The 144,179-nt window shown below is 41.7% G+C and overlaps 1 protein-coding gene across 12 annotated transcripts; it reads right to left on the bottom strand.

Moving 5' to 3' along the window:
- Positions 1-34,892: 34,892 nt before the first annotated feature.
- On the bottom strand, positions 34,893-139,366 carry ZNF462 (zinc finger protein 462). Of its 12 annotated transcripts, XM_073345997.1 has the most exons (14): positions 137,647-138,442; positions 137,237-137,476; positions 92,369-92,620; positions 86,057-91,533; positions 84,846-85,010; positions 82,931-83,202; positions 79,792-79,910; positions 75,474-75,665; positions 54,907-55,174; positions 53,060-53,196; positions 47,745-47,968; positions 45,330-45,462; positions 39,433-39,547; positions 34,893-37,142 (listed from the first exon to the last, which is right to left on the bottom strand). In XM_073345997.1, exons 3-14 carry the CDS (start codon positions 92,586-92,588, stop codon positions 36,941-36,943), a joined length of 7,524 nt encoding a protein of 2,507 aa, XP_073202098.1. In that variant the 5' UTR covers positions 92,589-92,620; positions 137,237-137,476; positions 137,647-138,442; the 3' UTR covers positions 34,893-36,940. The 12 variants fall into 12 exon arrangements, with proteins under 12 accessions (XP_073202098.1, XP_073202095.1, XP_073202097.1 ...); XM_073345994.2 differs by lacking the exons at positions 137,237-137,476; positions 137,647-138,442 and adding an exon at positions 138,930-139,366; XM_073345996.1 differs by lacking the exon at positions 137,237-137,476.
- Between the last annotated feature and the right edge of the window lie 4,813 nt (positions 139,367-144,179).

Here is a 144,179-nt window from a genome sequence, read left to right as displayed (position 1 = left end):
CTCACACCAGTTGGCTGTGGTAGCCAAGGGGCCTTATGACATTTGAGTACCAGCAGAGGGAGGGGCAGAGTGCATCTGTGCGTCTCCTACATAGCGGGTACGTAGGGTGGGAGAGAATTGGTGTAGAAGCTGACTATGCTGCTTTATGCCAGCTGAGAGTGCCCCTATACCAGGGCAATTCTCTGCTGGTCACCTAGGCCCAGATACTGCCACTTTGATCTGCCTGAGAGGCCCAAAGTGGACACAAGAAGGGGAAAAAAACCGAGCCCTTGATCCTGCTGTGCCTTAGTCCCCCAGCTGTAAATTGGGGAAGATAATAATCAGCTCACCACGCATTCCGTGACGGCAGAATTCACCCCTCGACAACTACTTGTGCTCTAAGCACTCAGCTATCATTTGCAAACATAGATTTCTGACCTTACAGCAGCCAGGCAACCACAAACCTGTGAACTGAATACAAGCTGACTAAGTGTTGCTTCCTGAATGCACAGAAAGCCCAAAAGAATTGCTCTGAGCTTTGTGACCTGCCTGCTTCATTTCAGTCAAGGCACTGTGGAATTTGCCATTTTGTTGCAACCTGACATTTTGTTTTCTATCTCCCTGCCCTGCTGGGACTTTTCTGCAGCTGACTCTTGCTCAACTGCCTTTGGAAGGGGACTTCACTGGGTTATATTGCATGGTTCCCTGGCCTGTTCTAGAGCCAGGCAGCAGGGTGGCTGTGAGTTGTGGCTGGAGTCTAGTTTATAGCCAGTGAATGTAGGGAAGCAGAAGTGCAGGCTGGTGAACTGGGCTGCCCAGAGTGTTCATAGCCACTGAGAGTTGGGGAGCTAGGGAGAGGCCAGGCTGAAGCTGCCTAAAAGCTCCCCCATGGCAGGGAAAGATGTTCCAGGCCAGGCACCACTTCTACATTGGGAGAGCTGAGACCTGGGAAATGAGTGTCTCTCTAGAATGCATGGAGAGCATAAGAGGGAAAAAACTCATCCTCAGAAATCATAGAATCTTAGAACCATAGAATCATAGGGTTGGAAGGGACCTCAGGAGGGCATCTAGTCCCACCCCCTGCTCAAAGCAGGACTGACCCCAACTAAATCATCCCAGCCAAGGCTTTGTCAACCCTGACCTTAAAAGCCTCTAGGGATGGAGATTCCACCACCTCCCTAGGTAACGCATTCCAGTGCTTCACCACCCTCCTAGTGAAATAGTGTTTCCTAATATCCAACCTACACCTCCCTCACTGCAACTTGAGACCATTACTCCTTGTTCTGTCATCTGCCACCACTGGGAACAGCCGAGCTCCATCCTCTTTGGAACCCCCCTTCAGGTAGGTGAAGGCTACTATCAAATCCCCCCTCATTCTTCTCTTCTGCAGACTAAATAACCCCAGTTCCCTCAGCCTCTCCTCTTAAGTCATGTGCCCCAGCCCCCTAATCATTTTCATTGCCCTCCGCTGGACTCTCTCCATCAATGGATCTCTCTCCTCAGTGGATTTCCCCTCACTGAATATAGTTTGAGTCATAGCTGAGTTTGCATGGGGGTGGGGTGGATGGGGAAGAAGGGCATTTCACAGTGACAGAATAAATTAATGTTGCCATGGAATGTAGAGTTTTTGCCACAGAATTCCGCCAAGGAGGACGCAGGACCCTGATAGTGATAATACTTCTCTCTTGGCCTTTGTCTGTCCTGTTTACTTATGCTCCAAGCTCTTTAGATCAGGGACTGCCTGTCACTATGTGTTTGTACAGGGCCTAGCACGCTGTGGCCCTGATCTCAGCTAGGGCTTCAAGCACTACTGTAACATAAATTAGAATAACAGTAACAAATCCAGTTCCCTCTCTGAAAAGTGATTTGCAGCACAACACAAGCAATTCAGTGAACTTAGCTGCCATGCTTTTCTTATGGATCCAGCCTGCATTTTTGTGTTTGCAATTGCTGAAACCGCATGTGCAATGAGTATTTGTATGCATAACCAGGTACGCTAAGCCAAGTAAACATACAACTGCCTGATTTAAAACAGTCAGCTGTGATTAATGCACATGCAAAGTAGGATACAGCTAGACACAGATGTTGATTTTTAAACTCATGAAAATCATACTTGAATATTTTTTCAATCTTGTTGCTTATCAATGTTCTTGTAAAAGATCAGTCATTTCCTAAAGCCTCCATAGTTCCTTTTCCCATTCTCAGTGAACTCTCTCAGCAAAAATTTTTCCTGCCGTTTACTACTTCCTTCCAAGTTCTGAGATACAATTTTCCAACCCTGGTACTTTCATAACTTCCCATAGTTTTTGCATTGCCTTAGCTGCTCAGATGCAACAATAAATCCTTTCAAAATTTTGCTCCCCCCACCCGCAGGAAAATGCAGCTTACTCTCTAGGATGCTCCAATCAGCTTCTTTCATGACCACTGTGGCAAAGATATAATTTAAATTTTGGCAAATAGCAACCTCATCTGCAGCCAGCTTTCCACTCTTGTCCTTCACAAGTGGAATCAGAAGGTTTATTCGATTATCAAAACAGAGCCCTGACCAATGGCAAACAGGCTGTCAGGTGATTTGCTATCCCTGACGTCATCTAAACAGGGAATGATTTCAACAGGTGGCAGATACTTCCTTCTTCTGCTTTTTTAAGTATGTGTTCTCAGCATAGTTGTTGACGAATGTCAAAGCTTTTAACGCCTTGTCACCTGGATCTGGGTTACTCCCCAGATATTCATCATTCACCTGAAGCACCTGGCACAGAAAATTATGTGCGGGTTTGAAGATCAGCATCTGAATTTATGACTATCCTTTTCTGGGGTGCAATCCAGACCAGTGAGGGGGGTTATCTCACCACCTGCCCTGTAACCCGGAGCGCCTTAAATGCTCTTCTCCATTTTCTCTGCCTGATGACCACACTGATCAGACAAGCAAATACACAGAAACCTGAAGAAAAGCTCTGTGTAAGCTCGAAAGCTTGTCTTTCTCACCAGTTAAAGATATTACCTCACCAGTTTTGTCTCTCTAATATCCAGGGACCAGCATGGCTATATCAACACTGCATAAAGCAAATGCACAGTCTACTGTGATCTAGACATGCTGACTCCCAAACTAGTCTGTGAGCTTTGATGGTTTTGTTTACTGCATGTGTAAATTGCAATCCCACTTGTCACTCGTCAACCCTACTTCAGGTGTGTTCAAGACCTGGGCAGACCTGTTTTCTACTTGGTTCAAATACAGATTTTGAAACATAATATCAGAGAACATCCTTACCTCCGCATACTGTGTGAATACATACATTTTCCATTGATATTAATCTACAGTGTCATTAGTTTTTCAATGACATATTACATGAGGCCTTTTAGATACCGATCATGACACCAATGAGTCGGGGTACATTGGTTAAGCCAGCTGAAACCCACTGCTAGATACCAAGGAGCTCCCTGCTCTTGGGATGCTGTTAGGGTCCCAAATTACCAACCCATAATTCCAGAGCATTGTGTCAAGGTGAGATAAAAGGAGAGATAAATAGCTTTGCTTTCAGGTCAGAGCAATAAAAACTGTGCAAAATGATGTTCTAGGTCTTTAGCTCTAAACACATTATTATATGAAATATCTATTAGGCTAGGGTCTGAGCTGGTGTGAACTGGTATAGCACCATAGAGGTTAACAGAGCTGCATTGATTAATATCAGCAGAGGATATGGCCCATTCTCTTAGTTAACTGAGAGCCTGATTCTGTTCTCCCCCCCTCTTGATCTGCCACCTCACCGATTGTTAAGTAGCCCCTCATTCTATAAGCAGCCTTAGTTAGGGTACATGTGGATTTGGTTTGTTCTTGTGGATCACCATCAGAATTGTTCACTGAGCTCCCATCGCCAACACTTGTGCAAAGCCCCTGAAGGTTGATGGGATTGTACAGGTGATGGGGAGGGCATCATCTCAAGACATGGTGGTGCACAGGTGTAACTGAGAATCAGATTTGGCCTTTATTTCTGCTGCTAATGAATGAGAAGGAATGGACCAGCTTGGTCTCAGATCTGGGATCGAGTTCCTGGGGCTGACAGATGGGGGGAAAAAAGCTTCGTACTTGTAAACTGGGCAAAATTGATCAGACACTAGTTGAGAAACTATGAATATGCAGCTTCATGATGCCCTTTCTCAGTCACTCCTCAGAGCCATACTTTAAAGGACAAGACCATGCATCAGTCGGACACATTATTGGGTCCAGGGTATTATTGTAGTGCATGTTTCTTGCTGGAATACTATCCAGGGTCCAGAACACAAAGTGAGTGCCGCCTTCGTCCTACAGCATGTTGGATACCTTTGTGTAAAGTATTACTCAACCTCAAAAGGCAACACTCATACACAGTCTGGATTTGTGGCCTACCGTACGACAGTCCTACTTCCCCCGGAAGCACTCAGCACTACTACACAAGTGTCAGCTAAGCAGAATGTTATGCAATTTTGCTTGTGCCACTGTGTATGAGATTGGATCCTAAGACAACTCCTGTCTTACATTTTCAAATACTTGGAACCATGGCTTACATAACATTTCAAATTTATGTGATACTTACAGAATTTACTTCTCCACAATGACTTTAGAGACACTCAGAGCTAGATCCAACTAGCTATTTACATCATGTTCTGAACACCTTACAAGACACTGAAAAGATTGGAAGGATGAGTCGTTTTGCCACTGGAACCAATTATTGGAATTTCTAAGTGTTTAACAGGCAGAACGTCAGGGTTGAAAATCTGCCCATCTGGCCATGCAGATCTGCATGGCAGTTTATTCTACAAAGCAATGAAGGGTATCTGGAGTCTTTGGGCCAGATCTTCAGTTGGTGTAAATTGATGTAGATCCATCAAAGCCAATGATGCTATACTGATTTATGCCAGCTAAGGATTTGGCCCTTAGTTTCCTGGGGAAGTTCCAAGGGCTTGAAAACACTTTGGACGCTCATTCCAAGCCATCATGAGGGTTATCCTCTATTCGTGGAAGATACTGGGAAGTGACAGGGACCTTCACCCACAATCAATCCTCTAAACAAGTCAGTAGGATCCCTTCATGCAAACCCAGACCCCAGGATTCCAAAACAATAGAATGGTTTTTTCCTTTGAAAAACTTTTTCCTATTCCAATGTTGTTTTTTTCCAGCATTAAAAATTTGAATATATTTACTGTCTTATTTTAGAGATGAGACCTCTTGATGCCTCAGACGAGACCATCTCTCTGACAAACTGAAACGCTAGCAGAAGCAGGAAGTTGCAGCCAGGAGTAAGTGCAGGGCAGGAAGTGGTTTCTGACAAAGGGCATCTGATCTCAACAAAGCTCTCACGCAGCAAAGCACGGAACACACCCCAGCACCCCCAGGTGTCACCGGTCTGTTGGATGAACTCAGTGCCTCTAACTGTGGCTCATCGCTCCAAGAGAGACAGACGGACGAGCTGGTGCACACTATGGGCAATGATGCACTCTCAGATTTGCTCAGACTCTTGAGATGCCCAAGATGAATGCCAGGAAGCTGAAGTGCCTGAATATTTGAGCCGCCTGTGCTCCAAGGTATCAGTGTAACCTCTGGGTGTCCTCCTCAGAACTTGGTAGGTAAGAAATTGAGCTGAGCAAGGTCTTGCCACAGTACTGACGTGATCTCTGCCTTTGCTTTTTCTGCAATCCTTAGAGCACCCCTTTCAACGGCCTTTTACAGTGGTAACAGGATCTTGTCAACTGGCTGCCTGCCACATTTCCAAGAGCTGGAGAAAGCTGTCAAAAAGTGGTTGTCTCCCACCCCTTCCAGCTTAATTCTCCTGATCTCACTGGAGATGGAATTCAACCCCCAAACTCCCTTCATCTGATATTCCACAGAGGTGAGAGAGTATCACTTCAATCCAGCCTTTTACATTTGCCTTTATTAGCATGCGGGGTGGTTTTTTTTTTTTTCATTAGCTTTAATAGTAATTTGAGAATGTGGATTCCTACCTCCAGGTGTCAATTTCGCTTTAATTAAATCTCCAGGTCTGCGAGGGTGCCAGATGTCCTGTTCAGAGAGAAAAGGGGATTTGCAGTGAAAATGTGCACCACCTGAGAGTTCAAAATAAGAACACAGGTTAGTGCTGTACTTTAATCAAAACTAATTAAACCTTAAAGAGCTCCCTAATTTGAAGGGAATTTTATTTTGTGCAGCAATCTGGGGGTGTCTGAGGTTTAGCGGGAGGTGGGGGGGGTGGGAATAGGATTACATTGTCAGCTTCTCGGGCCAGGGATGGTCTTTTAGTTTGGTTGGCTGCTGGTCCATGACTAGGGCTCCTAGGCACTATAGTAATAAATATAAATAATCAACCGTGCCATGCTGGTACAAATGGCTCCCCTCCTCTCCTCTCGAGCATGGGGACTCGATTGTGACACTCCAGTTCCCAGACTGCTCCTGGGGCCATGCAACGACATGCTGCCCGTGGCTCAGGGTTTGACCCAAAGCCTCAGTTGAGCCCCCAATGGATACACATTAATGTCCTTGAGAAAGAAATACCCACACACAGCCAAAGCCTTACTTGCTCATATCCATGGTACCTTGGGAAACATGAAGGAAAGGAGGTGAGTGCTTTGAGTGGAATGTGGCACAGTTATGCTAAACAGCCTCTACCTGGCACCAACAAGAATATAGACTTATTTATTAGGGCTGTCAAGCAATTAAAAAAATCAATCTTGATTAATTGCACAATTAAAAAAATCACGATTAATTAATAATCGGGCTGTTAAACAATAATACCATTTATTTAAAATTTTTGGATGTTTTCTACATTTTCAAATATATTGATTTCAATTACAACACAGAATACAAAGTGTACAGTGCTCACTTTATATTTATTTTTTATTACAAATATTTGCACTTTAAAAAAACAAAAGAAATCGTATTTTTCAATTCCCCCATTACAAGTACTGTAGTGCAATCTCTATCACGAAAGTTGAACTTGTAAATGTACAATTATGTACAAAAAACCTGCATTCAAAAATAAAACAATGTAAAACTTTAGAGCTTACAAGTCCATTCAGTCCTACTTCTTGTTCAGCCAATTGCTCAGACAAACAAGTTTGTTTACATTTGCAGGAGATAATGCTGCCCGCTTCTTGTTTACAATGTCACCTGAAAGCGAGAACAGGTATTTGCATGGCACTGTTATAGCTGGCCTCACAAGATATTTACATGCCAGATGTGCTAAAGATTCATATGTCTCTTCATGCTTCAACCACTATTCCAGAGGACATACATCCATGCTGCTAATGGGTTCTGCTCAATAATGATTCAAAACAGCACGACCCAATGCATGTTCATTTTCATCATCTGAGTCAGATTCCACCAGCAGAAGATTGATTTTCTTTTTTGGTGGGTCAGGTGCTGTTGTTTCCGCATCAGAGTGTTGGTCTTTTAAGACATCTGAAAGCATGCTCCACATGTCGTCCCTCTCAGATTTTGGACAGCACTTCAGATTCTTAAACCTTGGGTCGAGTGCTGTAGCTATCCTTAGAAATCTCATATTGGTACCTTCTTAGCGTTTTGTCAAACCTGCAGTGAAAGTGTTCTTAAAACAAACAACATGTGTTGGGTCATCATCTGAGACTGCTATAACATGAAATATATGGCAGAATGTAGGTAAAACAGAGCAGGAGACATACAATTCTCCCCCAAGGCGTTCAGTCACAAATTTCATTAATGCATTATTTTTTTAAATGAGCATCATCAGCACGGAAGCATGTCCTCTGGAATGGGGGCCAAAGCATGAAGGGGCATATGAATGTGGGGCATATCTAGCATGTAAATACCTTGCAATGCCAGCTACAAAAGTGCCATACGAATACCCGTTCTCACTTTCAAGTGACCTTGTAAGTAGGAAGCGGGCAGCATTATCACCCGTAAATGTAAACAAATTTGTTTGTCTTAGCAGTTGACTGAACAAGAAGTAGGACTTAGTGGACTTATAGGCTCTAAAGTTTTACTCTGTTTTGTTTTTGAGTTCAGTTATGTAACCAAAAAAAAAGTCTACATTTGTAAGTTGCACTTTTATGATAAAGAGATTACACTACAATACTTGTGTGAGGTGAATTGAAAAATACTATTTCTTTGTTTAGCATTTTTACAGTGCAAATATTTGCAATTACTGTACACTTTGTATTCTGTGTTGTAATTGAAGTCAATATATTTGAAAATGTAGAAAAACATCCAAAAATTTAATAAATTTCAATAGGTATTCTATTGTTCAACAGTGTGATTAAAACTGTGATTAATCACGATTAGTTTTTTTGAGTTAATCGCATGAGTTAACTGCGATTAATCGACAGCCCTACTATTTATTGCTGTGTCTTTCCAAGATAACTTTAGGTTTCGACTAGCAAGAGGTTAGGGGGTTATTACTACAATACGGTGACTATTCCTTTAATAAAAAAGAAGTACTTGTGGCACCTTAGAGTCTAACACATTTATTTGAGAATAAGCTCAAGCATAAGACTAAAAATAAATAAATATAAATAAAAATAAATTTGTTAGTCTCTAAGGTGCCACAAGTCCTCCTTTTCTTTTTGCGAATACAGACTAACATGGCTGCTACTCTGAAACCTATTCCTTTAATGTTTTCTTTTATTCCTTCCTGTCTGTCCACTGTAATATTGGCCCATGTTAAGTTTTGAATCAAGGGCCAGAATAGGCCCTCATTATGTCCACACTTGCCTGTTGACATCGCCGAGGTAGCACAGGCTTAACTGTAGATAGAGTTAGGTATTAAAAGATTCTTTTTAAAACAGAGAAACTGCAAGTGGCTGCTGTATTGATCATTTCCCAGCAAAGTCAATGCCAGACTTGTATTACCCATGTCCTTATTCCTCAATAAAAGGAAAAGGAAAGTATGTGTGACATCCTATTTGCTAAGGAAATACTCTGGGTTCATCTCTGAGGACATACCAGAAAGAATCTGGGGAGATACATTGGTAATATAGACAGCCATAGCAGGCAAAAGGGAAAGGTTTTCACAGCACAGCACATTGTGAGGAACAAGCTTTGAAATGATTTATCTATTTAAAAAGGCACTATGGGGCCAATCTGACTCCCACTGGTTTCAATGTCCAGACACCTAGGATAAGAGTTCCTATATTATTTTGTGATAACACCTTTCCCATTTATTGTAATTGACTTGTTTATCTATGGTACTTGTATCTGAATGTCTCGTAATCTTTAATGTGTATAGGTAGGGAAGTCCTACACTCCCCATTTTATTGATGAGGAACTGAGGCACATAGAAGCTAAGTGAGTTGCCCAAGGTCACATAAGAAGTCCATGACAAAGCAAGGACTTGAACTCAGGTCTTCCAAGTTAGTACCCTAACCTCTGACTCTTCCTTCCTCCCATCTCATAAGCAAACTAGGGAAATGAGGTATAGCTGAAATTACTGGAAGGTGGGTGCAAACTGATTGAAAGCCTATACTCAAAGAGTAGCTATCCATGGTTTGCTGTCAGTCTGGGAGGGCGTATCTAGTGGGGCCTAGAGGGGTCAATCCTGGCTGTGGTTAGAGAGGATCCTGGGAGATTTAGGTTAGATATTAGGACAAACTGTCTAACTAGAAGGGTAGCTAAGCTCTGAAATAGACTTCCAAGGGAGGTTGTGGAATCCCTATCACTGGCGGCTTTTAAGAACAGGTTGAACAAACCCCTGTCAAGGATGGTCTAGGAGTTTACTTAATCCTGCCTCAGTGCAGTGGGCTGACCTACATGATTTCTCGAAGTCACCTCCAGTCCTACATTTCTATTATCTTAAAACCTCACCTCACATCTTAAATCTAGTGCATAAGACACCTTCACTAGCGCTCCATTTACTGTATATGTGTCACCTTCCAAATATCAGCCAGAGCTGAGGAAAAAAATTATTTGCCCAATTTTGCCATGTAATATTAAGAGTTGCAAAAACTTGCAACTTTCTCAAGTGCATTTGCTATTTGAAGTTATTCACCCAATAACTGTAACAAAGAATTCTTCGCCTGTAGCATATTGGTAAAGCAGTTCTTTGCAAGCATTCCATATTTGAAATTCAAAATTTGACACCCCTTAGTAACAGGGTACATTCTGTTCCTTGACTGGAGGGCGGCACTCTTTGAACAGAGTTTTTGATACAAATGCTCACATTTGCAATATTCATAACTTGTTTTCTGTGAATAGCATACAACATTTTCTTAAATTGTATTGTTTTAGCATGCATTCCTAGAGAAAGGAAGTGAACACAGTTGAATTCTATCTTATACTTTTATACTGCAACCCATCACCAGAGTGCAAAATTTCCAGAAAGAGCCCTAGAGAATGTAACTAATGTGCACAACACACATTCTCAGGAATCTGCCAAGGGCAGGCCTTGAGTTAACCATACACACATGATCCTCCGGTTCAATATCCGCACATACTGAGTCACTCAGTTAGTCTGTCAGTAAACCAGAATTCAAACAGATATTTGCAGATTTCCGCCCCCACCATATCCTCAGCTGTAGTGCCAACATTCATGTGAAATATTGTCATTTCGTGTTAATTTTATTGTAGCAGTGACCAGAAATCAAACACCTTATAGGACTTAGCTTTGCAATCTCGTCATAAAAGATCAATGGAAACCTATGTTAAAAAATGTTATGATACTAATACAAAACATAAAGGACCACGTTTTCAGTTGCTTTTGATTGACATAGCTCCATGTAAAAAAAAACAGTGGCCCTATTCCAATTTACATCAGATGGGAATCTGGCCTCAACGTATGGGTCTGATTTTCAGCTCTGTTCCACCAGTATTATGTTGATATAACTCAATTAAATTAATTAAATCAATGTAAAAGTGACGTAACTGAGTTAGACGGTGTGGGTCTATTTTACTGTCAGAATATGGTAAATATAATAAAGCTTTCAAGTTGAGCTGTGAAGAAGCCAACATTTCCATTTCACTGGAAACTCCACAGTTTTGAAATCCACTTTCATTCCGAATCAGAACAAAATGGAGAAATTCTGAATTTTCCACAAAATGAAAAATTCCAAAACAGATTGGTTTGGGTCAATAGAAACATTTTGTTTAGATAAAATCAGAACTTTTGTTTAGCATAAAAGATGAAATCAAAAATAAAATTTGAAACAAAAAAGTTATTTTGAAATGAAAATACTGAAATGATTCATTTTGATTTTACTTAAATTAATCATTTAAATTTTTTTTAGTGAAACTGATGAGCCCCTGCAGAACTTTTCAATTTTGTTGAATCAACATTTTCAAACAGAAAATTGGTCCACTGGAAAATTTTCAACCAGTAAATACAAGCAAGTCTCCCTCAGTGTGATGGGGTGGGACCCATCATGCCAGCGCCTCCTACTGGTCGTCTTGTGGATCAGCTCCACAAGTCGGCACGCTGACTCCTGGTGGTATCTCGCCTGCCGTCACTTCTGTTCCTGGATCCGTGTTTCTCCAAGGACCGCGGTGTCTTCAGGGCTTGCTCCCCGCTTCCAGGGGACAGTATCGCAATCCAACTGTCAAGACATTTCCTCAGTGGCAAGTGGGCGTGAGGGTGGGACCCGGGCCCACCCACTACTCCAGGTCCTGGACCAGGGACCCTGTAGGTGGCAGCCACGTGCTGCTTCCCTCCAACCTCTCAGTCTATTTCACAGGGCCACTTCCCTGCAGCCTCAGTATTTTCTTCTCCCTATCCTCAGGGCCTCAGAGTAACAGCCGTGTTAGTCTGTCTTTGCAAAAAGAAAAGGAGTACTTGTGGCATCTTAGAGACTAACCAATTTATTTGAGCATAAGCTTTCGTGAGCTACAGCTCACTTCATCGGATGCATACTGTGGAAAGTACAGAAGATCCTTTTATACACACAAACCATGAAAAAATGGGTGTTTACCACTACAAAAGGTTTTCTCTCCCCCCACTCCACTCTCCTGCTGGTAATAGCTTATCTAAAGTGATCAATCTCCTTACAATGTGTATGATAATCAAGTTGGGCCATTTCCAGCACAAATCCAGGTTTTCTCTCCTCCCCTTTCCCCCTTTTTTTTCCCACACACACAAACCCACTCTCCTGTTGGTAATAGCTTATCTAAAGTGATCACTGGAAATGGCTCACCTTGATTATCATACACATTGTAAGGAGAGTGATCACTTTAGATAAGCTATTACCAACAGGAGAGTGGGTTTGTGGGTGTGGGAAAAAAAAGGGGGGGGGAAGAAAACCTGGGTTTGTGCTGGAAATGGCCCAACTTGATTATCATACACATTGTAAGGAGAGTGATCACTTTAGATAAGCTATTACCAGCAGGAGAGTGGAGTGGGGGGAGAGAAAACCTTTTGTAGTGGTAAACACCCATTTTTTCATGGTTTGTGTGTATAAAAAGATCTTCTGTACTTTCCACGGTATGCATCCGATGAAGTGAGCTGTAGCTCACGAAAGCTTATGCTCAAATAAATTGGTTAGTCTCTAAGGTGACACAAGTCCTCCTGTTCTTTTTGCGAATACAGACTAACACAGCTGTTACTCTGAAAAGGGAAAACATACCCTGAAGATAAATAGCCCACAATGCTTGAGCTGCCCTGGTGGCATCTGCTATCAGAGACATTAGTCTTTTAGGAAAATCTAGACAGTTTGATGTTGTGCGACACACCCATTAAAATTATATTTTTTACCTGAGTTCTTAGGGGCGTGACCCAGATTTATGGGATTTTGTTTTTTAATAAAATGAAGCTATTCATGGTTTGGTGTGATAGGCTCTGCTATGAATCACAGATGCCTGTTCAACAGTGGAATGAAACTGGCAGAATCCCACCTGCCCCATCTGAAGTGGATTATGTAAAACCCCGGTCATTGTTCTGTCAAAAATAACAAATCTATCCTGATAACACAGAGAACAAGCTAATCCATTAACCGGCTCTAACCTCTTTAAAATTAGCTCCAGAAAAGTGTCTGTTGGCAAGTTATGTGCCTGGATTATCCATCCTGCACCATAAAAGGGAGACACAGTGCAGGGAGCATGGGCTTTCTTTTCACTTCTGCAAGATGAGGGTGCCTATTGCTTGTTCGTAATGGCTTGTTGATCCCCTCGGAGCCTGTGCGGGTAGCATGGCTAGACATGACGGCGCAGCAGCAATTTTAGAGGGTTCGATGGAAAAACATTCTTGCCCCCCGCACAACCCACCTTTGCACTGCAACCCGGGAGCAGTGAACCAGTTGGTAAGAACTTCTCGCCCCAGCCCCAGGCCAAAGCCCACTAAAGTAAATAGGAATCTTTCCCTGGACTTCAGTGGGCTTTGGATCAACCCCCAAACTCTGGGGACCAGATTCCTAGCAGGTGTTATTCAGCTCCACTGACTTTTGAGAATCTGGCCCTGTAAGTAGAATCCACGTTCTGTAGTACTTCAGTTGTTCCAGGTGGCTTCCGAAGTGCAAACTGGATCGGCCCAAGATCTTCTGCTGAAATTTTCAAAGCTGCCTAAACGATTTAGATGCCCAAATCCCATTCAACTTAATGTGTCCATATCTCCTAGGCAGCTCTGAAAATGAAACGGTTACTGACTGTAACCATGGTTCCTCGAGATGTAAGGTAGACGTGTATTCCATGTAGGTGTGTGTATGCCCAGTGCCCCAGAGGTGGAGACTTTTGCCTAGCAGTACACAGAGGGGCCGTGCATGTGCCTTGTGACTGCGGCATCTCCCCCGGCTCTATGAGGCAGCACCGCCCCATCCTTGAGGATTTCAGCTATACTGTGTCTGTTTGATAGGATGAAATATACCAGCTTGTAATATGACTATTAATTTAAATAGTTACTGTTTCTAAAGTGTTTTGAACATGAAAAGCATGTGTTAGTGGATCTCTGGGTATTCCTATCTATGCTAAGAGATTTCTAGCTCCCTTGTCTCCCACGTCCCCCACCGAGCCAGGGTTTTGTATAAACCTGAAGTGTAAATGCTACACTGACATCTGTAAGACAATGTGCCAAATGCATATCATTTAAATATTTATTTCATGTGAAGTTAGAACATTTTGCACTTTCCTCCACAACTCTTTCAAAAGCAGCTCCTTCTCGTCTCTGGAAGAGTGCCCATTGTTCATTTGATGCTAAAGATAGGTCTTCCCTGTTTTCTTTTAAGGCAGCAATTGGGAGGGAAGAAAAGTTAAGCTTTATTATGCTGCCTTGTCACCAGGATACAAAAGGAACGATGTGAAACAAAAATTGCTTTCTCTTCAATGTGCTCTACCTCTCCAGCATACAGATTTCAAGCCATATTCTTCCTTCACTTACGCCTTGTGTACTGGATTTCAGATACTGGTGTCGCTTAAATGGCAGACATTATGCATCCTGCAGTCTCAGTTACTTAAGAAGCAGTAATCTGTTTTCTGTTGCCCCCCAAATTCTCTAGATTTCTCAATAGATGGGGATGAGGGTGCTTTATAGCATATGCCTGTTTATCTATCGTACCTACCTAGCTGGCCCCTATTCCCATATTATCTGAGGACCTCACAGTCTTTAATGTATTTATCCTCACAACACCCGGTGAGGCAGAGCCATGCTATTATCTCCATTTTACAGATGGGGAACTGAGGTACAGAGAGATGAGGAGAGGTCCACAGTGCTATTGGAGCTGCGATTGCATCTTACATAGACATACCTGCCTAGCTTTACTCTAACTTGCCTGGCTAAAAGGAGCAGTGAAGACAAGGCAGAGCAGACCATGGCATGGATTGAGAGCACTAGTACACATGTCCCGTTGCATCTTCACTGCTATTTTTTTAGCTGTGCTAGCTAAATTCAAGCTAACATGGGTTTAACCTACCTGAGCTTCAATCACAACACTGATTGCAATGCAGATGTCTAAGAGACTTACCCCAAATCACACAGGAAGTCTGTGACAGAGCAAGGACTTGAATTCAGGTCTCCCAAGTACTTGATTAATGCCCTTAGCCACGAGACCATCCTCCAGGGAGACCCAGCATATGAGAGTGTGTGTGCCCTGAGAAGGCGAATACAGGGATAGACGCTAACCAAATGCCTTTTCTGTGTGAGGACACAAAATAAACCTGAAGATCCATAGACATCTGTGGCCAACAGAAACCCTAGAAATCAATTTAGACACTCACCCTGCATTGATATTTGGTAAATTGGAATCCCAGCAAAGAACATGGCCTCTTCCACCAAGCTAGAGTCAGAGTGAGCTAAGATGTCCAATATGGCAACAAGTCTCAGCAACCTGATGACAAGTTAGGGATGAAAGGCCAGATCCAAAGTCCTTTGAAGTCAGTGGAAAGACTCCTGTTCACTTCAATGGGCATTGCATCAGACAGTCCATCCCTACTCAGCAAAGCACTTAAATATGTGCATAACAGGAAGCACAAGATCTGAGTGGTTCCACCGACAGTCATGTACTGCATGTTTAAAGTTATGCACGTACTTAACTGGGCTGAGGCCGAAAACGATGGGTTTTTGTTTTAAATGGGAAATGTGTCAAAGATAAAGCATTTTTAATACATGATCTGATGCAGTTCCTTTTAGGTCACTAGATGGAATGAGTCTGAATTGTGGAGTAATTATAAGAAGAAATTTTTAGTTAGAAGGAGGGCAAAAATAAGGCTCGGACCTTGCAAAAAACTTAACCACATGCTTAATTTTATGCAGATGAGTCAAGTTAAGAACATACATAAGTGTTTGGAGGATCAAGGCCTACGTCCATATTAAACACATTTCAGTAAACACTTAGAATTGAACCCCCCACCCCATTTTCTATTACAGCAAATCAGACTCCACAGCAAATATAACTATATTCTACACCTAAGCATTTCAGTTGGTCAGGGAAAGGAAATAGGTAACAAATAGACTCAGCTTTTCATTGCTGTAGGAGTCCTGCAATTTGAGCATCCAAAGACTGAAAACTCATATCTATTCCCCCATTTCCTGAAGTGAAATGTTCTAGGCTTTCTCCATCTTCCTTCTTCTCAACTGCTTCTGTCTTAGTGCAAGGCCCCAGTCTTGCAAACACACTTGTGCATGCAACTAGTCCCACTGCAGGATTGCTTAAGCCTTTAACCTCGCGCCCCACATCAGATTCCCATTTCTCCCCAGTGCAAATTAGTCTTGTGCCCACAGCTCAGAAGCATTGGCAGCAACACCTTGGTGTCCTCTAGATTAACAAGGCAGAGCTCTCCCACAGCTGGTTAGGTGGGAAAGGAAAGCCCACACACTTTTGCTATTGTTATCCTTATCACTCAGAACTTTTCCCAGAGATTGTGGTTGAGTCTGAATACTGGAAGAGGAATGGATAGAGAGGAGAGGGTTTACGTTGCCTCAGCTGTTTTCTGAAGCTATCATTTACCTTACAGTGGGGCCTAAAAGTGCAGTCAAGACTGGAACCCCATCGTGCTAGGTGCTGCAGGTCAGCCACAGAACCCAGGTCTCCTGACGCCCAGCCCAGTGCTCTATCCGCTAGGTCCCAGGGCCTCTTCCTTAGTCCCTTCTGGTTTGTTTTCTAGTGACACACCCCAATATCCTCTTTGCTCAACTAGCTACTGCCAGGCATGCTACGTTATCACTCATTGCTAAGAAGAAGAGCCTCCTTACGTGTTTGCCATCATTCAAGGTAGAGTCCCAATGGCACGCCGCTCTGCACACATGCCATACTGCAGGAGAATCCCAGAGCTGAAAACAATTTGCTTTCCTATACCTCTGAGGAATACCACCAGGAAATTGCTAACACTGTAAATTGTTTCAAATATGCACTTACTAAAGCCTTTAAAGAGCAATTACTGTATGTTAAATGAACACCAATCAACTGTAAAAAGAGCAGTTACGCGGGTTTAATAGGTATATAAAGGAGAAAATCTCACCACCCTGCAATTAATTCTAAATCACATAAAAAGTGTAACTTTTACACTTATTGCTTATTAATCCATAAAAGCATGTCTGACACCTTAAAACATTTCATTAGCATTTCAATAGCAGGCGGAAAGTTAAACATCAAATTATTGCCAAAATACTTGTTGATCTCTTTAATCAGCATCTTAACAGACCTGTAGCTTGAGGTGCAAAGGTCCTCACAGCAAACAGGTGCTCTGTATTACCGTTTAATGTGCGTCATGTCCCCGACACTCTCTGTCAGAGGTGACAATAATATAGTGTTCAGTGTAACTATCTATCAAGAAGCACTGCAGTCACAACCATGGAAATGCTCCAGCCAGGCATCGGAGGCGGCAGGCAGGGCTTAATATGGGCCAGAAGGGACAAAACCACACATGGGCTAGATCCTCACCCGATGCAAACTGATGTAGCTCCCTTAAAGTCAGTGCTGGCTTGCACCAGCTGAGGATCTGGACCATGAAGATTTGGCAATGGGAAGTGCCAATGTGGAGAAGTTAGTCAACTTCCCAGAGGCCAGGACTGGCCAAGAGGGGATGGAGTACTCGGAATTGCCCTGTTCAGATCATTCCCTCTGAAGCATCTGGCACTGGCCACCGTTGGAAGACAGGATACTGAGCTAGCTAGATTGATCTGACCTAGTATGGCTGTTCTTATGTTCTTAATATGTTATTACCAGACTGGATAGAAAATGCACCCAGATACAGGACAGGGCTTGGGATAGCTTCAATTCATGGCAAGCTGACCAGTGAAGACAGTGTAGAAAGAAAAGTCTTGGCAACATTGAACCTATAAAGCAAATATTTTGTTTCCTTACCAAAAGTTTAGAGAGAAATAAGACACAAGACTTTAAAAAAAAAATTCAGATCAGAGAAGTAATGTTTTTAGCCCCAAGCCTGCACAGATTTTGCAACTATCCGGGACAATATGGATATTTTTGTTCCGATAAAGAGAGGAAGGCTGGTCTAGTGGTTAAGGCACTCAGCTGGGAGTCGGGGTATCTAGGTTTATTTCCCTGCCCTGCCACTGACTTCTTATAGGACCGTGGGTGAGTCACTAAATCACCCCTTTTCCTCAATTCCCCACCTATGCAATGGGGATAAGAAACCTTCCTCTCTTCTACACTTGGGTTTGTCTATTTACAGTCTGTGCAGCCTTTAGACTGCAAGCTCTTTGGGATGGGGTTTTCTATTACTATGTGTATGTACAGAACCTACCGCAATGAGGACCCAATCTCAAGGTGCAACTGTAATACAAATAAAATATTAACCATTTCCTCATTCTTGGACCTGATTTATAAGCTTTTCATGATCAAAATGTGATGAAGAGGATAAAACAATCATGTACTTACTAGCTTTTGCTGAAATCATAGCCGAAGAACCTCTGTTATGAGTCCAAAAAGAGGTAGATATTAAAAGCGGAAGATTGAAATCACAAATGGAGTTTCCAAGGTCTTTCGTTTACACTAAGGCCCCTTTACATCACACTGGCAGTTCGAAGAGACCTTGGGGTCGAACTGGGTAATATTTATAACCACTTTGAAGCCCCTTTACACTGCCAGAGTGGTATCAATGGGAATCAAATGCTAAGAATTTTGACTCAGAATTGTGTAAATCTTCCTCTACAAGATCTTTAGGAAAACACAGAACATGAATATTACAGATTTCTAAGGTTTTCTAAGGCTTGTGGGAAGTTAGTCTGGCATAGCTGTTTTCTTTAAAAACCAGAGCCTGTCCTTGGATGAAAACTCTGCTAGCTAAAACTATGCTGGAAAACTGTTACTGAGCATCATTGAAGCAAGCAAGATTCTTCACCATTTGTAGACAGTTAAAGATGTCTGGAAAACTCTAAGGATGGGTTTCAGAGTAGCAGCCGTGTTAGTCTGTATCCGCAAAAAGAACAGGAGGACTTGTGGCACCTTAGAGACTAACAAATTTATTAGAGCATAAGCTTTCACGGGCTACGGCCCACTTCATCGGATGCATAGAATGGAACATATAGTAAGAAGATATAGATATATATATATATACAGAGAAGGTGGAAGTTGCCATACAAACTGTAAGAGGCTAATTAATTAAGATCAGCAGGAGAAAAAAACTTTTGTTGTGATAAGCTTTTGCTCCAATCCCTCAAACAGAGACAAACACCTATAATATCTCTATCAAGCATTCTTAAAACTACAATACCCACCTGCTGAAGTGAAAAAACAGAGCCAGAAGAGTACCTAGAAGTCACCTACTACAGGACAGGCCCAACAAAGAAAATAACAGAACGCCACTAGCCGTCACCTTCAGCCCCCAACTAAAACCTCTCCAGCGCATAATCAAAGATCTACAACCTATCCTGAAAAATGATCCCTCACTCTCACAGACCTTGGGAGACATGCCAGTCCTTGCTTACAGACAGCCTCCCAACCTGAAGCAAATACTCACCAGCAACCACACACCACACAACAGAAACACTAACCCAGGAACCTATCCTTGCCACAAAGCCCATTGCCAACTCTAATAGAACCAAAAAGAACAGGAGGACTTGTGGCACCTTAGAGACTAACCAATTTATTTGAGCATGAGCTTTCGTGAGCTACAGCTCACTTCATCGGATAGAACCTAATCACATCAGCCACACTATCAGAGGCTCATTCACCTCCGCATCTATCAATGTGATATATGCCATCATGTGCCAGCAATGCCCCTCTGCCATGTACATTGGCCAAACCGGACAGTCTCTAAGCAAAAGAATAAAATGGACACAAATCTGACATCAGGAATCATAATGTTCAAAAACCAGTAGGAGAACACTTCAACCTCTCCGGCCACTCAGTAAAAGACTTAAGGGTGGCAATTCTGCAACAGAAAAGCTTCAAAAACAGTCTCCAACGAGAAACTGCTGAGTTTGAATTAATATGCAAACTAGATCCCATTAACTTGGGTTTGAATAGAGACTGGGAGTGGCTGGGTCATTACACATATTGAATCTATTTACCTATGTTAAGTATCCTCACACCTTCTTGTCAACTGTTTAAATAGGCCATCTTGATTATCACTACAAAAGTTTTTTTCTCCTGCTGATAATAGCTCTTCTTAATTAATTAGCCTCTTACAGTTTGTATGGCAACTTCCACCTTCTCTGTATGGGTATATATATATATATATATATATATATATATATATATATATATATATATATATATATATATATTTCTAACTATATGTTCCATTCTATGCATCCAATGAAGGGGTCTGTAGCCCACAAAAGCTTATGCTCTAATAAATTTGTTAGTCTCTAAGGTGCCACAAGTCCTCCTGTTCTTTTTTCTAAGGATGAAAGCAGTTCAACAACGGAACACCTGCATTGAGAGGTCATTCGGGGGCACCATCAATTTAAATGTTCAATATAGAGATGGACTTGAGCCACAAAGTTTTGTTCAAGATTAAAACTTTTCCAAAATTCAGGGATGTTCAGCCCTGAGGTTTTGGTTTAAACTGCAACAGGTCAGCTGGTCCATGTTTAGATCCAGGCTTCTCCAAAATGTTCAGAGTGTATGGATCTGGGCTTTTTGGTTCAGACTGATTTCCATTTCAAAGACATCAGGGTACTCAGACTGGAATACCGCAGGGGATCAGTGACACAAGTTGAAATGGTTTGGATATGATGACTCTTCTGCTGTAACTGCTAGGATTTCCTAGTATTCTGAGCAGGAGACTAGGGATGGAGAACGGATTGTTTTTAAGTTGCCATTGAGGAGACAGTCTGATCTAGTGCAGAAGGCACTGGACTGAACTTGTAATCAAGAGACCTGCATTCTGCCACTGATCCACAGGGCCTCGGGCAACTCAACCACCTCATGCCTTATTTTTCCCATCTGAGAAAGGCAGGCAATAACACTGACCTCGCTTTGTAAAGTGGTTTGAGGTCAGCAGATTAAAAGCATTGTATCAGAGCTAAGAATCACGATTATTTACAGGAAAACAGAGTGACCTACAATGATGTTTAAAAAATGAACAGGGACCATGATCCAGTGTGTTTGGTTATGTCATAAGGCTACCACTAAGAAAAGAAAACACCCACACAAATGCATGTTCAATAGCAATGACCTCAGACCTCTGGAAAAAGTAAACATCCTGCCTGGATTCCAATGCCTTAGTTATCATGCTAACAAGACAAACCACCTGCGTATGCAGAAGACCATACCATGAGATGAATTTCCTAGTTATTTGCAAAGAGCACAGCAAATTCACTCCGGAAGCTCGAGCAAAGTGAGAAATCACCTGGATGCTGACTCACTGGTATGGCATCCCTGCTATTTCACTTTCCATCTTGCTAATGCCCTGATTGGAACTGAACTCTTTAATATTTAATATGATCATTTTAATTGGAGAAACTTTGAGGCTCATGTTGCCTGGCACCCTTTGCATGAGAATCAAAATCACCATCTCTTTTCCAGAACAAATTAACTGGCTGGTCACAGAGTGTTTGCCATTGCTGATTGATGCCAGATACAATCCCGTGTTACTCCTCCAATTCTATGTATGTCATAGCAGTGTTTGCCTCCCAAGAGCCACACTGATGAGTGAGTAATTTTCTTACCCTTAGGGACACATTCAAGCGCCAAGCTGACGTTGCTGGCTGAGCACCAATGATCTCCATGGCAGGAAGCAGCTGGACTCCTGCCCTCCGGGCTGCGAGACAGGGCTGGAGTCACTGTGTGGAATTAGTTTGGCCTGTCTAGGAGCAAGAGGAACGTCTAGAAGATTCTATAGCTCCAGCCAGGCTGCTTAGCACTGACGTAACTCTGTGCCCACAAATAGTCCCACTGATTTCAGCAAATTGGCCTGTGTTTCTTGCACTGCTGCTCTCTTCTATGGGAAGACAGTGGTGATTTTCCAGCCCTTACTATGTATGCCAGCCTGCCCTGGCCTACTTACCCTGGCCCCAGACAACCACAGCTTTGCTGTGAGCATCCATAGTTATTGTGAATTGTAGGAGCACCAACGGACAGAACCTGAGCATGAGCACAGAGTAACAGTCCAAAGCTCCAAGGCAGGCAAAGGGTGGAAGAAGGAAAGTGTTGCCCTTATTTCAGATATGGGGACCTGAGGTACGGAGGCCTAGATCCTCAAAGATATTTCAGCACCTAACCCTCATTAATTTTGATTAAGTGACTAAATACCTTTGAGGTTCTGGGCCACAGAGACTAAGGGCCAGATTTTTAAAGGTAGTTAGCTACCTAAGGATGCAGATAGGCACCTATTAGGTTTATCAAAAGCACCTTGGTGCCTAAATCCCATTGAAATCAGTCAGATGCAGGTGTCCAGGCACTTCGAAAAAATCCTGGTAAGTGCCAATCTGCACCTTTAGGTGCCTAAATCCCCTTGCAAATCCGGCCTTAAGCAACTGTCCAAAGTCACACACAGTGCCTTATAGAGCCAGAATTGAACCCCACTCTCCTGAGTCTCAGGCCAGCGTCTTGACTATGAGCCCATCCTTCCTTTTCAGACAACTGGGCTTTGCAGGTTGTAATCGGTGAGCCCCCTGTGGAAAGTCCTCCCCCCGCACAGAGCCACACCCAGTTGTGAAGCCAGCCCCTTTCCCTCCCCCCACCCCGTGATAGCTGCTGAGTTAGTGGTAGGATTTAACTTCCATCCAGTTGGGGATATGTATCTTTTTTTAAAACGATGAACCTCACACTTTTACCCTCCTGTCAGTGCCATGGATGTGATAGGCTTTTGCAGAATCTGACTTGCAAATGGAAAGGATAATCTCAGAACGATCATCTGCACCTATACATGGGCACACTTCATTTTGCAAATGTGAATTTGTGAAGCATGGTAGTGCAGAGCAGGTATTTCTGAATTTCCCCTTTCCGTGAGCCCTCTAGTGCTTGCTCTCCTGCTGAATCTCTCTATGCACAGCCCAGGGGTGACATCAACTTTGTATAAATTAGGGGGGAGCCCAGTGTTTTCCTGTCAGTTTTCCAGTTCAGTGACACAGAAAAAAATCTGAGTTACAGCACAAATTCCTTCAGAAAGAAGTCCTAGCTGCTAAGTACGTATGTTAAACGGCTTAAGTAATGATGGAAGTGTACTCCATTGATAAGAATGGAATTATACTTTTGTTGCTGATAGCGGCTAAATTAATTGCATAGGATCTGATATGCAGATTTGAGCGTCTCTTTACCTCTGACGTCTGGGTGTAGGAGTAGAGAGCTGGTGATTCATAACTATGGGAGCAGGCCCACAGGAAGACAAAATTTAATCTCATTCACCTGAAATTTTACTTGGCTGTGACTGGGTCAAAGCAGCACAGACCCTGGTTTATCCCGGCTCTCTGAAGCAGAGAGGCAGGACCAGTGACCAATCAGAGTGAAGGCACTTCCAGGGAATCTTTTTCACTTGCCAGGTTGATTTGCTCTGCTCCGTAATAAATCCAATTACTCTATTTTCCTACCTTGGTGGAAAACACACCTCACCCTATCCAGCCAGGAATCAAATTCCTCTTAGGTCGGTGTCTGCACAATCTTGACTCAATCACAGAAAACAAATTTGTAGGTAAATGGGCCTGCAAAACTCCCATTGACTTCAGTGGGCCAGGATTTTATCACAGGCTAACAGCAGTAGGCAAGAAGGCACCTAAGGAGGGACACAAAGATTTGGCCTACTGGAAAGGCCACAGGGTATGGGTGAGATAAACAGGTAAAGGGGGACTTTTCCCTCCAGCTCCTGAGAGAGACTTCCTCACAGAAGGGGTTCCAACAACCGACAGCTGCACATTTAGGCCTACACTTTCCAAAACCACTAGAGGCTGATTTTCCAAGGGCTGGTGCTCGGCTCTTTCTGCTCAAAACTCACCATGGACACGTTAGAAAATGGAGTGCCCAGGGCGCCCGACAATGGCTGCCATCCACGGCTTGGCCAGCCAAGAGATGGCAGTGCTGGGGAGTGCCAGAATCTTTTCCTCTGCAGGGCACATGAGCCTGCCTGTCCGTTCCAGAGCAGTATGGTAGGCCCCTCTCTCACATTCACTTTTGGGGTATTCTCAAAAGGGGGCATCGAGGGATTACATTTCCACTAACTGCTTTTTGTGAGGCAAACATTTCTTTGTGAAAAGATGTGAAGTGCCAGCAGCAGGGAGACACCCCTGTAGTCGTAGCAGGGTGGATCTCCAAAGGGCTCAGAGATAGCCCCTCTTTGCACAGGTGATGGCCTTTCCAGGCTCTCTATATACTACTGCAAAACTGAATCCCTCCTGATTTTGCATGAGACTTAAAAATAACAGGTACCTGTTTTCTAACATCTCATAACTGAGATTCTAGAGAGCGTTAAAGCAGAAGGAAAAACTCTCCCAAAGTATCTTATGGACCTTCTCTTCTAGTGATTTACAGTCCTCAGCTAGAAACAATGAGCCAGCTTGCCAACAGTGGAAGTCTGCAGTGTTATTCAGTGGGTTTGTTCTAGAATGACTCCAGTGTAACTGAGAGCAGACTTAGGCCCAGTAACTCAACGTGGTTTCTTCCAGCTGCAGAAAAAAGTGATAATTTCAATCTACCATTTTCACTCCAGCGACCCTGATTTCTGAGGCATGCCTGGGAAATAAGGTTCTTGGTTAGAGGGCAACAGCTCAGCAGCAGAGACACATTTCGCTCCCATTTGGAAGGCAATCCTCTGGTTGGCTAGGCTAAGCTCAGCTCTTCATTAACAGAAGTGAACACTCAATGGAGAATCTGTGAATCAAGAAGCGGCGTATTGGCTTTTATACCAATTATTCAAAAAGCCAAATAACTGGAGAAGCAGAGGTGATAAAGTGGCTCCCTTCTCATTCCAACAGCTGACTTTATTTTTTCCTGAGCACCCCAACTGAAAAAAAATCGCTCTGAGTTCTCCATGGACTGTTATGTACATGCAGATTACCCCCCAACCTCAATCTATGGACAGTTGTGATGGGGTGTCCACCCCACACAAGGCCTAAATGGGGAAATTAGGCCAATTAACCTTAGACTGCACCAGGAAGGAACCCAGGGAATGCCAGGGCCTAATTGCCGATATGGTCCAGGTGGGGGAGGAACTCGGTGGGATCTATGAAGAAAGGAAGTTGATAGGCTGCACGGAGAAAACCTGCAGTCATACCCCCTGTGACCGGAGTCCCAGGGGAGTCAACTGAAGTCACTCAATTAGGGTGAACTGCAAAGAATGGGGAGGGCAATCCCCAAAGCTGGTGGATATTCCAATACTTAGATTTACCAAGCCAGCACAAAACAGCTTCTATAGTAACCCAGCCTCTGGCGTCCACCCAGACACCCAAGTCAAATAGGATGAGGATTACTGAAAATCTTATTCATCACATAAAAAAGTTCTGCCAATCCCAAAGGATCAGACACATCACCTCCCAGGTTAATGAATTTTTTAGATCTTACCCAAATACATGCTGACAGCAATTCTTATTAATTAAACTAACATTTATTAAAAAAGAAGAGAGAGAGTATTCGTTAAAAGATCAATATACATATAGACAGGAGTACAGTTCTTGAGATTAAATTCATAGTAGAGATGGTGAGTTTTGTAGCTGCAAAGAGTTTTTTTAGAATTGGTTCATAGGCTATAGTCCAATGTTCATATTCAGGGTAATTCCAGATTAGGACTGAAGATCTCAATCTTGGGCTAAAGCTTCCCCTGCATAAAGCATCAAGCAGATCTGAGATAAAAAGGATTGGGACCCATAAAAACATAAGAACGGCCATACTGGGTCAGACCAAAGGTCCATCCAGCTCAGTATCCTGTCTTTCGACAGTGGCCACTGCCAGGTGCCCCAGAGGGAGTGAACCTAATAAGTAATGATCTAGTGATCTCTCTCTCGCCATCCATCTCCACCCTCTGACAAACAGGGGCTAGGGACACCATTCCTTACCCATCCTGGCTAATAGCCATTAATGGACTTAACCTCCATGAATTTATCCAGTTCTCTTTTAAACCCTGTTATAGTCCTAGCCTTCACAACCTCCTCAGGCAAGGCGTTCCACAGGTGGACTGTGCGCTGAGTGAAGAAGAACTTCCTCGTATTTGTTTTAAACCTGCTACCCATTAATTTCATTTGGTAGCCCCTAGTTCTTATATTATGGGAACAAGTAAATAACATTTCCTTATTCACTTTCTCCACACCACTTATGATTTTATAGACCTCTATCATATCCCCCCTTAGTCACCTCTTTTCCACGCTGAAAATTCCTAGCCTCTTTAATCTCTCCTCATATGGGACCTGTTCCAAACCCCTAATCATTTTAGTTGCCCTTTTCTGAACCTTTTCTAATGCCAGTATATCTTTTTTGAGATGAGGGGACCACATCTGTACGCAGTATTCAAGATGTAGGCGTACCATGGATTTATAGAAGGGCAATAAGATATTCTCCGTCTTATTCTCTATCCCTTTTTTAATGATTCCCAACATCCTGTTTGCTTTTTTGACTGCCACTGCATACTGTGTGGACGTCTTCAGAGAACTAGCCATGATGACTCCAAGATCTTTCTCCTGATTAGCTGTAGCTAAATTAGCCCCCATCATATTGTATGTATAGTTGGGGTTATTTTTTCCAGTGTGCATTACTTTACATTTATCCACATTAAATTTCATTTGCCATTTTGTTGCCCAATCACTTAGTTTTGTGAGATCTTTTTGAAGTTCTTCACAGTCTGCTTTGCTCTTAACTATCTTGAGCAGTTTAGTATCATCTACAAACTTTGCCACCTCACTGTTTACCCCTTTCTCCAGATCATTTATGAAGAACTTGAATAGGACTGGTCCTAGGATTGACCCTTGGGGAACACCACTAGTTACCCCTCTCCATTCTGAAAATTTACCATTTATTCCTACCCTTTGTTCCCTGTCTTTTAAACAGTTCTCAGTCCATGAAAGGATCTTCCCTCTTATCCCATGACAACTTAATTTACGTAAGAGCCTTTGGTGAGGGACCTTGTCAAAGGCTTTCTGGAAATCTAAGTACACTATGTCCACTGGATCCCCCTTATCCACATGTTTGTTGACCCCCCTCAAAGAACTTTAATAGATTAGTAAGACACGATCTCGCTTTACAGAAACCATGTTGACTTTTGCACAACAATTTATGTTCTTCAATGTGTCTGACAATTTTATTCTTTACTATTGTTTCAACTAATTTGCCCGGTACTGACATTAGACTTACCGGTCTGTAATTGCCAGGATCACCTCTAGAGCCCTTCTTAAATATTAGCTATCTTCCAGTCACTGGGTACAATAGCTGATTTAAAGGACCGGTTACAAACCATAGTTAAGAGTTCCACAATTTCACATTTGAGTTCTTTCAGAACTCTTGGGTGAATGCCATCTGGTCCCAGTGACATGTTACTGTTAAATTTCTCAATTAATTCCAAAACCTCCTCTAGTGACACTTCAATCTGTGACAATTCCTCAGATTTGTCACCTACAAAAGACGGTTCAGGTTTGGGAATCTCCCTAACATCCTCAGCCTTGAAGACTGAAGCAAAGAATTCATTTAGTTTCTCTGCGATGACTTTATCGTCTTTAAGTGCTCCTTTTGTATCTCGATCATCCAGGGGCCCCACTGGTTGTTTAGCAGGCTTCCTGCTTCTGATGTACTTAAAAAACATTTTATTATTACCTTTTGAGTTTTTGGCTAGCTGTTCTTCAAACTCCTTTTTGGCTTTTCTTATTACATTTTTCCATTTAATTTGGCAGTGTTTATGCTCCTTTCTATTTACCTCACTAGGATTTGACTTCCCCTTTTTAAAAGATGCCTTTTTATCTCTCACTACTTCTTTTACATGGTTGTTAAGCCACGGTGGCTCTTTTTTAGTTCGTTTACTGTGTTTTTTAATTTGGAGTATACAATTAAGTTGGGCCTCTATTATGGTGTCTTTGAAAAGTGTCCATGCAGCTTGCAGGGATTTCACTCTAGTCACTGAACTTTTTAATTTCTGTGTAACTAACCTCCTCATTTTTGCATAGTTCCCCTTTCTGAAATTAAATGCCACCGTGTCGGGCTGTTGAGGTGTTCTGCCCACCACAGGGATGTTAAATGTTACTATATTATGGTCACTATTTCCAAGCAGTCCTGTTATAGTTACCTCTTGGACCAGATCCTACGCTCCACTCAGGACTAGATCGAGAGTTGCCTCTCCCCTTGTGGATTCCTGTACCAGCTGCTCCAAGAAGCAGTCATTTAAAGTATGGAGAAATTTTGTCTCTGCATTTCATCCTGAGGTGACATGTACCCAGTCAATGTGGGGATAATTGAAATCCGCCCCCATTATTGAGTTCTTTATTTCGATAGCCTCTCTAATCTCCCTTAGCATTTCATTGTCACTATCACTGTCCTGGTCAGGTGGTCGATAATAGATCCCTACTGTTATACTCTTATTAGAGCATGGAATTACTATCCATAGAGATTCTATGGAACATGTGGATTGATTTAAGATTTTTATTTCATTTGATTCTACGCTTTCTTTCACATATAGCGCCACTCCCCCCTCCCACCACACACACACACGACCTGTTCTGTCCTTCCGATATATTTTGTACCCCGGAATGATTGTGTCCCATTGATTGTCCTCACTCCACCGGGTTTCTGTGATGCCTATTATATCAATTTATTATATCAATATCTTCCTTTACCACGAGGCACTCTCGTTCACCCATCTTATTATTTAGACTTCTAGCATTTGTGTACAAGCACTTTAAAAACTCGTCACTGCTTATTTGTCTGCCCTTTTCTGATGTGTCAGATTCTTTATGTGAATGTTTCTCGTCTGACCTGGCCCATACTTTATCCTCTTCCATCCCCTCCTCCTGACTAAAACCTAGAGAATCTCTATCACTAGACTCTCCTCTAAGAGAAGTCTCTGTCCGATCCATGTGCGCCTCTGCAGCCATCAGCTCCTCCCCGCCCCGCCCCCATCTCTTAGGTTGCTCTGCGACCTTTGTAATGTGAAGTGCCAGCAGGCTGGATCCACTGTGGTTTAGGTGGAGCCTGTCCTTCCTGTATAGGCTCCCCCCATCCCAAAAGTTTCCCCAGTTCCTAATAAATCTAAACCCCTCCTCTCTACACCATCGTCTCATCCACGCATTGAGACTCTGAAGCTCTGCCTGCCTACCTAGCCCTGCGCGTGGGACTGGAAGCATTTCTGAGAATGCCACCATAGAGGTCCTGGATTTCAGTCTCTTTCCTAGCGACCTAAATTTGACCCCCAGGACGTCTCTCCTACCCTTCTCAACGTCCTTGGTACCTACATGTACCAAGACCACCGGCTCCGCCCCAGCACTACACATAAGTTTATCTAGATGCCTCGAGAGATCCACAACCTTCTCACCAGGCAGGCAAGTCACCATACGGTTCTCCCGGTCATCGCAAACCCAGCTATCTATGTTTCTAATGATCGAATCTCCCATTACTAACACCTGCCTTTTCCTAATGACTGGAGTTCCCTCCCCCGGAGTGCGAGAGGATATCCCAACATCATCTGGAAGGAGGGTCCCAACTATGGGTAGGTTTCCCTCTGTTCCCGTTGACTGCTCTGCTTCTCTGGGCCTTTCATCCTCTTTAACAGCGTAGGGGCTGTCTGACCAGAGGTGGGACAAATCTAGTGTCCCGGAAAGCCTCATCAACATACCTCTCTGCCTCCCTTAGCTCCTCCAGTTCCACCACCCTGGCCTCCCAAGCCCGCACACGGCCTCTGAGGGCCAGGAGCTCCTGGCACCGAATGCACACACACGCCACCCACCCACAAGGCAGAATCATACATGCTACACTGAGCGCAATAAACAGGATAGCCCCCACTCGGCTGCTGGGCTTCTGCCTCCATTTCTTCTACAGCTACCTAGGTTAATGATAGGGTTTTTGTTTAAAATCAAGAAGGTTTGATTATAATTTAGTTTAAAGGTTTCAAAGAATGGCAAGTGTACCTCGCCCCCTTCTGAACTCCCTCTCGAAACTTCCTGTTAGCGGTCCCTGTTCGCTTGCTCACTGTATAAAGTATAAACTGTATAAAGACCCAAGGCATCTTTATACAGTTCAGAGTCCTTAGGCGAACAATAGACAATCACGGATGCTTTGAAGTAGACCTATTTCCTAAGCATCACCGGTAATTTACATAAGGCAATTTATCCATTAAGCAGTTTATCACAAACTTTAAAGAGATATATAGACAATGACATTATTGCACCCAAGATTCATCGAACTGTTAATATTCCCTTTTGATCTCTGAATCAATAGCTATAGTGACAGACAGGAACTGTCTGTTTACATGGCTAAAATTTAACAAGATATAAGTACACACACACAATTAGTATCACCTCTAATTTCTAACAGTATAGGTTTGCTTTTCAAAGTTCTAGCCTATCTACCGTGGAATGGCCCTAATTACCATTCACATACTTTTCTAACATGTCTCTAAAGCTGCTTAACCCTTTCTGGCTATGTGTCATACTTTTGTATAAGATTCATTGCAATTATATAACAGTGGTAGCAACAATGATTTGCATGGTCATACTCTAATCAGATAATGTCACACCCCCTTATACAAGGGGCAAGAGCAGGAAGCTGTAAGGACAGAGTAAGACGCAATCCAGGGAAGGAGCAGTGAGGGCTGGGAGAGTAAAAGTCCAGAGCTGCTGGGTTGAGGGTCCCTGGACTGGAACCCAGTGTAGAGGATGGGTCCAGGTTCCCCTACCAACCACTGCTGGAGTGACACACTGACTAGGGAGAGCCCATTTGGGGATGGCTGGAAGCAGTCTAGAAGCAGACTTCTCCCTTCCGGGGTATCATCGAACTTTAATATGACTTAGCCAGAGGGCTGAGCCATAAAGAGGAAAGTGCTGCAGCTCCAGGCACATGAGAGGCCATGGAGTGAATGAGTGAGTGGAATGACGGACTAAGTAACCACAGGGAGGGGCATCAGAGAACGTGGAAGACATAATTCCCCAGATGGGCCACAGGGCGGCACTGCAGAGCAGTGAGCTGAGCAGATCTCTGTCACAGCACTTATATATATTTTATGAACACTATAGGAAAGACACAATGCAACTAAGTTATAGGAGGATTTTTCCTTTTAGGGGAACAAAATCGCAAAATACTTCTAAAATGCAAAAAAGATGAGTATAATTTTTTTCTGTCGAGTTTCATCATTGAGGCCAAGAGTTTAGGGAGTTTTGAATTGGGGTTGGATAGCAAGAATATTCTGAATAATTAATGTTAAGAAAGAGACGTGTGAATTGGAAGGACTCTGAAACCTCATGCTCCAGGGCTTCAGTCAAACTAACTATTGGGGGAAACGTCTCGCTGTGCGTGAACCCAAAGGCTCTTAAAAGAGCCTTTGTGGACTAGGATGATACTTTCATGGGGGACAGGTTACCCACATGTGCCCACTGCAGGGTTTCTTGCATCTTGCAACGGGTGCTTGGCCCTCTTGGGAGAAAACGAGAGCTGGGCAAGGTGAACTATGAGTCTGATAGAGCCTGGCAACTCCCATGTATTTCAGGAACAAAATAATTCTCACATGAAAAATAAATGTCATAATCAATGACGCTATGAAAAACTCACCTACATCCTGTTTTTTTAATCCAAATTTTCTGTAACTTAGGCCTGAATTCCTCCATCTAGAAAAGGTGTGAACACCAGCTAAGCAAAAACAAAGAACATTGGGAAAACTTTTAATTTCAATTGATTTGAGGCAAGTTGTTGAAACAGATATGGGAGGAGGGAGGGGGAGATTGTGTGGTTCACCACAAAGCTAATCAAGAGGTTTTGTCCAAGATGAAATCAAGTGATTCAGCTCCCAATCCTCTCCTGTACAATCCTGTCACAACAAATCCATTCCCATTGAAGCTAATTTGCAGATTTAAAAATATTCAGCATTACCCATCCACTAATGAAACAAACCTGCAGAGAAAATGTTCACGTTTAAAATTTGTTTAGAGATTATAAGAAGAGAACGCCATCAGGTTTGATGTGCATTGTGTGTTGGTAAGAATACATCTGAATGGAGGCATGCTTCAAAGAAGTCATTGGGCTTAATGCAGGGTAACTGGGTGAAAGTCTGTAATATATTTACACACATAATATACAGGATGTCAGGCTAGATGATCTAATAATCCCTTATCCATCTATGAATTAGCTGGCATGGTCTCACAGTAATTCACACTGCTTGAACTGTTCCAGATTCTGATATTTGTATTTAAGTCTCTTATTTTTAGTTTCCACAAGGAAAGTAACAATCCCATATCTCCGTCTCGGAAGCACAAGAGTGAGATGTGCCCTGAACCACCTAAATCCAAACCCCAGGTTAATTCAAATAAGTGTACTTCCTTCCTTTCCTCCCAGGACAGCTACCTTGGATTATTCTGCTAAATCCACTTCCACTTTTCAGAAGATCCGCCTGCTTGAGTGAGTGTAGTTTGGGAAGACAAAAGTGAAAAGGCATCAAAAGATCAACCTTAGAGCAGGGATACTCAGACCTCTGTGGTTCAGGAGCCAAATTAGCAATCAACATTCCCCAAAGGAGCCACAGGAGCGTGAATTCATTGTTTCATTTACTACAGTACTATATATTCATATTTAAACAGCATGACAGGGAAATAAAATTCTCACAGCAAAATGGCTGACCAAGTATTATTACTTTATTAACTACAATTGGTTAGCAACATAGCAAAAGCATCCTGATTGGTTAATAACTTAGATTGGTTAATAATTAAATCACACAGTGTTTTAATATCATGTGCTGCGAAGAGCCGCAGGAGACACCTTAAAGAGCCATTTGCAGCTCATGAGCCTCAGTCGGAGTATCACAGCCCTGGAACATTGGGGCCTGTTGTCCAGAGCGCCGTGCAAGCTAACAAACACCCAACTTGTAATGGTGCTTGCTACAATGGGCGTGGCCAGTGACAACGTGACACAAAACCAAATGTGTCTGTAGCGAACCCGGATTTTATTAATGCTTTGTCTCTCGTTGGGCCAGGGACATTCCCTTGACACAACAGGCGTCAGCTGAACTCCTGAAGTTAATTATTCTGACTGACTCTCCCTCAGCCACTTTCCGCTAGCCTGATGAACACAACTGGCAGAGAGAATAGCTCCTCCTTTTTCTCACCAGAAAGTGAAAGTGCTATGGCATCAGCCCACAAGTGTTGAGTAAAAGTATTTCTGTGGCTGGGCCAAAAGAGTTCAGTTTGTATTTAAATTTACTCAAATGACCGTGTAGTATTCCTACCGGTTGTGGGATCCAGACGTTCAATTTTCCATGCCCAGGTTGAATGATGCGCACCTGTGGCTCTGGCTTTCCTTAGGTAAAGTTCCATGAAGAATGACAGCGAGTGACGGAGCTTAAATGTATTGGCCCAGATGACCATCTCCCTTCACACTGGTGTACATGTAACTCACGAGGACTTACAATGGTGCAAGACCAGGGAGAGCAGCACACGGAGTTCATGGATTGTAATCGTTAGGACAAAAAGAACCAAATCAAAGCAGTCAACTGGCAGTAAGTTGACATAAAGGCCCAAATGCTTACACAGACCTCCTGAGAAGGCAAAAAGGGAACCAGTCCTCGAGAGCACAGCATGAGTGAACAGAAGACCAGCCCAAAACATGAGAGTTCTCAGAGGACTGACTGCTCTCCAGAAAACCAGTGAATTGCCCCCAAGTTAAGAAAGATGGACCCTGAACATTCTCTCTGTACTTAAGAGTTTCCTAAACTGCGCTTTAATTCAGTGTAGTGAACTTTGAGGCACGCTCTGCTGCCCAGTACAAATACGGAACTCAGAGCAGAAGCTCAAGGGGTCCGATTTTTCTCTCATTTCCAGCAGTATGAAGTCAATGGAGTTACACTATTGTAACGGACCGGGAGCTTTATACCAGTGTAATACAAGACTAGAATTTGTCCCAGTCTCATACTACATTAGCAATGTAACTGCTGTTAGTATTAGACAATTACTTTTACAAATTCAGGTTCACTCTGGGATGGAATAGGTAAAAAGTTTACAGAATGTTGTAAATCAATAAAATATACAAATAAAAAGATGAGAGGTTTCCAAAAAGCATCTAGACAGTGACAGAAACCCTTAAACATATTGTTTTGTTTTCTATAGTTCAAGGGAATATGTATTTCAGCCCCCACATTATTTTGATCTGGGTGGTATAAATGCCTAAAGAGAAGGGTACATATAAGGTGATGTGATTATCAGGGTTTTGGTGCTATTTAGCACCCCAGGCAATCAGCCCAATTCTGCTCCCAGTGAATCAAAGGAACTTCTGGCATTATAGGAGGAGCTGAGACACCGATACCCAAAAAATGAACACTTGCCACAAATCTCCAATGCATTTAAATATCTGTGGTTGCCAAGGACAAGATTCCAGATCAGTCTTCAGTCATGAACTCAAAGTCCTTTCTAGATTCTCAGCAGAAACACAAGAGTAAAAAAGCCAGCCACAGTTTGCTGAAATCATATTTGCTCAAGGCAAAGTGCAAAATCAATTAAGCATCTGAGAGATCCTCAGATGTTGAAAGGGACAAATGCTACAGTAATGTGGGCCATTAAAAGTACTTAAGATAGAACTATATACACACACACTTTTAAAAAGTCTTTATTCATTTTCATTGCCTTAAAAAAAACCAACCAAAAAAACAAAAACAAAAAAACAAACAAAAAACCAAACCCATCAGTGCAACAATTTAGGATCTCCCTCCTCCTCCCCCATCAGTAAGCAGTAATTTAAAATCAGGAAATACTGAGTGCTGGAGGCGATGGGTTAGCATTTTGCTATTTTATTTCCTTCTGTCAAACTCTGAAAAAGTCCTCTGTATAAATTAAACAATGAAAAAAATGTTATTTTCAATTCTATGTCATCATTACAGTTAACAGAATTCATAATAATGCATCTAAAATGTGGTGTCCACAATATATCAGGTATACATTGGAGGGGAGTCGGGGGGGGGGGGGGGGGAAGGGAAAAAAAAGAAATATATGACATTCTAGGCTTGTTAAAAGGATAATGGTCCCATATTTTTATTAACAGGTTAGCAAAACAAAATCCAATGGATTACAATATTTACATGTTATTTGAAAAATAAAGTAGTGATAAAAGCATGTCACAATCATTTATTTCATTTTTTTTTCTTTTTCGTTTTTGGTAACCATTACAAACACCCAATCCAGGTATGGAACTGTTTAAATACATTTGAAATGAGGCCAATTAAAAAAAACAAATACAGACACAAAATGTGTATTTATACTTGTCCCTCTGCTGTGTTTTCCACATGATGCTCCCTCCCACCTCCAAAGAAACCCCTCAGAAGATGAATCCTTAAAAGCAAAAACACCATGCTTTTCAAGTAGCACTTATTCCACAAATGCAACATTTTTGCCATCAATTTTACGTGAAGCTCTGTGGGATGCCGTCTTCTCACTAGCTTCCTGTCTTTTCCCCTCCCTCCCAATACATCCCCCCAAAAACAAAAAAACAAAGAGACACATGCATTTCTAAAACTAGGTTTCAGTCAAGTATTTTCTACTTTTTGGAAAGAAACTCTTTTTTGTTCACGGTCAGAACATACCATGGACCTGGATTCTGCACTCCTTATTCAGGCTAAACTCCCACAGACGTCAGTGGGCATTTCACCAAAGTGGGTGGGGGGAATTAAAGAGTGCAGGATCCTTCCCCGTGGGTGTAGATTCCTATTTATTCTATGCTGCTCCCCTCATGCTAAGGAGGAGGGAAAAATAGCAACTCCTGTCTTGACTCGAGTTAGATTCAAGCTCCATGTAGTATGTAACTATTTCACCTTCCCTTGCAAAAACACGTGTTATCAGAGACCCCCTCCCACCTCCCCACCGCACAAAAACAAAAAGAAAAAACCACACACCACATACAAAAAGGCAGCCAATCTTAACGAAAAGTTACTGGCGTGAGACTGATCAATGTTAATTTGACAAGCAACAGAATGGTTATGAGGACCTAAGTGGCTGGTCCGCAAGCTGCATAGCTGTGCCGTAAGTTTGGTTCTTTAGTTTAAATTTTTAAAAAAAGTTAAACTTCTTTGTTATTTCCATGTTTAAAAAAAAATTTGTTCGCAAGAACAAGTCTCCTTTCCCCCTTCCCCCCCACTGAAAAAGAAATAATTTTACATGAGAAACTTAATTGTGCTGTATTTGTAACACCTCAGGCAGATAGAAAACAAACATGTGGCAAACAAAACCGCACAATCAGTCACATGAATCTATCAAACCCTAAAATTATAGTTGAATACTAACAAACAGCTTACCTGGAATAAAGGATGACAATTCACAAACAGTTATCTAGGAATTAAAGTCTCTCTCTCTTTTTTTTTTGTATTTTTTTTTTACTAAAATAATTAAAAAATCACAGTATTTTAAGAAATAAAACCCACACTGGGATTTTAAGCACAATTTGTTTTCCTTTCTTTAAAACTTCTTTTTTTCTTCCTCCATTCACCATCTCAGCCAGCAGTCTCTACATTTAACCACAACGACAACAGGTAGTACTGACAAATGCAGAGATTTCCCTTGGTTAATTTTGAGGTACTAAGAAACAGGTGACTGTTTTATGCAAAGCAGTTTTTTTTTTTTAATCCTTTCTTTTCTTTTCTAAAGCAGTTGCATTCAGTCTGGAAAAGTGTACTGTATTAAAACTAGAAAAACGCACTGAAATTTGTGCGTCAAAAAGTTGTCCCCCCTTCTTCCATGCTCACGACGCGTCCATTCTCAAACAATCCAAGTCTCCATTGCAAAGCACATTGTGTAATGTAGGAACCCGGGAAGTTGCTTCGTTAGTCCAAGATGAATGTAACTTCCCATTGTCAAAATCCAGAAGAAAAGATGCAGTGATGTAATGGAGCCACTTATTCCATCATTTAAATAACTTTAACATACACACACTCACACGGGTACCAGTGCTTTGAAAATAGATCATTCAGTCCTAAAAGCAGCTTTGTTTCCTCCTTCAGCCCACCCCCCCACCCCTTTCATCACTGTTCAAGTAGGTTAATTAAAATCACACCAAATGCTTATTCGTTTTTGGCCTCTGTGTTCTCTTGGAGAGATTTATCGGCAGCCACACCAAGGACTGCAGTTTCATTCTTGTGGGAAAAGTCCACCATTTCCTCACTGCTTTCCTTTTCTTCTGCTGATGGTACCTTAACACTCTCCTCTGCGTTCTCCTTCAGCTGTTCATCCTCCCTGGTCCCTCGCTTACTTTCATTCAGGGCCCTGAAATTTGAGCAAGAGAAAGTGGAAAACTTTTCGATCAGACCCACAGAAAACAAAGCCCTCCTTTACTTATTGCAGCAGGGAAAAACAGCTCGCTTCTCCTCTAACGACATTCACAGAGAATACAACTGGTCAAACATCCAGCATCTAATATGATACATACGTTTGCAACAGGACAAGTGACACAATGAAACACTAATTTCTGCTCATTCAGAGTTTGATATTTGGTACTTATTCATTATGGGCTGTTGAACATAAGGGGCAGGAATAATCCCAAATTTGATGTTTGACCTTTTCATTAGAGGTCACTGAAAGGTCAACCCCCTTTCCCTTTCCCCTTGTACTCATCATTTGTATTAGAATTGGTCCCAAAGTCTGCTAGCCCTGGCTGGGATGATTTAATTGGGGATTGGTCCTGCTTTTGAGCAGGGGGTTGGACTAGATGACCTCCTGAGGTCCCTTCCAAGCCTGATATTCTATGATTCTATGATAGGTATGTGAGCGTGAAGACAGTCCTTCCCTGAAGAGTGAACAGTCTAAAAAGGCTAATGGCTTTTCAACCACTGAAGTGCCTAATGAGCTGCAGTCTTTAAACTCGGTACACGCGTCATTACAATGATAAAGCCCCACTGCGCGAGGTGCTGTCAAACACAGTGTAAGCACTTTACGGCAGAGACTCTATCTAAATAAACAAGACAAAGGATAAGAACACTGAAGTGTCTGTTATCCCCAAAAGCAGGGTTATCATACGTCTGGGTTTTCCCAGACACTACCTCTTTTTTGATCCTCCGCCTTCTGTCTGGGCAGATTTTTCAAATAACAGGCAATGTCCGGGATTTTTGCAGAGCAGTCATTGCAGCTCAGAAATAGCCCTAATTGGTCCATTTCCCTGCAGCCACAGCTGCTGGATCCCGCCCACCCCAGGCCCCCAGCCCTGGGGTGAGGGGGAGCGGGGGGCCCCACAAGGAGGCGCTGACTGATGGCTGTCGCTGCATCCTGGGCTTGTGCCAGCCACCCTGTCAATATGACAGGGAGCAACACTGTCCCCCGCCTCCAGTGAGTACCCCTGTGGGCACTAGTACACACACTCCAGATACCCCTCGCGGTACACCACACCCTCAGTACCCCCCAAATACCCCCTCCAGCACTCCCAGCTGTCCTCCCCTCTTCAGCTCCCTCCCCCTCCAGCAGTGACCTCTTTTTGGGACCCTGAAATACGGTAACCCTACCCAAAAGGTTGTCAGCCTAGCAATATACAAAAACAACATTAACGTGTCTTCCAAGTGACAGTAATGTTGCAAGAACCCTCCATTTTGGATTGCGTAAGGAGCATTTAAGAGATTTCAGACAAAAATATTCTCAAAGGTAAGTGACTGTACCAAACACCACAGCTGACTGCACCATCCACGTGCAACAGTGTGGACTGCTATTAATGAGTGCACAATATAAAATCATTTGCTATTAACCTCAGAGTAGGACTTTTAGAGAGATGTCCTCTGCCTGAAGATTTCAAAACTTTAGTGCACATAATTTACCATAAGTTTAAGATCAGTGTTCTAAGACAAAGACCAGAAAGGGAAACCAAAAGAGTGGAGCCCATGCGGAAAGTGCACAATGATTTGTAGGCATCTTCAATGCTGGCTTATGAGCTCGAAAATGGCAACAGTAGTCTCCAGCTTCATTAGGTCAATGAAGTGATGTTCGGATCAGGAGGACTTTTAGCACTGGATTCTGAGGTCTGGTTTAAGGCCAACCTGGTCCCATGATTCAAGTTTGGATTAGATAGCACTGTATTCCTGGAGCTGTTCACACAAGATTCTGGACCAAAATGGTGGAAGTTTCTGAAGATGAGCTGTACTTGTAAGACTTCTGCCATCTTGGGCCACATCTCGAAAAGAGGTTCCGTCCAGCCTGGAATCTGATCCAGGCCTGAAGTTGCAAGGGAACACACTAACATCTGGTGTCTGCATCCAGCCCCCCCAATAATGGGGGAATAGAGAGAGTTAGACTGAGGTTTTGGTTCTGATCCATTTTGAGTACCATAGCCACCTTGGAATTCTGGGTTCACTAGATTCATAAATGTTAAGCCCAGAAGGGACCATTATGATTGTCTAGTTTGACCTCCTTTATAACACAGACCAGAGAATTTCACACAATGACTCCTATGGTGACTTCCTCGAATTCTTTGTTCACCTCCCTGTGTTTGCCTTTACTAGGCTTGGGATGGGGAGAAACAAAAATCTACAGTTGCCCTCAGCTGTGATGAAAAGTAGTCTGTAAACAAACTTACATGCCATGTCTCAGTACGTGCCGTTCCCACTCAGAGCCCTCTGTAAATGACCTCCCACAAAACTCACATGGAAAACGCTTCTCAGGAGCGCCACTGTCAGAGAACATCATGGAATCTGAGAAAGAGTAAAAGAAATGTCATTCACAGATTCATCAATGTTATGGCCAGAAGGGGCAATTACGATAAGCTAGTGCGGCCTCCTCTGCTATCCTTCTGAAAGGGTGTATGTGTGGAGAGGAATCCTTTTGAAAAAGATGGCTCAAACTCTCAACACACTTTGCAGTTCAAGATTCCTGCTCCCCATCTTCAAAACGTCTCTGCAAACCAATGTGATGAAGTTTGCCACCCACAGGCACATCCCCTTTCTCCACATTTCAGTGGCTAGAGAACATGCATACCTCCCTCAGAGTTCAAAATCAATTTTATGAGGGAAGCTTAATGTGTAAACAGCTTGTAAGAAAGAAAATAAATACAAGTCTAAATACATTTTTCAGTCACAAAGCTCATTTTGGGCGACGTAGTCTCATTATAGTAGGCATCTGATCCCCAAATATGAGTCCCTCATGCCCATGTCTATAATATCTCATACGTAGAGCAGTACTGATACCATTCTCCAGTGATATTTAACTGGATCGGTGTTTCCTCCCATCCTGATCTTTTACACAAAATGTCACTGCCCTGATCTGCAGAAGTGCCAAGCACCTACAACTTCAACTGAAGTCAGGGGAGGCTGTGGACACTCAGCACGTCTAAAAACCAAGCCCTTCGTGAATGGAGCCAGCTTTAACAAAAGACGAAACCTTCACTCACAAATTAAGAAGATCGCCACACAAGCCATTAAAAATAATTGCATGGACTATCTCAGTTGATTCTTTTCACTGAAAATGAGACAGCACCATCTGTTCAGAGCATTAATTCCTTAGCAGGGATTATCTTGAGCAAGAAATCAACAGAATGCCTTTCTGACTCCTCCCCAACTACATAATGAAAGAAAAGGGATTTTGCTTCTTTCCATTTTGATCTCTGCTTGCCTGGTTTCTTCACTTTCAAATGTAGTCCATTCAAGTTCAAGCTATGACTCAAAATTACCCACACACTCACTCCCACTCTCTGTATGCATGTTTTGTACAGATGTGTGTTGCTACGAGTTTGTAACCTTCATCAGTTGTTTAAATTGTTGGGGGAATGTTCCTTTCCACAGCTTTTATCCTTTCCCCTTGAAGGAGAACTGGCTTCAGATTTCACAGGATGCAGCCCTTCATTATATGGCTAAGATCCACAGGGCCAGATACTCAGCTGATGTGAATCAGCATGGAGTCAATGGCAGCAGGCCAGTTTACACCAGTTGAAGCTCTGGCCCCTAAGCTTAGTCATACACACTTATGTGTGTCGTACAAACTTATAAGCATCACTAGAACACCTTATCTCTGCACCAGGACTAGTCTATCACCTACAGAGAGTAAGAAGTTTTGGGGGGCAAGAGCTGCTCTTATGTTCAAGAATACACCTATAGTACAACAGCCAATGGGAAATTTATTCTGGGTCTGTGCAGAGGAGGTGCAGACAACAGACCCTATTTTGTTCAAATGCATGAGGGGGATTTAGACTTGTAATTTCCATTAACATTAATGAGTGTTAGCCTAGGAACTCCTCCACCCTTTCTGAACAGACCATGTTCTCCTCTCCCACTCCCCATGACTTCCCAGTCAGTTTGGTTTTAAGGTTTGTAAATGTAGATGGCTCCCTGAATTACAAATCAAGCTGAAAGCAGTAAGGTCATCTCAGATCTATCAAGCTGGGTATATGACATGGTTCCAAGGGGAAAAGGATATTTTGTACACGCTCAAGACATCTGACTGCCTTTGACTCTGTGTTATTTTGTGGGCATACATTGCTTGTTTGCTAATGTATGAATCATTTCACAATCTGAGTTCTAAGATCAAAGGATAGAAGTTCACAGGGAGAGACTGTGTGTCTAGAACACTGCTTCTAGCAAGGGGTGGCACGTAGCTGCTCTGTCTCAGAAGCATCCCAGGAAAGGAACATCATCCCTCCCCTCCCTTTTGTTGCTTCCAGGGGTCGTTAATTTTCTGCTGTCCTACACCAAGTTATTCCTTTCCCCCAGCCCCGCACACAACAGCTTATCTGTGCTGACATGTTGTACCCAGGCTCCATCCATTCCCTGCCACCCTTCACCCATCTTCTCCAGGGAGCAATATGTGGTTGCACAGCGTTGCTTACTCCTGCATTCCTGGATTCTGTGGTTCCAGCAGCCCACACAAGGATGTGACAGGGATTCTTACTTCCCTGTGCTGACTTATAGGCCAAGTCACGACCTAGCCCATGGTGAGAAATCCCAACTGTACTGAAGTCATTGACCTGAGTGGGGCTGTGGTGTATTAAAACTGGGTTAAAATTACAGTCACTCAACTTTTAGGGGATTTTCCTGGTCCGGTTTGCAGGATAGGGGGCTTTATAGGGAAGCATGAGATTTGGGCCTAACAGCAGTCAGTCTACAGACAGCCAGGCTACAGTAAGATGGGGAGACTTGTGCCTCTTTGTTTTAGGGAGCAGCCTGCTTTCTCTCTCTCTGTTTTTGGGTTCTTGTGTGTAACTGTTCTTAATTCTAAGAAATAAAAATAGTGTTATACTACAAACTTCCAGCAAGAGCACTTATGTTTTTTTTCTAACTTTTTTCTGTGCGTGTTTTGAACATAACAGGGAGCAGAATTTCATCCATGGTACTTACAGTTGAAAGAGGCCTGTTATGTAAAGTCCAGTCCCTGGCACAAGATGCAGAGTGAAATTTTCATGTCCTAATGACATAGAAGACTAAGTCTCATTGAAAGTCAATGGAACTTGGACTTTTAAAGTGCCTAATGTTATTTTGAAAATGGGACAAAGGCACTTTTGAAAATTTTACCCACAGTGTCTCTAACAGCGGATGTATGTACCATGTCAGATATTACATGGATACTATTGCAGCTGATACTAGCTAAAAGGGAGAGAAGAGAGATCATTTCCTAAAGAGTAATCAGCAGAGAATGGTAGGTAAATAAAATCCTCAAAAAAGTATGATTTTTCGACCCATTGTTTGATCAAACATGGATTATTTTTAACCACTCACAGATGGAGAGACCCAGCTGCAAGTGAAAATATATATACATAAAATGGTGAAATACTCTCCACATTATAACCACTGTCTTTGGGAAATGTAGATATTTCTACTGTCCCTGATTATTAAAACCCCAATCCGGATAGTTCTAATCTTGTATTTGCATAATAAAAAGCATCCAGAGATGTAAGTATCCTGAACACAAGTTAAAATAAAATGTTTACTGTGTTGGTCTACATAAGAAGGTAATAGGTCTGCTGCAGCTGCAAGTCAGGGGATCTGGTCCTCTCGCTAAAGCGGTCAGTACAGGCTGATGCTTTCAGCACTGCAGCTCCTAGGCTCGAAACCCACTGTTGATCTGACAGGACTAATTACATTGACACTAACTTACACTTTTACCTGGGATGCTGCACCTTTACAGATGCCATATTTTTGAGTATTTGTGAAAAAGACATCCCTTCTGCTGATCTTTTAATTTCTCTTGTGCCACCATCAAAGATCTCATGGAAAAAAGATTCGATAAGAGCTATGTAGTTTCTTAACCAACTCTCCTCCCGCTCATTCAGGACCATCCCTAGGAGAGTGCGGGGTCCAGGCCTGAAGTGACATCACTTCTGGGACCGACCGCACCGGGGGCAGGTAGGGGAGGCTGGGGAGGCGGTGCCTCCCCAAACAGCCAGCCTGGCCCTGCTCACACTCCGCCCCCCGAGGGCCTCGCTTCAATATCGCCGCTGGGCTCCAAGGGGCTAGGCTATGCTGCCTGCCTTCCCGGGGCTGGGGAGGCTTCAGTGGTGGCTCTCCCTCCCGGCGCGCTCTCCCTCAGGTGGAAGGGGCAGGGCTGGGGGTAGCCCCCCCCGGCCAGCGGTTCACCCACCGCCCATGCGGGGCCAGCTAATTGCACCAGCCCACGGGGCCCCCCCAAAAGCATGGGGCCCAGAGCGGTCACCCTGATTTGCCGTCCCCTATGGAGGGCTCTGCCCTCATTAAAAAAAAGCTCTGGGTGAGTTATCACTGAGCACAAAAGCTGTTAAAAAGCAATGTCCTAACTATGGACTGTACCATGATACTAAAATAGCTAACATGCTGAGATTTCACTGGAAGGAAAGACATAACCTAAACCCACATTCTGTTCTATACGTTGTCTGTGAGACAACAGCAATAAGTTTAAAAAACTTCAAGGAGATGGGTATTTTCCCTTCTGAAATCGTTTTTGAATGCAATTCTGAATTCTTTTTAAGTTCACAAAAAAAATTTACAGCATTCCTTTAGTTGGATGTAGAGAGAAATTGATAACCTGCCAGTCAGCAGCATGATAGAATGTGGGAACTGGATGGCATAGGGAACTGGTAATGAGATTCATCTTTGAGAGTCACTAGTTCAAAATGAACCCTGGTTAGCGGTGGCTGCCATATTATGTCTGGTTGATAGAAGTATGCAATATAGGGTGGGTTCTGAGACTACACAGAGTACTTCAGTTCTTGGGGCTATTGGTCTAGCAAATTACATAAAAATTACATTGGTCTAGCAAATTACACTAAATCGACTTAGAAATATTAAAGGAAAAAGCCCAGTATTATGAATAGAAGATTTCTCTTTCATATTCCCTCCCAACTAATGTTGGTTAAATTACCAGGATCAGCAGCTGCAGAAAAGAAGAATGCCATTCTCCTTCTGATGAGCGCTTTATGAACAGAGTGTGCTACTGAGTAAAATAGAGTAGGATTGCACAGAAGAGCTGGCCAGAAAATGGAAAATCTCTTTCCAAGAAAAATTTCATATTTTTGAAAAAAATAATTGTCCCGAACCAGGATGAAACATCAAAACAGTGAGAATTTTCAGAGGAAGGGTTGAGAACAATTCCATCTTGGGAGAACTGATATGGAACTTTCTGACTGCCTGCCAAGAAGGCTCTTGCAAATTTTGTTTGTGGAACTGATGAGAGCCGTCTAACTTGCCTGCCTGAGAGGCAGAGAGCCGGGACATTTGACTTCTCCTCCAGCTCTGGGAGCTAGAGCAGCAGAGAGTTGAGGTACTCAGTCACTCCAGCCCAGAGCTGGGGCAGAGAGAGAAGAGGCTGAGGGTGTTCAGCCTTGGCACCTCTTTTGGGAAAGGTTTTGTCAATTTCACTGGAAGAAAATGTGAAAAATGTCAGTTTTAGGTTGCCTAGCTCTTGTAACTTGAAATTGACAGATGATTCAGGCCCTGATTCAGCCACTCACTTCACCAAGTTCTCAGCTTGAAGCAAGTGAATTGTCTGACTGCCAATGGGAGTACTCACATCCGAAAAGTTAGGCGCATCCTTAAGTATGTTGCTGAACTGGGGTCTTAATAGGTAATGTGCTTCCAAGATGGAGCACATTGTTATTCTTGCTTCACAGCTGCCAGCCAGTCTGAACCTAAAAAGGGGAGTCACGCATAGAGGAGGGGGAGGATAAAAAGCTAACGAAGAGCAAGACAAGAGAATGATGATGGTCCAAAAATAAATTTCTCCACTAACTTTGATATCACAAAGCATTAACATGGAACAGGAAGGTTGCATATGGGTTACCGACATTGACCGACATACAAATGGTACAGAACAATTTGCTGACATGTACAAAAGATCTCAGTTGCCTAGATGTGATCTGCTTTTTCTCTATATGCACCTTGTCTATTAGGCCTTTGCTGACATGTGTCTATGGTTCCTGAAAAACCTCTTGTTAAGTCAATGGCTCATCTTGTTCTACGGGGCTTTCAGAGACATTCCTATGCCCAGCCTGGGAGAAAAGGAAGCAATACTGACCTCTCTCTTCAGTCTTGGGGCTCATCTCCTCTTCCTTTTCTTCCTCATCACTGCTGGAGCTCTCGGTTTTCCCTTTCATTTGTTCCAGCTGATCCAAGTTAACCCGTCCAACCAGCTCAAAATTACGACTCACCTTAAAAGAAACAATATAAACATTAATTAATATTCATGTCTGTTTAAAAAAACCCAAACCTCTATTTGCAGAGTAATGGCTGATGAGTAAAATTTGCCAGAGGCCATTTTACCAGCACTCAGTCAAGTTAATACCCATTCCCTTGAAACACAATTAGCCACTCCTCTAATTGTTTTGCTTAAGTTTTTTTATACAGCATTTCTCCATGCTTCACCTTGCAACCATCTTAGCTGAGGGATCTTCCTTGTTTTTCCCTTATGTGCAGGTTTTAAACCTAATAAATAATAATAATAATACAAGCACCACTATTAATCCCCAACCATTCTACAGTCTTCATCATTGCAGGGGATTACTAATCTTACGTGGTATAATATTAATATAGCACCACGCTAATGCAACAGAATCCTTTATGAATGATTCATTCATTCACATGGGAGATGGGTCCTTTAACTATACATGTCTGCTGTCCGAGTGACTCATTAGTAACAGATTAATTTTCATTACAAAGGGTTGCTAAGTGCTTCACAAACTGATTTACAAACTATAAAGGGAACACTTCACCCAGCAGTCAAATTCCGCTAACCCTCAGGTGAAATGCGCCAGCTATTTAACAGCTCACAGGAATAGTACCTAACAGCTTTAGGATGGGAAGTGAAGAACTCGTGTATCCAACTGAAACTGTGGACAAAGATTTACGACAGAGGCGTAGAATACAATTACCCGAGATGAAATGCGACCAGGACACTGGGGTTAATACCTTTTATGTGAACAGCGCCCTGGGATTTTTAATGACCACTAGCGGTCACGACTTTGGATCCAGACTGATCTGAAACGACAGCACCTCCTGTAGCACCAGCATTATGCCAAGGCTCTGATCCAGTACTGACTTAGAGAGTGGGGTGAACCCAGTACAACATTTCCTGCAGCACCTTGGATGAAGTAACAGCTTGGCACGGCTGTTTTCTGGGTGGGGAATTGGAATGAATTTAAAGCGCAAGTCACTTTACATCTGAGAAACTTTTACAAAGTGACGTGTTTTCCCAGAGGGAAATGACAATAGCACCTACACCTAAGGAGCACTGCGAGATGCAAGTACTGCGCACAAAATAGTCTGAAATAACGAGTTTTTAGAGAGTGTGAGACAGCAGGAACAAAGTAACTACTGGGGTTATTTCGGCTACGACTAGAGACAAGGAGAATACACCTCTGGCAAGAGCCAGGACGGGGTAAAATCTTCCCATAATGAAGCACCAAATCAAAGGCCTGGGGCATAGTGAATCCTGGTCCAGCACCCAGGCTATGATCAGTGGGGGAAATGTGAGAGCTAAAAATTGTATATTGTGGAGGAGTAGAAAGATTCTAAAGCTGCAGTAAAGAGAAGGGGACAGAAGCTTGCCAATTATTAACAAGCTGACATAAGGAAAATAAACGCATTGCAGTTCACAGAGCTAGTTTTTAAAATGCAGTGGAATAACTTTTAGGGCAAAACAGATTCTGCTGACACTTTTGGCGCTCATTTTGTCAACAACATTTTTGGTTTGTTTAGCAAAAGTAGTGGGAGTAAATTTCCAGCATGGGGATTTAACTGCTTAGCTCCTGTTAACAAGAGTTAAGTGGTTATTTCCCTACAAAATCTGACAAAAAATATGTATTCCTAAAATTCTGAGCTGAAGCAATGCAAAGCCTCAATCCTGGAGAGGATCATCCCTCACAAGAACATCTTGAGTTAGAATTAAAGGGCCTGATCTGAAGCCAACCAATATTACTGGACATATACTTAATGACTTCAAAGGGTTTGGGTCACACCCATATAAAAATTAATATTGCTAAAGCACCCTTAACTTAGCATGATGTACACGTGATGTATTTTGTATGTATCTTTTCCTCAAGTGTAAACTAAAATGTATCACACGGTTATTAAAATATGCATTGCATGCCATGTTGTTGACGTTATTTATTTCCAGAGCAATCTCAACTTTGAAATCTCCCACCTTTTATGGGACTGGATCACACTGCCTTAATCATTGCTTCATAACTATTAAAATAAGGTACATTCTCTACATAAACATTCAGGTATCTGAATGGCTCAGGAGGGGTACCCAAAATTCAGGAAAAAGCCCTACAAACAAACAAGATTTTGGAAAATAGGAATTTCACAAAAAAATTATTCCATCCTGGGGGTCATTTCCAAATCTTGAATCACTTACCTTTGCTAAAAGTCAAGTCAACTTACCACTTGCAATGTGTACATAGTCCCAGAGAAAATCCTGCTAAGAACTTACTTTATGCTCATCTCGAAGATGAGTGTCCAGCTCCTCCGTGTGTTTGGTCTCATAGTAGCAGAGTTGGCATTTGTAAGGTTTCAGTTCATTGTGCTTCTCTATGTGCTGCTGTAAGCTCTCATCACTGGAGCAGGTGAAGGTACACTTATCACAGCGGAAAACTACTCCCTGCAAGTATTTGGACAGTTTGGATCGGCAGACTTCAATGGGAACAACTCGCTCTTCTGTTGGGATAAATGTGTTGAGAAGAGCATTTTCATTTTAAAAACGTCAGCACTGTATCCACAGCCTTCCCTCTCTTTTCCCCCGAGAAACAAGATTTGCTATGTTTGTATACAATCCATTTACCAGCAAGTAGTTTGCAACGTTTTCTTGAGAGTGGGATAAGATGGGGGAGGGGAGGGGGGCGCTAAACTGGACTGACACAAAGAAATGCAACTACATTCCCTCCACAAAGGTAGGGTCAATTCTCTTCAAGGCAGTGAATACAGAGGTCACCCTGAAAACTATCACTAATTAGGTGGGAGAAAGGGAAGGAAGAGAGGAAAGGGGTGTGGCCAGGAGTCAGGGCTGCAGAGTCTGGGAGTTGGTGGGTAGGACACAGTTGACAGGATGGTGGGTCTTTCTGATGATGGCTGAGCTGAGCATACCAAGGGAAGAGCCTTTAAATATTACTGTGGTACCCTAGTCACAGACCAGGACTCCACTGCACTAGATGTTGTACAGATTAGCTTTTAAATATTGTGACTGTAAGACTAGAGATTAACGTCCATTTCATTTCTCACCCAGGTGCTTAATTCTACCAATTCAGTTTTTCATGCCAACCTGCCCAATGTGTTAATATACATTTCAGGTTTTAGTTTAAATATATAGTGAAAAATTATTCTACTGAATTTTAATATTACTCACACACAGACAGGTGTATATATTGTATATAACACACACACACACACACACACGCACGCACGCACTCATGTAACAATGTAACCGATAAGAAGTTTTCCATGTTTCCACTGAGCTAGAATCCTACAATTTGGTTCCTTCATCCACTATGGGCCACTGAGTATTGTGCACACAAGGGAAATCCCCCATTCAATATAGGGTCACCAAAAGGTCATCATTACTTAACTGCCCTTTTGAACTAGGGCACAGGAATTTAAGACTGTTATTCCTTAAGCACTGCAGGTTAAGAGGCAGTTCAATGTTTGTAACATAGTGAATCACTAACAACTTATTTTAAAGAAGTAGGCCCAATTCTCAGCTAATGTAAACTGGTGTAGCTCCATAAATTTCAACGGAGCTCTGCCACACAAGAGGTGGATCCAGATCAATGTATCAGTTTCTTTGGTAAAGTGGAAACATGGGGTCTCTTGCCTCCCATTTGGAGAAATTAAAGTAATCCTGGTTTCTAGTAATTTATTGTACATGTAGAATTCCTAGACAACCCCCCGCCCCACACACACACATACAGGAGTGATATGCATATAATAAATGCATTTATCATGCCTCTCTGCCCATTAATCTATTTTTCAAATATTTAAATATTCCAACCCCCTCAGCTCCTTCAAGCATCTGTTTATTAAACAAAAACAAAACAAAAAAAAAATCAACTTGATTTTGAAATATTTCCTTCTCCTCAAACCACTCCAAAAAGTGGAATTTCCCCCAAAGCTATTCTTGCCGAAGGCTCAGAACAAGTAAGATTTGCTCCTGCACCAGTGACAGTTGTTCCACCTGTAAAAATGCAAGGCCCTTCAGGGGAAGAAAAAGCCGGTGGTGGTGGGGAGGCTACAAGATAACAGGATTTAAAGTTGTGACCATTTGGGGGCATTGGAAAGCTATTTTCGAAGGCTCCCTCCGAGTTCTGTGCATTTGGACTTGTGGAATCAAGGCACCGGCTTTAAAGCTGCTTTCAGCACTGGAAAACTATCAGAGTCTTTCGTCATATGCTGGATAGGAAAGCCCATCAGAGAATGGCCAGTAAAATGTAACTGCATCGTCCGGGCTAAATTAAAGGCTAATGGCTGAGCTGGGCACAGATCTGGAGTTCTCCGGTTCCAGTTACAGAACTTCCAAGGACTCTCCAAATCGGACTGCCATGAAGCCCAAGAGTGACTCAGAAGTCTCCTCATCACTGTGTGCCTGTAATGCAGGCTCTGGTCCTATAAATTCCTTCCCCCTTCAGACTAGGAAAGGGCACAGAATCACTGCTCCTCTGTGCCTATAAAAAGGGAAGTTAAACCACACTGACGATGTGTAACTGATTGAGCTGAGTAGGTGACACATGGCAGAAGGCTCTCAGGGGCAGACTAACAACATCCTGCGCCCATAACTTTTAATGGGAAACATACTCCTTGCTTAAACTTCTCTAACAAACCATTCGATGCTCTAGCTCATAATGGATTTCACCACAGTTAATGGGTGGTGATAGAAGTTGAGCCATTCACTGGGCTAAAGAGAAGATGACGTGCTGTCAAGTGTCAGCTACATCCTGTGAAATCAGGGACCTTTCATTCCAGTTGGGGCCTCTGGACATCATCTCAACAGAAACAATATTTACAGTGCATTTTCATCCTTCAGTGCCACATGGCAAAGAAACGAACATCACAGTGAGAATTAGCCAGTACAAGGTTGTACACCTGTAACTAGTTATCCACTGGGGAGGGAGAAGGGGCACCAAGCAACATACTGGACCAGATCCTCAGCTGGTGTAAATTAGCATAGTTCCACTGTTTTTATGCACAGCATCTATTACTCACCCTCAACCCCCTGCAAAATTAGTGCTTGGACAGACAGCCTGACACCAAGCCCTCTGTCTGTCTCTGCAATGGCTTCAGAACAGACTGCACCAGGGCAGCTACCCCATGCCGCACTCCTGTCCAGAAAGGCTTAGCTTTCAAGATCCAAAGCTATTTCAGTGCCCTCGCACATTAACCCCTCGACCGCTCTACTGAGGCCGCCATAATTAGTGTCAAACACCATGGTGAGGTTTTTGATTTGTCATATGTTCATCAGGAAGGAGGACTTGGATGGATGATTCAGGCATTGACCTGGCGGTCCTTTAGCATTTGGGAGCTATGTGTATGGAAGAACGGCTCTTCGTAGGCCCTTGAAAGCGGACATCATCTGACTCTTCCCAGGCCCAAGTCTCATTTACACTAAGGCCTCTTTATACTGCCTAAATGGTATAAAAGGGAATTTCTGTAGGATTCACTGCAACAATGTTCACAAAGGCTATTTACAATGAAGCTTTGCCTAAGGATGATGGGGGGCATGGAGAGAGGAAAAGAAGTTGCTTAAGTCTGGATACTTTTTTCCCTTTTTTGGAGGGGTCTTTTAGTAGTGTTGACTATCAAGTTCATTTATTTGGTCTGTGTTTTCAGGTTTTTATTTTGTATGTCTAGAGATCTAAGACAGGAGCACTGGATAAATTGGATAAAATTAAAAGACAAACATACGTCTCTTTTCACAGGGCCAGATTAGAACTGAGATGAAAAATGCTCTCTATCTTATAGAGCTTGTTGGAAAATGGAAACAGAAGCGCAGCTCAGCAAGGAGCGCAAATGTGCAAACGCGCACACACGGTCCCATCTAGCAAACGGTCTGGTCTCTATTATTTACAGACACCAGTAACTCTTAGGGGACTGTTCTGGCAGTTGGGCAGAGAGATGCTTCACAGCTGCCACTTGGGCAGCTCTGCTCTACCTGAAGACTCACCACGACAGGGGTTCAAGGCTGCTCTGCATGGCTGGAGCATTGCAAAGTCGCTGCAGCGGTGCCAAGGAACTGACCCACAGTTTCACAAAAGAGTTATCTGCCTGCTTCCTTGGGATGTTGTGAGGATCTACTCATTAATGTCTCCACAGTGCTTTGAACATGTAAAGTGCTACCAAAGGTTATTGAACATTTGCAGTTTTCCTCAAAAATCTTGCACTAGTGGAAGTTTTCCAACCAGGTCTAGCGCGCTGCAACCCATTGTCTTATCTACATTTGTTTATTCCCACTTTAAAAGTTGTGCCTAATCACACGGTCCAGATACAAACACAGGACAGAGAACATCATCACTAGGGCTCCTATGTGTGGTAACACAAGTAATGATAACAACTCCTCGCACAAACTGTTCCTAGTGAACTCTTCTGACCAATCAGTACCCCAGAAGTGCTGATAAACACATTCCTCAGTGATGCTTCTATTAGCCCAAATACACCCTAACCCACCTTCTTCTCAAAAGCCATTGAAGATGGATCCTGCAGATCAACAGACTTGAGCTGTCTAGTGCTAGAATACCTCTGGAGGATGATCTCAGCACTGAGTTTCATTGCCTGCCAAGCTTTTAAACTCACTGAGCTGGCTCTATGACATGCCTTTTGAGTCCTGGGAAGGTCTGTATGATCTTCCCAGATGCCCCTTCAACACAGTCTTTCCAAAAGCCGGAAGTACCTATCAATGCTATCTACTTCATTGTTTGGAGCCTTTCTAAACCTGAAGCAGCCCAGAATATAGTGAAGTATATTGTGTGACTCCAGGAAAAGATGGCATTTGAAACACACATTTGGTCAGCATCAATATCGTACTGCGAGATTCTGCTTAACCTACAAGTAGGCAGGGTGCCAGCACAACACATGGGTTTGGATTTAGGCAGCCAACAGACCATCTGTAAGCATCAAGTGCGATAACTCTCGGCAGGGATCCCAGCCCAGAGTGTCCAAACAGCTGTCTCTTCTGAACTTTCAAGCCTGTGGTTAATAGAGTAGGATAATCTCTAAGTCAGCTCTTAATTGTTTTAAAAAGTTTTAGCCATTTTTGCTCCTAAGAATAGTTGATGCAGATGTGGTGAAGAAATATATGTTAAGTCCTCATGGGATCCTCTGAGGTGTCCAGGGTAGGGGACGGTGCAGATGGAATAGAGCCATCCTTTAACAATGTATACGGAACAGAGATTATTAGATAATGGGCTCATTAGAAATACATATATATGGTAAACATGTTCCTGAGTCAGAAGGGTGCTATCCTGCCCCACAGAGTGATAGGAGAAGCATAACATGCTCTAAACAGGTGTCAAATGACTGTAAACATTTCTGGCAGAAATTCTAAACAGCAATTTCAAATCTGCCTCTATCCATTTTGGTCTAATTCTTTCTACTTCACAGAAAAGAAACAAAATGCATTACTAAAAATACGTGCAAGGGCTTCCGGGCTACTCAACACTTTAATGCTCACATTCAGATGAAAACTTCATTTCATGGGCCTGAAATAAACAGGCATTGCTCAAGGTTTTCTTTGTCAGACACAAATACCATAAGGGATGTCTTTACCTCTGTGCAGGACTATATGGTCAATCATGTTACGTTTGTATTTGGTGTGGTACAGGCAAAGAGGACAGCGAAGGTCTTTGGGTCCTTCCTCAGGAACTGCTGAATGCCCAGCTTCCACATGCATAGTAAAAGCAGATCTATAAAGTAAGGAGAAGCAGAAGAGATAAAAATCAGTATTTCTTACGTCTACACACTTCAAGTGCCACAGCTCTGTCACTGAAGTGTTATTTAAAGTGCTACAGATGCCACTTACTCCTGTCTGTATAAAGCCACATGATACTTCAGTGGGACTCCTCAGACGAGGAACACACGTGCATATGTATTTGCAGGATTTACTCCTACATAGCCATCATGTACTCTGACAAAATATTCTATTACACTGGTTGCACTGGTCATGCTGCTATAGGTAATGCAGCAAAAGAATTTCCATTCCACAGGCCCAAAAGGTCTTTGGGCTGAAAACTTCCATGCTTGGTCTCTGCCAAAGGCAAACCATGTTTGGAAAGTTTGAGCAAAATTCCTTCAACTGTTCTGGAGTCACATGGCTGAAGATAAATGTCTTTCTGACAGCAGAAACATTCTCGCCACCTTTCTTTTGTGGGCCTAACTCAAAACCAGCTGAAACGCTATGCTCCAGATCTGGTAGATACATAGACTTTCGTTAGCACTAAACGTTTGCAGCAAGGTATACTACTAGCTGCACATGCAGAAGACAGACACACTTGCACACTCAGGCCTAGGAAGTTAACTAGGTACCTATCTGGCTACAAGGCCAGCTGTGGAGGAGGCGTTTGTAAACTTGAGTGGTTCAATAATTTTGGATTAAGGAGTGGTGGAATCTATAAATGCAGCAAGCTGCTTAACTCTTCACTAAGGAATTTACAGTCCCTGTTGGCTTGACAGCAAGGAAATGATAAACTCTGCTGGCTTTGGGCTTGATCCACTGGCCATTGAAGTCAATAGGAGTCTTTTCATTGACTTCAATGGGTGTTCTTCTGTGTTTCACTCTCCATAATGAATAGAGGACAGGACTTTTCTACATTCCTGAGAAGAAAGACCTAATCCCCAAATGCTTGAGAAACACTGCATTAAGGAACGCAAACCTCCATGTCACAAGTTATCAATTATATGTTGATTTAAGAGAGTTTTGTTATGTCCAGTGTTATTGGTTGGAGAAAGGAGTAATAAATAATAAAATAATAATAAGAAGAAGTGATGAAAAACAGTCTAAAACCCTGGAACTGGAAATACATGGAAATAACTGAGTTTTTATTTTCGGGTGTTTAACTGATTTGATGAAATATTCAAATATACTGTCACACACTTTTGGATATGTGTTTCACTTCTGCCATCTGAACTAGATGGAGAAAAAGGGAGGAAATTATAAAGTTACATGGTAAAGATTCCTTTAGACAGGCAGTGTTGGAACTCTGCTACTTCACTAGAACATATGCCTTCCTTTCTTCTCATGCTAGCTTCTAACGCCCTCCAACAACACACACAGGAGTTTTCAGAAGGGATGTAAACCCTCATGCTTCAAGGCATAAACCAACTTCTAACCACAGATGATCAGGAAGAATCATTCTCTGTGGACACACTATTCTGTAACAACCTATTGCAGGGATTTCTTGCACCTTCCCTCTGCAGCAGGTAGTAGTGAATGCTGTCAGACAGGAAACTGGGTTAGATTAATCCTGTCGTGATCTGGAAGGGCAGTTCTGTATTTCTCCCTAATCATCCATTCTTATGTTTCTCTTCAGCTCCGGTCAGCCATCTCAGGAACTAGTGTGCTTGTCTTTTAAAGTGTTAGAAGTGATTTCAGTTTATCTGTTTTGTACAATACGTACTTAAAGCCTGTATAAAAGGAACAATCTTTGCACTTGAAGAGCTTCTTCCCTCCATGTTTGTCACGGTAGTGACGCCGAATGCTCTGAATGTAACCCGAAGAGAATTCACAAAATTCACAGTTTAGGGTGGCTTCAGTTTTCTGTTCAGCTCCTGCAGCCGCCCCAGAGAGTGGGAGGGGGCTAGTGTTGTTGTTGTTCCTGGCCAGAGCTGCTGACTGGTAGTGGTTCAGCTGCTGCTGAACGTCAGGAGGTTCGGAGTATGAAGAATCTGGGGAGAAAGTGAAGGGGAAGTTATAGCAGCTGGTCAGAGAATCTGAGGTTTTAAGGACCTGGTCCAAGTCCCGTTTACTGGGATTGGAGTTGGATCAAGCCCTAAAGCATGGAAATCTCGGACGCTTCTTTCAGAAGCGGTGTGGAGGGAAGAATGGTACTTGTTCATCTCTATAATCTCAACCCTAGTTTATATTTCACAGTTTATGGCTGTTGACTGAAATGATCATTTTTAATCTATCAAGTGAGAGGCTTCAAAAGGGAGCCAGTATAAAAAGGAGCCTAGTTTCAAGACATCTGTAAACTGTGAAATAGAGGCAGGTTAATATACTGTGAGCATTCTTCTATACATGATGCGTAATCCAAAACAGATTTTCAGATGGGGTGAATTGGTGCATTCCCATTGATTTATGCTAATTTACACCAGCTGAGGATCTAGCCCCTGATGTTTACGAGTAACCTTTTTTTTTCTTTTTTTTTAAAAGCATTTACAGTTATTTCCCCTGAAATTCATGGAATTATTGGAGAAACCCCTTAGCAAAGCTAGTTAAAACAAAATGTTCCAGAATGGAGAATTCACTATAATATCTAACTATTCACATCCTAACATTTGAAATGATTTTAATTTTAACATATAAAAATCAGATATATTCTCCTGTGACTGATGTTTAAAAGTGAGACAATATTAAAAAGGGTATTTAATCCTAAATCCCACTAAAAAGAGATTTCCAATCAGGTTTCTTTGAAAGATATTTTTGAAATGCCATTAAAATATCATGACAGAGAAATGCAATTGATTGGGGGAGGAGAGGAAGGAGAAGAGGAGGGAAAAATCTCAGAACACAAACTGAAAACCAGTATTCCTTCCTCCCAACATAAAAAAAGAGGTCTTGAACCTTTCCCAATACACTGTTTTGAATGTGGAGGTTAGGAATTCATCAGCTTTGTCCTATATAACCGACAGCTGCCCATGAATGGCACGAATGAAGGCAGATGAATACAGCACAGATGAATTTCAGTGTAACTTTCCTGAAAAGAAAACAAAGGGCTCTTTTCTTAAGCTTTTCAAAGAAAGAAAGAAAGAAAGAAAGAAAGAAAGAAAGAAAGAAAGAAAGAAAGAAAGAAAGAAAGAAAGAAAGAAAGAAAGAAGAAGAGGGACTACAAACTGTACAAGCCACCTCCTGCTTTGATGGAGACTTAATTTTCCAAAGTATAATTCCCTGAGGCAGGATATGTAGGAATTCTCCAACACCCATACTCGATGGAACTTAATACCATCCATTCTAACCAATTACTAAAGACAAACAAAAGGCAAGCAGCACTACATAGCACTCACTGTGGGGACTTCTCCCCACCTGTCTTCAAAAGAGTACAACGCTTTCTTTCTTTCTCCCTGCCAAAAAGGGGAATATACGTGCTTTAGAAATGATAAACAAAACAAGACAAAAACAAAACAGGGAGAAGAGTTAAATAATGTCTCACGCCTCCCTTGGTTAATCACCAGGTGTAGAGTGAGGACAAAGGAATAGACATAAAGGATCCTGGTAAAATGCATTAAGTTCTCTCCTACATTCTTCTATCCAAATCTCATGAACCCAGACCTGACCAGAATGCAGCATTTAGCAGCTGTGCATTCATTCTTTCTGTAGCAAGTTTGTTTACCATTTCATTAGTGGTTTACAGAGTCCCCCCCGCCTTTAAAATCTCAAGGTTTGTTTTCCTTTTGTTCGAAACAGACCCGTATACCCTCCACATTAGCACAGGTCTAGCAAGCTAAGAGCTGAAGCAGCCTTCTCTAAAAGCCGTTACTTCCTTAGAGAGAGAGGAGGCAAAGTGCTCCTTTGCATTGCTTTTGGTCAATAAGTCATAAGAGTTCATTGTATACTGTCTAACTTTCAAAGAGGGGAAGCAACTAACGTCTGGGTTATGTGACCCAACCGTTCTAACGTCCCAGTTAGACACAGCCTCCCATACAAGGGCCTGGCATCCTAATAATTTTGATGTCACAGCAGGCAGTTGTGTGCGCGCGCCATTCAGGCCTCCTGTAAATCACTGAACAAAACCTTGTTGATCCATTACTTAGCAACAAGGAGACTGACAATTTCCATCACATCTTCAGCATTCTGGGCCAGATCTTAAGCAGAAATAAATGGGTTCCTCTTCATCCACTCCAGTGGAGCTAGGCGTAGTTATAACAGCTGAGAAGCTGGCCCACATTTTCACCCATCAATGTTTTGAATATTAGCCGTTGGTAAAAAGGTGGCTGATCTTTTAACCCGAAGTGGGGTTTTTGGAAGATCCATTATACTTTATTTCACACATTTTCCTTCTCCCTAGAGTCTGCTGCACATTACTCCAGCTGCCTCATTGAAAAAAAAGAAAAAAAAAAAAGAAGAAGCCTTAAACTCTGGTATTTACATATGTATGTGGAAGCTGCCCTGTGAAACCCGCAGAAATAAAGAGGCACTTTTATAAACCCACAGGAGGTAAAAGTTGAAACAAACGTCAACGTTCTTATCATGGGAAATACCCAAAAGGAACATAATGTGCATTTATATTTGAATTTTCTTCATTCACCTGGGATTGGTGTGCATTTGTTTTCTATTTTTGGTTTATAGTCTTTTGATGAAAATATTCTACACTTGATCGGCACTTCAATATTTATAGAAAATAAATTATCCACACACCACTGTAGTTTGTGATTATACGCTCACGTTTAAACAATGTTAACATTTATGCCTACAGCTCTGCATGGATATTTCACCCCTCTTCTTTTGCCAATATGTTTTAATTCTCTCGGATTCCTTGAGCAGTGCAAGATTTAGCGCTTCCTGAAGGAAAACAACTAGGATTAACGTGAGTATACATGGCTTCTGTTGATTTCTGAGAAGCAGTTTGCAAGACTATGTAATATTCTAGATCAAAGGTGGAATGTTTACAGACACGATTCTACCAAGAACACTTAGGGCCCAGTCCAAAAAGCCACTGAATGGAACAGAGTCTTTCCACTGACTTCAATGAGGTCTAGACCAGTGGTTTTCAACCTTTTCATTTGTGGATCCCTAAAAAATTTCAAATGGAGGTGCGGACCCCTTTGGAAATCTTAGACGTAGTCTGGGGTCCATGGACCAAAGGTTGAAACCACTGTTCTATGGTAATGACAAACTTTTGCGGATCCCTTAGACAGTCTGGACATCCCCAGGGGTCCAGGGACCACAGGTTGAAGACCACTGCTCTAGACCAAGCCCTTAGTACTTGATCCAAAGCCCACTGAAGTCAATGGAAAGACTCATAATTGCCTTCAGTGGGCTTTGGATCAAGCCTTTAGTGCATAGGACAGCAAGCACTGTATGTAGGTAAAAGCCATGTTAGGGGTAAAACAAAAGAGCTGGTGTAATACACTAATGACTGGGTAGGTTCTTTATTCTGAGCAAAAGAATGGCAATTCAATACAAAGGAGAAGGGGTGGTATAGCCCCAACTCAGCAAGACAGTTATATGTGTGAGTAATAAATCCCACCCCTGGTCAGCAAAGTATTTAAGCACCCCTGGACAGCAAAGTATTCACGGCCATGAAAAACGCATCACGGACCGTGAAATCTGGACTCCTATACTATACAGATTTCATGGGGGAGACCAGTGTTTCTTAAATTGGGGGTCCTGACCCAAAAGGGAGTTTCGGGGGCAGGGGGGTGTCACAAAGGTATTTTAGGGGGGTGCAGTATTGCCACCCTTACTTCTCTACTACCGTCGCAGCTGGAAAGCGCCAGCTGCTGGCCAGACGCCCAGCTCTGAAGGCAGAGCCCCGCCAGCGGCAGGGCAGAGGGAAGGGTGGCAACACCACACCATGTCACCCTTACTTCTGGGCTGCTGCCTGCAGAGCTGGGCGGCTGGAGAGCGGCGGCTGCTGACTGAGGGCCCAGCTCTGCAGGCAGCAGCGCAGAAGGGTGGCAATACCCTACCAGGCCATCCTGACTTCTGCGCTGCTGCTGATGGCAGTTCTGCCTTCAGAGCTGGGCTCCCGGCCAGCAGCCGCTGCTCTCCAGGTGCCCAGCTCTGAGGCAGCACCGCCAGCAGCTGCGCAGAAGTAAGGGTAACAGTACCGCAACCCCCTCTACAATAACCTTGCGACCCCACCCCTTCCTCACAACTCCTTTTTGGGCCAGGGCCCCGACAATTTCAACACTGTGAAATTTCAGATTTAAATAGCTGAAATCATGAAATTTACTATTTTAAAAATCCCATGACCATGAAATTGACCAAAATGGACAGTGAATTTGGTAGGGCCCTACTAATGATGCAAATTACATGCCAGCCTTTTGCTGTATCCAGAGGAAAAGTTGGGTTGGGCAAACTCCCAAAAGGCATTTGCAATCTCAGCCCAGAGTAGACAGAGGGATCTGCAATCCAGGTTTGAAGAAAGCAAAGAAAAATGGTATCCCAAGTTTGCATCAAAGCCCAGGAAGAAGAAGAAAGACATTCAGCAGACAGGGAGCAGTTAGAAAATTATATTAAATAACGGAATACAGAAAACCAAAAGAGAGGCCCTGAAAGATTCATAACAGGAAAAACAACCATGAATGAGGGCTGAGCATGTGATAAGAAAAACTAGCAAATTTTTAAAAAATAAATTCAAAACAGGAGAATGGCTAACATGACAAAGAAAATATGGGACGTTTCTGTACACAGATATCGGAAACTGCATTGAAATGCGACTGGCAAGCAACAAATCAACCAGGGCGAAATAGTCAAATATTCAAACAAATCCCAAAGAGATTTGCTTTTATTAACAATTTTTACACAAAAGACATACAAGACATACTATGCTACTTCAAAAGTTTATTCAGAGAAAATATAGAATGTTCAGACATAAAAAGAAGAGCAGCAGTAGCCACGCCAATGAAGGAAGAATTGGTAGTAACTGAGACAACAAAACTTGGAAGAACAGTGGTCACGGTAGAAATATTGTGACTTGCAATGTAACCTGTAAGATTTTCCAATAGGCTAACTGCATAGGTGGTGCCATAAGAGTAGCAGATAACTAAGTTCCTGCCTATATTCAGAAGTGCTCACCATTGAGCTAATTCTGTTCTCAATGAAATCAATGGAAGTTTTACTATTGACTTCAAAGGGAGAAGTTTTACTATTGACTTCAAAGGGAGCAGTTTTGGTCACCAAAGATTGCTTCTGAAAATCCCGTCTAGAAATAAACTGTGTGCTCGCAACCACATGGCAAAGTGATCATCTGAACTGGTTATATCCAGTACAAGTTGGAGGGTGGGATGGGGAAGAGTTGCTGTGACTCTTGTGTTAACTATATTTGTGTTAACTATATTTGTGCATCCATGCCTATCACGTTTCTTAACCATTGCATTCTGGGAAACTCTCTTAGTAGTGACTCAGTAACGGGCAAAGGATAAAAATTTCAAAAGCACCTAAGTCACTTTGGAGCTTAAATCTCATAGGCTTTAAGTGAAACTCAGGCACTTTTGAAAATTTGACCCAAAGTGCCTGGAGGATATGCAATCAGATCATTTCAGCAACACTTTGGCCAGTGCATACAGGATGCCCTAATTAAAGAGGCCTACGAAAGGAAGGAGTAAGATTGGCCATCCCAGTTAGGAGATCCTAGCAACACAGAAAAACAACAGTGTTGTGACTGGTTACTGCTTTTTACACTGGAAAAATCAACACATGGTTGGCTGCCATGGTACCATACCTGATGTGTACAGCCATACGCAATGGCATTAACTGTTTACAGAGTTTGTTAAAAATTATGGTATCAGGAGTCTACGGGGAAACACCTGGACTTCCATAACTCAAGAGAATGAGAAAACTCTTCTGTATTAACATATTAACAATAAATATCATATGTAAGGTACAAGAGGATTTCTTTATTCCAAAAGAAATGAAGCATATCTGAAATAAGCAAGTGGAAGAGATGCAATAGAGAAAACAACAGTTTCATACATATACCATGGAATTGTGGAAAAATTAGAGAAATACTAGGAAAAAATATTTAAAAGTGCAGTAAATACTAGATAAGAATGAAAATTCCCAAGTTTCCATAGCCAGTCTTGGGCAAATTAATGTACGTGCGCCAACGTGCATAAAAATTGGTTTTTTTTAATTTAACAAAAGGAAAAATAGAATATTTTTGAGGAAGGAAAAATAAACTTAATTTTTCATCTCAGGATATTATAATGTACTTGAAAATCCAAGAAAATCAAGTTGGAATACCATACAGAAGTCTAACATATAAGATCTGTCTATAGACACAAACACATCAGAGCAAACACCAGTTTAGGCTAAGAGATACAAACGCAAAATGTTTAAACATCAGGCACAGAGAAGCAATAGGAAGATTATACAATTAAACTAAAAATAAAAAAATATACAAATGAGTGCCCCAGTCTTTCAGACACTGAAGTCAATGGGCTACACATGTCTAGCATTAAACATATGCTTCAGTGCTTTTAGCATTAAAGTCAGAGATGGAGAATACAATATTGCATAAGAGATGCAATAGACTGAGTACATGAGGAACAAGAGTACTCTAGCCTCTAAGTGATAGCGAGAGAGAGATCAATGACCAAAGAGAGAGAGATGGATAAAAATAAAGACATTAGTTCCCTGTAAAATTCATACCAGAACAGAAACTACAAAGTCACCGATCATCTTCTTGTGGAGGGTTGAGGGTGAGGAATGAAACAAAATAAGAAATCAGAAGTTGGAGAGGTTTCAGAGTAACAGCCGTGTTAGTCTGTATTCGCAAAAAGAAAAGGAGTACTTGTGGCACCTTAGAGACTAACCAATTTATTTGAGCATGAGCTTTCGTGAGCTACAGCTCACTTCATCGGATGCTCTTGTTGGAGAAGCTCTTATCCAGCTCGAGTTTTGACCAAAGAAAGTGCAAGAGATTGGGACACTTCAACATGTATTTAAAAGCCTCTTTGGGCAAAAATGGGATGATGAACTAAAGCAAGAAGCAAATGGGATACCATGGAAAGATCCAAGGCAATACAGAATAGGAACAGCAACTTCAGCATTGAGGACATATTGGACAGCCTGTAACAGGGAAGCCCCTAGAATGTTATTCACGAAGGGAAGACTGTAATAAGGAAGAGTCAGATTTTTTTTTTTTTTGAGAAAGAAAAAATACAAGCAAATGGTTTCTCCTCTAAGAAAAAAACCAAATCAAGATGCGATACTAGACACTGAGCAAGTAAAAACACATCAGGGTGCGATTTTGAGAAGAGTCTTTGTGATTTCAAAATATGAATCCCACTGAAACTCAACCGGACTCCAAGGACCAGCTTAGGGAGCGGTGAGAGGATATTCTACTCATGTAGCAGCAACAGCATGAGAAGTGGGAAGGTGGGGAAGTGGAGTTCCACAAAGATCACGAAGATGACACACACTTGTTCACTTGACGCCACACATCACTGACCTGAAGCAGGAATACGTGGGAGGGTGAAACACTCTGAAAATGAAACATAGTGGGGGAGGAAAAGGAGGGTGAAAAGACTGAGAAGGATTCAACACAGACTTGAAGCATGGGTGCTTGTGGAAAATACCGAGAGTGCAAGGAAATTTAATATGACCAGATTTTTTTTTTTTTTTTTTTAAATTGAACTCACTGGGCTTAATTCTCATTTACACAGAGGGGCCCCTTTACTCTGTCAGAACAACATTGAAGTGGCCATAGTGTAAATGACAATCAGGCCCTCAACATTTAGGCACTGCCAAGAAATAAGCAGGAGAAAGATCTGAGGGGATGAAAACAAAAACCCGCCACACACTGCTTTATGCAGCAGAGAAAAACAATTGACATTTGAGGATGCATAAAAAAAAGGGGGGGGGGGGGGATATAGACTGGAGGAAGTTATTCCAGCACTGTGTATCAAGACCACATTTGGAATGCTTCGATCAGTTCTGGCCATTTTTTTAACATTAAAAAGGATAGTATAGATGTATAGAAGGTACAGCAGAGGGCAACCAGAAAGATACACAGACTGTAGGATCTTAGTTGATCAAATAAAAAGGTTGGAGAGACTATATCCATGCTCCTTTGTAACTTTTAATCTCCTTTTTTCCTTTGAGTTATAGACACACACTTAATTCTGAACACAACAAAGAGGGGATAGATGTTGCACAACTCCTTGTGCTAGTGTCAAAATCACTTAGAAAGGACATGCACTTAATCTAGAGAAGAAAATAACAAAAGGAATTTAGAAGGTGAAACTCAGAAGGTAAAATTATTTTACACAGCGAGGGACCCATACTGCTTCCCATTGAAGTCTATGGGAGTTCTCCAATTGATTTTTCACTGGGTACAGGATCAGGTATACAGTAGTAATAATACACTATATAATCAATTACAAGGAAAAGCAATGGGAACTATATACATTTCAGAAGAGAGAAAAGTAATTGAGGAAGAAGTTGTACCATATTATTTTTATCTGCAGGGAGGGGACCAACCAAAGAGCTTCCTGTCCCCTCCTATTCCAAAGCTTCCTATATTGCCAGGAATTTCTATTAACATTGGCATTCAAGGCCTCTATTTATCCACAGAGTAGGTACAACGTGGCCAGCAGCACTATCTGCATCCCTACGCTGCTCTACGAAAGTGCTGATTTGGAATGACCAATTCTAGGTGGGAAAGGACACTGCTCTCTGTGTATTTATTCAGTCTTGGGCCATTAATTCTGTTGTTTCTTTATCCCCTCTTTCCCCCAAGCTGCTTTCTTGGTTTTATTTTTAGCTTATTATCCTTTAACTTTACCTCCAAACATTTGTTTATTATTATTTTATGCCAAGCACAATTCCATTCATTAAAAAGCAGGTTATTCCAGACATTTTTCTGCAACAAGCTCCCTGCTTACTATTTTTTCAGGCCAGAGAGGAATTCTAGTGTCGAATGTGTTTTCTTCACTGTGATTTTCCTCATTATATAGGACTGATGCACGCGGAATAACTTTACACATTTGAATGACCTGCTTGAAAGTATGGCATCTATGTTTAGTCAGAGACTGCTGGTTAAAGTCTGAGCACTGCAGTAGGCTAGGAGTATGCTGCCACCTGGATGTACTGGCTTAACAGTTCAATACACAGGTCAGGTTTCAACCATGTATTTATTCAAGTGATAAAAATTCCACAGTCTAAACATGGAATAGGACTTGGAAATAAACAAAACGTATTTGTATTTCAAATGTCAGATCTCAATACACACACTATCGCCAAAGATTTTAAAATAAAAGTTGTCCATTTATTTCTAATCTTTTGAGCCAACTGCATTCATGGTGCAGCTCCAGTGCGACAAATGAAGTTACCCAAGGGATGAAGTGTGCTGCTTAGGACTAGATGGAAAAAGCAAAGCAGAGAGGTTAGACACGAGATTGATCTAGTGAGACAGAGATTTAACCATTCAACAATTGGGCGTGATCAGCAATGGTTAGTTTCTTAATTTATGTAAATTTTCCATCTACCATTTATTCCTCATTCCAAGCATAAAGGGCTGAGCTATGTCTTATGAACTTGTAACCATCTCAGACTTATTTTATTCTGCTCTGTGATTCCCTTCCTGTTTAATAAGCATGATCATCAAACACTAAGTATTTAAATGTTTCTTCATTGTTCTGGGTCTATGTGCATTTGTGTGTGTGTGTATGTACAAACACATATACACAAACTGCAGTCATTGAATTGCATTTCCTACATTTAAGCCATGTGTTTCAAGGTTTAAGACATTGTCTAACTATTGGGTGTTAGAAAGAAACTTCTCCCAAAAGCAGGTCCTTAAGTTCCAGTTACATGGTTTCTTGCACCTTCCTCTCGCACCTTTCTCTGGACTAGATGGACACCCAGTCCGATCCAGTCTGGCAACTCCTGTTACTCTGACTAAACTTGCTCTGGAGAATATCAAGATTAACAGTGAACAGCTGGGCAAGGTGTGAAGGATCACAGGTCTTGAATTTGGGCCCACAGGTTGCCAAGAAGTGTCCAGACCACAACTGTTACCTGACAGTTCTGCCAGTCCCCTCCCATGCTGGTTCTGGAGAACTCTGGCCCACCAGAGACTCTGCCCACAGAGCTTCTGATTGGAGCAGATGTCCAGCTCCACCAATTGGCCGGGTGTCCAGCCCCATTGATTGGCCTGATGTCCAGCCCCTCCGATTGGTCTGGGTGCAATTCTAAAACCAGAAAGAGGAACAGGAAGTTGTCTGAGCAACTGAGTGAACTCCTGACCTGATGCTGTACTGGGCTATGACTCTGGCTTGACCACAGGCACTGTTCCCTGGGTCCGAATTGATCCTTGGCATGGCTGATTCCGACTTAACTTTTGGCATAAATACTGACCCTGATTCCAGTCTCTACCCTTGGTGTGATCCTAATTCCAACTCCAGCTCTGGCTTTGGTTCCTAGTGTCTAACTCTGGCTCTGACCACCAGTTCTGACCATCCACACCTTGATCCCCACACAAGGTTACTGTCAATAGATTGAATATCAGGAGATGCAGATTCTATTCCCGACTTTGCCGTGATTTGTTGTGCAACCTTAGTCAAGCCACTTCGGTCAATATTTTCAAACACAAGTGCCACATTTCAGTGCTAAAATCTCACTGACACTTGAAGAATCAAACTACATATTCAGATGCCTAAATAAGTATGTAGGTGCCAAAACTTTAGGCACCAAGGCACAAAAGTGTTGATATGAACCTCTGTGCACCTATGTCCTCATACATCAAATGGACATAAAGCTGACCATCCTTTACAAAGCTCCGTGAGATCCTTTGATGGAAGGTGCTAGAGCAGTACAAAGGAGCAATAATGAAGGGCCTGAACTAAGGTGGCCAGGTGTCTGGTTTTCGACTGGAAAGTCCAGTCGCAAAGGGGACCTGACAGCATCTGGTCAGATCTACTGACCGAACACCAAAAGGCTGGTTAATGCAGGTGGAGAAGGCGGAGAGGCACCGGGTGATCACCCGCACCAGCCTCTATTCAACCGGGGCCGCCTCCTACCTGCATTGGGCAGCTGCCCCAGCTCCGTACTTGAGTCCCTCCCAACCTGAGCAGAGGGGAAGAAAAAGGGGGGAAAGAGGGGAAAAGCAGCGAGCAACAGGGGGTGGAGAGGGAAGAGGAGCAAATGGGGGGGGGGGGGCCTTGGGAGGGAAAAGGCGGGGCCGGGGAGGTTCTGGTACTCCTGCTGGAGTGTCCGGTTTTTAAATATTACCAAGTTGGCAACCCTAGCCCTAACACAGGGGGCTGACATACTGGAGCCACGCTTTCCCATGCGGCCTGAGTCCAGCAAATAGATACAAAGACTTTGCGCTAATCGGAATTCTAGCACTGGCATCACTTGTACTGGATTTTGGGCCATCATCAAACACAGGCAGCACTGAGAGAGTGTGGCAGCGGCTCAGAGCAAACTCTCATTAACTTCAATGGTAGCAAAGTTAGACCAATGCCGAATGATTTTGAAAACTGCACCTTCGCTATTTTCAGGTTTGTTTGTTTGGTTTTTTAAAGTGATAGTGGAAGTGAAGTGTTTTATTTTTAAACAATCACTGTCATTCTCCATATCTTTTGACTACTTTTCCCCCTTCAGCTTCTCTCTCTCTCTCGCTCTCTGAAAGGTGATTAAGATGTGTCCCTCTTGTGTACTTTACAAAGCTGTATAATACGGTCAAAATGCACTTGCTGGCTTAAAGTGAACCACAGAGCATTAGTTTAAAAATAATTAAAAAAACAAAAAACCCTCAACCAATTTTACTGGAGAAATAGCTTCCTGTGACCACCTCAGGTTTGCATATACAATTTCACATGTCACCACCCTGAAAAATATTAAGTCTCCAGGCTAACTTCCTTTCAGAATCGTCATGCAATACATTAGCCACACAATTTTTCATTCAAATTTTGGGTTGGGTATAAAATATAAAAATGCATAAAGGAGTTTTACACTGCAGCAGTGCCCTTTATCAGAAGGTCTGTAAATCTTAATCAAGCCACTAAACCACTGTTTTCAGTGGTTTCTGACTTGGTAGTCAACATGTGATGTAAGACCAGAGCTTTGCAAGAAACCATTAAGAAAAAAAATATTTTTATATTTCTGTTGAGTTTCAGCCTTCTAAGTTTTTGCTTTGCTCTTTTAAGTCTATCTGGACATCTTTAAGTTGTAATAATGCAAAGACAAAAAGAAAAGAAAAATCATAAGCAAATTCTCCATTTTAGGAGTTTCTCTACTCTAAATAAATGCAAAGCTTTTTGCTTTAAAAAGAATAAATTTTAGGAGAGTATTAATCAAACCAAAGTGGTTTTTTTTGATGAAAAAAAGCCAAACACTAAACCAGCAAAATTAAGGACCTGACCAAAGAATTATGCATATGCTTAACTTCATGTACTGGAATGTCTTTCCTAGAGTTCAATATGCCCACTGTGTGTCTATAAAGTTAAGGACATGCTTAAGTGCTTTCTTGAACTGGGACCTAAGTTAGTAACAACTGACTGTCTTTTACTGTGCCAGGGCAGTAACTGTTTCGACTCACACTTTCACTGAAATCAGCACAAATATACACACAAAAAACCCGTAAGAGTTCAGTATCAAGTGTGCAGATATACCTATCAAATGTGACTGTGGGTGTGCACATGGTGACATCCACTTGTTTTAACGGCATGTTCATCACACCATGTTATCTGATCACCAAAGATATTCTGTGCAGTTGCACATCCAACTCGCCTTGCAATTTAAGCAATTATGCCTTAAGCTTTGTTTGAACTTGCACTTTTGTCCTCGCTGGTTCTGTGCCTTCCCAATCAAACGGAAGCCAAATAAAGGACTGCCAACTTCAAAGGGTTTCTTTCAAAACCTGTGAGGCCCATGCAGTGAAAAGGATACTTCCATGTTCCCACAGCAACAATGTTCCTATGAAATATACTCTGATATTAGTCTGCTGAAACTTAGCAGTGGAACAGACCTACAAGCGTGGATGAAAAAGGCTGTGATGTCCAAAAAGCACTAGCTGCTACGAGCAAAACAAACAAACAAATAAAATTAGAGAAATAACTAAAGTGAAAATTAAAGGACTGGCCTTAGGAGGGATCAATTTAGAGACCTCTGCATAGGAGACTATTAAAACACTTTGAAGGAGGACAACACTGCACCTAAAAGATGAGCTAGAAACTAAGGCCTACGCAAAAAAACAAGGGACAGCTGAAGTCTCTGAGTATGCTGAAAGATCTGCCCGGACAAGTTGTTGTTGTTTTTTGTGGGAAAAGTGGATCACTAGCTTTGTGCAGCTCAATGGATCTGTTCTTGTCTTGCTGGTCTTCTGAGAACCCCTCTCCTTGCCAGGCTTCTTGTGTGGTTCTGGTGCCACGACAACTCACGCTAATAAATATTTGGAAGGCCCTCTGAGCCCACGGGGATTTCAGATGTCAAAGCACATGAGATACGTATTTTTCCTGACTACGCAGCATCACTTCTGAAAAGGGGATGGGAGGGGAAAACAAAAACAAACAAACAAAAAAAACCACAGATTTGCACCTTTCAGGCAACAGCTTAAAAGAAGGGACTCAGCTGAGCAGTTCTATGCCCAGCCAGGCTCCGGTGAATCAAGACAGACATGTCTTTATATTTCAGTCTCCAGATGAGGCTATGGCCTTTATCAAAGGGAAAATAACAAAGTTCAAGAAGAGCTGGAATACATGGGATTGGGTGCTTTGGACAATGATGGAGCTCAGATATTGCTGCTTAGTGGTGAATTTAATTATCATTGCATCTGCCTTTTTTTTTTTTTTTTGGAAACTGGGGTGTTGGGTCTGTTTTGAGTTGCTGCTTTAAAAAAAAGAAAAAAAAAAAAAAAAAAAAAGAAGTGAGCACACTCATGCATACCATAAAGTAAAACTCAAAAAAGCTTCTGTTTTGAACATTACTGACTCTGTATGTATTCTGTAATGTGTGCCTGTATTTATGAGGGGCAAATATTTTTCTTGGCATGCGTGGAGGGAAAGGAATGGCCACTGAGTCGCAGGAGTGTGCGTAAAGTGCATTGTATTGCTTCCAAAGGGTATCTCCAGATTCTGCCATCCGTACTCCTACCTTTCTCTGCAGTCCCACCAAAAACCAATCCGGCTATTCAAAAAAATAAGTATCACTCAAAATGAGCACAGGTGAGCAGCCATGCTGACTTTGCTTTTAAGTACAATGTGCATGAAATAATAATACAAATGCCAACCCATTTATTAAGCTGTTGGGTATTTTTTAATGGGTTTTAAATGTTACAGGACCCACTCATGTACTTCTCTGTCTCTCTTCTTCTTAAAATGAAATAACATTGCCTTCAACTTCTAAATATATTTGTTTAGGACTGGAACTTGCATGGAAGACAGCCCGATTTACAGGTCTCAGAAGCTTCTCTTGGGGAGGATGAAGGCATCGAGGCAGCTCCCAGACTGCTGCACTGGGCAGCACAGTCATGGGGAGGAGACGACCAGCCCTCTGTGGAGAAAGAAGTGGTTCGGGACTATTTAGAAAAGCTGGACGAGCACAAGTCCATGGGGCCAGATGCGTTGCATCTGAGAGTGCTAAAAGAGCTGGCGGATGTGATTGCAGAGCCATTGGCCATTATCTTTGAAAACTCATGGCGATCGGGGGGAAGTCCCGGATGACTGGAAAAAGGCTAATGTAGTGCCCATCTTTAAAAAAGGGAAGAAGGAGGATCCGGGGAACTACAGGCTAGTCAGCCTCACCTCAGTCCCTGGAAAAATCATGGAGCAGGTCCTCAAGGAATCAGTTCTGAAGCACTTAGAGGAGAGGAAAGTGATCAGGAACAGTCAGCATGGATTCACCAAGGCCAAGTCATGCTTGACTAATCTAATTGCCTTCTATGACGAGATAACTGGCTCTGTGGATGAAGGGAAAGCAGTGGACGTGTTGTTCCTTGACTTTAGTAAAGCTTTTGACACCGTCTCCCACAGTATTCTTGCCAGCAACTTAAAGAAGTATGGGCTGGATGAATGGACTATAAGGTGGATAGAAAGCTGGCTAGATTGTCGGGCTCAACGGGTAGTGATCAATGGCTCCATGTCTAGTTGGCAGCTGGTATTAAGTGGAGTGCCCCAAGGGTCGGTCCTTGGGCCAGTTTTGTTCAATATCTTCATAAATGATCTGGAGGATGGTGTGGATTGCACCCTCAGCAAGTTTGCAGATGACACGAAACTGGGAGGAGAGGTAGATACGCTGGAGGGTAGGGATAGGATATAAAGCAACCTAGACAAATTAGAGGATTGGGCCAAAAGCAATCTGATGAGGTTCAACAAGGACAAGTGCAGAGTCCTGCACTTAGGACGGAAGAATCCCATGCACTGCTACAGACTAGGGACCGAATGGCTCGGCAGCAGTTCTGCAGAAAAGGACCTAGGGGTTACAGTGGACGAGAAGCTGGATATGAGTCAACAGTGTGCCATTGTTGCCAAGAAGGCCAATGGCATTTTGGGATGTATAAGTAGGGGCACTGCCAGCGGATCGAGGGACGTGATCGTTCCCCTCTATTCGACACTGGTGAGGCCTCATCTGGAGTACTGTGTCCAGTTTTGGGCCCCACACTACAAGAAGGATGTGGAAAAATTGGAAAGAGTCCAGCGGAGGGCAACAAAAATGATTAGGGGACTGGAACACATGACTTCTGAGGAGAGGCTGAGGGAACTGGGGATGTTTAGCCTGCGGAAGAGAAGAATGAGGGGGGATTTGATAGCTGCTTTCAACTACCTGAAAGGAGGTTCCAAAGAGGATGGATCTAGAGTGTTCTCAGTGGTAGCAGATGACAGATCAAGGAATAATGGTCTCAAGTTGCAGTGGGGGAGGTTTAGGTTGGATATTAGGAAAAACTTTTTCACTAGGAGGGTGGTGAAACACTGGAATGCGTTACCTAGGGAGGTGGTGGAATCTCCTTCCTTAGAAGTTTTTAAGGTCAGGCTTGACAAAGCCCTGGCCGGGATGATTTAATTGGGGATCGGTCCTGCTTTGAGCAGGAGGTTGGACTAGATGATCTCCTGAGGTCCCTTCCAACCCTGATATTCTATGATTCTATGATTTTCGGGCTCAGTCCTGCAAACACTTAAGTCCCGGCCTAGTGTAACTACTTGCAGGCAAACTGAAAGATTTATGCTTATCTTTAAAAGGGATGAAGCAGGGTGTGGTACTGCCTTGGAAAGTCCAATCAGGCTTTCCCTAGTTTTGCTGGAGGATCTCAGAGCATGTGTAGTATGACCTCTCACCCTGAAAGAAGGGGTAATTAATCTATAACTCAGGCCCTGCCTACAGTAAGGAAATTTGCACTGTTATAGATAAACCAGTGTAATTTATTTCTGTGTATTACTGGATTAAGCTGCACAGCTGTAAAGCCCCACTTTGCACCAGAGTGGTGTGTCTACATTACGAGTTTGTGCTGGTGTAACGAACTAGTGTGGATTGCCTTACTAGAGACAGAGCTAAAGACATCCTTTCTCCAACCTGCTCTTTAGACTTGGAAGTGAAACAGGTTTGAAGAAACCCACCAAAAACACAAAAACGGTTTGACAAACACAAAAACAAACTCTCAAATGCTTAGTTTTGAGTCTCCTTATTCTTGTGATATCATCATTTCACAAGCATGCCAGTCACTATCCATTCCACAACGCCAGCCAAGACCTGACTTTCTAATTCATAACAACCAGAAGGAAAGGTGGAAAGCAGCATAGCTCCACTGAAGCTCAGCAGTGTAACAGCTGTGGATTTGGCCCTTTATCTGGATTATTATTGTTTAAAACAGCAACAGACTACAAGGGATCATGCTACACACAAGACTGCACTTTAATGTCCAGTATTTACACAGGCCTTTCATTTTTGTTTTTCAAAAGAATTTGGTGCTTCCCGTCCAATTTTTTATTAACATTAGACAGACATGCCTAGTTTGGTCAATGTGTGTATTCAGAGATGTCACTCAGTTTAATAAAATCACTGATATGTTGGGGGTAGTGTAAAGATGCTCACTAACATGGTAAAACCCTATTAAAGAGAGAGCTCTGATGATCATACTGCTGTATAATGTTTCTCTAAACAAAAGCTCAGTGTTGCAATGATTATTGTTTTGTTTATGATATTTACATGGCAAGCTGTTAAAACTTCCTAATAAATAAATAGTTTGTGCGGGGGAGAGAATTTTGTGCTTACAGAATGTACCGATTCCCATCTAAGGAGCACCTGATACCATGGCGACAGTCACCTTCTACACCAGAAATACTGTGCACATGTAGAAGTCCCCCTTCCACAAACCAGGTATGGTATAAATAGGATCAGCTTCCCATGTTGTCTCACTAATAAGATTCAATATTGACCTGCAGGGCCTACCCCTCTTGGAATTGAGAGGGCAGTTCTGCTTCTATGCCTGTTTAGGCCTTCACCTCACCTCCAACACAGTCCATCAGGTTATTTCACCACAGACCTCCAAACAACTGCTTACTGCTGACCTGGACCAGTTTATATCAGCATTATAGCGTTTCTATGATTCTTCTTTTTACTGACAACACAGCCAACAAGGACCAGACCACCAAAAGTGCCCTCGAAGTCTACTCTCACTCAAACATCTCGGCTCCAGGACATACACTGTAAAGCTGTGCTCATTGCTCCCAATAAAAAGCTAAAATAAATGAGCCATACAGATTTAAATTCCTTCATGCCTTGTAATGCATGGACCAGCCTAAATGTGTTTCTTTGGACCTTTAAAAGTGGTGCCTTGGGAAACAAATTCTGCCTGACCTGGAGGTAAAATTTCTACTGGGCGCTCGCCACAGAACCATTTTATTCCAGCAAGGCTGTGACAAATGTGCATTTCGCCATTTTGGTTGTGCACCTCTCCTGCCCCCCTTCTTTAATGTATTCTTTCAGGCTCCACATTCTCCACTCCCACTCCCACCTCTCTTTCAAGCCATCCTGCTCTAGTTCTGTTCCATTCATTTTAATGCACGTGCATAGTAAATAGGCCTGATTTATAAGCTTTCAACTGTACTTTGTTGCCATATAGCTACTGATTCATGAAACAAGTTCAAATTCATTTGATATAATATCCATGTTTGCCACTTACTCTCACTCTGATCCAATTTTGTGTCATCAGCAAATTAACTAGATTTTAGCCAGCCCAGGGGAAGGTTATTTATATATGTTAGAACAGTGGAGGTCCAACTACTGTGTATTGTGCGAACCCCACTTAATACTTCCCCCAGTGGGGCATAATAGCACCTTTCACATGTACTGCCTCCTTTCCATTATTCTGACCAATTGTTTATCTATTCCACGTATCACCTGCAGCTTACAGGTCTGAGTTACACAGAACTCTATTCAGCCCCTTCTAAAAATCCAAAATGAACCATATCAAAAGCATAGCAATCATCAATTTAGTCTGTAACCAACTCCGCAATGTCACGACAATTACTAAAAGCATGTTATTCCTTTCCCAAGTGATACTGAGAATGTTCATATGATTATTACTTCACCTATGCTCTTCTAATTGGCTGCTGGTGGCTTTTATTATTTTCAAAGTCATTTAACTATTAACCTAGTTTAAAGACGATCAAGCTATTTGGGACAAATTCTGTCTTGGCCTCTGGTCTCAATACAAATCTGGACTGTTTAACAGAGACACCTCTGATAATGGGTGTGTTTCAGTGTACCTAAAACTTTTTAACCAGAACACTTTAACTAATATGTACTCCTCTTTAAAAATAAAAAGGCTACAATACTGAAAACATAACAGGTGACAGAGGATAACTGCCATTCATGCCTTGCTCCTGTAATCAAGACTTGGAGCTCTGAGTGTGAGCAATAGAAAGCAAATGCATCATCCCTCCAAAGCCCATAACATTGACTCTGCTCATCTCTTGATACCTTCATCATTAGTAGAACCTTGCTAATTCACATTAAAGATTGGTAGCTCCATTGATAACGACTGAGTTTTGAAATCTGAAGAGTCACAGAAATATTTTTTTAAAACGCAATAATGCACACCAGATATACTTTACTCATTGGACTAGCTTCGTATTAGCAAAAATGGCATTAGTAGTAGCTCAGTCAGTATTCACTGCCCAGTGCCAGACACCATCCTGTGAAAGGAAGGGATCTGAACAGGGCTGGTCAAAATTGTCTCACTGAAAGGATGTTTTTGAAAAAAGAAAAAAAAAAACAGCCTTTTTGGAACATGTTTGTGCTGTTCACATCTTTACAAGTTTTCTTTGAAAAAAAAAAAACAGTTTCTATTTTAGTCTTTTGGGGTTTCTGCCTTTCTGGGTTTAGTCCTCTTTCATTCTTTCCCATTCCCCCCATTCTTCCAAAAACACTAAGTGATTAGAAATGAAACTTTTTGTTTCAACAACGACAAAACAAAACAAAATTCCAGAACATTCTATGGAATATTTGGAACAATATTACATTTCTTTCGAGCTTTTCCATGGAAAATCTGATCTGAGGAAATCCCAGACAACCTTGGAAGATCTACACAGAACTGGAACTTCTGCCCAGCCCCTTGTGCATCTATTTTCTTTGTCAATATGGCTCACTCAGGAACCATAGTAGTTTCTTGCCTAAGTACCAACTCCCTTGCCGGCCTGGGGGTTCAAGATGTGGAGCTTGACACTGCAGCTGCATTATCTCCCTATAAGCTTGCTAGGGTCTCTGTCATATATAGCATCCATACTCCAGTTCTGCATCTGCTCTATTCAACCACACTGACCAAAATTCCCAGAGCCCCAAGCAGCATGCTTCTCTTACAATGGGCATAAGGGAGGTGGGAAAACAATGCCTCTTTGACTTCACTCACCATCTTTACCCACCATCCTGATACAGCCAATATTTTGGACTTCTTTTATACACACCCTGTCGCTTTTAGGGGGAGATTTTCAGAGGCACAGATAGGGAGTTAGATATCCTGTTCCCACTGATTCTCAGTGGGAGTTAAGAATCTAATTGTGTCTTTAAAAATCTCCCCAATAAACTTTGCTGAGAAATGAAGACACCCTGACATACTCTGAATATCAGTTATGGGCTGGACAAGTTAGAGGAGCATGAATTAGTGAGGTTCTTCCGTAGATCATACACTAAAGCTTCAAACAAATTTATTCTCGTTTTAGAAGGAACTTCAGATTTTCCTTTACAAAGTGACCAAAGAAACTGCCTTTGGGGCAGGCTGTTGCCTTAATATATGTGTGTGGGTGGGTGGGTGTGTAAACAGCACTTTAGACAGTTAGGATCTTGCTCTGAGGCACCTCTTACCATTAGAGTCCTCCACTTCTTCAGCAGGAGTGTGGTTCTTGGAGGCGTGTTGGGCGAGTGAGGCTACAAGGCTGACAATGCGGGGTCTTGGTAGTGTCAGTGCTTTCCCATGCACTTTCAAGGAGTGCTCTTTCAGCTGGCTGATTGTCATGGTGGAAAATGAGCAGGAGGAGCATTTGTAGGCATGTTCACCTGGGTGAGCGAAATACAGGCAAGTCATCAGCTCACAAAAGAAATAATGGGGCCCCATCCTTCTCCTACTGAACTCAATGGCAAAACTCCCATTGACTCCTCTGGTGCAAGACTGGTTCCAAAGAAAACCAGCTATTTAGTTTTCCTGTTGGAACAGTCGGTACTGGAGTCTATGGATAGTGACACCTGCCATATGACAAAGGTATTGCCCTTTTGAAACCCTGGCCCCCTTGTCACATGACTAGAGGCCAGCAAATAAAGACCAGTCTCTCATCAGCACTCCCGTGCATCACAGCTTTGTTGCATGGTGTTGGAAGAAAACAATCTTTGGTGAAATGGAGCTGATTGAATCCCTCAAGCTGAAAGAGAGCTGGAAGCGGTGGGTACAGGACTTCCAAATTTTCTTGGAAGCAAGAGGCCTTTCACAGTCATTGGAGAGGGTGGAATCCTCCATACTGCTACATGCGGCAGGTCCGGAAGCATTACAGAAGGAGCACGAAGGGCATTACAAGATGCTAGCCAAAATCCTTCAAAATCTTCAAGAATATCGTGATCCAGGCAATCTGGGAAAGGTATATTTTCCTGACATGAAACAAGCTGTCAGGCAAGATCATTGGTCATCATGTAACAAAGCTAAGTCACGTGAATTATGTGTGGTATAAGTGATAACCAGATCAAGGCAAGATTATTACAAGAAATGGACATGACATTACTAGGAAATGTGGATATTTGTAAGGCTAGCGAAAACTGTTATGGAAAGCATTAAGAAGAAGAAGTGAAAGAACAGAAGTGCTTGTAATTCTAAGTACATTCCAAGCCATAAAGACGGAATACAAGGATAAACAAATTGGAGAGACCAGATTTGTTTGCAGTAAGTGCGGAGGCAACTGGAACACAAAGCAAAGTTGTCCAACACAAGGGTTGTGGTGTTACACATGCAAGTATCGCTCTTATTTGGAAGGGAGAACAAAGCACCACACTGAATAAGCATGGGTTACAAACAAACCACAAAAAAACAAGACAAAAATAAGTGTAAAGTATTTATGAACATTAGCTGGAGGACAAAGCTTTGATAATGAAGATGCAGAAACAATTCTTTTGTGGGGGGTCTCTTCATAAATTTAGAAAACAAGGTTCTGGAACAGACTGAGTTTGTGACACGGAAATAAACAAAAAGAGAATTTGAAAATATATACTGGAGCCCAGTGTAACATAATCACAGCAAGCATAAACAAAAAGGTTAGAGACCACCCTGTGCTAAAATTAAAAAACAACAACAGCTAAGCTTCTTTAGTAAAAGACAATGGCAAGCACACACTGGTGTATCTGGAGAAGGACAGACCACTCAGAGTACGAAGTAGTGGAACAAGAATTCTCATGTGGTCCCATCTGCAAATGCTGATTAACAAAGGTGTACAACACATTTACAGATGATATGCAAATGTTATTCTTCCAGAATATGATTGGTTGCTTAGTGGGACAGGATGCATTAAGGATGTAATGCATCCCATTGACATAGACACCAGCATGCTGTCCAAAATACAGTGAGCAAGAAGGATGAGCTTCACGATATGGTAAAATTAGATGTTATTGAATAAATACAGGCCCCAACTGACTTTATTAATATTAAGGATATCATAATGAAATCAAACAAGTTAAGTACTCTTATGGATCAAGAAGATTTGAATAAGGTTATCAAACCCAAGCACTACTCTATGAAAACAGCTGAGGTGGTTGTATCTAGGACTTCAAAATGCAAGAGGACTTTCAGTTTTGGATGCAAGGCAAGAGTTTTTGAAAGTCTGACAATAGAAAAACTACAAAGACCTATCTTCTACTCTCCATTTTGAAGATATATATATATATTTGGGACTGTCTCAGATCCTGAGATGTACCAAAGCATCATGATCCAGATTATTTAGAATGTGGATGGGGTAGAAGTAATTGTTTAAACAATCTGCTGATTTGGGGTGAAGACAACAACACCACAAGAGGCACCACATAACGTTCCATAACATGCCAAAGAAAGAACATTACATTGAACAGGAACAAATGCCAGAGAGGCGTGAATGTAAAGTACGTACTCCATGACAAATGGAGTTTGACCAGAGTCAGAAAGATGGAGGCAATTGTACAAATGGAAAGACCCAGAATAAGAAGCAGGCTAACGTATCTAAGCAAATTCACTTCTAAATTTGTACACATTAGCACTGGTCTGATCAGGGAGAGAAAAAGTTTTGGAAATTTAAAAAAAAAAAAAAAGCTGTCATGGAAGTGCTAAAACTGGAATATTTTGAGATTAGAACGAGTCTAAGATCTTGGTTGATTCAAAATCACATGGGTAGGGGGGTAGCCTTCCTGGAAGGTGATTACTTATATTTCCAGAGAGCTGACTAAAAACACAACAGAGCTATGCTTAGATTGAAAAAAAATGCTAGCAACTTTTTGGTTTCATGAATGTCTATTTGGTAGACACTGGTTGAAGCAGAAATAGACCATGAAACTTTGGAAATCCTATTAAACAAACCATTGTGCAAAGCACCACCTACACTCCAGAAAGTGACCACAAAATTCCAAAATGTGAGATACAGGCCCTGTAAGGAGTTTCTCAGAGCAGACATGGTTTCAAGATCACCTATATATAGCAAAATCAAGAATCTATAAAAAAAGGAGTTTGGAGGAAATATGGCTCACTTACAAATTTTTAAACTAAATTTTGACAAGCTCAAACAGGAAATACAAAATAGCCCAACCTTGAGAGATTAATTCTAAATGGACGGCCAACAAAAACATCCAGGCACCTCCACACTTGAAAACTTATTGGGAGTATACAAACTGAAATCGCTGTTTAAAATGGGTCTCTCATAATCCCACACAGCACGAGGCCAGAAACGTTAAAACTAATTCTCAGTGCCCAGCCGTATACTGAGAGGTGTAAGAACAGGGCCTGGCATGAATGCTGCCATTGCAGATAAGGTGCCCAAGTGTGAAATCTGCAATCAATATAGGAAACAGAATGCAGAGCAGCACCAAACTATAGGCGCCTCCTGACTGCCCTTCGTCCAAGGTTAATTTTGATCTATTTGAATTTAACAGGAAAGATTAACTTCTTGTTAGTGGGCTACAACCAATTTTACTGTATTAACTGTGCCACTGCAGAACAGGCAGAAGGAACTGCTATGAGAACAAGATGTGACCATGTAAGCAGCAATCCCTGGAGGTTCAGAGATGTAGTTATTGACAGATGTCTAACACCGTTGGGTTTTAGTAATTAGCTAGTTTACTGTGTGGTGGTTAGTGTTGGTTGACAGCCTACTTATCTGCTTTTGATTTGATCTGCCTTTTTTTTTTTTTTTTTTAAAGGAAGCTGTAACAGTAGCCAAAGGAGTAAGTAGATATTGACCCCAGTCCTGTGATAACCTTTTTAATGCAGAAATATGTCACATGGCTGCGGGCAGGAAATCAAGATCAGTCTCTGAACAATCTTGTGTCTCATACCTTTAGACAGTCACAGGTGCAATATTTTGCTGTGATCCTTTCCCTCCCCGTATCACTTTCCCAATTCCCAACTATCACAAGTGTGTTGGGTGTATGTACATATTCTACACAGCAGGGTAAAAAAGTCTACAAAATACTTCACTCCTCACCTCGTGTAAGTCAGCATAAGCTCCATTTATGTCAATGGAGCTATGCCAGTCTAAACCAGCTGAGGATCTGGCTCCAAGTTCAGTTTGCACATTGAAGCCAACACATGACAGTCCAAAATGCAAATCCCAGCTCATTTCAGGAGTCATTTAAAATATAAACATATCAGAACAGCAGATCATCAACATATGAGTATCAAACGTGACTGGTCACCATTACTAGAAGCTGAATGACTGAGCACACTTTTAGAAACAAAAAGTGCAGGATTTTCAGAAGTGCTCAGTGTTAGCCTAATTCTGCTCCCTCTGAAGTCAATGTTAAGACTCTCACTGAATTTAATGGGAGCAGAGAGTTGACCAGTGCTGAACCACCTTTGAAAATCCCAACCAAAACTGGCAATGAAAAGTTTAACTGGTAACAGTGGCAAAGAGAGTAAGACATTGGTTATAGTTGCTGCATTGTAAAATTGACAGAGACTTACCAGCATGAGCTTTGAGTATATGAGTTTTCAGGCGGCTATTATAGGAAGACTTGAATGGGCAGAGTTTGCAACGGAATGGTTTATGGTGTCCGTGGTGAGTCTGCATATGGCGATCCAAACTTGGCAAGGGAGAGGCAGAAAAAGGAAACACAAAATATTAAATAACTTCAGCTACTCCTTCATATGCCAGGCTGAAAACCTAACGGGCCAGACTCTGCCACCCTTCTTCATGCTGGGTAGCACCTTAATCCTGTGAGGCAACTTGCAAAGCAAGGTAGTATCTAGCGTGAGGAAGGGTGGGAGAACTGAGCCCAACATTATGCAGAATGCAAGCCACTTAAACAGGATAATTGGGAAAAATCAGGTGTTAATCAGTCTTATCCAGAGTGTAACAGGATAGATGCTATGGAACAGAGCTGGTTAAAAAAAACCAAACAAACCACAGCAATTTTTGGTTTGACAAGAGTCTTTGTGAAAAGTTTGCCCCCTTTCCCCCTCCAATCAGCAAGTTTTGAAATTTTTCAACCTGCTCTATTGAGGAAGCCTTCTTTTGGCAAAGAGAATAGAAACGGACTAGTCTGTTCTGGGGAAGATGCCAGCAGGCTGTGCAGGAGCCAACCAAGGAGTTCCAGGAGCAAAAAAAAGATGGTTTTAGAGAGAGATTTGGAAGACAGCGTATGGAGCCCAAGAAAAAAGTGTGGGTAGCAGGAAACATCTATGCTAGGATCTTCTTTGTGAGAAGTCAAAGCAAGAGAGGGGGTTAAGAAACCCTTTCAGATTCCAGACTCTTTCTAATCAATCTTTATATAACAGCTCAATTCATAATTACATTTGATTTAGAAGAATGAAGCACTAGGTGAACATCATAGTATCTGAATAAGAACCCCAGAGTTTGGAAGCTTCTCTAAACCATCTGATCTTCCCGAGTTCACAAATCTCAAGCGAGCAAGCACCAACTTTAGGCTGGACTAGACATATCCCCAACAACAGCCCCTTCTCATGGTATGTTAACATGTTTGACTCTTGTCCTACTTTCAGCCTGCATGTGCAAGAGGTGCATGGCAACAGGATAATGGGATGGGGGAAACAGTCTTTAGTCTCAGAAGTGCTTCCGTTTTATTTTCAAATTTGCTTGTATTTCACTTAAACTGGCAAATTCTTACTAAATATCAGCACCTTCACACACAATGCAGAAGTTCCTGCTACATTTTTCATCCTGTACTACCACAAAAAGAGCCTAATCTCTAAAAATGCCTGTTCATCGGTGCAAAAGCTGCATTCTTAGTCCATTCAAATTAACACCTGATAGTAACAAAATGTACAGTATGTCTATTTACAGTAGCACTTCATAGCAAAATAATGTTATTGTAAATTCAATAAGGAGCTATAATTACTGCCAGTCCAGTGAAATCAACAAATCTGCTCAATGAATAAAATATGCGGAGCATCCATTTGTGTCGATACTTCACATAACAACAAAACCCCCGTCTTAAATACCTGACAAGGAAACAAGCTTGCTTAACAATTAAAGCAGATTGTCCATCCAAAGAGGTATAATATATAATACTAGTCCATACAGGACCACATACAATTAAACTCAAACCATAGGTCCCACCTCTGAGATTCTTTTCCAATCAGCTTTTATTTAGGTTTTTTTTTTTTTAAACTTGTACTATGGATTTTCTCTCTCCCAATTACCTATTTTACCCATGTTAAAGAGATGACGTAGATAGTCACACAATATCTGATTGAACCTATTTCTATAGCAACCACAATTTTATAGAACTCCAGCTTGATCCTTCCTATTTAACCCCAGCATCTTCTTCACTCACAGCCAATATAACACTTGCCAGGGAAGAGTGCAGGCAAACTCAGTGCTAGAATTTTGGGGGGGGGATTGGGGGGGGGAGGAGGAGGATTATTTTAGTACAGAGAGTAGTGGTTCTCCCTACACTTTTAAAGTGGCACAGTCTGTATTCCACCAATGCAGTCCTGCCAAGGCCTGCCAATTCAGTATCGGAATACCTCTGCTCAGAAGAGGCCCCCTGTGCCCAACACACATTCACCGGGGGATGCCCCTGTCCTTTTACCTCTCAGAGCCTGTAAAACAGATTATGGTTATAACCTAGCTGGACACACTTAGGGTGCTGGTGGAAGTGTCGCCTGTCTAGAACACAAGATTTGTTTTCTGTGTCCTGCTCTCTCCCTGGTTTGGATTTGGTTGCAGAGCAGACACACTTAAGCCTGACTTACGATGCTGTGGATGATGCCACAAATGTTTCAGACAGAACAGAGCATGGCTCTTCCCTCCTTCGTTGGATGAGTAGGAGTCTCCTTGGAGGATAGATGAAGCATGCATGTGTTCTCAAGCCTGTCAATGGGGGTTTGGTGTGGGCGAATCCTACGGAGTACATTTCTTTGTGGCAGGCCTTCAAAAAGTTTAAAATGCCAATTAAGCAGCTACCTCTCTCCCTAATCTAAGAAAACCTTTAGCACACACTTTGTGAGAAGTTTGTTTATTTCTGCTAATACTTAATCTGTTGCATCAGAAAATGGAATATGTTGTGGAACTCATTCAGAGAAGAGCCCTATACTCTTGTGGATAATGTTTTCATAGAACAATTTACATAACACAATAAAAAAAATCAAGATTTTTTTAAGTTCAGCTCTTGAGAACTGCTCAGCATTAAAGAGACTACATCTCTCTAAATCAACCCAACAAAACTCCACCAACAAAAAATCACACTGCTATCTGAAAACTGTTGCTACAGGTAACACCCAGGTTCCTTATTTATGAGTATCTCCCTCTTTTCTTTCCTGTTTATTTTATTAATTTGACAGCACTGCGTAGAAGGTCAGTTTCATTGTTTCCTCTGTGTAGGAAGTTTGCCCCTTTTGTTTGTGTGTTCTTCCCCCACAGAAAAAAGGAGAATGAATATTTAAAAAAAAAAATATGAAAAGAATCAGAGACATTGGTAAGGGGACTCAGAAGAATGTGAATACCTGAAAACTAGAAAAAAGGGGCAGGGGAGCAGTTAAACAGTAAAGGTGTCCAGTTTTCAAGTGTACAGTGCCCCCATTAATGTCAGCACATATGAAAACAGTATCACTGGTCTGTACTTCTATTGCAAAAACTTACTTGTGCCTGAAAGCAGAGACAAAGGAGCAATACTGGCAGCTGTACTTGTCTTCACGGGTAAACATGGCCAGAGCCAAATGACTTCTCTCATGAGATCGCAGACCCTGCATAGACATCAAAACCCGGTCACACTGGCTGCAGTGGTATCCCCCAGGCCTGGTTTCATCTTCCAAGGATGCTCCAGATTCAGCTTCTGTAAATTCCACCATGCCATGGTCTTTTGCTCCCTCAAAACCCTCCAAAGTTGTGTTTGAAGAATCTTCCGCTTCCTGCTAAAAAACACATACCCCCCCAAAGCCATCAATTCTCTCTCCCTTCTGCCTTGGGTCTTCCCCATGTGTTAACTTTCCCATCTAAGCTTCCCTTTTCAGAATGTCTCCTGGAATCCGACTACATCCATGTTCTAAAGATATCCCTGCACCGTTCCCATATCATCAATGGCTTCCTTCAGGAAACGGTCCCCCAGTTTCAAATCTACTCTAAAAAAAGACTAAATCTCACAACTGGCCCTAAGTAATATTGTCAATGTCATCATAAAAGCCATGGAATTGGAGTAGAAACTGAACTAACTACCGTCTAACTCCTGGAAGTGGATCCCACAAAACAGGTTAGAGACACATAGGAAGGTGGTATGGAGGAAACTTGCATTGTCCTTGCCTCTGGGCTAACCCAGACCTCCCCTTTCCAGGGCTGTTGAGCAGACACTTTCCACCAGCACTAAATTCATGAGAAACAACAGGCACTCTATGAAAACATTACTCCTCTTCAGAAATAGTTACTTGTTTCTTGTTCCCCTCCCTTAATATTATTCACCACGGCACATATTTTGTTGTGATCAGCAGCTTAAAATTGGTAGAGAGTGTAACACCACATTCATTTGACCTTGGTTTTCAGCTTTCTTGCTCAACTACTTAAGTAATTTCCTTTTGCTCAAAAAGATGGCAACGGTCCTGTAAGCTATGCTTGAAAAGGATAGCTGGGCAGGAGAAAAGGAACAATCTCTTTTGTAGCATCACGTAAGCAAAAGGGGTGGGCAGTGAAAGGACAACAAAATAATAAAAGCCCTCTTAGGTAGAGCAGCTCAGACCCTTCTGGATTTAGTTGCCCTATCGCAGTATGCAGTAGGGGTTAGAAACACGGGATTGTGGGGTCAGCTCTGCTACTCAACCCACTCTGAATTCTCACTGCAGCAAAAGGAATGTGTTCACAGCTCCTGCCGCACGATTGCATGCACACGCCCCAGTTGATATCCTGAAGAACCTGCTGTTAGGTAGGAAACCCCAGTCCTCCCCTGCACACCTGATTTCCTAGAAGCAAAAGTCCATTTGCACATGAAAACTAAAGTGCATTTACAATTGGCCTCTTTAGTTGGGCCAATGGCTCCGGTAAATGACTAATTAGCCATCTGAATGGCTGTTTGCAGATACAAACACCCGGTTTGCTTGTGTCATTGTAACTACGCATGCAAGCATGTAACACACAATTTCATGTACATTTGTGCATGCACACTTCAGGCTTCCTCTTCTGAAAATTTTGCCTTCAGAGGCAAAGATAGTAGAAAAGTAGCCCAGAACAGCTGGACAAGAGCTTCCTGCTCAGAGGCCTACGCTTTCTACCATGGACAAGACAAATTCCTTTATGCAAGAGAAATGGGATACACTCAGTGGCAAAAAATAGTCTTCATGTCCTGAATCAAAGGTAGAAGAAAGTTGTAACTAACGTCTGAAAAAATCTAGCATTAAAATAATCCAGAGACAACACAGAAAACTGTCCATTAGATTTGGATGATGGATTTAGTAAATCAGTACCTAATCCAAATTGAACTTAATGAGAGAGTCTGCCCATCGGCTTCCGTGAGTTTTTTGATCAGGCTTTAATCTCAAACAAACACATAGCCACTTCTTATAATTCTCACCTTTACGGTAGCTGTCACAGACGAGACATTCCCATACTGAACATGCTTGCGAAGGTGATTACAGATGGCTCGAAGGGTGGGATGAACTTCCACACAAAATTTACATTTGTATCCAACAACTTTCCTCTCCTTAAATTTTGATACATCTTCCAAGTGACCGAATGTCTGTTGGAACACATCAGTATAATCAACAAAGACACTGAAATTTGCTTCCAGAACTAACTTAACCAAAAAAAAAAAAAAAAAGAGAGAGAGATTACAAACGTACTCTGAGACAGCATGGATTTTAAAACCAAAACAATTAGGCAAGCCATTTTTGTTTGTTCAAATAGAAAAGAAAAAGGCCCACTCTCTTGGCACTTTAAGGACAAAGGTACAGATTTTGCAAAGCCGTCTAAATGACTTACACACACATCCATTAACATAGATGGATAATGTGTTTAAATCCCTTAGGCTGGTTTGCAAAATCTCCTCTCAAGTTTTCAATTAGCCCTCGTTAATGCCTTTAAAATATACAGGTAAAACATTTCCATAGTATGAACTCTGAATTTCTGCCTAGTGACAATTTTATTAATTTTTAATTACATGGCCCAATTATGCCATGTAATTGGGTGACTCTGATATAAACTATGAGTCACTCCTTCGCAATGGTAAATAGTTACTCCAGATTTACACCAGTGAAACAGAACAAAATTTGGTCCAAAGTTCATATGGGGCCTGATCCAAAGCCTGAAGTCACTAGAAAGATACTCATTGATATTAATAGGCTTTGGATGAGGCCCCATGTCAGATATATTACCCCCATTTTGCTGACACCATGTCTTACTGAGTAGGCTATTCCTGAGAAGGAAATTTGTGTTATTACAAGGAATCATGACCAGGGGGATTGGGAAAGAGACAGGCCAGTGGCCTTGTAGTAGAAAGTCACATAATTAAGTGCCAGATAAGGAGGCTACTCATAGGAGGAGGAGAGGAGGAAACAGCAATCCCCTAGGAAGCTCTAGAAAGGGATACAGAAGGGGGTGGGGGGGGGGCAGATGTAATCAAGCTAGAGCATTTAATTGATTTATAGAACTCACTGGCACACTAAGTCACTTGCTTGCTTGTAGCCGTTTGGCTGCCAAAGAGCACATGCATGGGGACACTAATAAGAAGAAGCGGGGAGGGATTGGGGCTGTTGAGAGAACACACACACACACACACTCTCTTACCCTCTCTTGTTTGAAATCTGCAAAAGCACCATCTGCATATTTCTGCTTGCTCAAAAGCTGTTTCCTCCTCTCTTGACGTTGGGCACGCTTCTGGAATTCCTCATTGTGACTGTTCAAATGCAAGGCCAGCTCCGCCATGCTATGCGGTTTGCTATCACAGTGCTTGCACTGGTAGGCAGAGCTCTGAGAGCGGGTGCCACATCCCAGTATGGTAAAGTCTCTCTTCAAATCCTTGCTGTGGTGGTCAGTGTAATGCATACACAGCAGCTCGGCGGTGCTGAAGGACAGTTTGAAACATTTTATACACCTGAAAGGAAGCCACTCGATTTCCTGAGTCTCATTCTCCACCTCAGACTTTTCAAAATCATTTCTCTCCTCACCTAGGATCTGCTTTTCATGCTCGTCAGCATACACAGCTGTAAAGTAGCCCCCTAGCTTGCTCGCATGCTGCTTCTTAGGGAAAACACCAGGGTGACGTTTCATGTAGTGGGACACGATGCCTTTTTTGCTAAAGGACTGGAAGGAACAAAGCGAGCACTTCTTCTTTTCCACTGCCCTCCTCAGCTCCTCGCTCAGTTGAGGAGAGGTGTCTTTGGGAGGAGACGGAATGATCACTTTACTGGGCTTGTCACTTACCGTCCTGGAGGCTGCCAGGCAATGAGTGTAATAAGCGTCAATGTCGTGCCGTTTCTGGTAGTGTGCTGCAAGCCCTTTGCGGATGGGGTTTGTGTAGGAACACAAAGCACACTTGAAGAGGTTGTTTTTGCCTTCCGGCTGCGCCCGGACATTGTTGTGTTTGATGCGGTAGTGCCTGGCTATCCCCTTCCGGGTGGAGCAGAAATATTTGCACAGCTGGCACCGGAATACTGTGTGAGACACGAGATGAGAGCTGGAGAAATGAGAAGCTGGCACGGCGACTTCTCCGATGTCCTCAGCAGCAATTTCTGGAGAAGCCTTTATTTCAGGGGTACTCTCCGGCTCCATGGCCGCAGACGCCTTTGGTGGTGACTGCGCAAACACATCAAATTCAGGTTGGTTGTGGTATTTTTCATAGTGAATTTTAAGCTTTTCCAAAGTGCCATGGGTATAAGGGCATAATTTGCATCTGTAAGCACCATACCCTTGCTTGAAAATCCTACTTGTTTCTTCCACATCATTCTGGGACATGTCATTAGACTGCTCCACGTCATGCACAAAATCCTCAGCGGTGACCTTTATTGACGGATGCCGTTTCTGGTAGTGTGTAAGGACACCGTGGATGCGCGTATTAATGTAAGGGCAATGCCTGCACTTGTACACGGCTCCTGGGTTAATGTCTATGTCCTGTGCAAAATCTGCAGCTTTAACTTTCATGCCAGGATGTTTTTTGCCATAATGTGTCAGGAGGCCGTGCAAGTTATTGTATTCAGACTGGCATACTGTGCACTGATACGGCGTGGAGGATATCGCAGGGTTTGCAGAGGCCAGCTGGACATTTTTTTCTTGGGGGAGGCTGGAGTCTTCTGTACAATCCACGTCCTGTTCCATCTGTGATGTGGTTATCTGGTCTTCAGAATTAACCCTAGTCCCAACTTCATCGGACTGAGTACCAGCTTTCTCAGCAGCATCTTTCTCCTTGATGATATCCAGCAACACAGATTCATCCCCATTCATGGCCCAAGGATGAAAAGCCTGATAGTGATTAGTAATATCCCAAATGGAAGATGCTTCAAAAATGCAGTCTCTGCATTTATAGGTTTTTGCCTCTGATGGCATCATTAGGGCTGGAGGGGAAGGATCTGGACCTGCCCAGAGTTTAGTGGCCATGTATGTATAGTCAACATAATGCTCAGGATGTCTCCTTTGGTAATGCACGAGCAAACCGCTAGGCTCTGTATGTGAATAAATACACCATTCACAGTGATAACCAGCTTCTATTAAGCCATCCAAAAATGCCCATCGTAAAATGGATGTAACTGTGGCCTTCAGGCTTGGATGGTCTTTCTTAATATGCTTCCTCAGTGCGTAAAAATAAGGCGACGTGTAGGAACACTGCCGGCATTTGAGAGCTCTTAGTTTAGCCTTGTCCCGCTCTGCATTGGAAGTGGGCACAGGCATGCTGCTGGACAATTTTTTCTGGCCACGATCGCAAAGGCTTCTAATCGTGGCTGTGTGCTGTCTGATCACATCTGCATTGGCTTTGAAGTCACGATGCTTCTTTTGATAATGAATGAGCACGCCTTTAACGGTCCGATTTCCATAGTCACAATGCTGACAGAAGAACATTTCATTCTCAAGGGGAGCCACAGAGCTCTCAGAGCTGCCCCTGTTCAGCTGCATAGACGCTGGTGGCCTCTGAATGCCAGGTGGCATTTCACCACCCCTCATCATTGCTGCTGTGGGGGGCGTCTGCCTAATGTATTTCGCAGTGACCTTTATTTCTGGATGCCTTTTCTGATAGTGGACGAGCACTCCCACCACCGAGCGGTTGCTATATGAACAGTGCTTGCAGTAGTAGAGTTCAGTGGTGAGGTCTGGTGGTGGGGGGGGGGGAGGTGGTGGCTGTGAAGCCATGTTGGACAGTTTTGGGGAGATGGGAGTTCCCAGCTCAAAGGACAGTTGAGCTAGGGCAGAACCCCTGTCGACAGACACCACCCGCATGGTCTTCTGAATCCTGAAATATGAAGCCTTTTCTTCAGGGTGTTTTTTCTGATAATGCACCAGAACAGAATGCATGTTAGGGCTTGCAAACGAACACACATCACAGTCATACACCACAACGCTATTAACTGAAGGCTCTTTCTGATTTTCACATTCTGGACTAAAACTCTTTGAAGCATTTTTGTTAAATGTAGCAGGAACTCCAGCCCCGCGGGCCACTGGGGTGGAAGTTGCCATGGTCTTGGGAGCAGAATTCAAGATCTCTCTCAGTGTTTGCGACTCTGCATTTAACCCTTCTTGCTGCTCGACTACATAGCTTGAAAATATCATTGCATTGTTAATTTTAACAGTTGGGTGCATTCTTTGGTAGTGCGGCATCAAGCTTCTAACATTCGGGCTAGTGTAAGAGCAAAAGCGGCAGCGGTAGATCAGATCAGAATGATCAAAGTTGAGTACATTCATAGCTTCAGGATGATGCTCACCGTAATGCTGCTGCAGGTCTTCAAAGTTGGTGTAGTCAATGTAACATTCAAGGCATCTGTACACAGCACTGTGATCGTTAGGGTCCAATATATACCTAAAGCTGAACTTAATGTAAGGATGCATCCGTTGGTAGTGGGTGCTAACACTCCTCGCAGATTTGTTGCTAAAGTCACAGTGTTTGCAATAATAAAGCCGTCCGGAATCATTAAACTCTGCGTTTTCACTGTTTTGATCAGATCCATACATACTCGACTGGCTGCCCAGAAGAGATGCATTAGGCCCTTGATGATCCTTCATGTTGACAGAAGAGCAATAATAATCTTCCTCATCTTCAGATAAAGTTAGCTCAATTTCTGCCCCATTGGTGGAATTATAATCATGCGGCATGTTCCTGAAATTAGTCTCCTTCTGAGAATCATTAGTATCTCTTCCCCACATTTGCTGGGGTGCATAGGAACTAGACACCTCCATCAATGGCTCTGTTTGTTCTTCTTCCTTGTCCAATTCTACTTCTATCTCCACTTCATTGTCTTCCTCCTCTTCTTCATCATCCTCTACGTTAATCACTGCATCTTCTTGTTGCTTGTTTTGGTTAATTTTGCTCTGTAGGTTGCTCGCTATTTCATCGATTCTAGTTCGCTTCTTCACAGGCGATAGATCTAGGGGAAAGTCATTTGTCAGTTTTCGAGAGGTCTTAGCTACAAAGTTATTTTTAGATGATAACCCAAGAATTGAGGTCTGGCTTTTCTTCACAGTGCTGGAGGCAGCATGGGCATCCACCTCACTCTCTTGTGGAGTATTGGATGACGGTCCCTCGTATTTTGGCAAGTTATCACAAAAAGAATGCTTGTGTTGCTGATGAACTCGGAGACCTTTCAAAGTAGTTGTGGAGTAGTTGCACAGCGTGCATTTATAGGGGTGCTGAGAGTGGGGTTGAGGGGACTGCTGCTGTTGCTGCTGCACAGATTCCATCATTCCGCCTGACTTCCTGCCATTTATATTTCCACTTTCATAAGACACTGTGCTTTCATTCAGAGAGGAGGCTATGCTTTCACTCTGGGAATTCACAGCATCCCAATCTGATGTTGTACCTGTATGACATTGTTTATGAGCTCCAAGTTTTAATGAACTCTTACAAGTGAAAGGACATTCATCGCACTTGTATACAGCCGTCTTCCCAGAGAGGTGGATGTTCTCAATATGGCGGGAGATGCTTCGGCGGTGCATAGTGAGGAAAGGGCAAAAAGGGCACTGGAACCTGTTCATGTATCTTCTAAAGGGGATCCCCTTTGTTTCCAATAATTTGTTACCATCAGATCCCATCAGCTGCTCTGCAGACATTCCTGAGGTCTGGTGATCCATGGAGTTCAAGCCATTCTCACTGTCTATTTCATTTAGCTCTTCATCAGAGCTAGAGTCATTTAGCATACTATTAGTTTCCAGGTCAGCAGAAGAATTTGTCATGTCAGCTATTCCATAGCGGGATCTGTCAGACAAATTAACCATACCAGAGTTATGAGGTGACTTAGGCTTCATTTGAGGATAAGACACAGAAGAAAACTTTGAAGATGTAGAAGAATTGGGTCTGATAAGGGAGTTACTCATGGAGCCTCTGAAGTTTGAGACGTTGGCATTCGGCATCTCACGCCCTGTAGCATTCATAGAGATATAGTTGGAGTTTGGGGCAGAGTTTGGTGCACTTTTGTTCTGCACATCAGGCAAACTGGTTCCATCCTGTTGCTGTCTCAGGCTTGACAGTATTTTTACCATGCTGCGATGCTTCTTCATCATGTGGTCACACCAGCGTTCCCTTCGAGGGGTCTGATAGCTACACCATTCGCAGCAAAAGTTGCCCCTAGACTTTGTTAAAGGCTTGACCATGGATTCCAAGATGCTACGCTCTACTACTTCAGCAGGCAGCTCCTTGCAGGATTCCTGCACCGGCACGGATGCGGATGCAGATTCAGATATGGCAGCTGTGGCAGTAGGGGGAGTTGAACTCTCCTTTAGATTATTTTTGTGATACATTTTCTGGTGCTTAATAATCCTTGCACGCCTTGGCGATTTGTAGGTACAGAACTGGCAAGAGAAAACTTTGCCAAACCCCTCATGCATCATGATGTTGTAATTTAAGGATCCAGCAGCAGGCGGTCCCACAGAGCTCCCTCCAGCTTGTGTGCCATGCACTTTTCGGGTATGTTCTATGAGAAGGTTTTTGGATCTGAAGTAACGCACACAGAATTTGCACTGGAAAAACTTGTTTGTTGGTTTAGGATTTGGGGCCATGTGCTGGCTATAAAAACTCTGGCTATGGCTATAATAACTTCCAGTCCCCATCTGAGCTGCATTTTGCCCTAAAAGAAAAAAACCCACAAGGAATAAATACATACAATTTCTTCTCCACCTACCACTCAATGATATAATACAATATTCAACAAAAATCACATCCCATTGGGTCCATCAGTATTCCAGTGCATGCAATACACTGGACTATCTCATTTACGATTCTCTTCTGTACCTGCTGCAAAACTCTGACATATAGGACGTAACGTGGTCTATGTATTACTTCTAAAACAAAGTTTCTTTAAATAAACACATTAGTTTTCCCCTTGTTTATTCTGCCCCCCCACCGTTCCTCAGACGTTCTTGTCAACTGCTGGAAATGGCCCACCTTGATTATCACTACAAAAGGTTTTTTTTTCTCTCCTGCTGTTAATAGCTCACCTTACCTGATCACTCTCATTACAGTGTGTATGGTAACACCCATTGTTTCATGTTCTCTATGTATATAAATCTCCCCACTGTATTTTCCACTGAGTGCATCTGATGAAGTGAGCTGTAGCTCACAAAAGCTTATGCTCAAATAAATTTGTTAGTCTCTAAGGTGCCACAAGTCCTCCTTTTCTTTTTGTGAATACAGACTAACACGGCTGCTACTCTGAAACCTGACATTAGTTTCAGACGTTCACCCCAAATAAATAAATAAATAAATAACTTCTAAAATTCTTGATGATAAAAAACAGATAAATCCCCAACCCATTTCAGTGGTTACATACAAAGCAATAATCAGAACTGATAAGGCAGTAACCAAACAATACTCACTTTGCTGTCATTATAATAAAATTAATGAAAATTACAAATTAAAATATGCCAAGACAGGCAGCAAAAAAGAGAGAGGTTTACGTTTACCTGCAATTTCATCTGCAATTGTAAATTCATCTTTTACAGAAGAAAATTCGACCTCTGTCTGGTTGCTAGCATTCATGGAGCCAGACCTTGGCTGGCTAGGACTTTCCTCAGAAACATCTGTTGGCTGCAAAAAAGCAGTGTGAACATCCTGAATGTGAGCTTTAAGGTCTTCATAGGATGGAGCTCGAAAATCACAGCCATCGCACTGCAGCACCTCCATGGTCCTCGATAATACTTTCACATCAGGAAATTCTGAAAGAAAAGGAATGGGGGAGAAGCACTTGTTACAGAAACATCATTCAGTGAACCCTGACTAATATATAAAACCAAGCTGGTCAGCAATAAGGTTTAGTAACCTCCAGAAATGCTAACATTACAGAAGTAAGAACTCAACTTTTGCTCAATATGTTGAAAGGCATCAAGGAAATTCAAATTAACAGAAAATCCTACCTAAATGGCTCATGAGTTGCTGAGCTGGGCTCTACAAATATTCAAGCCTTCTGACAAATGGATGTTGATTCAGTAGACCTTGCCTTCTTGGCTTTTCCCTTACTCAGGTTCTTTCTGCCTGGGCTTATTGTTACACTGACAGTCTGTCTCAAATAAAGATGAGGGAAGCACATGTGATTTGAGCAGCTTCATTACTCCCAGCCATTCATGCACTGACCTTTACTATTAGAAAATAGGATTTCTGCCTCTTTTCAACCAGCACTAACCTTCCTCTAGATTAGACAACTACTGACTACTTCATTGCCAAAGACTAAAAAGCCTCCCCTGGAAACTTGCATTTTCAATTAGTTTAAAACATCTAGTCAGTTTTGACCTTAATGGAAAAAAGAGACAATATGGCAGTGAGAGATCTGGATACACTGACTTTTGATAGATTGTTGCACCTTAACAATTCCACCAAACACAGAAGAGAGCTACATTCTTGGTTGGAATTCCCATAATTATGCCCAGAGTTATACCCTGTCTCTGGGATCAGGATTTTGATGGGGTGGTGGACGGGAGAGGAAGGGATTTCTGCTGTCATTTAATAAAAACATTGCAACAGCACAATGGAAATATGAATAAAAAAGACCCCGCTCCAAAGTTTCATGACTTCCTAGATTCCTCCACAAACCCTAATTTGATATACGGTATAACAAATTGATCTTGGTAAAGTCAATGTAGTTCAGTACATGACCAGTTAATCCAGTGAGACATAATTCTGGGGGAGAATTTGTCTCTGTGCTCAAAATTTATGGATTGCTGTAGAAGAAAGAATATATAAACACAGGGGAAAAAGTCAAAGGCAGAGGTCCTCCTACCTCATATGTTTCTTGGGCACAGTAGCAACTTATTATCTTAATGAATGAATTACTTCTTTAAGTTTCCCACATGCTCCACTGGGCTAGATTAACCTAGGACTTCCAGAGATCTGATAGAGGGAACGGCAGCCAAAATATTTTATGATGAAAATTCCATTCATTTATTGTAGAATATAAAATTACTTCTACAGCAAGATCAAAGTCCAATAATATTATGTCAATGCAATAAAAGAGGGCATTGCATTAGGATTTTACATACAAGAATGTTCCTCCTGATAGCCTGCTAAAATAAACTTCTGTCAAGTCAAATGCTGCACAGACTGTGCACACAGACACTCCAGATGTTTACCTACACTACTGTGCACACTGCATTTTGTCCCCTTTCTCCTTAGTACCCCATAAAGAAAATGAACACTGCACCAGCTTCTTTTCAGCTAGCAAAGACACAATAATCAAGATACTCAAGTTTTTTCCTGCAAGTACCAGACCAAATTGTGTGGAAGAGGTTGCTATCTCTGCTCTGGATCAAATTACAGCAGTGAGTGAAGCCCCACCCCACGTCTCCTTTAGCACAGTCCATTAGACCTGAAAACAATTTTTTTCCATGGAGCAGACGACTCCTGCATTTAGAGCACTTCACAGAAAAGCAGATCATCCAGTTTTCACTGCCCATCCCCCAAAGCTTAGTCCTTTCATCTCAGCCAAACAAGCCACAGCTCTGCTGAATGTGTTTATCACACTTTCAAGAGATATGAGCTCCTGCGTCACTGAAGCTTTAAGACTCACTAAGCTGCCCTAGTCCTCTGAGCTTTAGGAGCAGCCATTTTAGCTCAGACAACTCATGCACTCAGAGGCTCATAGCTTCTAGCTTGTGCACAACATGGCCTCACTTATCTGAGCTTCATCTCAAGCACACACGATTTTTTTTTTTTGCTAGAGTGATGCTAGAAAAAGCATCCTCATAAGAACACTACTTGCCTTCTTCTTATGATTTACCTTTTTCAACAGAGAATCTGCTGTTCCCATGCACTGTCAAAACCAGCACCTTTTCTCCCTCACTGATCATTTGCAAAGATCTCTGAAGTTCTTTTATCCCATGAATGATAAATGTGTTGATTAGTTCCAGCACAACAGTATTACTGAAGCAAGACACTTGTCCAAACTGTCCTACAGACTGAAGCAGCCCTCTTAAACAGGGGGAGGGGTATGGGGGGAAGGAACCCTCCAGAAGTCTCAGCCTCTTGAGAGTCGTCCTTCTATGCACAGAAGACATACCATATGACTCTGCTTGCCAGATTCCAAAGTCTAATGACCTTTGTTAATCACCAGCCAGCCTGCCTGCTTCAGCAAACTTTGCCAACAGACACACCCTTCAACACAAAGGCTGGAGCTATTCCTTTTAAAAGAGGTTCTCTGAAAGCTCCATTGTGTGGAAGACAGGAAAAACAAAAATCTCTTTCCTTAAAACTTCAGTCACTTTAGAAAGAACATAACAAAAGGCTTGCTACTGTGTGTCTTTTGGGAACATTTAGACCGGTTTACAAAACAAAAACCAGAATGAAGAAAAATTGAGGTTCTGAACAAGATAAACGCAACGGCTTCAGCAGTGCATAGTTAGAGCATCTATATTATATAAAGTTACAGTTCTTTAGTATTGTGGCACTTTCTGAAGTTATTCTCAAGGATGCTAGTTGTCGTCCAGATGAACTTGAACCACCGTCTCCTTGTTCTGCTACAAAGCAAATTAAAGGGTTATGAGATCAGTAAAAGCTACGGATTTTTAAAAAAATGACAAAAGACCCTTTCTAATGGGTTCTAGCTTTAATGTCACTAGGGCCTCTCCCACAAAAGCAGCACTGAGTCAGGGAAGAGGTTAATCTCACAGCAGATGAAACGAACAAACAGCCTCAGGTACAGTTGAATGGCCTTCAATTTGATGTTTTCATCAAGGCATGTACCGAAATCACAATGAATCGTATTTTGTGAAGCAGTTTGCCTTACTATTTACACATTTCTCTTTAAAATTCAAGCGCTGTATGAAGGAAAAAATCAGAAACTTATAGTTTGGGCTAAACTATCCAAAGAAACTGAAATGTGATGCATCTTTATTTTTTTCCTTATCAACAAAGGATATGGAACTGAGAGAGACCCATCTATCTGCAAGCAAAAAAGAGCACATTTTCAGTGCAGATGTTGATACTCCATTGAGTCATGCACCAAATAAAGGAGATAAAGCAAGATTTGCACAATTGTCCATCATGAGGCAGGAAAGGCAACATTTTCCATAGGTACACATACCAACACTGTCTTCTACATTCCGATTTTTTAGTCAACACACAATCTGTTTTATTTCCAGATAGTATGACAGCAAGATTTAGTTATTTATTTTTGTTACCAAATCAGCAAAATCAAAAGCAGAATAGGAAGCTTCTGAACTACTAAAGCAAAGTTTTAAACAAACCAAAAACAAAAAGCCCCAAAATAACAAACCATTCAAGGAATCCATACATCAAGCAAGACCTCTACAATATTCCAACCCATGCCTTGTGACCATGCTAACTACAGATATCATAGCTTCTAAAATACCCATACTAATGCCAGGCTACTCTCCTCATGCAGCTAGGGAAAAATTAAAATTAAAATGTCTAAGTTTGTCTAAATTTGTTTGGTCTACATAGAGTGCAACCTTTTCTTAAATTATATGGCTGTTTCCCATGAAAAAAGAGTCTCTGATTTTCCAACTGGAAAGAAACTTGAGCAAACAGATTTCCAAGTTTTTGTAGTTTTAAAGCTTCAGGCTGAAGTCTCCCGTTCTCTCTACCTTTCTTCTCCTAGAGCTTGGCAACAACTGAACTTCAGTACAAATAGTTCTGAGGGACTTACTTTTTTTTTTTTTTTAAAGTATGTGGTTTTGGTGCTTCAAAATACAAAATTAATTGTGAAGCCTGAAGTACTGTGACCTCAAAACTGAGCTTCTAGGGTTGACTACCCATCTGTTCTGTTTCAACAGTGCGTCTACAAGTTAAGAATACGTACGTGAACAACCACAACTGAAAAGCTCATGCTGAGCACACACTGAACATCCAGCTCAATTTTAGTATCACTGCCTTTAAAAATGAGTACTCCAATTTTCTGAGTTTTCCAACATTTGGAAGATCAGAAGCTTCTTTAGACCTAGGAAACAGAAGGCAAACACAGTTTTCATTTTGTTCACTTTAAATTTTATTTATTGCCAAGGTGAAGTTAATACAGAGCCACCCTAGGGTTGTATAGTTTATTACAGATGCACTGCTGCTAAACCTGCTACAACTTGACAAAATTCCCTTGGAGACTCATTTTACTTGGCCAAAACAGATCAGCATGAACAAAGGGTTTTAGTAGAGATTGAATTTGTGCGTTTGAGCAAACTTCTCCTCTAACAAAGTGCAGGAGGCCTCAGCATTGGTCTTCTTTTTTTTTTTTTTTTTGTCTGCTGGAGCTTAACCTCCCAGAAATAAACTATGAAACACTACAGCAATGTGATTCACCAGCACCTAATTATAGACATTACAAAATCTTCAAGAAATAGAACCTTAAATCTCATGAGTAACACCATAGGGTATGCGTTTTTTCCTGATACAGAAATCTAGATTTTAAAAGATGCCAGTATTTCACAGCTGCAGAACCTTCTCCTACTACAGATTAGATTACTTGTGAAATGCTTTATTTAGCCCAGGCATGTGTGGCTTCTGATCTTATTTTCTTAAGTTTTTTTTTTTTAAACACTATCTACATTTAACCATTCAAGACACCATTGAATAAAACTATGGGACTTTCTAGCAATGGAAAAGCTGACATGTTTGAGAAATGTAAGCCTGAAGGGTGCTATAAAAAGGGTGTGTCTTGTCATTTATATTCTTCACAGAATAGAAAGAATGAGGACATGAAAGACCAAATGTGTGCCCTCAGTTATATCGATGCAATCTCACTTGAGTCAGTGGTTTCTTTCAAAAGGACAACCTAAAGTGGTTTCCTTAGCAGCAAACTCAATCCTCTCAAGACCTTTGTTGGTATTTTTTTTCTTCCATTTTGTATTAGGAATGAAAAATAAAATCTATTTTCTTCCCTTATCTTTTTCATTTTTGTAGGTTTTGATGTTATTACATAGATTGCAGTAGCCCACTTCCTTAGTTAATTCAGAGATTCAGTTTGGGTACAGTAGACTCTAAAGCTAAATTCTGCCTTCAGAACATGGGTATAGACTATAAAGTCAAACTCCCTGTATGTTAACCCAATGGTTAAGTCTTCTGCATTACTTTTTGAAAATAAAATATATAAAACAAATCTGCATCCATCAGTCAAACACCATTCAAGTTGACTGTGTATGATGGTCATACATGCAGCTTCACCACATTTTGGCCATTAAGCGCTTATCCAGCTTCCTATGTGATCTCAATTTACCCATATTGAAAAGACATAACATATAAGACAGCATGAATAATCAAGAAATTCAGAAAGATACAAATGTGTCACAAAACAAAGGTTTCAGGAAAATAAACTATTGTGATCAGAGATGTGCTATACTCCACGAATAATAAATAATAAAACCACAATTTGAATAGCAGCAATAAAAGACCTAAACACCTCTGCTAGTGTTTGGATATACATTTTAGACAATATTTTGAATGTGGCATGAGCTTCAAGCCAGGTTTCACAAAATGAAGTCTACCTAGTATATGCTGAAATTCTGGTTGACCACATTGTTATAAAAAACAGGCACTATGAAGCTCCACAAGGAGCAAGAAATGCATGTGAGCATAAACACACACACACATAGAGATACACAACTAAATTCTATTCTGGTCAATTGAGTTGCATCTTCTTTCATGTCAGTGGAGTTGCATCCACTTATACCCATGCTCAATTTGGCCCTTTACAATGTGTGAGTCCGTGTCACATGCAAATCATTTATAACAGTAGGTCAGTGCAATACAAGTAAGAGAATTTTCAAGCTACTAAACAGCTTGCAAAACCTTCTATCCTTAAAAGGAAAAAAAATCCTACGTGAGAGCTGTATTTTTATGAGACAGAGGAAAACTTTACAACAGCAGCTTTGGGAGTTAGGACATAAAGTACTTAGACCTTTCAGTGAGCAAAAACTTCAATTCTCAGAAAAGCTCTGGGTGTTTTCTTCTTGAGACCTTGACACTCACACATACAGAAACCACTACTGCAAACAGGTCAGAGCAACAGATAAAGTGCTACAGGCTCAACCTGTTCTCCAAGGCTGTCTTCACTGCAAAATGGATGGATTTCAGCTACAGTAGGGTACCTGACATTTGTTAACTATCCCAGTTTAAAACCCCAGTGGAGACAATCCACTGTCATTTCTACTGCAAGGTACCCAGGCAAGGTCACTTTGCCTAGCTACCTTGCAGTCAAAACAAACAGTGCTTTGTCACCACCTGGGTTTTACAGTGGGACAGCTAACATCTCTTAGTTGTCCCGTGGTCAACATGCTTTAATTTGGCATTGAAAACAAAGCCCAAAATTATCTAAAATAATTCTGAACCGAAGTGTTACTTGGAAAGAAACCAGGGGGGAGGGTGGGTGGGGGTATGTTTAGACATAGGTTACTTGAATTCCATGAGAACACCAGATGGTTTTATTAGTTCGAACTGCCCTAATACAGGCAGTTTTCATGATAATAATTCAACTGATTTTTTGCCTCAGAATTCCAAACATATGAATGAGAAGTGAAACAGCTTAAGTTGCTGTCTGAATTCCTGGAAGATATTTCAAAATTGTAAAACTGAAGGCAGATTGCAGATATGCTGCCACAAAAAATTAAGGCAGTTTATTAAAAGCTACAAAGTTTGGTTCTGGACACGTCTCTCAGCCTTCATCTATTGAAGTCAAGTTGCCAGAAACCAAGTGAAAACTCAGGCCTTGGGCAACCGGACTTCCGCATAACAAAATCAGACACAGAAAGATTGTTTACAAGTCTCCCAAAATTAGATGCTCAGGCCTGTTTGACCCCCAAAAAGTTGCACTCTCAGTCATCGCTGCCATGTAATTCAAAGGATAAAAGAAGACCCTCAGAAGAATGCCATGTGGAAGATAGTTAACCTTACAATACCAAAAAGGGTCTGGAGACAGGGGTGCTGGGACAATGTACATAGTAGGGGTGTTGAGAGCCATTGAACCAAACTGTAAATCCTGTATACAATGGGAACCACTTGAAGCCAGGGGGTGTGGTGACACCCCCTACATCCCTAGTTCCGGCACCTATGTCTGGAGAGGTGAATGATAAGAATTTGATCCTCCACAAAGATGTGGATATAATGCACTTTTTCTTCCCTAAAAATTTAGGTAGTTCCTTACGTAGAGTGACCAGATGTCCCGATTTTATAGGGACAGTCCCGATATTTCGGGCTTTTTCTTATATAGACACCTATTACTCCCCACCCCCATCCCGATTTTTTACACTTGCTATCTAGTCACCCTATCCTTACCTGTGTTACTGGATAACTGTAGCTGGGGGGAGGAGACTGTCTCTCTAGGTAAAAGGAAATTCCCTAGAATCAATATGTAGAATACTTCCTTGAGCATATATTGCAAGAAGATCGAACAACTGCTTTACCCAGAAGGGGAAACGGTAATTTCCTTGCAGGTTCCTTTAGTTCTCCTATACAAGCCCAGACAGGCGGGTTTGCTTCCTCTTCCCAGCAGGTGAATAAATAAAAGTACTGAATCCTCTTCCTGGAGAAAACCCTCCCGGGAAATAATTCTATTAAGCCAGGTTTGAGATTCTAGTAAGTGCCTTTCAGAGGAAGATGCTATTAGACAAAACCATCTTCCAAAGGAAACATTAAGCTAAAACATTTTGTAAGAGCCCAAGAGGAACGGGCCATGACAGGAACAGGACAATGGAGAAAATCTAGACGGCAAATGAGGCCAGTTGTCCTATTCACGTGCTCAGTGCTCAAGGAGAACTGACTGCCTCAGGTTTCAGAGTGGTAGCCGTGTTAGTCTGTATCAGCAAAAACAATGAGGAGTCCTTGTATATTTGTTAGTCTCCAACGTGCCACAAGGACTCCTCGTTGTTCTGACTGCCTCAGTGGCACCCACTGACTTCTCAACTTGTCAGAAACAGACATTGTCTTGGCCCTCCTGTGAACACTCTGATACCAGAGTCAAACAACTAAACCGACTTGGCTTTTTGCACCAGCCACCTGAGTGTACTTCTCACATTGTAGAAAACAAGTGAAAGATCTTTTTTATTAATAGCAAGTTGGAAGGTTACCATAAATGCCAATTTATGCACCATGCAAACTGTTACAAGAGCACACACTCTGTGTATATATATAGTTAATACATAAGGTGCCTGGAGATAGTGCTCAGGAACACAACAGCATAAAGCCGGGTTTTGTAGAACCAATAAAACTATTTGTTGTGCCCTGCAAATAATTTTCTCTAGCAGCTCATTACACAATGTGTTACCAGACTCTTCAGCACGGCAGAACCTTATTAAAGTTGGCTGTCTTGCCAAGAAAGTCAACAAGTGAACCCAAGTCAGGACTACCAGGTTATATAATCAGGGTTCCCTCTGTGGTGAACTGGATATAGCTGGCAGGATAATGCTTTCTGAAAAACAGTCCAAAGAGTCAGGAAGGGCAGAAACATCATACAGCAGAAAGCTACACTCGTCCCCAGTTACTCTGCTGCTCCTAGTAATCCCTACAATAGACAGACACAGATACTTCCTAACCCAGCCATCTGACCATTTGTCCCAGTCCCAGTTATAAAGGTCTGACTGCTTAGGGTGCATGATTGATAACCTATGTGTGTGCATTAGGAAAGTCTGATTTTAGTATCCAAGAAGCTCGATTTACACAGGCCACATGCCGTATGTACTCTTTTCACTTCAAACTGATGACACAGCTAGGCCCAGCTCATGTATTTGCGAAATTAATAAAGATCCCTGAAATACTACATTATTTTATGGGCCCAGGGATCTGAAACTTGGTGATGGACATAAAACAGGAGGTTCCATTTCCCCAAGGTCAGCCAGCCAAAAAGCAGAGATCGGATCTGGTCCTGATGCTTACAAAAATCCTCAACAAGGAGAAACACAGAATAATGAAAAGATATGCCTCTCAAAGACTAGACAAACAGGAGTTCTGCTGGAGAAGTGTTCCATCTGCCACCTTGAGACCTAGACCCAGTGCTATATTGGTATATTATTATATATATATATATATATTAGGTATATTGGGAAGAGACCCAAAGTAATACTAAAAAGAAAAGGAGGACTTGTGGCACCTTAGAGACTAACCAATTTATTAGAGCATAAGCTTTCGTGAGCTACATTATGCAAAGTAATACTGTGGCTGGAACACCTAAATAAATTCCTGGGGTTGTTTCTAACAAGTGCTATGCAATGTCCACTTGGGTACGAGTACTAGGCTCCTAGCTGGATGAAGTTCAAAGCATGGGCTGAAACCCAGAACTACACATAGATCAGTTCCATGGAGAGCATCTGCAGACTCTTTTCTTCATGAGCATGAAGTGAACTAAATGTCTTCCCCATGAGCTCAACTAAATGAGGCCTCTAGAGTGAAGGGTGTGGTTTTCTTAATCAGCATTCTGAAAGCTCTAGATGCCTGTAAAGATTTATCATCTTATTACTCCTAGTTCAAAAGAGTTGACATGTCTAGAAGCCTTCCAAGGAGGATGAGAAAGGGTAGTTACTAGTAAGGTTTTAACACTGTAACTTTCCAAATTGCAAATGATAAAACCAAAGCATTGCCAACCACCAGCCATGTTCCAAGGCATCAATAAGTCTAATTAAATTGGAACCTGGTTGACAAAGCCAAGTAAGGGGCAGCCTATATGCTGTGTAGTGTTATCTCACTGAGATTCAGAGCCCATGTCATATGTATAAGGCCTAGGAGTACTGTCAGTGGCTGAAGTTTCCCTACGGAAAAGAAAGTCTCTAAAGATGACTATTTTGATTAGGCTTCAAGTCCTCAGGTAAAAACAGTGATTTCTCTACTCTTTACCACAATCTTACGAAGCATTCCTCTCACTGCTACTTTAATGCTTATTTATTTAAAGCTTATTTCCTCGTATCCTAAAGTCTCCTGAAATGCCACGTACCTTGGACATACAGTGCAATCTTCCGCCAACTGGCCAACAAGTTTCCTCAGGTCGATGCAACATACTGCTGACCAGTTTATAATGAAACCCAGGATGCAATATCATTTGCCCACTGAGTTCTGGCAAAATACCAGCAAGGATCTTTGCCTAGTCATAGCCTCAGGCAGGATAAGAGAAAACAGTTCAGCCAGTTTACTTCCCAGTGCACTTCAAAAGATGGAGTATTTGACAAACTGCCATTAGCACTTACCTGGACCAGTGCTTAACACTGGGTTACACTTTGCTGCATCTAACCGGGAGCCGTTCCTTTGTCTCTTTGGGGATGGAGGTTACCAACAGCCATCAAGTCTCACTCTTGACTCTACTGACCACCAATGCCATTAACTAGATTGAACTAGCATGAACAGGATGGTGTCCAAAAGAAAGCTCTGCCTCTTGAGGAAAGGCTTTGTGAAAAGCAACAGGTCCATCTCATGACCTCGGTGCCATGAGGTGGATGCCAATTATAGTTGGAACATTCCACCAACTCTAAAGACAGCATCTTCAGGATCTCTTTGTGATCCCTAGTCTCTGCCTACTAGAAGCTTCAACTCTTCAAGAGAAGGAAATCTGCATTAGAATGAAAGGGGTGCTTTCACCTCTTGGAGATGGGAAAAATTAAGCTCTGATGACATCAGACCCTCATATTCCATGAGAATCTTGCTGGTTCATTCAGATCAGTTTTTTCCTTCTGCCTCCACTCGCTGAAAGGAGTGAATCAGCACCAGTTTCTGTAAGCTGGTATAGGAAGACTACACGTAAAGTGTTTTTAAAAGAGCAGTACATTTTGGTTCAACTTTTATAATTGGTATAACACACAGGCACCATATGTCGTCTAGACAAAACAAAACAAAACTCCTGTACTTTAAAAAAATAAAAATAAAAAATAAAAAAAATAAAAATTACAGCATTGCCAGTAATAGTTCACAATACTAGCTATCGACTAAGGTTAACGGAACATCTCCAGCCAGCAAGTCTTTTGACTAGAGAGGCATTGGAAACTGTTACACTGAAGTAAGTAAAAGCAGCATTGCCTTGCCCTGCACCATAAAAAGGGTGTCTTCAGCAAAAGAGGTGTGCACTCCATTACATAGGTGATTGTTCAGAACAGTTTCCAGCACAAATCCAGAACAAATCTCCATCAAACTCACTTCTCATCTGTCAAATCACTACACTCCAATAGAGGTTACCTGTCCTCCTCCCTTAACTACTCCAAACACAATCAAGTTAAGAAGAGAAACATTTTTAAACTGAAAGAAAAGGAGTACTTGTGGCACCTTGGAGACTCCTTTTCTTTTTGCGAATACAGACTAACACAGCTGCTACTCTGAAACCTGTTATTTTTAAACTGAGTTATATCAAAAAAGGTAAGATGCCAGAGCTCTAATGGAGGAGTTCTGTCCCAGTTTATTCCTTTCTGCCTTAAATAAGCTCTTTGAGGGTCAGTCAGTGAGATCCAATTTCTTTTTCTTTCTTCAAAGAAATATCCATAAAAAGGAAAAAATAACTAAGACTTTCTTTGTAAATGAGGCCCATAGCTAAGGGAGGTAATCAGAGATGATTACTGACTGCATCCTTACAAAGACAGAATCACTACAAGTTTGTAGACACTACAGAAGTACAGTAGGAATACCAACCCATAAGATACAAAAGCAGGAAAAATAGGGAGACTGTAAATGAATTAGAATATTAAATTTTTGGACCTAAAATTAAGCACATAGAAACAATTTCAAGATTAAAGCTGACCCCCTATCATCTTAAATTTTTTCCTACTTTGAGAACATAGTGGGTTAAATTTTGTTTGTCTGAACAGGATGCTGGATAGAAGGTGGTAAAACATTATGAAGCTAGTGGTCAGATACTCAAACCATACTCCATTAACAATAAATATGCAGATTAGTAAAAAGATAAAATTAAATATATATCTATATCTAGATATACATTTTATTTACCTCACTTGCACTGACCCTTCTTGATCTCAGGATTATTTTATCACAACTGAAAGAGACAGATCCCAATAACGTAACAGTACTCTGGATTCCTTGTTCTTACGTTTTTCACCCACAGCTGATCTTTCTACATTACTACTGAATTAGACAAACAGCTGTTAATAATTTACAAATGGCTCATTAATTCTATTAGCCACCTTGGACCATCATCAGTTCCAGACTTGGCCCACATGTCTTATTCAAAACCCTTAAATAGATAGGCCTGTCTTCTCTATGGGTGGTGGAGGGAGAAAGAAAGAAAGAAAGAAAGAAAGAAAGAAAGAAAGAAAGAAAGAAAGAAAGAAAGAAAGAAAGAAAGAAAGAAAGAAAGAAAGAAAGAAAGAAAGAAAGAAAGAAAGAAAGAAAATCTATAGGACTGCCCACCTGAGAGATGCTCTGTAGGTATTTCAGTTGTCTTCATTTTAGGAGTTCCAGTTAATCTTCAGATTATACAGATAACCTCAATTTTAATTTATATGTTTATTTTTTAAGGAAAAAAGAAAAAAAAAGATCTGTCCTATGAGAATGCTTTCTTTAAGGCAAGGTGAACACAGGAACAGATTTTCACTTTTCCTCCCCTAACAAAAGAAAATGCATTGATGGGTCCCAGAGGATTCTTTGGAAAGCTCTCATGAATGTGCTTAATCAACAATGGGAACCTATCCAAAAGAAAAAAAAAATGCCTGGAAGGTCTGTGTCCCAAGACATTCAGATCAATCCAAGAAAAGAGCTGCCGTCCCCTACTCTACAGGGCGCAGTGGGGGACAGCGCTAGATTTGCATTTGCATTTTATTTTCAGATGTAATTATTAAAAATGATGAAGATGAGTCTGAGAAGAGCCACAAAGCAAAGTGCCAAGAGAATAGAAGCAGCATTTTCTTAGGCTTTGGCCTGAAAGTCTGACTCTTTACACCATCGTAAGTTTAAAAATGCAAATATCAAATAGATCACCATAGAACAGACCTTCCCAGCTGTCATTCTGCAGACCACCAGTGGCCCATGAACACTCACCCTTGGTCCATGACCCTAGTCACAAGGTGCTGGTTATCGTCTCGTTTTCAGCTGCTGTAATATTAATTCTCCATGTGAAACAACTGCTGTAGTTTCCACAGCACTATTAGCTGCCTGGGGTTGCTGTAACATTCTTCAACAATGGAAGAGGAAAGAAAACACTCTTAGCTGCCAAAAATATTAGCAAGCTCCTTCACCAAGACACAAATAAGATGAAATCTCTGCAGAATGTGCATGTGTAACACCCATTTAGTATTACCAAGATGGCCACTCCTCCCATTCTGTCCTTCCCTCTCAGCATGGTCTCATACAACCTACAATCCCTGCAGCAGTCTTGGGTAGTTTATCTTGGCACACTCTTCTCGTCTGTTCTTCAGTCTTCAGGTTTTCGGTCTTCAGGGCATACCAGATGCAGAATAGATAGGTACAAAAGGATGAGGAAAGTCTTACACAGTGATCAGAGTAGTCAGATGGCAAAGATGGCACTTGCAATTCTTCATTTAACAAAACCAAACAAAATGCCCATGACCCTCTAGGACACCCAACAGAAGTTTCAAACCCAGTGAGATACATACAGTACATAATACATCGCGGTACCATTCAGGGTACCTGAAACCTTCAAGAGAGATGCTCTGAAAACAAAGAAGAGAATCCCTGGGTTAGGCAGTTAAACAAGAGAGAATGTTCCACAACGGTAAACAGGATGTGCTGCAGAAATTACGCTACTGTATTCCAACATAAAAAGGGCATGACTTAGATTGATTTTATTGATGGTTGTGCAACTAGTTGGAAAATTAAACAATGTTGCACCCACGGGAAAACAAATCCCCGAACTTTCCTCCTCACCACTTTCCTGAGAGCTTCACTTGGTAGAGTGAAGAGCACTTCACAGCACTGGAGCCCTCCACCTCAACTGGACACAGATGAGGAGATGGCAATGGTTTGCAATGCACATATTGTTGTGACATTGTGCTGTAAAATATGCATTATGCATAGGCTCTCTCAGGATTTAAGATAGGGTTGCATTTCTAAAAAAATCATGTTAAGAACTGAGGAATAAAGAATTAAAAAACCACATGGGCCAGAGCTTCAATTGGTTGAAGTCAGCCTCGCTCTGCTGGAGCAATGATTATTTATTTACAGCAGCTAAGGCTCTGGGTGCATGCTTACAAGTACAAGGGGAAATGGAGCAATGGATGATCCCATATAGGAAATGACAATAGACCTCTCTGTGTTATTATCAAGGGCATCCATTTCAAATAAGATCTTAACTGATTGCACTGCCAGTCAGACACAATGTTCAGTAACACCACTTTCTATTCAGGCCTGCCAATTCACTGGTCTTTCAATGCAAAGATGGTTATGTGAACTGTATGAGACCCAAATGTAAATACCAATCTGTTTTGTGGGACCTCTTGTTTACATGCCACCCCAGCCCTTAACACTATACCAAAGGTAAAGCATAATCAAAAGTTAAACTCTAAAATATTTAGAGTCCATTCTAGACCTGGGCTAATACTCCAGAAGTTATTGGTGAATATTTGTTTGAATAAAAACCACAAATATGCTGAGACGTATTTGCATCCCCTTTCATTCATTTCCTGAAAGCATTCATACACATGTGGGGGGTTGTGTTTGTCTGCAAGAATGTGGAAAGTGAAAGTTTCATATTCATGTGAATTCACTGACTCAGTGGTTTATGCCGGAAGTGTTCACGTGGACATGTTGAAATCTCATTTATAAAGCTTCCAACCAAGGAGCAGAAACAATACTCTGGGACCAGTCATACACCACGAACAAGTCATTGAAGTCCATGTTAACAGTTCACAACTAGCTCACAGGCTGAAATATTTTGGAATAGTTAACATAACCACAAAAATCCTACCCTGTTGAGGATACAACAAGAATGGAAAGAGAAGGTAAAATACATCAAATAATGTCTGCACAACTACAAATATTCCCCTACCCTGTTGCTAATTATTTGTACTACAGTAGCCTACAGGCCTCAGTGATTGAGGCCCCATTGTGGTAGGCCCTATCCAAAAACATAAAGTAAGAGATAGTCCATACCATGAAGATGTTGCACTCTAAATAGATGGAGACAGAGGGACAGAGATAAGGAAGTGACTTGCCCAAGGTCACAGAGCAGGTCAGTGGCAGAGCCAGCAACAGAATCCTGGTTTCCAGACTCCTACTCCAGATCCCTGTCAATTAGGCCATGCTGCCTATGTGCCAACATCTCCAACGTCCTTGGGTTTCTCACCACCCCACCCGTCAAAAAAAGTGTGGGAACAAATCCAACAGTTAGTTTTTTCCAAATGCTGGTGGCTGCACCAGCCATTCACTTCTGCGGCAAAAAACAAAAAGCAAGACCCTTATGTTTTGTGGGTTCAAAAAGGTTCAAATTGCATCAAGAGAGAGAACCATGTCTTTTGAAAGCATAGGCTGGAATATCTTCAAGAAAGGCTTCCATTTTTGAAGCACTCCTACCACTTTCTTTGGACACTGGGATTTTCTCACGGCTACCTTTAGTTCTCAGATATCATTAACGACTTGTGGTCCAAGGACTGACCAGGAGAACAATTGCTCCCACAACACAGGCAAAGCAACAGAGCTCTTGTAGCTCATAATGCCATGCCACAAGTGTAGGTACCACTGAGATTGCGTCATGCAGAAAGGTAGCTATCGCAAAGATCTTTTTCTGCAAACTTGAATTGAGGCCTGCAAGAAGTCATGGAACTCAAACGGGAACTCTGCAGTCCGCTCCCTATGAATCCAAGTTCTATGGACAGACACAGATCTGGAATAATCCAATCTTGCTAACATCCTCCCCACTCCCACACCCCACTCTCTCTCTTCTTATCAAAGACATTACTGGTGTAGCACTTCTCTGAAGGGATAACAATAGATAGGCTTGATCCCGAGACCCCAGAGATGTTCCCTGCATTGCTAACAAAGGAAAATTAATGTATATGTATTTGCTGGGAGCTGCAAATTTGAAAGATTCTTCCTAGAGAGAAAACATCAAATGGCAACACTTCTTCAGGTTTTTACTCAACAACAGACCAAGACACCAACAGCTACCACAGTCTGAGAGGGCCAAGCTAAAAGGTTAGGTGTTCCAATTTATATTTACTGTGGGGTGGGCAAGGCAAACAGGGAGATTACATCTTCACTGTTCAGGTGGCATGGGGTACAGCCAGAAGAGGACCATCTCCCATTCACTAAACCCCTAGTTAGTAGTAAGTTCTGTGTGGCTGATGTCATTCCTGAAGGAACCATCATACTGCCAGTGGGTAGCGGGCCCAGCTCCTTTCTCTCTGAGCCAAGTCAACTGACTGGCTCTTGGACTGCCGAGGTCAGAGTGGGAAAGATTTCAGATTTCTTCATGGGGGCTAGTGGGGACCCTGGGCTCCCCATTCTTTACCAGTTCTATTCATAGTGCTAGGTAGGGTTTGGCAGTAGCAGACTGAGCAGCAACTTTTGGGGGGAAGCTGGTAGGAAGAATGGGGACCATCACAGAACTGGCAACTTCACAGAATCATAACAATTAGGGTAAATGACCTGTTGCGTCTCTTCCATCTCTCCCCCTGCCTTCCTCCCAAAGGTAGAATTATGCCCTGGAGTTTTTTAGCACTATCTTGAGATCAGTTTTAAAGATGTTACCATTAGAGACCTATTCCCACAACACAACACATCCCAGTGTTAAGGAGATTTTTCTAGTTTTTAGTTTCATCAATTCCAAAGCCAGAAGAGACTATTGTGATCATCCGGCCTTTATAACACAGAACACAGAACTTCCCCAAAATAATTTTAGAGTAGATCATTTAGAAAAACATCCCATCTTGATTTAAAAATTGGGAGTGATGGAGAATCCGCCACAACCCTAGGTAAATTGTTCCAATTGATGAATTACTTTCACAGTTAAAAATGTATGCCTTATTCCGAGTCTGTACTTCTCTAGTTTCAACTTCCAGCTATTGGACCATGTTATTCCTTTCCCTGCTAGATTGAAGAGCCCATTATTAAATATTTGTTCCCCATGTAGGTACTTCGACTGTAATCAAGTCACCCCTTAACCTTCTCTTTGTTAAGCTAAACAAATTTAGCTCCTTGAATCTATTACTGTAAGGCATGTTTTCTAATCCTTTAATCACTCTTGTGGCTCTTCTCCAAACCCTCTTCAATTTATCAACATCCTTCTTGTATTGTGGAAACCAGAACTGGACACAGTATTCCAGCAGCAGTCGGATCACTACCAAAGACCGAGGTAAAATAACCTCTCTACCTGTACTTGAGATTCCCGTGTTTATGCATCCAAGGACTGCATTAGCCCTTTTGGCCACAGCATCACACTGGGAGCTCTGTTCAGCTGAATATCCACCACGATCCTTTTCAGAGTCACTGTTCCCATAATAGAGTCCCCCATCCTGTAAATATGGCCTATATTCTTTGTTCCTATACACATTTACATGTAGCCATATTAAAAAGCATGTTGTTTGCTCATGCCCAGTATTAATAATCTGTCCTCTTCATTATTTATCACTCCCCTAATTTGTGTCATCTGCAAACTTTATCAGTGATTTTGATGTTTTCTTCCAGGTCACTGATATAAATATTAACAATATTAAGAATTAATTAACAATAATAAGAACAGATCTCTGTGGGACCCCACTAGAAACACACCACTCAGTGATGATTCCCCATTCACAGATGCATTGAGACCTATCAGTTAGCCAGTTTTTTATCCATTTACTCTATGCCATGTTAATTTTATATCATTCTAGTTTTTTTTATCAAAATGCCATGAAATACCAAGTCAAACATCATACAAACGTGTTTTACATCAACACTATTACCTTTATCAACCAAACTCGTAATCGTATCAAAAAAAGATACCAAGTTTGACAGGATCTGTTTTCCATAAATCCATGTTGATTGGCATTAAATTATATTACCCTCCTTTAATTCTTTATTAATCAAGTCCCATATCAGCTGCTCTATTATTTTGCCCAGGATCAATGTCAGACTGAGAAACCTGTAATTACTCTTTTTAAATATTGGCACAACATTAGCTTTCTTCCAGTCTTCTGGAACTTCCCCAGTGCCCCAAGACTTATAGAAAAATCAAAATTAATGGGCCAGTGAGCTCCTCTTTTCAAACTCTTGCATACAAGTTATCTTGACTTGCTGATTTTAAAATGTCTAACTTCCATAGCTGCTCTTTAACGTCCTCCTGAGATACTCGTCAAATGGGGGGAAAAAGAAAAAAAAAGAAAAAAGTGTTGTTGCGATATGATGAGACAACCGCATTTTTTCGAAATACAGAAATATTTATTGAACACTTCTGCATTTTCTGCATTATTATTAATAATTTTACAATTTCAATATAGAAATGGACCAATACTGTTGTCAAGAATCTTTTTTTCCCTAACGTACTTAAAAACTCCTTCTCGTTGTCCTTAACTCTGCTGGCCATAGATTTTCTCCTTGTGTCCCTTTGCTTCCCTACATTTCCTAGCTTCTAATTTATATTCATTACTAATAACTTCCCCTTTCTTCCATTTGTTATATATTATTTTTATAGGTGCCCTCACTTCCCCTCTAAACCAGGTTAGTTTTTTAACTAAAACGGCCTTCTTCCTTGACAGTGGCTTTTCAGGCATCTAATAAAGTAAATAATTATCTATAATCATTCGCCTATTTCTGATTAAATTCTTCCTCCCAGCTGATCTGGCTCATAATTGTTTTCAGCTTTGTGAAATTGGCCCTTTTAAAGCATCGACTGTATATATAATTACTGTTCTGGACTTTATTCTGCTTGCACATTATAAATGTAATGAAGTCATGATCACTTGTACCTAAACTACCATTAATTTTTAGTTCTGTGATCAGTTCATCTTTAGCTATCAAGATGAGGTGTCATATAGAATTCACCTTTGCTGGTGGCTATACTTTTTGAGTTAGGAAATTGTCATCTCTCAGTCTTAGAAATTCCAATGATGTTTTAGTACTGACAGCATGAGACCTCCAGCATATATCACTCAAATTGAAATAACCCCATGATCATGCAGCTTTCTTGCCTACACATTATAGATAGGTACGTATGGTCATCCTGTTCCCTAGTGTGATTTGGTGTTTGTAGCAGTCACCAACTAATACCTCATCTTGTGCTTCACCGGTTAAGACACTGATCCATAGGTATTCAAAATCATTTTCGTCTGAGTTTTCAATGACTCAGAAATAGGTAATGTCATTTTTGACAGAGTGCAACTCCCCCTCCCCTTTTACTTACTCGATCTTTCTGAAATAATTTATAACTATTGATTTTAACATTCCACCAGGTTTTACTACTACCAACTAGATTGAATTTATGCTCTTAAAATGAGCAATTCCAATTCCCCTTATTTGTTACCCAGGTTCCTAGCACTGGTGTACTCAGGGAATTAAATTATTTCTTCTCTTTGTGTCCTTTGGTTCCTTGATTAGTTTGGTTTAACATCTCAATTCTGTTCTAAATGAATGCTCATATCTTCCTTCTTCTTACCCTCCCCATCTGTTCTTAGTTTAACAAGTTTAGTTTTCCCTGAGGGTAAACTGAGAGTTGCCCTAAGGGGAGATCTGACCTCTTCTCTGAAGCTGCTCTGATCTCTTAAGTCTTTGGAAAGGGTAAAAGTTGGCCACCTCCTACCAGCAAGGCCTCCTAACTCCACAGGTATATGAGGCAGCCATAGAGTAGTAAGATGGCTCCTTGAATTCTTCTACTTCTTCCTCTGAACACGGTTAGTGCACTGGCCCCACTATGATCAGGACCAGGTCAAAGCCAAAGTCGAAGCGTCTTCTGCTTTTTCCTTTTAATTGTTTGACTTTACTTTTGCAAAGAAGCATGTTTTGAAAAGTAGGTGCTCCACTCAGACCTATTACCCAGTAACACAAAGGAAATGAGGGGGGAAGAAAAGCCAGACAGACAACACCAATGAAGTCAGTCTAGCAAGCAACTGTCGCTGCTGTCTCTCAGTTCACTTGAAGAGGAGGAGCATTACAAATTGGTATCTGAAGGTACAGAAGTCTTAAATTACTTCCTCTTTCCTTTTAAGGAACAAGAATCCCTTTGGGTTTTCATTGTCCTTTCCTCTGTACTTAGTAACTGACACAGCTTTGGTCAATCAAGATTTTGTGTGTGTGCATACTATGTCTGGATCCTCAGAAAGGCAGTCTGGTATTTTATTTTTAAACTTTGGATCCAGTCACATAGTCCACATTGAAGGGCTTCATTCCTGAAGGTTAGATACTCTTCTGCTATCAGTTTTCAAAAAAAAAAAAAAAATAGCCAGATGCAAGCCACCAAGCAGAACAGGAGCAAAGTCCTCTCCTATGCATTGAAGCTTTTCCTCCCCTGTGCCTCACCAGTAAAACAAAGAGATCACAGCAAGATAGTCTGACTAATTCATGTATCACCCTCACCCCATTTCTCTATTTTATTAACTGCAGAATTTTGTGCAAGTCTTAGAATGTTGCATGTTATACTTTTAGAGATTTCTGCAGTGTGCATCTCAGAAACTTCAATGGCGCTCTGCCAATTTATACCAGCTAAGGAACTGATCTTAAGTGACTAGATTCTTTATGGCACAGTGGTGGTGGTTGCTGGGGGGGAGAGGTGTGTGAAAGGAGAGGTGCAAATGTGAAATAAAATTAAAAAAAGTTTCTTACCTGACTGTATTTTTCTAGTATCCATCTCCACAGAGCCTGCAATGGGTCTTCAGGTCTTTGTAATCCAAACCTTGGTGCCATGCCCCTCCTGAAGAGCCTTGTCCCAGAGCTGACAATTTAACTAACTTTATCTCGTATCTTACACATCTAGACACCTGCAGTGCAAGATCACCGAATTTTTTTTTTAAGTTAGGTTTCTGTTTAGCACACAAACTCAGTTGAGCTATATCTGCAGACCTAAATAGTAGAAGACAGGAAAGTAAACATTCAGGTAAGAGACAAAGGTTTCCTCTTCTCAGTCACAACCAGGTCTGGAAGTAGGATTTTCCTAGAAGTGCTAAAAGCACAGCCAAGTGGAAGACAGAAAGTTTGTCCCCTACCTTTGATTTTAACTTTTCTTAATGAAAGACATTCACTGGTCAGGATATTACTCATGGCTTAGATTTGCTCATTCCAAAACAAAAACAAAAGGCTTTTTTCCTCCCCTTCTTTCCCCCTTTGAATTCTGACTCAGACAGCTAGACTTCTGCAGCGCTGCACTTTGGGTCCCAAAGATGAATTCCAAGGCTGAAATTACAATAGAAGCTCTATCAGCTGGAGAACCCCCACTCATTTACTCTTGCTGCAGAAGTAATGACTGTAAGAAAGGAGATAGACACATACAGCAAGGCCTCACTAGATAATTAAAAGATGTCTTACGGAATCAGGTTGATGCATCATTCTTCAATTGGCAGATTTGATTGAGCAACAGTTACAAAGAAACTGAAGATGTGAAGACAAAGCTGATACTAGTAGTCTTTGATTCATAACAATGAAGGACCGAAGACTGAAACTTTAGGCTAATTGAAGCTTAAATCCACTATGGAGATCATCCATGCGGCAACAAGGGATGACGGACAGACATCTGGAATATATTTAGGCTGAGGTCTATATACAAACTGAACAAGTCCCTCAGGTCTGCTTGAAATGCACTCATTACAGAAGGTTTCCAAGACTTTAATAGCCAATTTCCAGGAGCAACCATGTTGCTGAACTCTATTCTAGGCTAGTTTTTATGCTGCAGTCACCACAGAGATACCTGAAGCATCAGACTCTCAGGTTTCAGGCTGTAAAAATCAAATCTGCAAAAGTCCAGATAACTGAGTGGGTTCCTGGTGAAGAAGATTCTTGATGAAACTAAGTTTCTGGTTTGGGGAGATGGCCATCTTTAGGGTGGTCTATGAGGCCGCTACTGGGTGGCTAGAATTCTAGATGCTGCCCTGTCACGTTTTCATGGTGATTAGGAGAAACAGGGGCAAAGCACACACGAATATCCGTCCCTGTGGAGGAGAAGGCATCTAGAATCATGGAAATGTAAGGTTGGAAGGGACCTCAAGAGGGCCATCCCCACCTCCCACTCTGAGACAGGATTAAGTATACTTAGACCATCTTGACAGGTGTTTGTCTTACAGGTTCTTAAAAACCACCAACAGGGATTCCACCATCTCCCAAGATAACCTGTTCCAGTGTTTAGTCAGCCTTGATGTTTTGCTTGCCTCCAGTGTATGCTGCTCTGGTAGGCAAGCACTGCCTCTCCAGTGAGAGAGGATTCTGGTGGCTGTGTAATTCAGATCTGTCTCCTTTGTTCCTACTAAGCAGTGGACCTGTGCCCACTGCTATCCAGCTGTCACTTGATGAGGAATCCAAAGAGATTCCTGGGAATCTGCTGAATGAATGAACCATTGTATCATCTAGTTTGACCCCCTGCAGCATAGGAACCAACTTGGTGGGTGCTCCAAAAAAATTAGCAGATGCTTAGCACCAACCGACAGCCAAGCTCCCCTCCCCTCCAGTGCCTCCTGCCCGCTGTGGATCAGCTGTTCCACGGCGTGCAGGATGCGCTGGGAGGGCAGGAGAGGAGCAGGAACGGGGCGCGCTCAGGGGAGGGGGTGAAACTAGGCGGGAAGAGTCGGAGAAGAGATGGGGCACCCCCGGGGAAAGTTGGAAACTGGTGCCTGTGCCCTGCAGGACACAGGCCATAGAATTTCAACCAGCTATTCCTACATTGAGATGAAGGACTCATATTTGACATAGAACTTATTTTAGAAAAAGACATGGGCACCTTAAAAGAAAATCAAGATACTAAGTCTCAAAGTGATGAAGAATGTACCACACACAGCCTTTAGACCTTGATTCCGGAAAGCACTTAAGCATGTGCTAAAATGATCTCCTGCACCAGTGCCTCGGTGAGCTATTCCAATGGTTAGTTATCCTCACTGTTAAAAATGTGTACCTTAATTCTAATTCAAAGTCTTCTAGCTTCCGCTTCCAGCCATAGGATCTTGTTATGCCTATGTTTAGATTACACAGTGTTGACCCCCAAACTGAATATACTTTTTCAGTAGATTTACCAGTAGAGGTAGTATCCTCTCCTACTGAATATTTTCCCTGTTCATACATCCAAAGATTATGTTTCAGAGTGGCAGCTGTGTTAGTTTGTATCAGCAAAAACAACGAGGAGTCCTTGTGGCACCTTAGAGACTAACAAATTTATTTGGGCATAAGCTTTTGTGGGCTAGAACCCACTTCATCGGATGCATGGAGTGGAAAATACAGGAGCAGGTATAAATACATGAAAAGATGGGAGTTGCCTTACCAATTGTGAGGTCAGTCTAACGAGACAATTCAATTAACAGCAGGATACCAAGGGAGGAAAAATAACTTTGGTAGCCCTTTTAGCCACAGCTTCACACTTAGCGTTCATGTTTAGTTGGTTATCTACCTCTGCATTCTTTTCAGTACCACTGCTTCCCAGGATACAGTGTCCCCCTACTTGTAAGTATGGCCTACACCAGAGGTAGTCAACAAGGGGACCGGGGGCCAAATCCATTATGGCCTACACCAGAGGTAGTCAACAAGTGGACCGGGGGCCAAATCCAGACTGCCAGATGCTTTTGAACAGACCCCAAAATCTTTTTATTTACTTATTATCATAATTGGTTATTTTTTTATTATTTTCTCTTGAGTCTGGACCTTGATTATACCTTGATAAAAAATAATTGATACTCTTTTCCTAATTCATACACAAGGATAAGAGGGGAAAGGAAGCTCTATAGAGCTCTATGGAGAATGTAAAGAGGTAATGCAGAGTCATTTCTTGAATGAGACATAGAATATTTACAAATCTTATTTCTGTTACAGATATAGACTGAAAGAAGATAGAACAGGGACTACAGACAACCTAAAGAAGACACCTGGGTCATCACTCTGAGGATGGTACTGGGATGATAGCTCCTATGTCTAGATACATTTCTCTTTTCTAAAAAATCTGAAGTACTGGTGTGGAGGAGAGAAGAAAAGAGGGGGAAATCTCTTTAAAAATTTTGTAAAGGTAACCCTTTTAGAATGCTTTTGTTTGAGGTGGCACTGCTCCAAAAGGAAAAAGGAGATACTTTATATTCTCCTTAGGATTAAAGGCCCTTACACACTCACATTATCTGGTTGATCTATTGAAAGGAAGTCAGTGCTTATTTCTGCCCTGCAAAGCCAGAAAGATGCTTCCTGGCTCCAGAAGAACAAAATGGCTGGTTAGCTCAAGGTCTTATCTGTACTTTCGGTACAAGGAATTCACTCCCTCCCCTTTCCTTCCTCTAATGAAACAGCAAGAATAAGAAAGCAGGTGGTTCCACTTGGATAAATCTTTGAGTATGTCATCTGCGGAATTCACCCAACAACTTAGCCCCAATGAAAAGTGAATAATATAAAGATGGTGCATGTGACAGACATTAGGCTCTTCTGATTTCCCCGCTCTCTCCTCAGGTTGGTCTTATGCTACATATTGTCTTATTGACCATAACTTTGCCATAGTCTTTCAAGGATACAAGGCAAAGCCCTTTCTGATTTATAGGCCTCTTATGCACCATTTGGCAATCCACACTGTGGATGCCTTCTTTCCTTTGACTGAGAGGATGAATCAGAGCTCAAAACCCCATTGTTCTTGTAAGTGGTTTTGTGCAACATAGATATTTTATGGCTCTCCAGCTGTCTAGGCTATGCCGTTGTTTATCTTTTTCATGAATACAATCTGGACAAAATGCAAGGAATGCAACAACTTCCTGGTATTTATGGAATATGGCATTTATTTTGGTATAAAAGCTATGTCTTTTCTTGGTATGCCTTTTTCTGTGTGAAGGTACTGCATTATGACTCCACAGAAAAGAACCTCTAGTTCTGATATACTTCTGTCTGGAGAGCTTCTATTTTAAAAAGTGCTACTTCAATTCTTAGGAAATACAACTCGTCATGCTGACTCAAAAAGATGGCTTTGTGAGTGCTTTAAAAACTGATCAAGATCCCATGGGGTGGCTTCTATACTTGCTGAGGTGTCAATAGGAAGGTCACTAAGGTCTCTCGAAGATACAATTGACTGTGTCTGCACTTAGCACAAGACCGATATTTGTCTTTTCAGTGCTTTTGCCTCAAGGCTTAAGACCTGGCCGTTTTGGAGAAAATTCCTGGGTTTGTGAGATTTGGGCTGAACTGGAAGAATTATTCTTGCCCCTACACCAGTATTTAAACTTTCGCAAGTGGATGTGTTTATTTTCTTCTGTTGCCAGAGCCATGGTCTGGGGCAGTAGGCATCTTTGCTGGCTCCTGCTGGCATCTTTGAAAGAGCCGCACTTCGGCTGCACTTCCAACAGGGGCAGATAGTGAGGCCACAGAGTCTGCAGAACATTCTGCTGGGAAACAAGTTCCAGAACTGGAGGGAGGCAGCTCAAGTGGAACCCTCCCAGTATTTGCTTGTGCCAATGGGTTGAGACCTTAGTGCAGGTTTTCAAGCAGGTGAAACAAGCAGGCAACATACTTAGATTCTTAAATCTAAGGCCTTGGAACTTTTCTTTGGTGCCTTCACCATGGTGACCTGGTGTAGGGTGGAGGACAGACCCTGCAGCAGTGCCTCTGAAGCAGAGGGGCCTTGAGAAAGAGAAAAAGAATAAGATCCCCTGGGGAAATGCTCCTGCAGGTCCCCAAGGTCAGAGAAGCCTGGTTTAAAAGTCCAGTTTAGAAATTTAGGTAAAGAGTGTCTTTAATTTTTGTTTGAAGGATTCTTGCTCCCTGGTGCAAAGCTGGCAAGCTCTTTGAGAGGGACAGAGCTTAGTCCCAAGTACATGACTGACAAGTCTGATTCTGCCTCAATGGTCTGTAGAGTTGGATCCAATGGAAAATGGTTCTCCCCATGGAAGAATAATCTTAAGCATCTCAAGTCTGAGAAGCCATGCTCAAAAACTTTTATAATGATAAAGGCAACAATCCTTCCAGCTGAGGCAACACACAAAAGTCTAAACAACTCTAGGGCTTCCAGAGCTTATTACGTAGTCCTCTCTTTCTTCAGCAGAAACCCCCTTGAGGCTGGGAGTCAATCATTGTGTCTTTGGAATGTGTAGTGGCCCTGAATTCTATACACACACACACTTTAGCATTCATGTTTTAATTTTTTTTCATTATTATTTCTAAAGTGTGGATTTGAGCATAAACTACTTCATACTTCTAAAACTCAGCCAGGCCAGCTCTGCTGAGACAACCAAAGTAGATGTTCATAGCCACTCTTCGATTCAGCAATCTAGGGACTTGTTTATAGGGTAGAGAATTGACTTATGTAGCTATTCTGCAATAGCTGCTTCCGAATAGCAGCCCATGTAGACACACTATTCTGGAATAAAAGCAGGGTTGGAAGGGTTAGATTTTTATCTGTAAATGCCAGTAAAAGTCAATTTCACCTTATACTGTACATACAAACTGATGAAAAAAATATTTCCATTGATAATAACAGAAATCTACAGATAAGCAAAATAAGAAAAATGCTGCTTGAGGACTTAAGAGTTTGATTTAAGGATATTTACTTTGTATATTTTAACATGTAACATTGACAATTTGTGTTTTAATGGTTATAAAGCTGTAGCTTTTTGAATCTCAGTGGCTACTGTCATTAAATTATTTTCTGATTTCCCCCACACACACCATAATTTCCTGCAACTGTGAAAATTTAAAAATCAGTAAAAAAAAAATGCTTAAAAATAAACAAACATCAATATTATCCATTGAAATTATACAAAATATAGAAACCAAATTCTGCCATGCCTGAATAAAAATTACTTTATTTTGTGAGTGGAGCAATTATTCTGGAATAAGAATCACTTTTAGTCTGAAATAATGTGTCCAAATGAGGGAGTTATTCCAGAATCGATAAATTATAGTGGAATACCTACATCAGTCAATTTCCCCCATGTAGGCAAATCCTTAACCACTTCTCAGTAACATGTCATGATTAGTGGATTTCCTCACTCATAACACTTTCTGCCCAACCCTTCAAGACACGATTAGTTCTTTCCACCAACTTCTCAAAATGCCAGTTAGAGGTTGTACTAGACAAGCATTAATACACACAGACAAAAGGACATGTTCAATACTACGGGTCCACTGCCACAATTCCCCATGGCAATACAGCTGAGTGTGTCAACAGAGAGAGGTTCCACAACTTCATAACTATTGCTTGCTCGCTCTCCCCCCCACTCCATTTCCTTACTCTCTATTTCCTCATTTAACACGAGAGAGGGGAGAGGAGGATGGGAAATACCTTTTAGAAGGTGAACTCAACCTCCCTTCCTTGTTAACCATTCTCCACCTTAAAGACAACGGGTAAAGAAAAGTCAGATTGTTTCCTCCTGCATTTCCTCAGGCAGCAGACGTTCCAGACCTCTCAAGCCTTGCAGCAGTGGCATCTTCCTTTGTTTTTATCAAGTTGCACCAACACCCATGACCCACACCATTAAAACAAAACAGCCTCCCCACCCCCCGATGGCTTCCCATTAGAGATCAGCCCATTCTCCATTCCACAGCCACTATCCTATAACAATGCCATCCAATGCTATGGACTAGTAAAGAACAAAGGGAAATTGCATAAGGACCTCTTTTCCTCAACCACTGCTAATATGAATAGTCAAGCAGTGGGTGTGGTCAGCAGCTTAATTTTCCACACTACTAACACCAGAAAAGTAACTCACCTTATCTACTGATACTCCTATGAGCTTTCAAAAGGCAACAAAGGATGGTTGTAATTTCTATTTTCCCCTCCCCCAACATAATTCATGCTACACATGAAAGAACTGCTGCCACGCACCTGTATCCTCATTAGGGAAAGAGTCTTCACTTCCACCAGAAAGCAAGATCTGTAGGTTCTTCAGAACCTCACTTGGTTGCACACTAAAAATTCTGCTTGAAAACTGAATGTTATCCACCACGGTTTCTTGTATATTTTGTTATCTTTAAATTATGTGCTCTAGTATAGCTGATTCCAGGTAAATGTCTTAACTCTCAGATTCTGGCTTCTAGCCAGACTTTAAACAAAATAACAACAACAACAACGGATTTACTAATCTATGGTTTTCAATGAAAAAAAATATATCCCACCACAGGAAAAATCACCTGCTTTTAACCAAATCTAATCTAATCTTTCCTTGCAGCTATAAATTCAATCAGAGTGCTTCAGTCCCTAACTTTAGCCTCACACACATACACATGAGAATTACTGATGCAAACCTTTTGTACAAAGGTGATTCTGAAAAAAATATGTATAAAACATTATAAATGGGCTTGATTAATACTCAACAGTTTGCAATCAGAATCAGTAAACAGTTCCTGGAGAATATATTGCCATTTTTAGTAACTATAGTATCCTCCAAAATATACTAGCAGTAACATGATTACTGTTTCACAAAGGCTTTGACTTTCCTGCTATTATCCCAGTCTTGCTTTAGCACATACTTTGTATTAGAATCCATTCCAGGAAGCATATGGCAATAGAACTAGGTCAACCATTAACCAAATAACAGGAAGCTGCTCTGCAGAGCACACCCTTCAAAAGCTTGCTTAATGAGCTAGCTCTTCAGAATGTGTCCTTCAGTAAGGTTGAAGCTAACAGTTCCAGTCGATTTCTTTAAAGCTGCAAGGTCATGCAAGTTTGAAAGCTTCTGGTCATGCCCAATTTAGAATGGTCAAACTCATTTTTAAGTGCAAAAGCATCCAGTTCAGAAACAGAGATGATGGACTCCCCCACATCTGAGCATTTTAGCCTGGCTCAGAGAACAGTAGAGAACAGGCTCCAACAGTTTGTGGGAACAGTAGAGAACAGGCTCCAACAGTTTCCTGCAGTTTGTGGATAAACACCATCCATCCCTCATTACTCTACATTCCCACAATTTCATCTTTGAAAACATGCATCTCTCACTGTACCATAGAATACCCTGGGGAAGGTGTGTTGCCATCTCTTCTTATTCTATACTTCTCCTTCATAGGCACACAAGTTATCTCCCAGATAATCGACCTCTGAATCATTGCGGCATTTGCAAAATATAAATTTTGTTCAGAGTTTGTGATCAATGTTTTTAACTAAGTTCTTCACGGTTTGATTTTTTCATTGATCTGTATCTATCTCAATGGCATGTTACAAAAGTTAGTGATCTGTCAAATATTGCATTTTGTGAAAATAGGGGGAGGGAAGGAAGAGGAAACCACTGTCCAACATCACTGTTGGCATCTTCAACCTGTATTCTACCCAATACAATCCTACCAGCCAGTCACTTTCAGAATGCCTAGAGTTCAAGATTCTTATAAAACCATGCATGACACACTGATTCCAGTCTTCCAGTTTTGTGGTCCTGTTCTTCTATTTTATGTGTGCTATCCTACTAGAATACTGTGTGCCAAATAACATGCAACACAGAGACCAATAAAGAGAGGCTGTTTTCTCAGAAACCTACAGTTATTATTACAAGTGCCAAGGAACAGAAATTCAGAAGTGACATGGGATGAGTTCAAATTCTGATTAATATGAGATAGCTATATATAAGCACTCAGCTCAGCTAGAGTAGGAGATGAGTTAAGGAGTCCAATCTCCTCATGGAAATAAAAAGATAATTTGCGAAGTTTCTATTTACGAGTATATAACCTATAAATAATTTTGTACATGGTAGTTACTGAAACTTCTCAGATAAATGCTGAGACAATATGGCTGCTGGATTGCCATATACCACAAACCAGTATTATACTTTGAGAGCTTTAGATGAAGTCACTACCAAGCCATGTGAGTGTAATCAAAGCATAAAGTGGAACATATGAGGACATTAATGTTGGTCTTGTGATATCTTCAGAATAATGCATACTGACTCTTGTTATGCTCAGTTCCTTATTTTCTTTTGGGTAATATTTTTACCCAACTGCACAATGTCTTCTTTCTAAAGTCACTACATTACAAATCTCAACTTTGATCTCTCACACCACCACCACAGGCATTAAAAACCACAGAGAAGAGAGATCTCCCAGGAAGCTATGTTGTGGTTATGTACAGATCACAATTCCTCCAGGCAATCACACAGTCATTCATCAAGACATCCTTTGCCTAGTGTGACCTGTTTTGTGTATTTGATGCCAGAAACAAAAAAGGATATCTATTAAGAACATTCACTTAGATGATTGCTCCACAACACTATGCCATGAAGACTCACTATGATCTCCAAAATCCTTAAGAAGCTCTCTAGCATCCTACCTACTCAATACTTACAGGTCAGGCCCATTTCTCTGGTGTCACATACTGCGGATTCCACTGGTCTTCCGGACAATGGTTGTAATTCCCAGTCATCAGCTAAAGCAAGTGATGATAACACAGAAAACAGCCAGTATGTGCGATCATATGTCCCTGCAGATTGCTTTATATCTTAAGCCAGAGCTCCTTGCTGAAACAGGCTAACTCAATGGAAGACTGCCAACTTTGCTGTGGGTAAGATATTATTTTAGAAGTTATTTATAATCAACCATTCTTACAGTGAATCACTTATTTTGTTTAAAAAAAAGTCAAATATGATTTCTTTAGAGCATTTCTACAACACAAAGAAGTTTGAAGGAAAAAAATTCCAAGCAAAAATTTGGGAACAGCATGAAACATTATTTCTTATTTGTGATGGGGAAAACACACCTGACTGTGAGTTCATCCAAAGTGTGCTAGGAAGTTGTCAAATAATACTGAAAACACAAGACAATCAGCCAATGGAAAACAAAGCTTTGTAGAGTGAGAATTATACAAGAAGTGATGAAGGAACCATATCTTCTATTATTAAAGTAAGTTCTCTTGGCTCAGATATATCCTTGAACTGGCTAGTACAGAAATAACTACTGTAACCTGGGATTATTTTACATAACTTAGAAGAAGATCTGCATTGGGAAATGCCATTCCAGTTCCAGATAAATTGTTCAGTGTCATTTTTAGTTGAGCTTTAAAAACAACCACAAATATATACTGTAAGCATAAGTCCTAGACTTACAGTACTTCAACCAAAAATCTTCTGAATGGGGCCAGTGGAGTGAGCAGAAGGGTGAAGGGATGAAGTTATTAGAGCACAGAACAAACAGTCTTCCTAGACAAATCTCATTTTATGTACATCTCCTCCCATCCCCAAAATGCTACTAGAAAAACATACCTGTGGGTTGACTACTTCTGTCATCAGCTCTCAGGAACGTTTGAAGCTACTCATACCTTGCAGGGCTACCACAAAACAGCATCCAAGACAAGTATTCATTCAAGTTAGGCTGTAATAGTATCCTTCAAAATCCCACTGAACAGGCAACAGAAATTGAGAGGGCTCTGGTTATGAAATACAGCTCTGCCATGCCCATTACTGAGAAACCTCTGGTATACTCCATGCTGTGACTACAGGAAGGTGTCTCCGTTTTAAAAAAAGAAAGAAAGACATTTCCTATTCAGCTGACAGAAGAATCCACAACACTGCAAGCCACTAGGTTTTTGCAGTCTGAGTCAACAGAATGCCTGGCAAGTTCATTTATGAAGTCTCCTCCTGCAGATTTATTCACTCCAGTGATTGTATTTGGCTTTTAAAATCTGGTAGCATGGTTAATTTACCTCTGGCTTTTACAAAAAGGGAAAAAGAAACCTTAAACTGTAGGACTTTCCTGTTAAGAGGAAAAGCAAAGACAACTGTGACTGTTTTCCATGGTTACTTAGCAATTACATAATTGCAAAGTCTATGCAGTATCACTTGCAATATTCTGTACCCTTCTTCACTTCACAGCTGCAGTACAATGTTCTCAAATGATTGCTGCTTTTGAACAAACTGTCTCTGCACTAAAGACAAAAGGATCTACAATGAAACTTCATCTGAAGCTCAAGACTCACATGACTAAACCCTTCTCATTCTCCAGATTTGTTCAAACCCTCCCCCCCCTTTTTTTTTTACCCATCATACATGCTTTGGAGTATACTTCAGTTGCTTTAAAAGACAGGTTCAAAAAGAGAAAGAAATGAAACCCTGCTGGGCTGAAGTTTTCAGATGACAAAGCACAAGGTAATCATTTAATACTGAAATGAAAGCAACATAGAAGGAGAAGATGCAGAGGGAAAAATCTATTTAGACTTCCTGCACTGGCATGAAATGGCTGCTTTCCTTCTTACTGCCAGCTCCAGTGCTTCATGTTGACATTACACATCCTGTACTGTAGATCCACCCCCATGCTGCTGCTTGCCCAACAGAATTATCTCCTGCGTCACAGCAGTGGTAACAGGACTGCTGGCTCTGCAGATCTGAAAGCACCATTTCAATGCTTAATACATGCAGCAACTGGACACATTACCAGATATTCTTGGTTGGTTTATGCCACTCTCAGCAATACATTACTCGGCCTAACCTTCTGTTAACCAGATGGTCTGTTCTCCCCTTGGGATCAAACCATTAAACTTTATTTTATTAAATTCTATCAAAACGCAGGGACAGTTTACAGCAGAATGTCTGGTTCATCTCCAACAGGGTTGCTAAGATAAAAATAACTGGAAATACTGCTTCACACCAACAGGGAACAAGATCTTTTGGAGTAAATATTTAAATGATCTGCCAGATTAAGTACCATAGCAGTACAACCACATGGATAGCAACTTATATTATGCACAGACACACACCTCTAATTACAAAGGGCCTTGGTAGCATTTTCCCTGATCCATTTTCATTGACAACTACATTAGTATCTATCATAATCACTTATATTTCAAAATCAGAAATAAAGTAACTTGTCAAAATCCCCAGCTTCCAGAAATACCATTATATATAAGGGTGATATGAAGTATCTAAACACCATCTACTGAGCGCACACTCAACAGAGCAAAGGGAAAGTTCTTTTAAGCCTTATCCTTATATGAAATCATACCTCAGGGATATGCAGGCACTAAATGAAATCCAACTTAAGTATTTATCAGACAAACGCCAAATTGCACCTCCCCCCCCAACCAAAATGCAAAGTGTGGGAATGCAAAAAACGAGGTATGAATAGAAGTGAAAGAATTATCTATTGCATTAGCACTTGTTAGAGAGCGTAAATGAACTCCATCAGTATCCCCGTCCGCAAGCACAAATGAACAACTTATGTATTTAGGTGGTAGCTGTTGAAAATTAAGTGCATTTCACTTTTAAACTGTCATTTCCAAGTGCATCACTGCAAACCCCAAGAGTCAAACTCTGGAACTGAGGGTCTGGTCTGCCACACATTTACTCACATGAGTTATCGTACTGAAATTCAATCAAATCACTGGGACAGCTCACATGAATAAGGGCTACACACAAATAAGCTTTTGCAGGATAAGTCCTCATCTTCTGCTGTTTTCCATCAGACTGTAGTAACCAGAACATGAAAAGGTAGCAAAGAGATCTGACCAATTAAAAAGCCATCTGGATATGAAGCGTCCTCTGATTAAGGGGGTAAACCTGTGGGCTACAGAACAGCAAGCATTGCTGTCAACAGGCTACTTATTTCACCTGTAAAGAAGATTAGAAGTTCTCACTATATTTAGATGGCAAGTGTAAGAATATCCAGTGTAGCATTTTAGCTCCATCTACCTTTGAAATTTCCCAGATACAAGAAAGTAAATGTTCTCCATTTTTTATGTCCCAGTTAAGATACTGCCTCATCATAATCATATGACTGAACTCCATTGCCATGGCATACAAAACTTCAGTATATGGTAATGAACCCTCCAGAAAGTCATTCCACAATCTGAAACATCATCTACCCTTCAAACACACTAAAAATAGCATACTCACCCCTTGAGGTCGCAACAGCCCATCTGATATTACAGTACAGTATTAGCAAAACTAAGTAGACATGAACTCTTAAAATAAACATCTCCACAGAGAAGATCGGAACACGGGTAAGCAGACCCTACATTACAGTGCATCACTGAAGCTATATGGATAAACCTATGGAGAGCCATTTAGCACTGGGAAACAGGGGAGGACAGCTAAGTATTTAAGTGGTGCAAGTAAAAAGCAGAAAAAGTTTCAAATCATTTGCATATAAGATTTGGTTTGCTCATTTCAAGTCAACCAATGTACCACCTTGCCGCTGCAACTTCTGATTCAAGGCTTCAGGTTGGATTGCATTTTCAGGTTGTGAAACCATAATTAACATATGAACAGTTTTAATATGATTCCTTGTGACCTCCTGATAGCATAGCACATTGAAAGCCTTATATTCCCCCTTATTGCGAGCTATGGAGTACACTGGGGAAGGTGGAAGGGAAAGGAAGGTGTATGGTATACTAACACTTATATTATTGCTCTGTAATCTGATACATTCATTTCAACAAATATTTTCAGGTGTGCTTATTTGTTCATGCGGTTGGGAGTCCCAGATACGTTGACTCATTCCTCCCTACAGTTTCAGCAAGTCACAAGATTCTGTCCTTGAATGAAACATCTCACAGATCTGACCTGATAACAGAGCCTCTGATGGCAGAGTCCATATACTCCTGAGAAGCAACTTTTCCTTTATCTAATGGAAAGTGTCCAGTGAACTCATTGCTTAGCTAGTCAGCTATAACCTCCAGAGAGGCATGCTTCTTATTTTTCCTATCCTACAACCACTGGCCAAGAGGCCAGAAGAGCCATCATATATGTTGATTCACTTAATGGCTGTAAGTGATATTTACCTCCAGGGGGCCTGGTAAAGTCATAGTCTCTCTACATAAATACTATCATACACAATGCTGTTTCATACAATATGCTTCATCATAGACAAGGGAACTTGACCTCTATATGACCTGACAAAGCTGAAAGCTGATATCCTTTCTCCCCCATTCCCTCCCCGCAACAGAAGATAAAAGGTCAATAGACTAAAAGGAATTGATACAAATAGACTTGGTATTACATGAATTTAACTTTCAGATGCACTTCTGACCAGGAACTGAAGCACTTCCTTGCTTCATTGTAAGCTCGGGCCTTTGGAACTGTACTAAGAGGATAGCAACCATTTAGTAGTGAGGAGCTAATTAATTAGACAACTCTCTGGATACTCTTGTAATATTTAGCACTCGCTAATTTCCTTAAACTGAATGGAGGACTGTCCAAAATACCTGAACTGGTCCTACTACACATGTGGGTTTCAGAACCTGCCAACAGTGATACCTCTATATCCTGTAGCCAGAGCAAATTACCAGAACAAAGACAAGCAAGAGAAAAACTAAAATGCAAAGACGAGAACTTTCTGTTCACCAGAACAAGAGACAGTATCAGTATTTCTGCTTTTATTCAATTCTCTGTCATTTTCCCCCCCTGCTTTTCGCAAAACAAAATAAACGCAGAGGAAAATACTGATTCTAGTAGAACAGCAGACTACTTACACATACCCCTTTGTTGCTGCTCCCTTCCTGAGCCGCTCAGCCCTACCAAGCCACTACCAAATAAAGAATTACATAGACACAGTGTGTATATTTTTAGTCTCCTCTTCCCTACAAACCCTAGCTAGAAATACACATCTGAAAACAGACAATCAGTCAGCACAACTTAAGGTTCACTGGATGAGTACTTGAGTGGTAGCCCAGTGGTAATAAATGATAAATAATGAAACTTGTGGGCTCCCATAGCACCTTCCATCCCAGGGTCTCAGAGTGCTTAATAAGCAATGGTCAGATTCTGCTCCTCCTGCACACAATGAATAGTTCCTTACTCTGAAGGGGATGCTAACTATTTCTATTTCAACATGAGTAAAAGTGGAAGAATTTGGCCCAGTAAGTTTAGCCTCTCAATATCCCTTCTGACATGGATAAGTGTTATCCCTGTTTTTTAGAGTGATTAGGGACAAAATTTCCCAGAAACAACCACTAATACTGGATTCCTCAGTTCCACCAGAGATCACTTCAACCCAATTTTCAGAAGCATTGAGCAACCACAACTCCAGCGGAAGCTGATGAGAGCTATAAGTGTTCAGTACCTCTGAAGAAACCAGGCCCCAAAGGTCTCAAATTAGGCACTCAGCCAAAAAAAAAAAAAAAAAAGTCTGGTTACTTTTGAAATTTTGATTGCAAACGATTTGTCCAGCTTCACACACGAAGTGTCTGGCAGAGCTGGGAACAAAAACTCATGTTTGACTTATAGCTCTGTGCCTTAACCAGCATTCCTCTGTATAATCTCAGGAGTTTATAAGAACATAAGAACAGCAGTACAGGGTGAGACCAATGGTCCAGCCAGCCCAGTATCCTGTCTTCCGAATGTGGCCAATGCCCAGATGCTTCAAATGGATGAACAGAGGGCAATCACTGAGTGATTCATCCCTTGTCATCCAGACCCAGGACCTGTCAATCAGAGGCCTAGGGACACCCAGAGCATGCAGTTGCATCCCTGCCCATCCTGGCTAATATCCATTGATGGACCTGTCCTCCATGAACTTATCTAGTTCTTTTTTGTACCCTGGTATAGTTTTGGCCTTCACAACATCACATGGCAGAGTTCCACAGGTTGACTGTGTGTTGTGTGAAGAAATACTTCCTTTTGTTTGTTTTAAACCTACTGGCTATTAATTCCATTAGCTGACCCCTGGGGTTCTTGTGTTATGTGACGAGATCAATAACACGTCCTTAGTCACTTTCTCCTCACCAGTCATGATTTTATAGACCTCTGTCCTATCCCCCCCTTAGTCGTTTCTTTTCTGCACTGAACAGTCCCAGTTTTTATACTCTCTCCTCGCATGGAAGCTGCTCCATACCCCTAATAAGTTTTGTTGCCTTTCTCTGTACTTTTTCCAATTCTAACATATGTTTTTTGAAATGGGGCAAACAGAACTGCACACAGTATTCAAGATGTGGGAGTACCATGGATGTACAGAGTGGCATTATGATATTTTCTATTATCGGTCCCTTTCCTCATGGTTCCTAACAGTGTGTTCGCTTTTTTGACTGCTGCTGCACATTGGGCAGATGTTTTCTGAGAACTCTCCACAATGACTCCAAAATCTCTTCCTTGAGCGTAACAGATCATTTAGAGCCTATCATTTTGTATGTATAGTTGAGATTATGTTTTCCAATGTGCATTACTTTCCATATATCAACATTGAATTTCATCTGCCATTTTGTCACCCTGTCACCCAGTTTAGTGAGATCCCTTTGTAACACTTTACAGTCAGCTTTGGATTTAACTGTATTGAGTAATCTTGTATCATCTGCAAGCTTTAACACGTCAGTGTTTACCCCTTTTCCCGGGTCATTTATGAATATGTTGAACAGCACTGGTCCCAGTACAGACCTTGAGGGATCCTGCTATTAACTGTCTCCACTGTGAAAACTGACCACTGACAAAGGAAACTCTTTGTTTCCTGTCTTTTAACCAGTTACTGATCCATGAGAGGACCTTCCCTCTTATCCCACAACTGCATACTTTGCTTAAGAGCCTTTGGTAAGGAACCTTGTCAAAAGCTTTCTCAAAGTCCAAGTGTACGTTATCCACCCTTGTCCACCCTTTGTTGACCCCCTCAAAGAATTCTAACAGATTAGTGAGGCATGATTTCCCTTTACAAAAGGCTTGTTGACTCTTTCCCAACATATTATGTTCATCTATGTATCTGCTAATTCTGTTCTTCACTATAGTTTCAACCAGTTTGCCTGGCACTCAAGTTAGGTTTACTGGCCTATAATTGCCAGGATCACCTCTGGTGCCTTTTTTAAAAATTAGTGTTACATTATCTATCCTCCAGTCATCGGGTACAGAAGCTGATTTAAGCAATAAGTTACATTCCACAGTTAGTAGTTCTTCAATTTCATATTTGAGTTCCTTCAGAACTCTTGGGTGAATACCTGGTCCTCAGGACTTACTACTGTTAATTTGTCAGTTTGTTCCAAAACCTCCTCTATTGACACTTTAATCTGGCACAGTTCTTCAGCAGTGAAGACTGATGCAAAGAATTCATGTAGCTTCTCCGCAATGGCCTTGTGTTCTGTGAGTGCTCCTTTAGCACCTTGATCATCAATGACCCCACTGATTATTTGATTCCTGTTTCTGATCTACTTTTTTAAAAAACGCACATTGGAGTGTCCACTTCATATACTGGTTAGCAGAAACCTTCAGTAAATTAATCAACTTCACAAGTTATTCTAGAACTTTTGTTTATCCCAAGTTAGGAAATGTGGAATTCTTGGAGCTGTCAATTTTAAATTAACAACAGGAGGAAGGAGGCAGAAAGGGAAAAAAAGTTTACTTTTCTTTTAGTTTCATCACCAGACAGCTGAACTCTGACATTCAGACTGCAGTGAGCCCTTTATTAATGATCCCTTTCCCAACTAAACACTAAATTAAAGTCTTCAACAGATAACTAACTTTCAAGTAGTTAAAAGGTAAATACACCATACTCTGCATGTAAAATGGCACTGACCTCTTGACGTGAATCTCCAGACACATGAACCCTTGCATCTTAGCTATTTTGTTTACCTTTTTAAGGAATAATTCAAAAAATTTCATTTGAAACAAGAGTACAGGATTTTGTTTTCTCCCCCCCTCTCCCACCACCTCCAATATGCACACAATTCTATCTTAGACAATAAGCAGAGACAGTTTGGCAATATGTGGAAGGGAAGTCTTTTATGGGCCTCCTACAACAAACCATCATGGTTTGAATCCATTAGCATTGCAATCAATGTCCACTTTGTTGTATTCCAGCAGTTTGGGTCCATTTAATCTCCATCCAGAATGTTCAGGAAGGTAATTCATCCCATGACAAGTGATGTCATCCCAAAGTAACACAGTTTGACCCAAAAAGACACAAGGGGCAGGGGAGAGAGAGCTTGCTCATTCAGCTGGTGCAGTGAAGCCCTTATTGTCCAGAAGATCATGGAAAGAGATACTCTCTCTATATATCAGAAAATTCCATTTTTAGTATGTTTCAGTAAAGTCTTCTCCCTCATTATCATGAGCACAGATTTCTCTCAGTCTCCCTATATCATTCTGCCTCTTAACATCTGCTTTGTTTTGTCTCACAAATCATTCTAATGCCTCTCTACCCCACGCAATTGCTCTATTACCAGCAAGTTTCCACTACACATAATTACGGCATGCCTTAGCCTAGTTTTCTGTTGGCTGCACAGCCCTGCCTATTTTCTACTTGTGCTGATGCTACTGTTTGCTTTTCCTGACACTCTAATCCTTGCATCCTTTGAAGGCCTTATTTCCTCTACCTTGACAGCAGCTGGGATTCTAATTTTCAGGTCCCTTCCAAAGCTTTTCATTAGCAATAACAATGCAATGGTTTAAATATCCTATTTCTTAATCTTCAGGTCAGGGTCGCAGATGTGCTTGTAAGATGTCTTGCAAATATGCCATATTATGCTGCTACCCATTCCTTTTTTTAACAATTGGTAAATTATTAAACTGCATACATATAGCATTCATCGGAGAAGGGAAAAGGCAGACCCACAATGTATGGGGTGAAGATTACTTGTTCCCCATACCCACAAGATCCTGGGAGAGTCCCACAGACTTCAGCACAAACCTAACAAATTCAGTTTTATCTTCTTCCCAATTAAAAATATAAGCATCATCCATGGTGAAAACTGGATTCTTAAATTGACAGGCCTACTCCCTTGTGGTGACGCAAGTCAATCAAGTGCTTCTAGAGCTTTCACTACATTAGCCTTGAAATGGTCATTACCCAGTTAAGTTTTCCATAAGTCCTTTCTAATCACTGATGACATTGTTGCTGTGACTACAGCTCTTTGTCCTGACTGCATCATGAAGCTTTTATTCTTAGAAGGAATGTATGTGACTCCCCATCTGGGAGCAATAGTTATGTGCCTCGCAATCTCTTGCCTGTATTCTCTTTTAGCAAAAACTAGTCCCAACAGTTCGGCTTCCTTGAGGGATCTTCCTAGCCCACCCTTTTCACAAAATACTACGCCTTTACAACACCAGCCTCACCTAGTTACATCATGAACCCCCTTCAGGGGCTAACTGTGCATGTTCATCTTCCATGGTTTCAGCAACTGCATTCAGATTGTCCAAAAACATTGGGGTTTTCAGCACAAGGAGAAAAAGGGAGGTCAGAAGACACAGCTTTTTGTTGCTCTATCCAGGATTGACATTCAATTAATTGAAAAAACAGAGCAGGTTATGCCTAGAGAATAAATACCAAGTGGTCCTGACCTTCCACTGTGGGTGGGGGGGGGAGTTCTTTCCAAATATAGCTTAAGAAAAGTTTCTTCAATTAGCAATTAGGCAAGAATGGTTTGAGAATATTGCAATAATAAAACAGTGCCCCAAGCTGAACAAAGCAATTCTACCAATGAAAGTATTCTTGCTGAAGATAGAAAACAGTAAAAATAGAAACCACAGATGAGCCTGGGTACTTCCAAGTACCTGGAAAATGAAGATACACTTTTGCCATATCTTAAAGCTTCTCTAATGCTGTGTCTGTACTGCAACATGTAGCTTCACAAAACTCTAAGACAACAATGGCAAAATGTTAAATCTTGTGGTCTTATTCCCAAAGTTAAAAGAAAAAAAAGAAAAAGAAAAAAATAATCTCATTTGACTTTTCCCCCCAGTGATTTCAACCTCCCAAAAATAAGCTGAGTAGACAAAAGAATGCTTCCAAAACACAAGGCATAAGGGAAGTCTGAATTCTTATTAATCAAGTCCCCTCATTTGGAAGCTTCTACTAAACCCTTTTCACTACAACCAACAAGATAATTATCATAAGTCAAGCTATCTCCCTTCCTCCCCCTTTTTCTTCTTTCAGCACTGGCATACAAACCATGCTATTTTAACTTCTTTCCTGTTCTCCCAGTTCTTCTGGAACATTTTATTTTCAACAGTCAACTCGTTTGGAGAAGTGCCATGCTGAAGTTCAACCATTTACAATGTTAACTGTGTCTCTGCCAGCAACTGAAGACTTGCATCACACCACCTTCTTCAGACCCTCTTAGATTTAAGAATTCATGTTCCTTGGTCTTACACATTTTAGAACATTTAAGCAATCTTAACTCTTATCTCAGCCCTGTTTTTTCTTCAGAATTACTTTTGCACATTGAAGAGTAAAGTGTGCCCCCACCCCCCACTCTTTAGTTAACACTTTCAAGACTTGGTCTTCAAATCCCATGGGCTCATATTACATTTTACTATTATCTGAAAGATTTCCATAAGAATCATTTCCTGTCATCAGCAAGATAGTTCAGTACACCACAGTGTTTGGAGAAACACTGATGTTTAGACTGATGGGAATGGATATCTTTTTGGAAGCCACCAACTAGAAGTTCAGAACAAATCTACTCCCTTTCATTATTAATGAAAATTAAAGAATTCTGTCACTGGTAGAAGACTTGGAACAGTTTATAAAATGTATTCTTTCAGTCCAAGAGAGCCTACTGGAACCTTCTGGATAAATATTGCTATAAGGCTTCCTCCATGGTGTGACAGAACTTTAGCACAAAGTTCAGAAAAACAAACTAACTTAAAATGACATAAAAACTTGACGTGCTTTGCAGACTTTTCTTCCCCACAACTAGTCCACCTCCCCAAATTACTCTTTGCAACATTTTAGCTCAACTAAGTGTTCTTATTCTTGATTAGTATACAACTAGGGGTATATTTTTCTGCCCTGAGTTTGGTCAATTATAGATTTATAATAAGACAAATCTGGTTAAGGAATATTACCTAATTATTTACCAATTTTACAGATTACATCCTTCTTCCACAGTTTAAAAGCTACAAAGCTGTGTTCTTTAGCTCAATTTGGCAAATTACCTGCAACAACATGCACAGATAGTATTAGAGCAGAATAGAACAATCTTAATTCTTATAAATAAATTTGTTAGTCTCTAAGGTGCCACAAGTACTCCTTTTCTTTTTGCTTAATTCTTATTGTAAACCTGCATGTGCTTATAGAAAGTCCACACAACCATCATGGGAGTAGCTTTTTGCTCACTATTCTGTTTCTGAGAGTTCGGCATTTCAAGAAGTATCTTTGTTTTTTGGAATAACCTTCCTCAAACTGTAGTTTGACCTATAATAAGATTTTAGTACTTCCTATTTCCTTTCTAGTGCTAAAATTAAACTGTCCATTCCTTAGGGCCCAGCATAACATCTGCCAGATGTCTAAGTATCTATGTGGAGCATTTTCTCCTAATACTTATCAGCCATCCTCACAATCAGTTAATGGCTTCCAAATACCAGTCTTCCTTTAAGTCACAAACCAATGCATAACATGATTAAATCTCTTTTTAGCTTTACTGAGTTGCAACAATAAATCCCCCCCACCCCAAAATCTTACACTTCTGCTTGTGATTGTTCTAGTTTCCATATCAACCAACCAATTTTGCACTCACATTAGATTGTTCACATTCTGAACTCATTATATATACACATTAATACTTTTTTATTTTTCCTGGATAGTGAAATAGCATCTCTTGTCTCTATCAACTTGAAATATTCAATAGTGCTTTTTTTACATTCCATGTTCTTCAACAACATAGCTCATGGTGGTATGTGCTTTTATTAGGTTTGTAATTAATTATTGTTTAAACCAAGGAATAGAGCATCAAAGTCAAGAGAACAACTTATTTTCCTATTTAGAAAATAAGACATTCTTTCCAAAGTTACTTTAAAGTTTACCAGCTTTTCCATACTTATCTAGTCCATTTGCTGTGATGTGAATTTCAGTTGCTGCTTGGAAATATCCAGAGTAAGAATCTTCACTAGCAGGAACATTCCTGTGAGAATAAGGCCATGTTCCTCCAAACATGAAGAGTGTTGTGTGGTCTTTTACATTCATAGTGACTAATTTAGGATTTTCTATAGTGCCATCACTACAACATGTATAGTCAGCCCTCCCTTAAGGTACTTCACCTTAAATCTCATACCAACTGCAAGATAACACGTTTCATGTTCTGTAGGTAGGAACAAACCCTTTGGTTTCTCTCATTTTAGAAATTCACTGCTCTTTTGGCTATGGAATGTATATATCTAAAAATAGTTTCACAGTTATAGGGATGGGAGAAGGACAATGAGGACAAGAACCAAACTTATGGAATTAAATGAGTGCCTTTTCATTTACTTCAGTGGTCACTGAATCAGGCCCATACCATTGATCAGACAGTAGATGGATTTTCCTTGTTTTTTACTGAGTTTCAGTGTAACCTTAAACACATCTGAAATTAGGGTTCCAAAGTTCATCCCACAAAAGTGCTGTTTCAAAGAAAGACACAGATGTCTGTAGCCTTTCAGAAACTGAGCAAGACACACTGGCAACCAAAACTCTGGAACCACACCACCTAAAATGTTGAACGTACACTACCATTTAAAAAAATTGGAAATGATCAAGAAAATGTTTTTAAAACCTTCTAGCAGCTAGCATCACCAAGTTCTACTCCAACAACTACCGTCTCCAAGTATTTCTACTTTTGTGTGTATTATTTTCTACGACCGCCATATTGCTTTCTTGATCTCTTCAAAATATTCTGAACACAGTACAAAGCACTTTACTCACACCTCTCTACTGACCCATGCTTCCAAACTGTATATTGTAGTTCCTTTAAATGCTGCAATGTTTTAGGATTCCAGTTTGCACTTTTGAAGAACTGCATAAACTCTGCAACGGTTGGTGGGGAGAGGGTGATGGGGCACAGAATCATAGACTATCAGGGTTGAAAGGGACCTCAGGAGGTCATCTAGTCCAACCCCCTGCTCAAAGCAGGACCAATCCCCAATTTTTGCTCCAAATCCATAAATGGCCCCCTCAAGGATTGGGCTCACAACCCTGGGTTTAGCAGGCCAATGCTCAAACCACTGAGCTATCCAACCTTTTTTTAAGGCTATCCTCAACTATTCCATATTAAAAGGTAAAAAGAAATAAGCTTTGAAGAAATATGCCATCATATTTTTTTAAGATCTTAGGTTTCCATAATGTCATTAAAAATAAACCAGAACACCAATGTTGCTAGACAGTTTCAGAAATAAGCATTTTTAAGACACAGGAAACATGAAAGTTGTTGGATGTTTTTAAGTCAGACAACATGAAGAAAAAGAGAAACCTCAATGAGAAACCAGATCCTTTATGGTACCTTAAGAACCTTCACCTTCCCAGCCTGCCCCAAGGCACCTCTGAAAGCTTTGTGGCATTGCAAACATGGAACCAAAGTAGTTGGCAACAGTGTTTCATTTAAATGTATAATGTATCTAAAAGAAGGAATGTTGATGAGCCTCAGAAATGAAAATGCTCAATACAGGCTACCAACATTCCCTTATGGTAATGACTGACATTTCATGGTGTTCTGCAGAAGAACCTGAGCAGAACCTGAGCAGCCTCAAGCAATAGACACTTACCTCCAAATACTTAAGAAAAATTAGGTTTTTGGCCAACTGAATCAACATCTCAAATCCCATGAAGTTCAACCAGAAGAAAAATGTAAAAGGTTGACTTCAACATGAAAATTAGAGAGAAAAAACCTCAGGAAGTGTTTCTCTGTGTGGATGAGAGCCTAAGAAATTTCTTCCATTTCCTTATAGAATGAAGTCACAGAGAAGAACCATCAAAAATGTTGCACACTGAAAAACTGAAGAACCCTTAAGGGAAAAAATAAACTATGATTAAGCCAGCCACTGCCAGCAAAGCTTCAAAAAATGGAGAGACATCCATAATGAGCACTTCCCATCTCAGCTTTGTCTACTGGGAGCCTGCTCTCTGTCTCTCTCCTCCATTTTCTGGTGGAGCTACAGAACATGACATGGCTTACCTGACTCAGATCACAGCTCTCTGCCAAACTAGTCACTTCCTCTTAGACATGCAAGCCGCTTCATGAGACAAACAGACACACACGAAAAGCAGCAGCAGAAAGCCCCCAAACTTGAAGGTCTTTCCAGTTGCTGACATTAAAACAAATGAAACTTTTGTTTTGTTTGGTTTAAAAAGGAAGAGAGGAGGGAGGGATCCTATCATATCTCATCTACAGGGAGCTTCAGGAGGATCTCACTCTGTGTAGGGTAGAAACTACAATGCTAAGAAGAAAAGAAAGGTTACTCCAGGAGACATAAAAAGCTTGGAGACTGTGTCTGCATGGGGGGAGGGGGGAGCTTTGTGTGGTGGAGTCTGGACTGGAACCAAAGCAGACAGCTTGCAAATGGAGGACAGGGAGATAAAGGAAGGGAAAGGGAGAGGAGGGAAAGCTGCTGGGGGGGACGCTCTTTCTTCCCTGTGTGGCTGGAAGACAGAGACACTCGGGGAACTGAGCAAGAAGTGAGGCTCTTTCCTCCTCCTTTCTCTCTCTCCCTCTCAGAGGAGAGCAGGAGCGTGTGTAATGGCTTCTCCTCTCCAGCTAACGCTGTCCTCCTCCAAGCAACCCCCTTCAGAAACCACCAGCCCCCCCGGAGACCCAGCCGGAGACCCCCACATCCCAACTTCAGGAGAGGCGGAGGGAAGGGGGGGCGAGGAGGCAAATACCTGGGCGAGGGACCAGCGTTGCACCAGGGGAGGAGGAAGAGGAGAGAAGGAAGGAGAGAAAGAAAAAGAAAGAGGTCACCCGATTGCCTGGGTCGTGCCAGCACGGAGCGTTTCTCTCCTCTGTGTCTCTCCCGTCTCTGATCCAAGTCCACACACCCAGGCACCATCCACTCCTAACACATACACACATCCATCCATCCCCCCCAGCTCTGCTGATCTCTCACTTATCGCCCCATATCCCCCCCCTTAATGCAACAACAACAACAACAAAAAATTAATTAACCGCCTTCCTCCTCCCACCACCACCAGCACCTCCTCCTCCTCCTTCTCCTCCTCCATGCAAGAGAGACTTCTCTCTCTCTCTCTCTCTCTCTCTCAAACAAAACACCCCCCCTTTTTTCTTTTCCTCCTCGCCTTCCTCGAATGAATGGATTTCAGAGGAAGAAGGGGTGGTAGAAAGAAAGAAAGAAAGAAAGAAAGAAAGAAAGAAAGAAAGAAAGAAAGAAAAATACGGGGCGCGAGAGAGAGATGATCTCTCCAAAGCCAAACCGGAGATGGATTTTAATTGCAAGAACTTACAGTAGCGTCCCGAAGCTGCCGCTGCTTTCTTCTCCTTCTCCTCCTCTCTGTCTAGCTCTTCTTCTTGCGCTTGTTGTGGAAGTTGTTATGTGAGTCTCATGTGCTCCTTGCCAGGTCTCAGCAATGGAGGATCGCCATCTTTCCCTGCTTTTTCCCCCCTCTCCTTCGCTGGCTTGCTGCTGCAGCTGCAGATGACCTGAGATATCCGTCTCTCTCTCCCTCTCTCTCTCTCACCCTCTGTGTCTCTCTCTGAATAATGAGCAACCAGAGGGAGAGAGAGAAAGAAGACAATCTCCTCTCCTACCACACAAAACGCAAGAGCACCAGGGGGTGCACGAAGCCTTTCTAACAACAACAACAACGTGGAGGGGAAGAGGAGGAAAAAAAGAGAAGGAGAAAGAGAGAGGAGGAAAAGGCAAGAAGAGGGGGGACAGGGAGGGAGGAGAGAGGGAAAGAAAGAGATGGAGGAGGAGGAGGAGAAGATGATGCTGATAGAGGAGGTGGTGAAGATGGAGGAGATTGAGAGGAGGGAAGGTGGTTACAAAGTTAAGGTTTGGGACATGGAGTCACTCAGAGGCCAGCGCGAGGACGTGGAGGGGGGAGAAGCGATCTAAAGAGCTTCCCATTCCAAGCTGTTGCCTTCACACCGCCTCCTGCACCGAAGCGCTCATTAGCCCTGGCGAAGCTGAGACAGCCCGCTCGGATGGATCTCGCCTGCTGGGTCATAGCTTTCTACCAGCCATGGCAAAAACCGGTTCCTGCATGCAGATGTGCCCCTAAGCTGATTCCCTCAGACACATCCATCTCGAGGCTAATCTTCCCTGAGCGGGGTAAAGAACATAATGGGGCTGGAGGTTGCAAAGTATAAAACCAGATTCACCACGTGGTTGGTTTTTAATCTCCCTTCCAGCCTGCATTTGATGGGGAGGAAAGGGACTCGGATTGTCCATTGCTGGCACGTATTTTGAAGTCTTCTCCCGGACATAAAGACTCTGCCATTGCTAGGTTTTCATTACTCATAAGCGTGTAGGAAAAAGAGAGCTTGTAACACCGAGCACCAACATTACTTTCTAGATCTGTGAAATGTTCTGGCCGGGGCGGGGGGAGGAAATCCCCTACTTAAAATAACTTTTACACCTTCCAGCCCCAACTTGTCTGTAGCTGAACATTTTAAACCTTGGAAAGTAACAATCAAGGCTCATAATGATCAGGTGTCATGATGTTGAAGGCAAGAAAGCAAAGATGGAGTTGTTATACCCTGAATTTTTGTTTAGTGTAATTTTCCAAAAATCGTTCTGAGCCACCTCTTTTGCAAATGATTCCCTCCCCCGTTTCCATTCTAGATCACCCCCCGGGCGGGAATCTGGGACTGGGAGGGGTCCGGTCTCCAAACATCAATACATTGTAGGGATGCCGAAGCAATCTAAGGGCAAGGGCATGACTGTATTCATCACGGGCACTTCTCTTGTCCTCCAGCTGTGCTGCACTTTATATGGCTAGGAGAGGAAGCAGAACTTTAATTAAAGGTTCTTTTGATCGGGCTTTAGTTTGGGCGAACAGGAAGAGCCCTTTTGTGGTGTGAGGGCGGGACGGAGAGGATCTTCTTAAAGGTGCCAGGGTTTTATTAGAGATACGGAGGTGGTTTATTACAGCTCTGTTCTCTTTAAAATCCCAACTCAACAGCTACAGACCAAGCGAGGAAGGGAGACAGATGCTAATCAGATCATGCCATGTAACCATCAGCTATTAAAACAATGGAGCGTCTCATTCATCCCTCACATCGCTCTCGGTTAAAGCAAAAACCAGAGTGCTCCCAGTAACTCGTCCTCCCACGAAGGCGAGCATCCCCGGCTAGGGCGGTAGAAAGGGGAGGAAGGAGGGTGGCTGGGGCACCGTGGGGCGCGGGGGGGGGGTTCTGGGGAAGCCTGGGAACTCCCACGGACTCTGGGGGTTTCACGCAGACACATGGAGCAGCCTCGGGAGCGGATAAAAGAGCAGGAGGGAAGGGAGGGACGGGCTTTCCGGCGGCCAGGGCGTGCCTGTGTCTGGCAGCAGGTCTCTGTAAATCATCCCTCGGCTTGAAGAGGGCGCCGGGACGGTTACAGGATCTTTGACGTCCCCTCGGCGGCGGAGGGGAGACTTTACCTCTTTGTCTTAAACGTGATGGAAAGAAAAGACAAGAAAACCCGCGACGCCTCTGTCAGGCTAGGCTCCGGGGAAATGACCCCCAGTGCACCGGGATGGAGGCTCAACATCAAGCCTGGGACAAGAATCGCCAGCGAGGTAGTTTCTTTCTTGCCCCTCTTTCTGCCCCCCCCCAAAATCTCAATCGTTGAACTGATGTAGCCTCTCGGTCCGAGACTCCAGTCAATCGCCAGGGCAGAGGGCTGCCGTCCTGTTCTGGGGCCTCTCTCCCACAAAGAGCTCGGTTACTGACTGTAAGACACGGGGAAGATGCAGCTGTTTCCCCCTCAGGTCCTTCAGAGGACTGAAAGGGGGAAGTGTTCCCTAAAATATCCCCTCTCAAATAAATGAATGAGCCACCCATCCGTTCCCCTTTAACACAAGAGATGACACGTGCACTAACGGAAGTCAAGTTTAGCAGAAGGTTTCTTGAGGTGGAAGTTTGGGCAGGGATATAAAAACCCTCCTGATTCAAGGCACAAACTAAACCCCGACTAACGGGGGTTAGGAAGACATTGTTCCTGTGGACAGGTTAATCCATAACTTCCTTCTGCAGGTTTCTTCCATCTTTCTTTGAAGCAACTGGTGCTGGTCACTCTTGGAGAGAGACTCCTGGACTAGATGGACCCACTGGTCTGGTTCTGTATGACAATTCCTATGTTCCTGAAAACAATGAATCATGAAAAATAGAAATCTGGAGGAATTTTATAAAAATCTGTCATGCCCCCAAACTTTTAGATATCTACAGATATCTGTGTTTCTATTATCTGTTCTGCTTAGCCCTATTACACAAATATTGACCGTTCAAGTGAGCTCTCCGCACTGCTGCAGTATAGGAAATATACACAATTCCACAAACTGCAATCAGGAGACCCAAGATTTTAGCTTATGGGGCAGCAGTTCACATACAGAAGGAAAATGGCAAGTTCATCAACTATCCAAATACAAAAAAAATAAAAGGAGGACTTGTGGCACCTTAAAGACTAACCAACTTATTTGAGCATAAGCCATGGCATCCGATGAATTGAGCTGTAGCTCACGAAAGTTTGTGCTCAAATAAATTGGTTAGTCTCTAAGGTGCCACAAGTCCTCCTTTTCTTTTTGCGGATACAGACTAACAGGGCTGCTACTCTGAAACCTTTCCAAATACAGTAAACGAAAGTGTGTTTGACTGTCAAAACTTACAGCCCTCTTCTTAGGAATGTAAAAGGGATGAAGTGTCAAGATGTGACAGGTGGGTCCATCCACCCGAGGTGACCATATAAACGGAGTGTCTCAGGTATGGTGATCAGCAATAAAAAGGTTAACTGTGTTGACACGTAAGTGATCCTAATTAGCCTCTCAAATTATCAGCCCATTAAGAGGAAGGAGGAAAGTTTGCACTTCTCTTGGTGCTGGCATTTCGGTCTCTGATGACTCACCAAGACAACAATGCTTTTGTTTACATTCTGAAGGTTACCTTCACAACCAGAGGGCCTAGAAGCATAATTTTTAAAAATGAAAGCACTGAATCTGTAGGAAACCAGCAAAATCTATTACAGGAACCTAAATCCTCTGTAGCTGTGCATCACTGTAGCTCAGGAAAGCTTATGCTCAAATAAATTTGTTAGTCTCTAAGGTGCCACAAGTCCTCCTTTTCTTTTTGTGAATACAGACTAACATGGTTGCTACTCTGAAACCTGTCATATTTTTTGTTGCCCCATCATTCCACATAGGAGCTCAGACCTCATTCAGTTTTTGTTTGTTTTTAAAATGGAAATCTTGTTTCACCAGAATGGTTACAATCTAACACTACAGCATTATTCTTGTTTCTCTTGAAGCCAGTGGAAGTTTTCCTGTGGACTATGATGGGAATAGGGTCAGGTCCGATTAAAATAATAAACTTTTCATTTTTGGTATAAAGGAATAATGAGAACGAGAAAGACCTGGCCAAGGTAGGTGGCTAAGAAGCACAACACCAGATGAAATTCAAGGTAACGCACATTGTCCTTCCAGTTTTCAACCACTCATGCACGTTGATGGGTTCTAAATTAATTGTAACGGCTCATGAGAACCAGTGAACAACAACAAAAGTGCAAATAAGATGTATGGGGATATTAAGAAAGGGGTAAAGGATGATATTGGAAACACACATATATAAATCAACAATACACTATCACCTTCAATGCTATGTTTATTTCTGGTTACCCCATCTCAACACTATTGGAGCAGAAATGGGAGAAGTCAAGGAAAGGACAAAAAAAAAGTATTTAGAATCTTGCAAAAACTTTCATAGTGAAGAGAGCTTAAAATGTTTAGGACTATTACATTTGGAAGAGTTGAATAATGAATGGTGACTGTCAATCAAGTGCTTCTATTTTCCTCTCTCATAATAGGAAGGAAAGGGGCATTAAGTTAGAAGACAACACATATAAAACTGAGAAAAGGGCATTTTAAAACCTAGCACATATTCAGTCTGTGGAACTCACTGCCACAAGATATGATCAATGCAAAGAGTTTGGTTGAATTTTAAAAAGGATTAGACATTTACAGAAATGTCAGTAGTTTCATTAATAGGATAAAATAAACATTCATGCTTTGGGACACAGATCAACCAATAACTGCCTCTCCCAAGGCCTTTTATGGCATAGGTGTCTATATGAGATGTTTTACATTTTCCTCTAAAATGTCTGGTGCTGGCTACTGTTGTAGACAGGATAGAGTGGGATTAGTGATCTGTTTAAGTAAGGTAATACACATGTAAAACTACAGTAACATACCAATATGACCCACTCATCTTGCTATGCAGTAGGAGCAAAACAAGTATTAGGATGTTCCATTAGTCTGCTTGGTACTCCACACCCAAGAACTTACTAGAAGAGACAAATCTACAGATGAAAGCACAGAGGCATCTGGGAGCACAGAGGCATTCCAAAAACCTTCTAAACAAGTAACAGGAGGGAACTGAGTGGAACACAAAAAAGGAATATTGCCACTATTTCTGAATCAATAGTAATGTATCCCAGTCAAGAAAGTGGAATGACATTTTAGAATGTGTAATTCCAGAAATATCATACTTCCCTTGAC

The sequence above is a fragment of the Lepidochelys kempii genome, chromosome 5 (genome assembly GCF_965140285.1).
Source record: "Lepidochelys kempii isolate rLepKem1 chromosome 5, rLepKem1.hap1, whole genome shotgun sequence".
Classification (NCBI taxonomy): Eukaryota; Metazoa; Chordata; order Testudines; family Cheloniidae; genus Lepidochelys; species Lepidochelys kempii.
Note: the sequence above shows the minus strand (reverse complement) of the source record. Positions and strands in the feature narration are given on the sequence as shown.

Coding starts and splice junctions, on each gene's coding strand:
- ZNF462 (XM_073345993.1), bottom strand. CDS start 113,592: ATGGATACTAGAAAAATACAGTCAG. Junction 91,534..92,368: donor AATTGCAGATGAAATTGCAG/GTAAACGTAAAC, acceptor TTTTTCTTTTAG/GGCAAAATGCAGCTCAGATG. Junction 39,548..45,329: donor CCCCAAGACTGAAGAGAGAG/GTCAGTATTGCT, acceptor ACTCTTTCTCAG/ATTCCATGATGTTCTCTGAC.